Source organism: Microcaecilia unicolor, chromosome 2, assembly GCF_901765095.1.
Source record: "Microcaecilia unicolor chromosome 2, aMicUni1.1, whole genome shotgun sequence".
NCBI lineage: Eukaryota > Metazoa > Chordata > Amphibia > Gymnophiona > Siphonopidae > Microcaecilia > Microcaecilia unicolor.
The window spans coordinates 535,358,080-535,494,328 of record NC_044032.1 but is presented as its reverse complement, the minus strand read 5'-3'; the positions used below and the strand labels follow the sequence as shown (position 1 = coordinate 535,494,328).

Sequence of the window (136,249 nt, the reverse complement as noted above, 5' to 3'; positions counted from 1 at the left end):
TATGATTTTATATTTAAATCTTTATTAAAGTATAAAAAGGAACAATATGCTGTGCAACTGTTTATAAATCACAAATAGAAAACAATAATAACGAGCAACTATAACAACCCTTCCCCATCCCACCCTCTACCATTCCAACCCCAACAATAGCTGACTTCTACTAACCCAAGGAATCCTAATCCACCCTGTTAAAATGTCCAGGGGTACAAAACAGTGGCGTAGCCACAGGTGGGCCAAGGCCCACCCACTTTGGACTCAGGCCCACCCAAAATTGTGACACTCTTGCTATGGCTGGTGGGTATTCCCAAACCTTGCCAGCTGAAGATTTTCTGTCCTTGGGCAGCCAGTACTCTTCCAAATGTCAGCCAGCAGCACTTGCCTTGAGCTGACGCTAAGACCGGCCCTTCTGCACATGCTTAGTTTTCACACATGCAAAAGCACTGAGCATGCATAGCCTGCTGGCAGCAGCATCAGTTTGAGGCAAGTGCTGCCGGCTGCCATTTGGAAGAGTGCTGGCTGCTCAAGTAGTAGGAGGAAATCTTCAGCTGGCAGAGTTTAGGGACCCCACCAGCTCAAGTATTTAATATTTGGGGTTTGTGGGCAGGGAGGGGTGGAGAGAAGAGTAAACTGGAGGGGCCGGGAGGGGGGGGAAATTCCATGCCCACCCAGCTTGGGCTCAGGCCCACCCAAAATTGGCTATCTGGCTACGCCCCTGGTACAAAATACAACACATTCTGTATGCCCTAGCAGAGGAGAAATATGCCCTATGAAGCACTGTTATGATATTTTAATCTGTGGATTAATGATAAGTCATTAACAATCTCAGGATTCAATCTAGCTCTCCTGACTTCCACAGTCCTTCCTGCAATAGATGTCTTCTTAGAAGATGTACTGGTAGCAGGAATGTACAGCATTGCTCATGCACATTTTGCTAGTTGTGGCCAGCATGTTTGCTTGTTTTTCCAAAAAATTAAAATAGTGTTGTCTGAATCACTCAAACATAAATAACAGTCCAGTTCATTAATAGGCTTCAAAGTAGGAAATATCATGGGGACAAAGTTTGGCACTGTCCCCGCGGGATCTGTCCCCGTCCCCACCCCATCCCCGTGGGATCTGTCCCTGCCCTGTCCCCACGGGCTCTGTCCCTGTCCCCAGTCCTGTGGTTACACGTCCCCGTGTTATTCTCTAATGAAGACCTTTGGAAATGGGAAGACTGGGCATCCAAATGGCTGATGAAATTTAATGTGGACAAATACAAGTTGATGCACATTGGAAAGAATAATCTGAATTATAGCTACCTTGATTCTAGGGTCCACCTTGGGAGTCAGCACTCAAGAAAAAGATCTAGGTGTCGTCGTAGATAATACGCTGAAATCTTCTGATCAGTCTGTGGCGGCGGCCAAAAAAGCAAACATGATGCTAGGAATTATTAGGGATGGTGAATAAGACCAAAAATACTATAATGCCTCTGTATCACTCCATGCTGCGACCACTCCTTTAGTATTGTGTTTAGTTCTGGTCACCGTATCTCAAAAAAGATATGGTGGAATTAGAAAAGGTTCAAAGAAGAGGGACCAAAATGATAAAGGGGATGAAAGTCCTCTCATATGAGGAAAGGCTAAAGAGGTTTGGCTCTTCAGCTTGGACAAGAGACGGATGAGGAGAGGTGTGATTGAAGTCTACAAAATCCTGAGTATTGTAGAATGAGTAGAAGAAAATCGATTTATTACCCTTTCCATAAGTACAAAGATTAGAGGACACTCAAGGAAGTTACATGAAAATACTTTAAAAACAATAGGAGGAAATATTTTTTCACTCAATGAATAGTTAAGCTCTGGAACTCTTTGCTGGAGGATGTGGTAACAGCGATTAGCATATCTGGGTTTAAAAAAGGTTTGGACAAGTTCCCTGAGGAAAAGTCCATAGTCTGCTATTGAGACAGATATGGGGAAGCAACTGCTTGCCCTGGGATTTGTAGCATGGAATGTTGCCATGAGTTGGGTTTCTGACAGGTACTTGCAACCTGGCTTAGCCACTGTTGGAAACAGGGTAGTGGGCTAGATGGACCATTAGTCTGATCTCGTATGACCACTCTTATGTTCTTACTCTTTCTCCACTTTTGTTGCAGCTGCCAACTTCTTCCTGCAGCCTGCACCATATAGTTTTGTTTTGGTTTTTTTTTTTGCTGTGAGCTGATAAGCAGCAGGAATGATTGGTCACAGAAATCAGCTGTAGACTGGCAGCCTACTACAGCAGGAATGAAAAATGGCAGCAGTAGACTAAGCTCAACACAGTGGAAAATTCAGCATGTCATATATATGTATATTCCTTAAACAATAACGGCTTATTTGTAACAAACTTTCACTCTCATGAAAAAGTCAAGTTTTTATCATTTTATGGAAATTTATTTACATAAGAGGTGCAGCAAAACAACTGAGGAAGCAAATTCCATAATCTAGGACCTGTAATCAAGAATGTCTGATCGCAAGTACAGACCCCCTTTACTTACCACAGGGATGGTACCTCCAATGACCCCCCCACCAACCATGTGAACACAAAGGATACAGAGGCTGGCAATTGCATAACGGGGCCACCAAAGGCAAGGCTGCCACACATTTATGGTGGAGGAGTGGCCTAGTGGTTAGAGTGGTGGACTTTGGTCCTGAGGAACTGAGTTCAATTCCCACTTCAGGCACAGGCAGCTCCTTGTGACTCTGGGCATGTCACTTAACCCTCCATTGCCCCATGTAAGCTGCATTGAGCTGCCATGAGTGGGAAAGCACAGGGTACAAATGTAACAAAAATAAAACAGGGATCTTAAATTTTACACATGCCCCAATAGGGAGCCATGAATGATCTCGGCACCATAAATAAAAGTATGATGCATCATTATTATGGTACTTTAGTACTAATTTCATGACTACACAGTGATTTTGCACTTTATTTTGTGCTACCAGAAACTGTAAATATTGGATTTATTCAAGTTTAAAATAACCCTGCTTACTCAAACAATTTGAGCTCTCTTGGGTAATATAATATTTGTTGTCTTTTGGTTTCATTTTCGTGAACATTTGGCAATCGGACTGACAAAAAGTATTGACATAATTTGTATTTTATTTCTTATTTTAATGAAAATTTTATCAAACTGGAAAGAAAAGTTCAGTTTATTTCCAAAAATATGCCTGTTCATGTCAGAAAATACATTTCAGATGATTTGAAGTGTGCGATTGGACAAACCGTATGTCAGAACTCGGGGTTGGTGAGCCATTGGGCCAAAGTCAGGTTTACGCTGCCCATCCAACCCCGAGGGTTCCTCGGGAGTCTGTGCTGAGACCGTAGCTTTTTTACATATTTATAAATGATCTAGAGATGGGAGTAATTAGTGAGGTAATTAAATTTGCTGATGACAGAAAGTTATTCAAAGTTGTTAAATCGCAAGAGGATTGTGAAAAATTACAAAAAGACCTTACAAGACTGGGAGACTGTGCATCCAAATGGCAGACAGTTTAATGTGAGCAAGTGCAAAGTGATACATGTGGGACATAGGAACCCGAACTATAGCTGCGTAATGCAAGGTTCCACATTAGGAGTCACCGAGCAGGAAAGGGATCTAGGTGTCATTGTTGATGATACGTTGAAACCCTCTGCTCAGTGTGCAGCGGCAGCTGAGAAAGCAAATAGAATGTTAGGTATTATTAGGAAAGAAATGGAAAACATAAATGAGGACGTTATAATGTCTTTGTATCACTCCATGGTGCTACCGCACCTTGAATATTGTGTGCAGTTCTGGTAACCACATATCAAAAATGATATGGTGGAATTAGGAAAACGTACAGAGAAGGGTGATGAAGATAATAAAGGGGATGGGACGACTTCCCTAAGAGGAAAGTCTAAAGTAGCTAGGGCTCTTCAGCTTGGAGAAGAGACAGCTAAGGGGAGATATGACAGAGGTGTATAAAATAATGAGTGAAATGGAACAGGTAGACGTGAATCGATTGTTTACTCTTTCCAAAAATACTAGGACTAGAGGGCATGCAATGAAGCTACAAGGTAGTAAATTTAAAACGAATCAGAGAAAATATTTCTTCACTCAACGTGTAATTAAACTCTGGAATTCGTTGCCAGAGAATGTAGTAAAAGCAGTTAGCTTAGCGGGGTTTAAAAAAGGTTTGGCTAGCTTCCTAAAAGAAAAGTCCATAAGCCAATATTAAAATGGACTTGAGGAAAATCCATTGCGTATTTCTAGCATACTGTTTTGGGATTGAAAGGTATGCTGGAACTGGAGACTAGAAAACGTTCTGGAATTGGAGACTGAAGGATGTTCTGGAACTGAAGACTGGACAATGTACTGTAGATGGAGACTGAAGGAATCTGGAAATGAAGACTGGAAGACATGCTGGAAATGGAGACTGGAGGATGCACTGGAACTGAAGACTGGAGAATGTGCTGGAGACTGGAGAAAGCTGAAACTGAAGACTTGAAGACGTGCTGGAATTGGAGACTGCAGGATGCACTAGAACTGAAGACTGGAAGATGGACTGAAGCTGGAAACAGGAGGCAAGGCAAGGCTGCAACTCACTCCTAGATGATTCTAGATGACCCACTGCAAAGACATGGAGGAAATGGACTTAGTCCCTAATAAGGGCCCTGGCTGTTGATGTTATCCAGGAGTGCCTCCAGATCCTCCCGCCGTTGGTCCAATTAAAAAAAACCTCTTTGCACATGCATGTTCCTAGGAGTGCTGGTATTGGCTGGAGAGAGAACAGTGTGCGGCAAGCCCCAGGACAGCGGGAAAGGTGTAAGAAGTCCCGGAGGGGCACCATGGAGGTCAGCCCCTGACATCCCCCGGCAAAAGGTGAGCCGGGGTTTGGATGACATGGCCACGGCTGTGACAGTACCCCCTCCCAAAGACCCCCCCCCCCCTCTCAATCCAGGTTTGGGTCTATGAAGGAACCTACAGTGAAATCTTCTGATGAGCAGTGGAGGACAGACTTGGGCTGCCGGTTCCCAAGAGTTTTCCTCAGGACCATATCTCTTCCACAAAATTACATGCTGAAGTTTGCCACGCTGTCTCCTGTAGTCAAAGATGTCTTCAATTTTATAATCCTGATCTGGGTCCATGGCCACAGTATAGGGTATAGGCTGCTTCTTCCTTTTCAGAAACCAAAGGCTTGAGGAGGGATACGTGGAACGTATTATGGATCTGCAGAGTAGAAGGTAGCTTCAGCTGGTAAGCCACGGGCCCACTTGATGAACAATGGGATATGGCCCAATGAACCAGGGAGCAATCAAAAATGATGGAGCCTAAAAAAGCAACTTACTCTAAGTACATAAGTAATGCCACACTGGGAAAAGACCAAGGGTCCATCAAGCCCAGCATCCTGTCCACGACAGCGGCCATTCCAGGCCAAGGGCACCTGACGAGCTTCCCAAAGATACAAACATTCTATACATGTTATTCCTGGAATTGTGGATTTTTCCCAAGTCCATTTAGTGGTGGTTTATGGACTTGTCCTTTAGTAAATCGTCTAACCCCTTTTTAAACTCTGCCAAGCTAACCGCCTTCACCACGTTCTCTGGCAACAAATTCCAGAGTTTAATTACACGTTGGGTGAAGAAACATTTTCTCCAATTTGTTTTAAATTTACTACACTATAGTTTCATCGCATGCCCCCTAGTCCTAGTATTTTTGGAAAGTGTGAACAGACGCGTCACATCCACCTGTTCCATTCCACTCATTATTTTATATACCTCTATCATGTCTCCCCTCAGCTGTCTCTTCTCCAAGCTGAAAAGCCCTAGCCTCCTTAGTCTTTCTTCATAGGGAAGTCGTCCCATCCCCGCTATCATTTTAGTCGCCCTTCGCTGCACCTTTTCCAATTCCACTATATATTACTTGAGATGCGGCGACCAGAATTGAACACAATACTCAAGGTGTGGTCGCACCATGGAGCGATATAACAGCATTATAACATCCTCACACCTGTTTTCCATACCTTTCCTAATAATACCCAACACATGCGCTTCTCCAGTTTAGCGTACAGGTGATTCTCATGGAGATGTTAGAGGACTTGTTTTACTTTGTTTCCAATGTTGAGCAAGTGCCTTGGATAAACCAGTATGCAGCTCTGTAACAGGTTCTGGAAGACATCATTCACAGAGTTTTGAAAAATGGCTAGGGCATTCAATTTTCATTTGTCTCCTTCACGGATGTGTGTGAAAACCAGTTTTAACAAGCTGCCTTACATAATTCAACAATGATAGTCTGTCATCAATAATAATGCTGATATTTCACCTTATTAGTGACATTGATTTTATAATTATCGACATTAGAACATAAGAATAGCCATACTGGGTCAGACCAATGGTCCATCTAACCCAATATCCTACTTCCAGCAGTGGCCAATCTAGGTCACTAGTACCTGGCAGAAACCCAATTAGTAGCACCATTCCACACTACCAATCCCAGGGCAAGCAGTGGCTTCCTCCACGTCCATCTCAATAACAGACTATGCACTTTCCCCCCAGAAACTTGTCCAAACCTTTTTTAAACCCAGATATGCTAACCTCTGTTATCACATCCTCCGGCAACAAGTTCCAGAGTTTAATCTATTCTTTTAATGAAAAAATATTTCCTCCTATTTGTTTTAAGCATATTTGCTCATGTTTGATCTATTCCTACTGTACACCACCTTGAGTGAATGCCTTCAAAAAGGCGGTAAATAAATCCTAATAAATAAATTTGCATGCAATTTTTTGAGTGTTCCCTGGACTTTGTACTTTTTGAATGAGTGATCTCAATATCTACTCTGCCCAAAGACAGTAAATATTGTCAAGGCCGGTCTTAGGGTGAGGCGACCGCATAGGGCCTCGCGCTCAAGGGGTCCCCTCAGCGGGACCAGAGCTGAGAGAGGGGAAAGGAAGGCTCCCGAAGCGCCAAGCAGCTGAGCTTGCACGCTTTTCACTCCTGCCGCTGCCTGTAACCCGACGAGGTAACTTTTAAAATTCAGAGGGTGGGGAGCTTTGGAGCTGGGAGGGGGGCCTTAGAGCTGGCAGGGAGGGAGGGAGGCAGGCCTTGGAACTGGGAGAGAGGCAGGCCTTGGAGCTGGGAGGGAGGCCTTGGAGCTGGCATGGAGGGAGGGAGGGAGGCCTTGGAACTGGGAGGGAGGACTTGGAGCTGAGAAGGAGGGGGGACTTGGAGCTGGGAAGGAGGGAAGAGCTCTGGAGCTCGGAGGGGGCCGGGCCCTGGAGCTCGGAGGGAGGGGATGGTCCTGGAGCTTGGAGGGGATGGCCGGCCATGGAGCTAGGGTGGGGTGGAGCTTGGGTGGAGATAGGGTGGGGGCGGAGCTGGGATGGGGCCCCATCAAATTGGTCTGCACAGGGCCCCACACTTGCTAAGACCGGCCCTGAATATTGTGTCCACAACACTCCTAGTCTGTACATTCTAGAGGAACAAAATGTTAGCCCAAGAATCAAATTCTAGTCTTCTACATCACAGAGCATATAATTGTCACTGATCTGGCCTGACTTTTAAAAAGCAAACAGTATGATCCCCAGTTGGAAAGGGGTATTTGTACTTAAGAATCTGTAACTATCATTCAAAAATAAAGAGAAATGTGTTAAAAATATTTTTGGTGCTACCTGAACAATTCACACATGCAGTCTTGGATCTTATGAGCAGCTGCCAAGTGGATCAGAAGCTTATCTGTAGAAAAAGTGTGCACATCATTTTCTGTAAGGCACAGGATCAGCAGGGCTGCAGGTGTGAGATAAATTGCAATAGTATGTCTCATATAGCAGCAGCATTTGCAGAAACTTCTCACAGCAAACAGATAGCTGATGAAATATATGAATATCAACATATATATTAAACAAGAAAAATCCCCTTGTGGTAGATATGACAGAGTTATCTTCCTAAGGCTGTTTCAGGTAATGATCCCTTAAAGTATTCCTACCTCTCCCAAAAAAAGCAAACTGTATGTGTCAAATGTACAAAGTTAAAAACAAAACAAAATCTGGAAAAGTCCCGGCCAGTACATTGACTCCTGTGAATGCTGCAATACTCCTTACTGGTTTAAAATTCCAGAAGGAGGCATTTGCTTTTAATAATCTATTTGGTTTTGCAGAAGGATACTGATGGGTGTGATGTCAAACTTTTTGTGCTAATATATTATTAATCCCCTTGTTCACAAAGCCACATGGAAACTGCCGACACAGTCCATTCAAAGTGAATGGGCTGTGTCAGCAGTACCGCACTATCAGCCACTAGCATGGCTTTGTAAACAGTGGCTTAAGTATTTGCTGTTGTGGAATTTATCACTCTTTGGAAGCATGAGCATAGCCAGATCTCGGCGGTAGGGGGGTCCAGAGTCCAAGGTGGGGGGCACATTTTAGCCCGCCTCCCCCAGTCGCCAACCCCCCCGCCACTTTCAACCCACCCCCGCCGCCGCCGCCGCCATCCCTCCCCCGCTGATCTGTGCTCTGAGTCCTGACGTCCAGTACATACTGCTGGACATCAGGACTCACAGCACAGATCAGCGAACTGTTGAACAAAAGTATGAAAGATTTGTTGAATAAAAGTATGAAAAATGCGGAGTGGAAGGCTCCATGATTACAACAAGCTGTTTTAACACTAACCCTCCTGAGGCATGAAAAGAATGTGGCAACACATTAGCCAAAGGCAGGCTCCAGAAAGTCTGTGGGCTAAAAGGTAGGGGGGTAATAGAAAGCAGATGTTCTGCACATGATTAACAGTTTGTGGTATTCAGAGACTTGCACAGGAATGTTGTATGAGAGAATTAGTCAGAGGCCCGGTATAAAACTAGAGGGAAACAAAGAGGTAGCAAGCATTTTGAATTTTTCTTTGTCTGTCTAGAGCATTTTTGATTTGCCTTAAGCTTGCTGTATATTGCTTGTGTGTGTAGATGTGTTTTGAGTAGAAATGCTTCCTGACTACCCCTATTGATGGTAATCAGCTTGTACACTAAACAAATGAGTAAACTGTTTATATTAAATATGAAATTCGTCTGGCCTTCTCTACAAAAGTGGCGGCATCCTTTTATACAAAAGTGGCGAGCCAGCCAGGAGTAGGCCGCATACGGAAAAGAGAAGGCGAGACGAAGGACAAATTAAGTGTTTGTTGTTAATGAAGTTTTTTACAGGATTCTGAGAGAAAGCAAGCGTTGTTTAAACCTGATGATTTCTGTGCTCCACTGATGTGGGATTGATCAAACTACTGACGTGGACATACAGGTGATAACTCCTGGGCTTGCTAAAAAGAGAAATAAGAAGACGCGTGAGTAAGCTTACACTGTGGCCTTATTACCGATATATTTGTTTAACTTTGTAGTTTTCTTTTTTGTATATTTTCTTTGTTTAAGTGCATTAGTATATTTTTGTAGATTGTGGCTCTATAGGAGAAATTGTAATAGTCAGAATACAATGAAAGGGAAAGGGGCAGATAAGAAAGAAAAGCCTCCTGTGTATGCTATGTATTTAGATTTAGATAGTTCAAAAAAATGCACCCCTTTGCAGCATGTCATAGAATTATTCCCGTTAGAAAAAAAACAGATTGAAGAGAAACATGAGAAATGGATCAAATGTGATGCAAAGGATTCTTTTTTGAGCTGGTCTCAGTATGGATCGTTTGAAAAAATACAGCAAGAACAGGAAAAGCAGCCTTTGGTTCAGCCTGAAGGTTGAGGAATGTCATCTGGTTTTGATTTAGAAAGGTCAGGAAGAACTGAAATTTGTTTTGTTCCTTTTAAAAGATTGTTTTAGATTAGATTTAAATAAGTTCTTTGTCTTATAGGGAATTCTGATCTCTGTTTATTTTAAAATATGTGTTATTCTGTTTCTAGTTCTCTATGTGGAATGTCTTTGCAATTTAACTTTGTTTGACTCTTTTTTAAGTGAGATTCCTGCAGTGTTAAGAGATCATCTGGCTTGAATTAGTCACAGTCCTAGCTAGCTCTGTGTGTAGGGCTAATAGGGGAAAGAGGTGATTTAAAATCTTTAATAACATCTGAACAATATGATTTGTCAGCAATATGGTTACTATGCTTCAGAATGTTATCAGAATGCAGGAATGCCCCAAGTACAAATGCAGACGCAGCAAGGATTAATGCCACAAGTAGTAGGAATGCCTGTGAGTGCCCCGCAGACTGCCTTACAGCAGCCGGCGATGCAATCACAGGGACCAGGGGCTGCAGTACAGAGACAAGGCACTGTAAATGCTTTTCCAACTTGGCAGAATATTCCAGACCAATGCTATTGACTGGAAGCAAACCCGTGTCAGGAAGAGGGAATGATTTTCAGGTTAGACACAAGGGAACCCTTTATTACATTGACAATTGGCAAATATGGAACTCCTGTGAGATTTTTGATAGATACAGGGGCGAGTACCTCTGTGTTGTGTGCAAAACCACAGGGAGTTAAACTTTCAAATCAGTATAGAACAACAGTGGGATTTACGGGGATAGAACAAAGAAAAAGGCTAACAGAACCCACTCTGGTGCGCTTGGAATGCCAACCGCACGGTTCAAGGGAGGCTGTAGTACCCTTTTTAGTGGCACCTGATTGCCCAGTAAATTTGTGTGGTAGAGACTTATTGTCTCAATTAGGATTGTGTTTAGATTTTGGAAATAAAGAAATACCAAGTTTGCTCACCATGGTTCAACAGTTGAATAATGAAAATAAAGTAAGGGTTATGGAAGAATTACCGCAACATATTTGGAGTACAAGTGAGTCACCATATGGACTAGCCGTAAATGCAAAACCCCATAAGATAGAATTAATAGAAGGGGCAAAGGGGCCGAAGCAAGACCCTTACCCCATACGACCTAAATTAGTATCCAAAACCCTGGAACACATTGGTAAATTATTGAAATGTGGTATTATTGAACCTTCAGTATCCCCGTACAATACCCCATTGTTTCCGGTCCCGAAAGGAGAAAACAATGTAAGGATAGTACATGATTTAAGAGAGCTAAATGAGGTTACAAAAAATCAATTTCCGATTTGTGCAAATCCTGCTACACTTCTGCACACTCAGAATATATATGCATATAACACTGTTATTGACTTGTCTAATGCATTCTTTTCAATACCTCTTCATCCAGAGTCTAGGGATTTGACGTCATTTATAGTACAGAATGAGGCATACAGGTGGACTAGGATGCCTCAAGGCTTTACTGATAGTCCATCGGTATTCTCAAAACAACTAATGATGGATTTAAAGGATTTCAGGAGTCAATTGCCTGACACGGTGTCATTGTTTGTCTATGTAGATGATATTCTACTGTCTGCTGAGACTGAAGCAGAATGCCTAGATTGGACTACAAAATTATTTTTGTTATTAGGAGAGTTAGGATATAAATGTAATAAGGAAAAATGTGTTATAGCTCAGTCTACTGTCACCTTTTTAGGACAAAATGTTTCAGCAGAACATAAGGTCATTATACCGGAAGTTATATCTATTTTAAATGAAACTCCGGTATCGCAAACAGTTACCCAGTTACGTGCTGTTTTGGGAATGTTAAATTACTGCAGACAATGGATACCAAATTATACACAAAAAGTAATGAGACTTTATAAACATTTGAAACTGCCCGCAGCCACACCAAAGAATACACTAATTGTATTGGAAGAACAGGATAAAATAGTGCTGGCTAAGATTGTGAGGGATTTGTTATCTCCAGGACCGTTAGCAGTAATAGATATCCAATCACCTGTGCATTTGTGGGTAAAAGACATGGGAAATAGTTGGGCAGCTATGATTAATCAAAACAATGAAGTAAATGCACCAGTAGCTTTTTTGTCAGGCTCTTTTAATCATGTGGAAAAGGGAATGAAAGAAATACCAAAGTTACTGACAGCTATAGTGGCTGCAGTAGGCAAGTGGAGAGCACAAATGCCTTTGTTCCTATTGTAATACATACTAACCACACGATTAAAACGCTGTTGAGCCCTAGCCAGACGGCATTGACAGCCACTAGATTTGGAAAATATCAAGCAGTACTTTTAGGACAAGATATAAGAATAATACCATTAACTAAAGAACAGAGAAATAAGATAGATCTGCTTTTTCCTGTCGATCAAGAGGGTGAGATCGATACTATAGAAATCCCTACATTTCACTGTCTTACTTTTGAACCCTTATCTGATGGGTTAATATGGTTTACAGATGGAGCTTGTGAAAGGACTGTTGCAGGCTTTGCCTGCGTGCAGGTAGATGAGAATCTAAGAAAGATAATGCAAGTACAATATAAAACCCCTCCTGACCAGATTGCACAGCATGCTGAACTTTTAGCCGTTATTACAGCCTTACAACACAATGATATGACTCAAAATGTCACTATATATACTGATAGTGGTTACGTTGCAAGTTCACTACAGTATCATATATTAAAATGGCAGCGTAGGGGGATGATAACCAGTGCAGGTAAAAATCTACAACATTACACATATTGGAAATTGCTGTTTGAAATTTTGGCAAGAAGGGAACGTGAAGGTAGAAAAACTGCAGTTGTGTGGACCCCGGCCCACACTGAAAGGCCAACCTTTGAGGCACTAGGTAATGCAATGGCTGATGCAGCAGCAACGGAGGTGGTTAAGCAAAGTGAAAAGATTTTGTATAATACTAGACAGACACAGGAAGGGCCACTTACGAATGTAGATAAGATTGAAATGTGGCAGCCAGAGGGACAGGAAAGTGAAAAATGGTTGAAGAGAGGATGTATGAAATTGGGAAGTGAATGGTTTAATGCAGAAGAAGGATTACCTTGCATGCCAATGAGTCAGGTGATTAAGGTATTGGCTGAGTGGCATGCAACCATGCATTGGAATAAGGAAACAATGAGGCAACAATTTGAGCAAAGATTTTGGACTTTAAAAATTGATAACCTGATTCAACAGGTTGTGCAAAATTGCATGGTATGCAATATTAACATACCTAAACGAGGTCCTAAAATATCGCCTGGGACACTTCCAATACCAGAAGGCCCAGCAAAAGAATGGTATATCGATTTCACCGATATGATTGTTCCAGTGCAGGGAAAAAGATATTTGTTAGTTTGGTTGGATGCTTTTTCAAGGTGGATAGAAGCATTTCCATGTAAAAGGGAGACAGCACATGAAGTGGTACAATGCCTGGTAACTCATATTATGCCAAGACATGGGTGTCCGTCTAGAATAATTTCTGATAACGGGACACATTTTAATAACAGTGTTTTGAAAGAAATGGAAACGATTATGGGTTTAACACACAGAAAAGTATCAGTGTATCGCCCCACCTCCAATGGTTTGGTGGAGCGCTACAATGGTATTTTAAAAACTAAATTGAGAGTATTACTGAAGGCTTTAAACAAGGAAACAGCAGGTAAACCATATACCTGGCTTGATTTGTTACCATTAGCTTTGATGGTTATAAGGGCCCAACCTAATGGGCGTACTAAATTGACCCCATTCCAAATTCAGACAGGACGTCATTTCTTCCCGATGCAGACAGCAAGTACTGATAGCACAACTCAGTACTGGCAAAAGCTACAACCTATGTTGAACCTGACAAGTGATATGATCCGAACAAATGTAGCATCACAAGCAGGGACTACTAATGATGTTTGTGCTTTTAAAGTAGGTGATCTAGTACTGCGAAAGAACTTTACACATAAAACATGGAAAGATCCTGTGTATGTAGGGCCTTTTGCTATCACGGCCCTTACTCAGACCGCTGCCCGTCTGGAAGGTCATACTTCTTGGATACATTTAGCAGATATTCGACGAATTAATAACATTGAAATGGACAAAGAATAAACAAACATCATGTCCCTAAACATGATGGTATTGGGATGTTGTTGTTTGTTAATGGACAATGAACACATATGATAATAGACTTGTTGCAGCGGCCCAAAATGTTGAATTTGACTGATTGTATCATATGTGCCCACATCCTTGTCCTTGCCAGCTATGATGTATGGGACTACAATGATAAAATTGAGTGGGCACCATGACTGTGATCCCAATAATACCTGTGTAAGAGATGATGAAAACCTTCATTGGACAAATGAGACTATTTATATTGCTTATGGACAAGTACCCACAGACATCATGTTGGTGTCTGATTAATAGTATGACAACTGAACACATTCCCCCGATAAAGTGCACTTACATGCAGAATGTTGTAACAACTGATTCAATGAATGTTATGCTTTTAATTTGTGTAATTTTTAATGCCACATCAACTAATGAGAAGTAAGAATGAATGACAGTGTATTCCCCTTTGATGAAGCTCACTGTCTGTATTCAAAGGAAATATAAATTTTGTACCCTAGTACAATTGAATCTGTTTAATGCAACATGTATTAGCATGTTTGCAAAGATGTGCCAGGATGCTTTTAAAATAACAATGATAACTGAAATCAAAAATAAATAGAACTTTAATATGTCAGCCAAAAATATTGAAAAAGCGTGCAGAAACTGAATGCCACAAACAAGGGGGGAGGAAATTTAGAAGGGAGGTAAGGATACAGACTGGAGCTAAAACAGATGTTTGAGTCCTGGAATACCAGGCCTCAAAAGGGAGGATTTGTTGAACAAAAGTATGAAAGATTTGTTGAATAAAAGTATGAAAAATGCGGAGTGGAAGGCTCCATGATTACAACAAGCTGTTTTAACACTAACCCTCCTGAGGCATGAAAGAATGTGGCAACACATTAGCCAAAGGCAGGCTCCAGAAAGTCTGTGGGCTAAAAGGTAGGGGGGTAATAGAAAGCAGATGTTCTGCACATGATTAACAGTTTGTGGTATTCAGAGACTTGCACAGGAATGTTGTATGAGAGAATTAGTCAGAGGCCCGGTATAAAACTAGAGGGAAACAAAGAGGTAGCAAGCATTTTGAATTTTTCTTTGTCTGTCTAGAGCATTTTTGATTTGCCTTAAGCTTGCTGTATATTGCTTGTGTGTGTAGATGTGTTTTGAGTAGAAATGCTTCCTGACTACCCCTATTGATGGTAATCAGCTTGTACACTAAACAAATGAGTAAACTGTTTATATTAAATATGAAATTCGTCTGGCCTTCTCTACAAAAGTGGCGGCATCCTTTTATACAGAACGCGCCAGATACCGGCGCTGAAGAAGACTAAGGCTGACGGGGGTTGGGGACCCCCGCCAGCAAAGGTACCTTGCGGTGGGTCGAAAGTGGCGGGAGAGGGTCGGCTGGGGGGGGGTTGAAAGTAGAGGGGGCCAGACTAAATCTTTGGGGGCCCATGCCCCCATGGCCCCACCTAGCTATGCCCCTCTTTGGAAGTATGGTTTTCTGGTTATCCACAATGAGTATGCTTATAGATATTTTGAGTTCTGATTTTTGTATACAAATATTTTTTGTGAGCGTTCTCAGCTTTTAAAGAATACTCTGTCCTGTACAAGACATATACCCCTGTTTCCTAAGCTGCGCAGCAATGCCAACACAGTCCATTCAAAGTGAATGGGCTGTGTTGGCATTAGCGCACGGCAGCCACTAGCACGGCTTAGTAAACAGGAGGAATAGGTCCTTAAGATCATTACACATTCTAATCAGGGCTGCCAGATGGTAAAAACATTTTCAAGCCAAATTCATGACAAAAGTAGACTAAAAATAGCCCAACAATTTTGACACAAAAAAACCCCATCATAAATAACTTACCATCACACGAGGGCGGGACACAGGCAAATAAGGAAGGCCGACGGCCGCTCAGCTGATCTGCCTGCTGCGGTTTTGGCGCTGTAAGTTGAATCGCAAAGAGAGGGCCCGGGCCGGCAACTCCAGGGGGGGGGGGGGAGGAAACAGTAGCGGCGACCTCAGGGGGAGGAGCGGCGGCGACCTGGCGAGGAGGGTAGCTGGAAATCTCACCCGTTTTGAAACAGCAAGCAGGTTCCTGGAATAAGCCTAGTGCACTGTAGAGAAGGTGACCCAGGCCCATAATCCATTCTAGGATCAAATCATAAAGAAACTTCAGACCGCCCAAAACACAGCAGCCAGGCTTTTTTTTGGAAAAACACGTTTTGACAGCACCAGACCACTCAGAGAAAACTTGCACTGGCTACCAATCAAAGAACGTATGACTTTCAAATCTGCACGACTGTTCATAAAATTATTTACGGCAAGGCACCGGGATACATGACAGACCTCATCGACCTGCCAACCAGAAACACCAGAAAATCTGCACGCGATCATACCTAAACCTCCACTACCCAAGCAGCAAAAGACTCAAATACAAATCCACCTATGCAACCAGCTTTTCCTACCTAAGCGCACAACTATGTCGAAAATGGTCTCTCTATAGTCGACGACCTAACGGATGTTACAATCCAATCTATCACTCAGGAACCTATATGCAATACCATAATGTATTCTTCTTTACCATGTATGTATGCACCTTAATGCAATACCATTTGTAATTCTGTTACCCGGAAATGGCAATCACCATTACGGCAAATGTAAGCCACATTGAGCCTGCAAATTGGTGGGAAAATATGGGATACAAATGCTACAAATAAAAACTATGGAACGCATTACCAAAAACAGTAAAAACTACGATTGACCATCTAAATTTTCGGAAAGCACTAAAGACAGTCCTGATCAGAAGAGCATACCCCACCGACCCAGCATAAAAATACCTGGTCACATGCGTCAAAATAACCAAAGACTGTGATGGACATTATCTGACTCTTCTTCTTCTCCCTTTCCCTCTCTAACTTCCCCCCAACCCACCGCCATACATGTAACTACCTTACATGTACCTCATTCTACTACAATATCACTTTGTATTCATTCATACCATGTATTTGTTCAGACCGTAACCGGCTAATGCCATTAACGGTTATATGTAAGCCACATTGAGCCTGCAAAAGGTGGGAAAATGTGGGATACAAATGTAACAAATAATAATAATATTACACTTCTGGTGGAAAGTGTCAGCCCCCCCAGAACCTTACTAAATGCTCATGGTAAGCATGTCTTCACAAGTCATGAGAAGACAAGTAGCATGAGGACAGCAGCATACAGTGGACTGATGAGTAAAAATAGCGATGGGACTGTCAGAGTGCCATGTGCTCACCGGTCAATCATAGGATGATGCTACAAGGGCTGCTCTCTGAAGAAAGGCTGCCACCAAGGATTGACTGGTATGAGCAACAGTGGGCGGGTCCAGTGTGCTGGGCTGAATAGTGCCCAAAACACACACACACACACACGCTGCAAAAAAGTAGCTCACAAACCACAACCCACCAAAGCCAAAAATTGATGGAAAACATGCCCAACTGACAACACTGGTTCTAGTCACATTACTTACTCTTAGAGAGATTAAAAGGCCAATGCAGTAACTTTGAGTTAGAGCTGTATGCTGCAGCTCAGCACTTGGTTCCTTAATGAAAGTATAAAGAAAAAAAAATGTTGCTCTCCAATGCAGTAACCAGATAGTATGAAAATAAGTTGTGTGCAAAATATGTGCATGAACATGGGAAAGCACGCCAGATGTATATGTATACAGGTCTGAGAAGTAACTATATTTTGTGAACAAAAAAATTGTATTAGCACTCAGAGCTATGTATGTATCCTGGAATGATATTCTGTGCATACAATTTTTGAAATATCAATATTAATGCACAGAACAGAAATTTCCATGACAAACATCCAAAGCATTCCAAATTCAAGAGGTAAAACCAGATTAATATGTAGCTCAAATACTATGGCAGTGGCATAGCCAAGGCTGGGCCCAGGCCCACCCAGTAGCAGCACACCTATGATATGGCTGACAGAGATCTCCAAGTTCCATCAGCAGAAAACTCCCAACAACTGTCCTTCCTGCATACCTTGTAAATAACATATCTTTGCCTGCAGTGAACAGTAACTGATACATACTGCTTGCACTGGCCCCACAACCTTCCCTCTGATGTATTCCTGCCTATGCGGAAACAGGAAGTTGCATCAGAGGGAAGGCTGTGGGGTCAACATGAGCAGGGTGTATTAGTTGCTGCTTGCTGCTGGTGAAAATCTGCTATTTAAAAGGTATGCGGGGGGGGGGGTAATTTGAAACACCATATGGCATGCAAGTGAAAGAGGGAGAGATCAAATTACTTGTGGGACAAGGCGGAGTTCTGCCCACCCATCTTGGGACCAGGCCCACCCAAAAGTGGGTGTCTGGCTACGCCCCTGCACTATGGTGCTCATTTTCAAAACAGAAAAACATCCAAAAAGTGGCACGAAGTGGCAGATGGATGTTTTTTGTCCAAAATGTCCACATTTTTAAAAGATGTTTTTCTATGCAATTTGTATGCAGTGCATCTAAATCACAAGGGGCATGGATTTGGATGCACTGCAGACAAATTGCATAGAAAAACAAGGGAGGGGGGCGGATTTGTTCATTCCCAAAACTTGGGACATATTTCTGCCATAATAGAACAAAGTAAAAACGTCCAGGGTGTTTCAATCACAACTAAGTCACAGAAAGATGCCCTAAATGACCAGATGACTATTGGAGGGATTAAAGTATGACCCCTCCTTAGTCCTCCAGTGGTCAATGAACCCCTCCCAGCCCCCAAAGATGTGAAAGGAACAGTACATACCAGCAAGTATGACAGCTTCAGATATTATGGCCAGCCCTATTACAGCAGGAATAAAGGAATGATCCCCCTTACTCCCCCAGTGGTAACTGGCTCCCTCCCACCCCCGACTCCCAAAGATGTAAAAGAAACAGTACATACAAGCCCCAGTGAAAGAACCCCCCCGGGTGCACGCCGCTGGGGGGGGGGGGTGCCGCGCGCCTGTCGGCTCTTCCTTTCCATGCTCCCTCTGCCCTGGAACAGGAAGTAACCTGTTCCGGGGCAGAGGGAGCATGAAAGCGAAGAGCCGACAGCGCGCAGCACCCCCCCAGCGGCGTGCACCCGGGGTGGACCGCCCCCACCTTGGTACGCCACTGCTCCCCATACAATATAAGTGAGTAATGGTGTGATGTATGCCTGGGACCTTTCAAGTGAAGTCCACTGCAGTGCCTCCTAAGGTGCCCCAATGTTCTGTGCTGGGATGCCTGTGTAGACAGTCTACTAAGATGCTGGCCCCCTATGGGGCTCATTTTCAAAGCCTTTACAAAGTTCCATAGGTTGCTATGTAACTTTGTAAGTCTAAGTGCTTTGAAAATACGTCTCCAAATGTTCCAATGGCTTGTTTTTGTGTGTTTTTCCCTTGGACGGTTTTTTTTAAATGGCCACAACAGAAAAATGCATTGAGCACAAAACAAATGGCCATTTTGGGGAAAAAAAAGACGTTTTTCTGGTTCAAAAATCGCTATGTTTGCCACTTAATTTTTGGGTGTTTTCAGCAAAATGTCCAAAATCAGATCTAGATGTCATATCAAAAATGCCCCTCTATACCTCTTCCTATAATTAATAAATGAATAAGCAATTTAAAAATTTTGTGGACCTTCAGAGGTGAACTCCTAGATGCAAAACTTCTTATGCATAACTTCCTCAGAGAGATATATCACTCTTAATTGTCATCAGGCCATATATTGATTTTTCTTAATAGAAGTCAATGCGAAAAACACAGCAAAGAAAATATTCTACTCAATGTGGAAACTTAAAAGGATCAAACTTTTCTTCCCAAGGGAAATATTCCGCAGCCTAGTACAATCAATGGTGCTAAGCCATCTAGACTACTGCAACGCCATTTATGCCGGATGCAAAGAACAAATCATTAAGAAGCTTCAAACAGCCCAAAACACAGCAGCCAGACTCATATTTGGGAAAGCGAAATACGAAAGCGCCAAACCCCTAAGAGTAAAACTACACTGGCTCCCACTAAAAGAACGAATTACGTTCAAAGTTTGCACCCTAGTCCACAAAATCGTTCACGGGGAAGCCCTGACCTATATGTCAGACCTTATAGATTTGCCTACTAGAAACGCAAAAAGATCAGCACGTGCATTCCTCAATCTCCACTACCCTAACTGCAAAGGGCTAAAATATAAATCCACATACGCGACCAGTTTCTCCTACATTTGCACGCAGCTATGGAACGCACTACCGAAGGTCATAAAAACAATGCAAGACCTAACTATCTTCCAAAGGCTACTGAAAACAGATCTATTCAAGAAAGCATACCATAAACAGCCATCTTAAATACTACTACAACTACTACTACTAAGCATTTCTATAGCGCTGCCAGGGTTACACAGCGCTGTACAAGTTTAGACAAGGGGAAGGACAGTCCCTGCTCAAGAGAGCTTACAATCTAAAGGTAATAAGCTATGTAGTCAGTGTAGGTATCAGGAATGGGGAAGGTGGTTAGGCGCCAAAAGCAAGGGAGAAGAGATGGGCCTTGAGTAAGGACTTGAAAATGGGCAGGGAGGGTGCACGGCGTATGGGCTCAGGAAGTCTGTTCCAGGCATAAGGTGAAGCGAGGCAGAAGGGGCGGAGTCTGGAGTTAGCGGTGGTGGAGAAGGGTACAGATAGGAGTGATTTGTCCTGAGAGCGGAGGTTACGGGTGGGAACATATGGGGAGAGGAGGGTAGAGAGGTAATGGGGGGCTGCAGATTGAGTGCACTTGAAGGTCAATAGGAGAAGCTTGAATTGTATACGGTAGCGGATCGGGAGCCAGTGAAGCGACTTGAGGAGAGGGGTGATATGAGAGTATCGGTTCACGCGGTAGATAAGACGTGCGGCAGAGTTTTGGACAGATTGAAGGGGGGATAGGTGGCTAAGCGGGAGGCCAGCGAGGAGAAGGTTGCAATAGTCAAGAAGAGAGGTAACGAGCGAGTGGACGAGGGTTCGGGTGGTCTGTTCAGAAAGGAATGGGCGAATTTTGCTAATATTATAGAGGAAGAAGCGACAGGTCTTAGCTGTCTGCTGGATATGGGCAGAGAAGGAGAGGGAGGAGTCGAAAATGACTCCGAGATTGCGGGCTGAAGAGACGGGGAGGATGAGGGCGTTGTCAACAGAGACGGAAAGTGGGGGAAGAGGAGCAGAGGGTTTGGGTGGAAAGACAAGGAGCTCAGTCTTAGCTATGTTCAGTTTCAGATGCCGGTTGGACATCCAGGCAGCGATGTCGGAAAGGCAGGCCAAAACTTTGGCCTGGGTTTCGACTGTGATGTCGGGAGTGGAGAGGTAAAGCTGGGTGTCATCAGCATAGAGATGGTACTGGAATCCATGTGATGAGATCAACGAGCCCAGGGAAGAGGTGTATATCGAGAAAAGAAGCGGTCCAAGGACAGATCCTTGAGGGACCCCGACAGAGAGCGGGACGGGGGTGGAAGAAGAGCCATTAGAAAATACTCTGAAGGTGCGTTGGGAAAGATACGAGGAGAACCAGGAAAGGACGGAGCCCTGGAATCCAAATGAGGACAGTGTGTCAAGAAGTAACTTATGATTGACGGTGTCAAAGGCGGCAGATAGGTCGAGGAGGATGAGGATGGAATAGTGACCTTTGGATTTGGCAAGGAACAGGTCATTGCAGACTTTAGAGAGTGCTGTTTCTGTTGAGTGTAGTGGGCGAAAGCCGGATTGAAGCGGGTCGAGGACGGCCTGAGAGGAGAGGAAGTCAAGGCAGCGGCTGTGGACAGCACGTTCAAGTAATTTGGAGAGGAAGGGTAGAAGAGAGATGGGGCGGTAGTTGGAGGGACAGGTGGGGTCAAGTGATGGTTTTTTGAGAAGTGGTGTGACTACAGCGTGCTTGAAGGTGTCAGGGACAGTAGCAGTGGAGAGAGAGAGGTTGAGGATGTGACAGATTGAGGGGTTAACTGTAGGAGAGATGTTGGTAAGCAGGTTGGTGGGAATGGGATCAGAGGAACAGGTGGTGCACTTAGAGGAAGAAAGAAGGCAAGCAGTTTCCTCTTTGGTGATCTGAGGGAAGGAGGAGAAGGAGGCCAGGTTAGGTTGGTTGAGGGAGTGGGTTAAGAAGCCACAGGGAGGAGAAGGCTTGGAAGTGAATTCAAGGTTTATTTTCTGTACTTTATCGCGGAAGTAGTCAGCTAGTGTTTGAGGAGAGAGTGAGGGGGGGTGGGAGCGGAGGGTACTTTAAGTAGGGAGTTGAGGGTGGCGAAGAGGCGACGAGGTTGGAGCCAAGAGAATTGGTTAATTGAGAATAATATTCCTGTTTGGCAAGGAATAGGGAGGACTGGAAGGAGGATAGCATGAATTTGTAATGGGTGAAGTCTGACAGGGTGCGAGATTTTCTCCAGAGTCGTTCAGCAGATCGGGTGCAGGAGCGGAGGTAACGGATGCAAGGGGTTAACCAGGGCTGAGGATTAATGCGCTTAGTGGGGCGAGAGACAGATGGTGCTAGGGTATCCAGAGCAGTGGAGAGAATTTCATTGTAGGTAGAGACAGCCGTGTCGACAGATTCAGAAGACGAGATGGAAGGGAAGAGAGTGGAGGTATGAGAGGATAGGGTAGGGGGGTCGACAGCTTGGAGATTCCTGAAGGCAGTGGTTATAGTTGGGCGAGGTTGAGGGGGAGGGTGATGAAGTGTGAGGGTGATTAGGTGATGATCTGAGATAGGAAGGACTGAGGTGCAGAAATTGGAAGGTGAGCAGGAAGAGAAGAGAATGAGGTCGAGACAATGGCCATCACAGTGAGTAGGGGTGGTAGAGCATAGTCGGAGGTTAAAGGAGGATATCAGAGTAAGGAATTTAGAAGCGTAAGAGTTGGATGGGTTGTCAACGTGAATGTTAAAATCGCCAAGAATGAGGGATGGAGATGCGGGATCAAGAAAGACGGTGAGCCAAGCGTCAAAGTCAGTAAGGAATGAAGAGAGGGGCTTATCAGGGGGGCGGTAGATGACTGCAACTCTGAGTGGTAATGGGTAGAATAGCCGGATGGAGTGAGCTTCAAAGGACGAGAAGCAGTGAGATTGCGGTAGGAGGAGGGGTTGGAAACTACAGGAGGGCGAGAGAAGTAACCCGACGCCTCCACCGCGGCCATCTGGGCGGGGAGTGTGGGAGAAGAGATAACCTCCATGACAAAGGGCCGCGACTGAGGCAGAGTCGTCAGGGGAGAGCCAGGTTTCGGTTATGGCGAGCAGTTGGAGGGAACGAGAGATGAAGAGATCGTGGGTGAAGGGCAGTTTGTTGCAGATCGAGTGGGCATTCCACAAGGCGCATGAGAAGGGGAGGGAAGAGGGGGGAGGAGGGGAATAGAGACGAGGTTGGAGACATCACGGAATCGTTTGCATGGATAGGAGGAGAACAGGTGAGGGGGGCCAGGATTAGGATTAATGTCTCCCGCGGAGAGCAGGAGGAGGAGTAAGAGAGTGCGGAGGAGGGTGGGGGAGGTCGGGCGATGAAGGCGACGAAGACGGGGTGCACTTAGGAGGAATGGTGAAGGGTTATCCAAAAATACTAGGACTAGAGGGCATGAGTTGAAGCTACAGTGTGGTAAATTTAAAACGAATCGGAGAAAATTTTTCTTCACCCAACGTGTAATTAGACTCTGGAATTCGTTGCCGGAGAACGTGGTACGGGCGGTTAGCTTGACGGAGTTTAAAAAGGGGTTAGATAGATTCCTAAAGGACAAGTCCATAGACCGCTATTAAATGGACTTGGAAAAATTCCGCATTTTTAGGTATAACTTGTCTGGAATGTTTTTACGTTTGGGGAGTGTGCCAGGTGCCCTTGACCTGGATTGGCCACTGTCGGTGACAGGATGCTGGGCTAGATGGACCTTTGGTCTTTCCCAGTATGGCACTACTTATGTACTTATGTACTTATGTTAATGGCAGGAAGGAGGTGTTGGAGATTAAGGGCTAGGAAGGAGGAGGGGGACAAGAGAGATGGAGAGGTGGTGAGGGATGGGGGTGAATAGTAAATACTAAATAATAAGACTATACACGACCTAGACATAGCCGAAATCTTATCATTTGACTGATTAACCTCTTTGCTATTAATGAACAAGCATTACCACTTTAATCCTTATGTCGAATATGTTCTCTCCATATTCGATGACCTAATGTATGTTACAATCCAATTCATTACTCAGGAACCTTCATGCACTACCATAACGTATTCTTCTTTATCATGTATGTATGCACATGGTATATATATATACATGATCTATTCCATGTATGTTATGTTCCATGTATGTTACCATGTATGTATGCACCTTAATGCAATACCATCTGTAATTTTGTTACCCAGAAAGGGCAACCGCCACCACAGCAAATGTAAGCCACATTGAGCCTGCAAATTGGTGGGAAAATGTGGGATACAAATGCTACAAATAAATAAATGCAATTTTGGCATACTGATTCTATAATGTGTCCATTCAAAAAAATGTCTTGTAAAGTGCTAAACAAATACATTGTGAACCATTATTTCTTAAAGAAAATTTTAGAAAAACTCCAATCACTTGGGTTCAACAAAAATCTCCTTCAGAAACATTTATGAATACACGACATTGGGGCTATAAAATGTTTGTCTACTGTAATGTGTATTGGAGGAGAATTATCTTTCAGGGTCTGCATTGGAGCCTAGGAGGCAATGAGGGAGAAAGAGTTACCAGACCAAAGTGACCCCTCACCTGAGGACCAGAGAATGATGTCAGAAATGTGTGATATCGGGGCTAGAAAACCTTTGCTTGTTGTGGTGTGTGTTTGAGGAGAGCTATCGGGTAAGGTCCACACTGGAGCCTAGGAGACAGTGAGGGAGAAAGAGTTCCATGTACCAACATAACCCATCACATGAGTGCTGGAGTGTGACATCAGAAAGGCACCACCACCATATCAGAACTATAAAATCTTTGCCTACTGCATAATATGGCTTGTGGACACATGCCCAAAGGGGAATGCTTCTTTAAAGTCCCTTCAAAGCCAACTTTGTAGTCAACTGGGGAGCAAGGTGAACAAGTATTGAAAAGATCCTTCCTTTTTTCAGTTAAAGGTATGTCTGTCTTTTTACTTTGATGTAGGGGAGAGAGGAAAGACAAGAGGAAGGGGAATAAAAATGACAGCCCAGCCTAGATACTAGTCATCTTAGTGTTTGTTTAAGTTCAGGGTGGTAGGGTTGGAAGGGAGAGAGGGGTGATTTTGTACACAAATTGTTCCTTTGTATAGGGACCAGGGTAAAGATGGGGGGAGGGGGGGGAGCATTTTTACAAAATAAAAATGGGATCATGTATTATCCAGCTCTTTGCTGTTTGTTGTTTTTGATTACTGTTCTGCTCTGTTTGATTGAAGTTCTTGTTTAGACTTGTTAGATGTTGGATATGTTTGAGAAAGATGTATGTATTGAGAAAGATTCATTTTGAAGAACCCCAAAAAGGGTACTTTCTCAGTAGCCAGACCAATGATTTGGAATCAATTTCCAGTGCAAATTAGGCAGCTAACATACAAAGAATCTTAAGAACTGAAATTTTTGTAACCATCTCTGCAGAAAATTTACATAGCTATGTTAAGCAGCCTGACAATGCAGATTCCATTCTTGTCAGAAGCGTCCTTAGCTGGACCTTTTGTGTGATACATTCTCTAGTGTTCCTGTTCTGCCCACTGCATCGAGGCTAAGCAGAGGAGATAATGGACGGGGCAAATTGTGAGACATAAGAGCTGCCATAATGGGTCAGACCAAGAGTTCATCTATCCAACTATCTTGTTTCCAACAGCAGCTAATCCTGGTTACCAGTACCTTGCAGAATCTGAAAAATTAGAAAGATTCCATGCTATATAACCTCAGGGATAAGCAGTGGCTTTCCCCAGGTCTATCTTAATAACAGTTTATCGACTTTTCCTTCAGGAATTTGTCCAAACCTTTTTTTTTTTTAAACCAGCTACATTAACTGCTTTTACTCCTTGCTTCAGCAATGAGTTCCACAGCTTAACTATATTTATTTATTAGGATTTACTGCCTTTTTGCAAGAATTCATTCAGGCAGTGTACAGTAAGAATATGTTGAGTGAAAATATTTTATTCTATGTTTTAAATGTGCTACTATGTAACTTCATGGAGTGTCCTCCATCTTTGTATTTTTTGATAAATCAATTCATGTTTACCAATTCCACTCCATTCAAGATATGATAGAACTCTATCATATCATATCTCCCCTCCCCTCAGCTGTCCCTTTTCCAAACTGAAGAGCCCTAATCTCTTTAGCCTTTCCTCATATGAGAGTCATTCCATCACTTCAATCATTTTGGTCGACAATCTTTGTAATTTTTCCAATTCCACTACATCTTTTTTTTGAGATGTGGTAATTAGAATTGCACACATACTCAAGATGCGGTCTCACCATAGTGATAAATGTATATGAGGCTTAACAGATAAATAACAATTCCTAAGCTACGAACCTCTTGAACAATAAGAACTAGAGTTAGCGATATTAATCCAACATTCTGAATCTGCTAAGTAGTTACTGCTGGTGAGTTACATGGTTAGATTACCATAGTTGGTGGGTGAAGAGGGTATATTTTTACTTTTTTTTATTACATTTGTACCCCGCGCTTTCCCACTCATGGCAGGCTCAATGTGGCTTACATGGCGCAATGGAGGGTTAAGTGACTTGCCCAGAGTCACAAGGAGCTGCCTGTGCCTGAAGTGGGAATTGAACACAGTTCCTCAGGACCAAAGTCCACCACCCTAACCACTAGGCCACTCCTATAGTTTTTGGACCTTACTGTAGGTTATTTCTACTTTTTTTTCTTTAACATTTCTTCCATTGTCCCAGGTACAAAGTAAGTACCTATATATATTTATTTGGATTTTGCTCACACCTTTTAGTAGCTCAAGGTGAGTTACCTTCAGGTACACTTATATTTTCAGTCCCTGAAGGGCTCACAACCAAGTTTGTACCTGAGGCAATAGAAGTGGGATTTAAACCGACAGGGCACCTCTGGATGTCAAGACTGGTGCTTTAACCACTCCTCTTTGTCTGCAACTCAGCTTTGAATGTAACCACAGAAAGGTGGTATATCAAGTTCCATCAGAAGCGACTGAGTCCCATCCCCTTTTCTTGATGTCAGCTCTCCTTCCCTTATTTTTTAATTACTATGTGGCTATTATGTATTTTATTTCCTTAGTTTTATTTAGGTTTGGGCTTAATCTGAATGCAAAAAAAGGAAGTGGAATTATGGAGTCAGGAGACGGATGGGGACAAGTAGGGTAGGCACTCTTTCCCTTGTGCCGACCTTGGCATTGCTGCCTCTCATGTTGGATTATGGGGACTGTTCTTTATTCTACTCCAGGCTCACTCCCTCCACTCCGCTTCCCCTCAGGCTTCCTAGAAGGAAGGGCTGGAATAGAACAACCCTATTGCTCTGGAATCTGAAGACAAGTGGTGGATAACCTGGGCCTTGAACAAACTTTTAAAGACCTTAAACTACACACTTGCTGTTAGATACAATCAGCTTTGCTGCCATTTTCTCTATCCCATGCAAGTACTTTAAATTTTATAGGGCAGATAGTATTTCAGTCAAGGTTATCCTGTATCTTTCTGCTCCCTGAAGTGCACACTTCTGCATTACACAGATCGCTATTGTCTGTTGCAAGGTATAACTTTGTTCCTGTCTCAATTCCTGCTTCTCTAAGGAAATCATTTTTTTTTCTTCTCAGAAGCCTGCTAGTTTCCGCTGACCTCCCCATCAACCCAGTGCTGTTGGAACACGGCCAATAAAAACCATCCATGTCCCTTTTTGGGAAAACTAAAAATCAGAAGCATCACCCGGTCACAACCATTTCCTTCTGGTTAAAATGTATACCTTTTTCTTTTAATATTCAAGTAACTCCGCCCCTTGATGTTATAGTAATGAGGAAGGGTGCGGTCGGTTAAGTTAGAAAAACGTTTACAGCATTAATTGTCACCTCCAAGAGAATCGAATTAAATACAAAAGCAGCAGAAACAGAGGAGTATCCGGGACACTCCTCTGTTTCTGCCGCTTTTGTTCAAAACGAATTAGATAGCACAGTTTTAAGAGAAAAAAAAAAGGGGGGAGGGATACAAATGTTTTGAAGTTGCTTAGAAGTGCAGCACGCAAACCCAACGCTTGTTCCCAGGGTTTTTTTTTTTGGGGGGGGGGGAATGACAGCAACTAGCCCGATCCGGCACTGGGACGGGGCGGGAAGAAAGTGGACGCGTAGGTTGTATGACGTCATAGAGGGACGGCACCGAGCGAGCGGCGCTTGCCAGATTTCGGCAGCGCGCTGACAGCAGGACGGGGAGTAAGGGAGGTCATCCCAGAGAAAGGACGGACATGGTGCTTCTGGTGGGAACAGTACTAGCTGTTGGTGCTTCTTCAGCTCCTTTGCATCGTAGCGGTGGGTAGCCCGTTCAGCTCCATGTTTCCTGGTTCTGGAGCCCGCGCGCTTCGAATCGCCCTTTGCACAGTTGCAACGGCCGCGCGCTTTCTTCTCGCGCTCATTCTGGTGTTGTTGAGGGGTGCAGACTGCGCGTGCTCTCCGCTGTTTGCTCTGGTAGCGGATGTTGTTGTGGACTTGTTTGAAGTTCTCACTTTCTTTTTCAATTTCTTCCGTCCTGTTGTACCCGACTTGGTATGGGGCTAAAGATGGTTTTAAGGTTTTCTGGAAAAAAAATAACCAAAACAAAAACCGAATTACCTTGTGCGTTTGCCGTGCTAGTTTATTTTAAACAGGTAAAAATAAGTTTATTTTTTATCTGTTTATAATAGACAATTTAAAAAGCGCAGTGGGTAGTGCAATGGGCTTTGATCCTGGTGAACTGGGTTTGATTCCCATTGCAGCTTCTTGTGATTCTGGGCAAGTTACTTAACCCTCCCTTGCTCCAGGTACAAAAAAGATTCATGTATATAATTAAACCAATTATATCAAGTGGTATACCAAGTCCCAACTCACTTTTTTTTTGAGCTAACAGTACAGGAGTTAGTGAGTGACACTTAACTCTGCTTGCAGGTTCTGTCAAGAAAATACAGTATGAAAGCGTAGTAGATGTACGTATACGTGTTTTCATGGCAGAAGGTTTAAACTTTGTTGTGGGTAGAGTTGTCTCTAGACTGGTTGCTATTGAGAGACTGGAGGGTTTGTTTCCGGGGTGGTCTTCAATTTTTTGATTCTGCCGGTCAGGTTTCTGTCACGGTTTTATTTACAGCTGCGGATCATGTGTAGTGCTTACTTTCAGTTCAGGTATTTTGCATATTTCCTGCACAATTCCAGGTAATCTTATTGGAATGTTTGGTAGCAAGGTATCATCTCTCAAGCTTTTCCTCAAATACATCCTTTGGTCTGCCATTCGTTATTGTCTTATGATGTGCACGGTGTGACTTATGCTCATATGATGCTGTCAGACAACACTCAATTCCTGGTTTGTCAACCATTTTGTATACAACAGTAAATATTTAATTTTAGTACTGTACCACAGAAATAGCACCTAGGATTCTGACGCCCTTAAATCAGGGGAACATTTTATACAATCTTAATAACTGTGTGACTTGATTAGCCTACCTCTGAAAATCCTTATTTGTCACAATATGTGTGATGATTTTTTAAAAACAATTATTTAAAGTTGTATCAATTGCAACATCAATACATATAAATAGTACAATTGTATGTGTGTTTTAATAGTCATGCCCTGTGTATGTTAAATAGTTCTTATAGTGATGACTCCATTAAAAGTTTTGAGAATTGCATGCATTTGTTTGGGACTGTTTAAGTACAGTGGACCTTGCTTTTGAGACAGAGGTGGGCTGGATGGTTTAGTTATTTCATGTGCAGCCCCTATTTTTATTTATCCACTGCTAAAGCAGTTTGTGGTGGTCTGATGCAGGGGCAGTGGAACACTTTTTTGTTTGGGGGTGCCGGTGCCCAATCTCCACCCCAGTCCTTTCATACTATCCTCCTAGTCCCCTCATATAGCATCCGATATAGCTCTTTTCCCCTGTCCTTCTCAAACCCCCTCCCACATGGTGTCAAGCATGTCTCTCCTTCCCTATTCCCTTCCTCCCCATCATATCCAGCATCTTTCTCCTTCCCTCTCTCTCAACCCTTCATGGTCTATAGCTCTCTCCTTCCCTTCCCCTTCAACATCACTCCTTCCCTTCTCCTGGCCCCTGACTGTAATGTCCTGCATTCTACCCCTCCAGGGTCTCTAGGTTCTCTCTCCTTCCCTTCCTCTCATCTCACATGTTCTATAGCATTTCTACCCCCCCCCCCCCACGCTCTCTAGCATCTCTCGCCTTCCCTTCTACTCACCCTTCACCCTATCTGTGGTGGCCAGCATCTGTCTCTTTCCCTTCCTCTCAACCCCCCCTCCATGGTATCCAGCATCTCTCTCCTTCCCTCCTCTCTTCAACATCTCTCTTCTTCCCTCCCCCTTCAGCATCTATCTCCTTCACTTCGCCCCCCTCCTGTGATATCTAAATTATACTCCTCCCCATGGTCTCCAGCATCTCTCTCTTTCCCTTCTTCCCTCCCCCCCACCTGTGGTGTCCAGCATTCTATGACCTTCCACGGTCTCCAGCATCTTTCTCCTTCCCTCCCTTTCAATCCCCCCCATGGTCTCCAGCATCTCTCCCTTCACCTGTCTTCCCCTCCTCTCTTCAGCATCTGTCTCCTTCCCTTTCCCTCTGCCTATAGTGTTCAACATTCTACTACCCCCATGGTCTCCAGCATCTCTCTCCTTTCCTCCTCTCAACCCCCCATGGTGTTTAGCATCTCTGTCTCCCCTCTCCACCCCCCACTCTTCAGCATCTCTGTTCTTCTCTTCCCCTTCTGCCTGTGGTCCATCATTCAAACCTCCCCCCCCTTCAGAATTTGTTTTCTTCCCTGCTGCGTTCGCAAGGTATTTATTCTCTTACCATTCTCCCCTGGGGTGGCAACTCTATAAGCTATGTTGGAGACATTACACAGCCGGCCCAATGAAGGTCCTTTGGATGCTTATGGTCTGACGTCTCCTGCCGCATCTGAACTTCCTGTTTTGGAGGGGACAGAAGCTGGCAAGCTGTCTGGTCTTGAGTATGCACAGATGCAAGGTAAGAGAAGAAAGGCCTCAAGGGGAGAGAGGATAGGTAGCAAAATTTTGGGGGTGCCATGGCACCTGTGGCTCCCCCCTGTTCTGGGGTCTATGGTCTGATGTTTCTGATTTTTTTCTAATAGGGCACTGCTGCTGTTATTCTTAGCCAATTCCAGCAATGTGGATACAAGAAGATAAGTAGGAAGTGCTTTCAAAGGCACTTGATAACCTTGACTCTCATATGAAATAAAATAAAATGCAATCAATAAATGGAGCTTTAAATGATTTTGTTCAGTTAAACTCCTAAGCAAATTTTGTTAATTTATTTTTGTTAGCATTGCTTTAAGGGGAGTCTAACAGCTTCTTTCTGTGATGCTTTGGTTGGAGATGCTTATGCCAAAGAGCTGAACCTTGTTACAGTTGGAAGAAATTTTCTGTAGGATTTATTACCCCCCCCCCCCCCAACCTCTTCTTGTTTATATAGTCTTGGGATGGCTGCAGGAGCGTAAGTATCATCAAATCTAGGAGCCACAGAGGATAATAATACTTCAAAAGCAAATCAATCAACAATATCCTCCACGAGAATATTGTTGATTCATTTGCAGGAGCGTAAGGCCATTAGGTATTCTGAAGAATAGACCTGAAAATCTAATGGTGTAGAGCCCATAGGACAGTGGTTCCCTAACCTGGTCCTGGAGGCACCCCAGCCAGTCAGGTTTTTGGGATATCCACATTGAATATTCATGACAGATTTGCATGCACTGCCTTCACTGCATGCAAATCTCTCTCATGAATATTCATTGTGGATATCTCAGAAGCTTGACTGGCTGGGGTGCCTCCAGGATTAAGTTGGGAACCACTGACATAGAGGATAATCTAATATAATAAAACGCACCGTGAACGTTCTGAAGACAACGTTCTGTGAAGCCGGAAGCTTGAAGCCGGAAGCCTAAGTTCTCAGGACAACGTTCTGTGAAGCCGGAAGCTTGAAGCCGGAAGTCTGAAGCCTTGAAGCCTGAAGCCTTGAAGCCATCTGACGTCACTCCCAGGCTGAGGCTGAAGGGTTCGGGGATTTGTGGTGTGAAGCCTTCAAGCCAGCCAGCCGTCTCTGCCCCGCCCTCGCGACAAAACAAACAAATCCGGAAGCGAAACGTCAGGGAAGGAGGCGGCGCTCCCGACGTCTAGCCTTCCCTTCGCTGTGTTCCGCCTTCAAAACAAGGCGGAACACAGCGAAGGGAAAGCTAGACGTCGGGAGCGCCGCCTCCTTCCCTGACGCTTCGCTGCACGAACCGCCACGGAGGTAAAGTTAAAAAGAATTAAAAAAAAAAAAAAGGGATGCATGGATGCGAAGGGGTGGGGGGGCATGGATGCGAGGCATGGATGCGAAGGGGTGGGGGGGCATGGATGCGAAGGGGTGGGGGGGCATGGATGCGAGGGGGGGCATGGATGCGAGGCATGGATGCGAAGGGGTGGGGGGGCATGGATGCGAGGGGGGGGGCATGGATGCGAGGCATGGATGCGAAGGGGGGGGGGGAAGAAGAGGGCGGGCCAGGCTGGGACATGGGAGAGAGCGTAGCATGGATGCGAGGGGGGGGGGTCATGGAAGGGCGAGAGGGGACTTGCTGGAAAAGGATGAATGGAGGCGGCAGGGGACAGAGGAGCATGGATTACAGAGCAGGCCTCAGGCAGAGAGGGGAAATGCTGGATAGGGAAAAATGGAGGGGCCAGGTGACAGATGAGCATGGATGGGCATGGATTGGAAGGGCAGGACTCAGGGAGAGGGGAATTGCTGGATAGGGATGAATGGAGGGGACAGATGGGCATGGATGGATATGGATTACAGAGCAGGCCTCAGGCAGAGAGGGGAAATGCTGGATAGGGAAAAATGGAGGGGCCAGGTGACAGAGGAGCATGGATGGGCATGGATTGGAAGGGCAGGACTCAGGGAGAGGGGAATTGCTGGATAGGGATGAATGGAGGGGACAGATGGGCATGGATGGATATGGATTGCAGGGCAGGCCTCAGGCAGAGAGGGGAAATGCTGGATAGGGAAAAATGGAGGGGCCAGGTGACAGAGGAGCATGGATGGGCATGGATTGGAAGAGCAGGACTCAGGGAGAGGGGAATTGCTGCATAGGGATGAATGGAGGGGACAGATGGGCATGGATGGATATGGATTGCAGGGCAGGCCTCAAGCAGAGAGGGGAAATGCTGGATAGGGATGAATGGAGGGGGCAGGTGACAGACAAACATGGATGGCCATGGATTGGGAGAGCAGGGCTCACGGACAGAGGGGAATTGCTGGAAAAGGATGAATGGAGGGGGCAGGGGACAGATGGCCATGGATTGGGAGGGCACGGCTCACACTCTCTCTCTCATATACAATGTCTTTCTCACTCTCACACACTCTGTCTCACACTGTATCACATTCACTCTCTATGTGCCACACAGTCACTCACACACTCGCTTGGTCTCATACACTCACTCAAACAGAGAATCTGTGTCTCACACACACACTCTCTCTCTCTCCCACACACACACACTCTCACTCACACTGTGTCTCACATACACACTTGCACACACTCTCATTCTCACACACACACTCTCTCACAAACACACTCACACCCAGACTCACGCTCTCTCTCACACAATCACACTTTCACTCCGACTCTCAAACAGTCACTCTCACATACACTCTCCCAAACATACACACTCCGAGGAAAACCTTGCTAGCGCCCGTTTCATTTGTGTCAGAAACGGGCCTTTTTTACTAGTTTGAAATAAATAAATCTATAAACTAGTTGCTAAGTTGGCACACCAATTATGTACATAAATATAGAAAATCCACCTATTCTATAAATATGTGCACATCTTACATTGCCTGTGTGTACACACCTACCTGTCAAATAACACACCACAGTCTGGGTGGGACTCCCACTTACACATGTAACTTACAGAATATTTATTATTAGGCTCAAGCTCTCATAGCAGCTCTATGGCTGGCTTAAGAACCCATACCTAACTACATACATGTGTATGTACCTGGGTGTAAGGAAAGTATGTACCTACTCTGTTGTATAGAATATGTGCTTCTCAGATGCCTGTATATCGACTGTCAACTGAAGAGCACTTTTCCAAAACTCACTCCCGATAGCAGCAGTTTTAAGAAACATAGGTAGCAGACTTTGGACTGTGTTTTGCATAGAGTATTCAGTCATTAAAATAGCTTGCCTTGATGAATAAGATGACTTGCGTAAGAGATCTATGTTTTTATTTAAACCATTGTTTGATAGTAAGCCAATGGTTCTAGCAACAATTATTTCTGATGAGTATGAGTATTCCTACTAGTTATTGATAGATGTGCTATAATAGGTTTCACAGAAATGTTAATCTGTGGTACCATCTATCACAGTTTGAGAAGACTATTTGGAATGTTGGTTCCTTTGACCTGGCAAGAGTTTTGTTTTGGGGTCTCTGTTTTGCATAGTATAGTGTACTGTGGCAGAAGCATAGGTGTTCCACTAACTTTTGCTACCAGACAGCCAAAGCTGTTGGTAGGGAGAAGAATTGCATCTAGAAGAGATGTTGCTGCTGATAGCTGCAGTGTCTTCCCCCCTCCCCCCTTTTACACTTCCTAGTCTACAGTTCTCCTCCAGCCAGCAGGGAGAGTCAGTGAGCAGCATATAACCTACTTTCACCTCTGCTGGGACCCCTCATAGAGAAGGAAGGTGAGAAAGGTGGAAGCAATGGCTGCTCCCCCACTTTCCTTTGCCAGTTGAAGGATACAAGGAGGTTTTGTGATAGGAGACACCAGTGGTGTGCTGGTAAATGTTTAACAGGCTCTCTCCCCGGTCCCCCTCTGCGCCCCCCCCCCCCCCCCCAGATTGCAGAGCTGGCTATAGCCAGGGAGAGAGCCTTGGGGGGAGGGGGATAATGCATTACTCCAGGAAAAAAAAATTAAATGATCCCAGGTTCCAATCTATTTCATGTTTAATGTGCGAAAAAATGCCATAAATAAGTAAATAAATATAAACTTTTAATGTTGAGCATCTGATTCTCAAAGTGAACATATTCCAAACACTATAATGAAAGTAAAATGATTTTTTTTCTACCTTTGTTGTCTGGTGACTGTTGTTCTGATCATACTGGCCCAGTATCCGATTCTGCTGCTATCTGTCCTCTTAACTCCGTTTCCAGGGCTTCCTTTCCATTTATTTCTTTCCTTTCCTCCTTTCTTCTTCATTTCTGGTCCTCAGCTTCTGCCTATTTTCTTCATCCATGTGCAGTTTTTCTCCTCTCTTTCTTTTCCCTCATCTCATCTCCTTCCTCACTCTTCCCTCCCCTCCATCCATGTTCAGCATTTCTTCTCTCTCCCCCCCTCTCCATCCACCCGTGTCCAGTGACCCTTCTCTCCCCCTGCCCTGCATCCACCCAGCGACCCTCCTCTCCCCTGCTCTCCATGCACCCATACCCAGTGACCCTCCTCTCCCCTGCCCTCCATCCACCCATGTCCAGTGACCCTGCATGCACCCATGCCCAGCAACCCTCCTCTCCCCTGCCCTGCATGCACCCATACCCAGTGACCCTCCTTTCCCCTGCCCTCCATCCACCCATGTCCAGCAGTGACCCTCCTGCCTCCTCTCCCCTGCCCTGCATGCACCCAGCCATACTCAGTGACCCTCCTTTCCCCTCCATCCACAAATGCCCAGCGACTCCCTTCTCTCCCCTGCCACCCCCTCCTGAGTTGTTGACGAATTCTCCTCCCCTGCTCCCTCCCTCCCTCCCGATCCGCTCCCTCCCTCCCGATCCCTCAAGTCACCAACCCGACCTGTCTCTTCGCATTCTTCGGGGCAGGCAGTCTTGCCTGCCCGCTGCCAGAACTGACTCTCCCCCACTGGCGCTGCCGGCCGGTTCGCGCTTCAAAATGGCCGCCGAGACTTCAGCAGAAGTCTCGGCGGCCATTTTTAAAGTGCGAACCGGCAGCGCCAGCGGGGGAGAGTCAGTTCTGGCAGCGGGTGCCCCGAAGAATGCGGAGAGTGAGGTCGGGTTGGTGACGTGAGGGATCGGGAGGGAGGGATCGGGAGGGAGGGAGCCAGGGATCGGATTGGGAGGGACGGACAGGACCGGCTCAGGAGGGAGGAGAAGAGCCGGCTCGCGCGTTTCAACAACCGGCTCGCAAGAGCCAAGCAAAGTTAACAACCGGCTCTTGCGAGCCGGTGCGAGCTGGCTCCAGCACACCACTGGGAGACACCATAAGCATATCTTGCCCATTATATGGACTGAAGCCAGTGGGCAGAGCTTGCTGCCATATTGGTTTGTCCAAAACAATAGCATACTTATGAGGTTTTATTAAACCTCCTTGGTTTTGCATTCTCCCTGTTAGAAGCGTTTTGGGAGGGGGGTTGGTGAGTTTTCAAGGGGGTCTGTGAAGGGGGGAGGGTTAATGTATTTGTCACTGCTCAAGAGCTTGATTTGTTATTTGTAATGTTTTCTTGTAGATTTCAGTGCTGTGCTATATGCTTTAAAAAAAAAATTTACAGAATGCGAGGCAGGAAGGAGAGCATGGGCACCGGGGCTCTCCTCCCAGTGATAACAGAAGGCGAGGCAGGAAGTCAAGCAGGAGTGCTCCTCCATAAATTCTGAACTTGTGTTATAAAAGAGTATGTGGTGCCAGCAAGGAGGTTTTATAATGTAAAACCTCCTGAGGGCTGGTTTGCTTCTTCGTCTTGGAAAAGGAAGGGAAGGGAACTGCAGCTACCCCAGCTGATGTGAAACAGCCTTGAATGGGTGAAGACCCACCAGCTCTTCGGACCCAATTTGTCTCTGCTATGGACAGTTTTTCCAATAGTCTTCTATGCCTGCTGGCGGTTTCTCTGTGTACATCTGTATGCTGCACAAGCTGGCGTGTTTTGGACAAACCAAGATGTCGGGTGCTGGGGGAACCGGCTTTAACTTTTTGACGACATACCCGTCTCCTGTCATAAAACCTCCTTGGAAGGATATTATGGGGACAGGGAAGATGAAAGGGAAATGGCTTTTGCCAGGTGGTGGATGGAGAAGGAAAATGAAGATTGTGTCAAGGAGGGAGCGGTAGTGATGGTGTTCTATAGTGCAGTGAGCCCACTGCTAGATGTGCCAGGATGTGCAATGACACAAAAAAGATTGGGAAACATTGATATTGAACAATTGGTGAAGATGGTTGTCAGACTGGCCTGCTACAGTCTTTGTCTCCAAATAGGTTAGTTTTGTGTATACTATGACAGTGATGAACCTCACTCCAAAGCCCTAGGGTATGTAGCATATGATGTTGGTCTCGCAGATTTACTGCTAATGCTTGCCATAGTACTTGTATTCAGGGGCATAGCCAGACCTCGCGGTGGGAGGGGGCCAGAGCCTGAGGTAGGGGGCACATTTTAGTCTGCCACCTTGCCCCCCCCACTGCCTTGCCACACCCCACATCAGCAAATACCTCTGCTGGTGGGGGTCCCCAACCCCCACCAGCCGAAGCCTTCTTCAGTGCCGGTCTCTTCCCCCCCCCCTCCGCACCCCACAGCACCAAATACCTTTGCTGGCAGGGGGAGGTGAGGTGACTGGTGCCGAAGAAAGCTTCGGCTGGCAGGAGTTGGGGACCCCTGCCAGCAAAGGTATTTGGTGTTGTGGGGTGCGGCGGGGGGAGCGGCGAGGCGCCTTCTTCGCTGCCCTGTGCTTTCTTCCTCCTGACAACCTGTGCACTCTCCTTTAAGTGAAACTGAGCAAGCCGAGTTTCACTTAAAAGGAACCCGGGGCTTGGGCGAAATCTGGAGGGGGGGGGGCCCAGGGGCTTGTATGAAATCTGGGGGGGGGGGGGCAGGCCCCCGTGGCCCCACCTAGTTACGCCACTACTTGTGCCAAAGAGAACTTCCTGCTTGAATTTGTAAGGTGTATATCAGGTGTGCTTGAAAATTCATTTTAATCAAATCTGTGACACCCAAAACAATGGGTAATATTTCAGTATCTTTCTGCCACATTTTCTTTGTCTAATTTCTTGGTACTTAAGCCTCTTCTCTTTCGTACTGTATTTTTTGGGTTATAAGTCACTGCTGAGTATTAGTAGCAGGAAGGAAAAATTAGGACAAAACTGGAAAAGTTAATACATAAGTCACTGCTGAGTATGTCTCGTGTGTCTAAAACCGAAATTGAATGCATCACCCCCTCTTTCTTTCCCTCCCCCCACCATCCAGTATCAGCCCATCTCTATCTACTCCTCACTACCAATGCATCAATCATTCAGCATTGGTGCATTGCTCTGTCTGTCTCCTTGTCTGCTCTCCCTCCAGCTCATTCACTGACTGACTGACTTCTCCTCCTTTGGGTCTGCAAGGTGGTTGTAACAGAAATAGCAAGCAGAAAACTGGCATGGGTACATTCCCTTGTGCATTCTGCTGTTGACTCGTTCAGTCCCAGAAACAGAAAGTTAGAAGCTCTGATATAACTTCTGTTTCTGGAACTAGCCGATCAAGTGGCAGTGCGCACAAGGGAATGTCTCCGTACCTGCTGTCTTCTTGCTGTTGCCGATGCAGCCACCATGTAGGGGAATGTCCCTGCACCTGCCATATGCTTCCTGGTGCTGCTGCAGCTGCCTGGAGACCCAGAGAAGTAGTGGGCTCAATGCAGGAGCAGAAGTAGTAAGTTGGTGAACAAGTGCTATGGGAAGTGGACCCAACCCAGAGGTCTGCATGTCAGATAAAGGTCATTAGACAAGTATAAATTTTTAGATTTGATAATATGTCGCACCTGTGTATAAGCCACACCTGTTCCAACACATGTTTAAAAAACAAAACAAAAAAACCCCCTGTGAGTTATATAACACAAAAAATACAGTAATGGTTTAGGGTTGACATCTCTCTGGTTTTGCCATTCTGATGTTTTCCTCTTTTACCACTGCTGCTCCTGAGGAGAGAGTTTAAAACCCAGTAAGTGAAGCGTTCTGTAAACACTACTAGGTTCTGTTTCAAGCCCCTGATGCTGCCCTTTGAGAGGATGAAATGTGGCCGTGTCAGGCTTTTAATTATGTATTATTATTATTATTAATTATTTTAATATAACATTACAAGTCAAACACTTGTTTATAGAAACACAGTATAGAATATTATGAATTAGAAATTTTTACAATAATAGGAAATAAAGCACAAACTTTCTTAGACCACTTTTAAGGGGCGTGAAAGTGAAATAAAGCAGTTACTTAGGAAATATTAACATACTAGTAAAAAAGGCTCATTTCCAAAATAAATGAAACGGGCGCTAGCAAGGTCATGAGTTTCTGACATTAATGTTTCAAATTGTATTTCTGTTTTTTATTTTTCATATTTAAAGATATTTTTTGTTGTACTATCCAGCTTATTTTCGAAAGAGAAAAACGCCTATAGTGCGACCTAAATCGGGAGATAGACATTTGTCTCGCAAAGGCGCCCAAATCGGTATAATCGAAAGCCGATTTTGGGCGTTTTCAACTGCACTCCATCGCGGGAACGAATAAAGTTGACGGGGGCGTGTCGGAGGCTTGATGGAGGCGGAACTGGGGCGTGGATATCAGCCGAGGAGAGATGAGCGTCTTTAGCTGATAATCGAAAAAATAAAGGCGTTTTTACCATGATTTTGGGTCACTTTTTTTGGACCCTTTTTTTTCACGAACAAGTCCCAAAAAAGTGCCCCAACTGCCCAGATGACCACTGGAGGGAATCGGGGATGACCTCCCCGGACTCCCCCAGTGGTCACTAACCCCCTCCCACCAAAAAAATCCCACTTTAAAAACTTTTTTCCCAGCCTGTATGCCAACCTCAAATGCCGTACCCACCTCCATGACAGCAGAATGTGTTCGATCCTGTCACAGCCTTTCCCTGGGTCAGATGTGGCTCTCGGGTGCAGTACAGGGTCACATCAGCATTGCATTGTGGTGGGTGTAGGGTATTGGGCTCCATGATTTCATTAGCTTGTGTTACAGTCTCAAGATGTTGGTAGTTGGTAGGCTCTTCTCCCATGGTGCTTTTCCCCCTGCCTACTAGGTCAGAGTGTGCCCTGTTGTGTTTCCTGTTGTAGTCCATGCGGTAGTGGCCATTTTTGTAAGCCAGTTTTAGTTCCCTTTCCTGTTAGCCACGTTAGACAACTTAGTTCTTCTGCCAGCTTTGACCTACTGCTCATCTCAGTACCAGGGAGACTCGTTGCCAGTGGGGCACAACCTCTGATCTGCAGTTAACTGTGAGTAAACACGGTTATTCCAATAAAGGACGTTTTCGGAGAGATTAGCCTTCAGGTGTCAACTGGTGTGCCAATGTTATACAGCAGCAACCAGTCCTAGAGGCCTGCGTGTATGCAGGTCCCTGGAGCACTTTTAGTGGGTACCGCAGTGCACTTCAGCCAGGTGGACCCAGGCCCATCCCCCCACCTGTAACACTTCTGCTGGTAAATGGGAGGCCTCCAAAACCCACTGTACCCACATGTAGGTGCCCCCTTCATCCCTAAGAGCTATGGTAGTGTTGTACATTTGTGGGTAGTGGGTTTTGGGGGAGGGGGGTTGGGAGCTCAGCACCCGTGGTAAGGGAGCTATGCATGTGGGAGCTATTTCTGAAGTCCACCGCACTGACCTAGGGTGCCCAATTGGTGTTCTGGCATATCAGGGGGTGAGTGTACTACGAATCGTGGCCCCTCCCACGACCAAATGGCTCGGATTAGGACGTTTTTGAGCTGGGCATTTTTAGTTTCCATTATCGCTAAAAAAAACAATGCCCAGCTCAAAAACGTCCATTTTTTCGAAAATACGGTTCGGCCCGCCCCTTCACGGACCCGTTCTCAGAGATAAACGCCCATGGAGATAGACGTTTTCGTTCGATTATGCCCCTCCACGTGTAATATAATTTTGTAAAAAGAGCTGATAGACATTTGCATGTGTGTTGGTTTTTTTGTTTTGTTTTTCTGTTTCATATTAAGGGATATAAATGATTTTTAAAAAAGCAAAGAGGTTTTTTTTTTTCAAAGTTGTATTTGTAGTGTAATTGTTACATACATTTGTAACTTTTCCTTGTAAACAATATGTTTTGTACAAATTTTATTACAATCGGGTAAAAGGTATCCTTGTTGAGGTCCATTAATCAGTTTAACAATTGTATCAGAGTTCTTTACTCTTGAAAAGGCAACATACAGTTGTCCATCTGTAGATACCGGTTCTTTAGAGTGTTGAGTGGTGATTGTAGTGGTGTTTAGACATTTTGCTCCTCATTCTTACATTTTGAAAGGTGTGGGCAGGGCTGGTAAAGTTGTAGGCGCATTGGTGGTGAACTGTGTGCGAGCATGAGTGTGTGTGTGTGTGTGTGTGTGTGTATGTGTGGGGCAGTGACACCGTATGTCTGAGAGTGAGTATAATTGTGTATTTTTTGTTGACTTAGAGTCTGGCAGGTACCAACATATGTGTGAGAGTGAGTGTAAGAGTTTTTGAAAGAGTGAGATAGCGTGGCAGGCATCATTATAGAACCCCTCCCCAATATGTGTGTGTGTCACATAGAGAGATCGTGTGTCTGTCTGTGAAAATGAGAGAGGTGGGTGTAACAGAGGGTGGGGGCGAGTATCTGTGTATGTGTGTGAGAGATTGTTTGTGTGTGTCAGAATGTCAGAGGGTGGAGGGGCGGAGTGTTGAATTGCTAGAGTGTTGAGTGGTGATTGTAGTGTGGTTCAGACATGTTGTTCCTCATTTTGACATTTTGAAAGGTGTGGGCAGGGCTGGTGAAGTAGTAGGCTGCATTAGTATGTGTGTGTGAGAGACAGTTTTTGTGCATCGGTGTGAGAGTCACTGGAGGGGGTGGCTGTGGTGGTGAAGTGTGTGCGAGCATGAGTGTGTGTGTGTGTGTGGGGGGGGGGGGCAGTGACACCGTATGTGTGATATAGATTGTAATTGTGAGGGAGTTGTGGGGGGTTTTGGAAGTTGGGGTCTGTGTTCCTGTGGTGATGTGTTGAAAGTGATGGATCCTTCAGGTCGTGTTTTTGGAGGCTGTTAGTTTTGTTGTTTTTGTGTGTGCTAGAGTGTGTGTGTGTGTGTGTGTGAATGTTTGGGGGGTGGGCGGATGGCGAACTGTGAGGGAATGGCTGTTGGCTTGGAGGGGGGTCAGGGGCTTGGAGTGGTCCAAATGAAACAGCTTTAGACTTGTTACAGATGGACCAATAATAAAGAATGACAACCTGGATGCAGCAGCTCTTAAGTTTTCTTGTTGTATTTTGAGTTTATAGCAATTACAGCTGCATGGGAGAGTGGAAACAGAGATCAACCAATTTAGCTTCATTGCTTATGGGGGGGTCTAAATAGGTTCATCTCTTTTTTTCTGGTTGGAGGAGCTCTGTTTTCTTTGTGTAGTGATCTGGAGGACTCGGAGGGGGAGGGGTGTGTTGCAGGGCGGTGGGGTTTTGTAGTGGGTTTTTTTTTTTTGTTGCTACATTTGTACCCCACGCTTTCCCACTCATGGCAGGCTGAATGCGGCAGGCAATGGAGGGTTAAGTGACTTGCCCAGAGTCACAAGGAGCTGCCTGTGCCGGGAATCGAACTCAGTTCCCCAGGACCAAAGTCCACCACCCTAACCACTAGGCCACTCCTCCACTCCTTTGAGGGGGGGGGTCAACGTTGCTTGGGGGGTGTGGTGGCTGCGCCTCTCAACTCCTTTAAACAGTGCTCCGACAGGCAGCTGGCATTTGCTGGGCACCCACATATGTGTTTGGTTGTGAGTATTTGTGAAACTTTGAGAGAGCTTGGTAGGCTGCAACTGTGGTTTTTTGTATGGGTTTTTTTTTGTCAGCTTTCCTCTGTTTTCATGCATGAGTGTTGTGTGCCTATTCAGCGAATTCAGCGTTTCCGTTTGCAGGTGGGGGGGGGGGGGGGGCTGGGGCTTGATAGTGGCTCTGAGGGGTATGCTTTTGGCTTTCCGTTTGGTTTGGAGGCAGCACATACCTGCGATTCTGGGTTTCCGTTTGCAGGGAGGCGGGGTGTCTTTTTTCCGTTTGAAGGGGGGGGCCTGTTTGTGGCTGGGAGGGGTATGTTTTTAGCGTTCCGTTTGTGGTGGAGGAAGCACATACCGGCGATATTTTTTTGTGAGAATTCTGTGTTTCTGTTTGCAGGGTGGGGGCGGGTTTCTTGCTCGGAGGGGTATGCTTTTTGCGTTCCGTTTGGTGTGTAGGCAGCACATACCTTTAGCCGGAGCATGGGCGTCAGAATCTTAATCTGCCTCCAGTGTTGTGTCCGTGCTGCACTGTCTGCACAGAAAGTGTCTGGTTGTGCAGCTGTTTCTCCTCCCTTGTTCCGATGCCTTTGTTTTTGATTGGATCGTTTATTGATGCGTCGTGTGGCAACAGTTTTGCGATCCCTTACTCCTCCCCTCATTTGTGTATGTCTTTTTCATTGTTCCTTTTTGCGTCTGTCGTCACGTTGCGTTTTGTAGCAACGGATGAGCTTTGCTCCGCCCTCGACGTCATGATGTTGTGACGCGAGGGCGGGCAGGCAGTTTTGGAGAGAAATCGATCTACACCATGACCCATTTTTAGAACGTTGGAGAAGTTGTGGCTTCATTAGAACGTTGGAGGTGCGTTTTATATAGAGAGATTTAAAGTAAGGCAGTGAATAGAGACTCAATTTTTTCTTTTCTTATCTAATATTGTTTAAGTCTTTTCATATCTAGAAAAACTTTTAATTGTTCTGGAGCGTAAAATATGTACTTTGACTTTCCAAATCTTATCATGCATTTGCACGGATAAGCCAAGAAAAGAAAAACGTGGCTCCAAGATCAAGCTTTCTGTTTCATGCCTAGGAAAATCTTTCTCCTCTCTTGAGTCACTTTTGTAACATCAGGGTAAATCCAAATTTTTTCGCCACCAAACAGATCTTTAGAATGTTTAAAGTCTCAAAATGTTATTAAGATCTTGTTCAAAGACAAATGAAACCAGTAATGTAGCTCTTTCCGTTGTATTATCAATCGATTGTTCCAAGATTGCAGATATATTATTTAAATCAATATTGTCAACTCCAGATCTATGTTCCCCTTCATTTTTCCCGGGTCTTTTAGAAAGATAATACATTTTATTTATAGGAGGAATAGTATTCAGAGGAATCTTTAAGTTTTCAAGAATCTTTTAAATAGTTCCAAAGGTAGTATTCCTGGTACTTTTGGGAAATTCAATATTCGAAGATTTGGTCACCTATTATGGTTTTCAATCTGTTCAATATGTCTATGAATAACTAGTTTATCCTTTGCCACAATAGAATTATATTTTTGTATTTGTTTAATATCATTTTACATCAGATTAACACGGGATGTAAGATCTTCTTTCACAACTGCTCCTGTTTTAACCATTTTTTCAAACTTGTTTAGATAACAGTGAAATCTCACCTGAAGATTTTTGAAGAGTATTGTCCATTGCATTTAGTTTTATCCAGATTTTTTCAAGACTTATCTCCGTTGTTAGTCCCGAGGCCATGATTGAATCTCGTGGCTCCTCTTCCAGTCGTTTCTGTTGTGGTGCAAGGCCCACGCCAGGCAACTGTCTTTCCACACAAGGTAGATTGAAAGCTGTCTCTGAGCACTGCTAATGACGCTGGACATGGAGGAATATTAGAATCTGAGGGCGAAGACAAAGATGTTTCCTGACCCAGCGTAAGTTCCGCTCCTTCAGACAACTGCGCAGTGGGTCCTGCCGCCCCCAATTCACTCAATGAGGCTCCGGCGAAGTAGCAATCCAGACTTTGCTGAACTGGTGAGGAAGCCGAAGTAGGCAGGGGGAACAAACCTCAGCGTTCCTTTTCCTTTTGTATGGGGCATCGTAGTTAGAAGCTAATGTTAAGATTTCCAGCTAAAGTACAGCGATCGCTCAACAAACGCCTTCACGCCGCCATCTTGACACGCCCCTTATGTATTATTTTAGTAGTGAATAAATTGAACATTTTGTACATTTTGCACATCTTGGAGTTCTGGGTTTTTTGTTTAGATCTACTGCTTCTTTTTTCTATGGTGGGTCTTGTAGATCGATTGACTTGGCCTGTCTGACAGCAGTGGAGGTCCAAGAAAACAGGCAATCTTCCTTTTGTGCGGACAGGAAGTCTTCCTCTCAGCTAGAGCACCCAGTGCCTCCAGAGTTTCGCAATGATGCAAGTCTGATCCACTCTTTTCTTCCTCTGGTGGCAGGATGCTTTCAGGAGTCTTGGGAGCTGTGGGCTAAAATCACATCAGGCTACTGGATTATGGATATTCTTACAGAAGGTCATAAGTTGGAATTCTTCTGCCCGGTCGCTCCTCTCTTCTTGAAGTCTCCTTGTTGAATGGGACCCAAAGTTGTCCATCTTCTGCAGTCGGGTTGGGTGATCATTTTTGAGAAGAGAGACTAACTCCTTTGCAGGCACTGGAGTATCTGGGCGTTCTATTTGACAGAGCACGGAAGAGGATCTTCCTCACAGAACGCAGGAGGTCAAAGCTGGTTCAACAGATGTCTTCTCAGTCAAGGCAGGCCCAGGGTCTGGGACTATGGTCTATGTATATGTTCTGGGGTCAGTGACAGCAGCAGTGGAAGTGGTGCCATAGACAAGGGCTCATATGCAGCCATTATAGGAGTCTCTTCTCAGATGCTAGTCTCAGTGACACAGAAGTTCGACTTTCATCTTCCTTGAATGCTGGTTGCCAGATGGAGTATGCAGTGGTGGTTGTTGCCCAGGAATTTGACCATAGGAGCTCCCTTTCCAATAACGCAGTGGGAAGTGGTTGTTGTCTAGGAATTTGACCATTGGAGCTCCCTTTCCGATAATACAGTGGGAATTGGTGACAAAGGACGCCAGCAAGTCGGGTTGGGGAGCTCATTACTGGTTCCATCTGACACAGGGCACCTGGTTGGAACAGGAGTCTCAGTGGTTGATAAATTGCTTGGTGCTCGGGGCAATGCAGAACACCTTACACGACTTCGCTTCCTTTCTGGCAGGAGCGCTGATCCAAGTTGTCTCCAACAGTGTGAAGGCAGTGGCTTATAGCAACAAGCAAGGCGGGACCTGCAGCCATCCAATGGTGGTGGAAGCGGCCTCCCTCGTGAGTTGGGTGGAGGAAAAATCTTCTCTGCTTGTCGGCAGCTCACATTGCTGGGTCCTTGAATGTGGAGGTGAACTTTCTCAGCAGGCACAGAATGGGAACTATCTAGCCAGGGTTTTCAGCTGATAGTGAACCAATAGGGTTCGCCGCTTCTGGACTTGATGGCGATGAAAAGGAATGTCAATGTTCCCAAGTTCTTCAGTTGTCAGAACCAGGCTGAATGAGGATCGATGTCCTACTGCAGTCCTGGCTAGAAACACATCTACTGTATGTCTTCCCTCCTTGGCCCATGTTAGGCCACATATTGAAAAGGATCACATTGCACCGGGGTTGAATAACTCTCATAGCCCTGGATTGGCTGCAGAGGCTGTGGTATGTGGACTTGATTCAGCTGCTGGATGGGGATCTTCTCTGTCGTTCACAAGTAATAGCTTACTGAACCAAGTGCAGTGCTCATGGAGGATCTGTGCCCCTTTGGTCTTACGGCTTGGCCATTGAAAGGGCTTGGTTGAGATGAAAAGGTTATTTTGATTCTACTGTTACCTTGCTTCAGGCTCGGAAATGCTCTACATCCATGGTATATGCAAAGGTGTGGAGGACGTTTGAGGGCTGCTGTTCTGAGTGAGGACTTTCTCTTTGCTCAGGTCACGCACATCCTAGCATTTTGCCAGGCAGGCCTTCAGAAAGGATTGGCGTTAAGTTCTCTAAAAGTTCAGGTTGTGGCTTTGGCCTGTTTCAGGGGCTGATTACAGAAGGTGCCGCTTGTGGCCTCCCTTATGTACACCGTGTCCTGAAACCTTAATTTAATCCTTTGGGCTCTTCAGAAGCCTCCTTTTTGAGCCACTCCAGAAGGCCTCCTTGAAAGATCTTACTCTAAAGACAGCATTCTTGGTGGCTGTTGCTCGGCATGTAGGATTTCAGAGCTTCAGGCTCTTATGAGTACCCCTTTCTCTTCTTTTTGGAGGCGGGGACTCCTTGTGTACGTTCTTTCCTTTTTTCAAAAAGTGATATCGGCATTTTATCTCAGCCAATCTGTGGAGCTTCCATCCTTTGACAGAGAGGGCGAAGAGGCTCAGTATTCTTCCTTGAAGCTTCTCAATGTGTGTGTAGAGCCGTCATTAGATATCTGGAATTCACAAATGAGTTTTGCAAATCGGACAGGTTGTTTGTGCTTTTTGGTAAACAGGCTTGACCTCATGGCTTCCAAGCCCATAATTACTAGATGGCTGAAGGAGACTGTCACATCAGCTTATTTGCTTGCGGAGAAGCAAGCTCCTCAAGCCTTACAGGCTCATTCTATGAGGAGTACAGCAATATCTTGGGCAGAGACTGCTTTACCATCTCAATTTGCAAGTTGGTGACGCTGTGGCGTTGTCTTCCCTGAGTGCCCCTTTTACCTCTCGGTCATCTAGCATTTTTTACCATGTTAACGCAAACGTTTGTTCAAAGTCCCTCTTTGCCTTCCTTATCAGCGCTTCACATTTGACTTGCCATTCTTTATGCAGTTTCTTATTATTTTTAGTCAAATCCTTCTTCCATTTTCTGAAAGATTTTCTTTTAGCTCTCATAGCTTCTTTCACCTCACTTTTTAACCATTCCGGCTGTCGTTTGATCTTCCCAGTGCTTTTTTTGTGCCGGTACGCACCAGTACAGCGTACCGGCACATTTTTTTCTGAGGGCCGGCTCACCTACCCGCCTTCAGCTCCCCGACTTTCTGTTTGTGCCCCCTATGTTGAAATCTGTTTACCCGAAGTCGCAGCAGTGAACCGGCAGTGAAAGCAGCAGGACATGGAGGGGAGGGCAGGGGAGAAAGGAGAATCGCTGGACATGGATGGGAGGGGTGGGCAGGGGAGAGAGGAGAATCGCTGGACATGGATGGGAGGGAAGGGGAAAGAGGAGAATCACTGGACATGGATGGGAGGGAAGGGGAAAGAGGAGAATCACTGGACATGGATGGGAGGGAAGGGGAGAATCACTGGACATGGATGAGAGGGGAGGCCAGAGGAGAATCTCTGACATGGATGGAGGAGAGGGAAGACAGGAAGGAGATGCACATAGATGGAGGGGAGAGAGGAGAAATGCTGGACATGGATGGAGGGGAGGGAAAGAGGAGGAGATGCACATGGATTTAGGGGAGAGGAGAAATTCTGGACATGGATGGAGGGGAGGGGAGAGAGTTGAAATGCTGGACATGGAGGGGAGGGGAGTGAAGAGAGAGGAAGCGAGATGGACATGGATGGAGGAGAGGGAAGAGAGAGGAAGTGAGATGAACATGGATGGAGAGAGGAGAAATGCTGGACATGGATGGATGAGAGGGAAGAGAGAGGAAGGAGATGCATATGGATGGGAGGGGAGGGAAGAATGGGAAGGAGAATTATACTGATGGAGATGAGGGAAAGGGAAACGAGGAGAAAAACTGCACATGGATGGAGAAAATAGGCAAAAACTGGATCCACTCTATATCTCCTCCAGTCAAGTCTGCGGAGGACCCAGCTTTTACTTATGGATGTTGAGCAAGAAATGAAGAAGAAAGGAGGAAAGTAAAGAAATAAATGGAAAGGAAGCCCTGGAAACGGAGTTAAGGGAACAGATAGAGAGCAGCAGAATCAGAGACTGGGACCAACATGATCAGAAAAACAGTCACCAGACAACAAAGGTAGACAAATCATTTTATTTTCATTTCAGTGTTTGGAATATGTCCAATTTGAGAATTTACATCTGTCTTTTTTTTTTTTGCACTGGGTGTACTGGAGCTGTAACAGCTTACAGAAATTATTTATATTGAAAAAAAATCACAAGTTATTTTTCTCTCCTGTACTGGTATAGTATTTTCAATGATACCTGTTTATACGCACCGTGGCAGGTATAAGGGGTGTGGCTACTGTGGGTACCATGTGTAGCTACCATATGGGCAGAGCCATCAATGGTGACCCCCACCCATAATGAGTACCGGGTACCTTTTTTCCTACAAAAAAAAGCTCTGGATTTTCCTTCCTCATTTAATATACAGAATATATTTGGCCTGGGCTTCCAGGATGGCATGTTTTGAGCAGCATCCATGCCTGATGTAAATTTTTGACCTGTACAGCAGCGCCTCTTAAGTTTTTCTTTTTTTTTCTTTTTCTCCATTCTCATTTTATCATAGTCTTCTTTTTGAAATTAAATGCTAACCAATATTTCCTGTGTGTATTTACTCCAAAGTCGATGTCAAATCTGATCATATTATGATCACTGTTATCAAACGGCCCCAGCACCATTACCTCCTGCACCAGATCATGTGTTCCACTAAGGACTAGGTCTAGAATTTTCCCTCTTGTTTGCTTCTGTACCAGCTGCTCCATAAAGCAGTCCTTGATTTCATCAGGGGATTTTACCTCTCTAGCCTATCACTATCCTTTTCCCCTTTTATACATGGAATTTCATTCCATAGGGATTCCAAGATGTGTTTTGTTTCATCCTGGCCAGGTGGACGGTATTACATTCCTATCACTATCCTTTCCCCCTTTTATACATGGAATTTCATTCCATAGGGATTCCAAGATGTGTTTTGTTTCCTGCAGAATTTTCAATCTATTTGATTCAAGACCCGCCTTAACATACAATACTACCTCTCCACCAATTCAATCCACCTTACATAGTAACATAGTAGATGACGGCAGAAAAAGACCTGCACGGTCCATCCAGTCTGCCCAACAAGATAACTCATATTTGCTGCTTTTTTTGTATATCCTACTTTGATTTGTACCTGTGCTCTTCAGGGCACAGACCGTATAAGTCTGCCCAGCACTATCCCCGCCTCCCAACCACCAGCCCCGCCTCCCAACCACTAGCTCTGGCACAGACTGTATAAGTCTGCCCAGCACTATCCTCACCTCCCAACCACCAGCCCTGCCTCCCAACCACCAGCTCTGGCACAGACCGTACAAGTCTGTCCAGCACTATCCCCGCCTCCCAACCACCAGTCCCGCTTCCCACCACCGGCTCTGGCACAGACCGAATAAGTCTGCCCAGCACTATCCCCGCCTCCCAACCACCAGCCCCGCCTCCCGATCTTGACTAAGCTCCTGAGGATTCATTCCTTCGGCACAGGATTCCTTTATGCTTATCCCACGCATGTTTGAATTCCGTTACCGTTTTCATTTCCACCACCTCCCGCGGGAGGGCATTCCAAGCATCCACTACTCTCTCCGTGAAAAAATACTTCCTGACATTTTTCTTGAGTCTGCCCCCTTCAATCTCATTTCATGTCCTCTCGTTCTACCATCTTCCCATCTCCGGAAAAGGTTCGTTTGCAGATTAATACCTTTCAAATATTTGAACGTCTGTATCATATCACCCCTGTTTCTCCTTTCCTCCAGAGTATACATGTTTAGTTCAGCAAGTCTTTCCTCATGCGTCTTGTAACGCAAATCCCATACCATTCTCGTAGCTTTTCTTTGCACCGCTTCAATTCTTTTTACATCCTTAACAAGATACGGCCTCCCAAACTGAACACAATACTCCTGGTGGGGCCTCACCAACGACTTATACAGGGGCATCAACACCCCCTTTCTTCTGCTGGTCACACCTCTCTCTATACAGCCTAACAACCTTCTAGCTACGGCCACCGCCTTGTCACACTGTTTCGTCACCTTCAAATCCTCAGATACTATCACCCCAAGATCCCTCTCTCCGCCCATACCTATCAGACTCTCCCCGCCTAACACATACGTCTCTCGTGGATTTCTATTCCCTAAGTGCATCACTTTGCATTTCTTCGCATTGAATTTTAATTGCCAAACCTTAGACCATTCTTCTAGCTTCCTCAGATCCTTTTTCATGTTTTCCACTCCCTCCCGGGTGTCCACTCTGTTACAGATCTTAGTATCATCCGCAAATAGGCAAACTTTACCTTCTAACCCTTCGGCAATGTCACTCACAAATATATTGAACAGAGTCGGCCCCAGCACCGATCCCTGAGACACTCCACTACTCACCTTTCCTTCCTCCGAGCGAATTCCATTCACCACCACCCTCTGGCGTCTGTCCGTCAACCAGTTCCTAATCCAGTTCACCACTTCAGGTCCTATCTTCAGCCCCTCCAGTTTATTTAAGAGCCTCCTGTGGGGAACCGTGTCAAAAGCTTTGCTGAAATCTAAGTAGATTACGTCCATAGCTCGTCCCTGATTCAATTCTCCTGTCACCCAATCAAAGAACTCAATGAGATTCGTTTGGCACGATTTCCCTTTCGTAAAACCTTATCACTATGATATAGTTTGTACCCTAGTATGACAGTATCCCACTGGTTATCCTCCTTCCATCAGGTCCCAGAGATGCCTATTATATCTAATTTTTCCACCACTACCACCATCATCAACATAACAATTTGAGCAGTGGGGGGGGGGGGGGGGGGGAGAGGTGATAATGCTAATGTATAATAGGTCACTAGTAAATCCTCACTTAGAATACTGTGTTTATTTCTGGAGATAAGTATAGGCAGTCCAGAGAGATGCAACCAAAATGTTGCTGCATATATTGCAAAGGACACATCTGATATGATTTCAGGGATCTGAATGTGTATACCTGAGAAGGGAGATTTGAAAAGTTATGAATGGAGAGACTAAAGTCTTTTAAAGCAGGGGCAGAACTAGGGTTCTGATATGAAGCTCCAAGGAGGCAGATTAAGGAATTATTTTACATCGGGTTTTTTTTTTTCACAAAGGTCAGTGGATGCATGGAATGGACTCCTGTAGGAAGCTATTAAGACAATCAGCAAAAAAAAAAAAAAACAACAACTAAACTTGGAATGAATTGTTGGTATACCGAGGTTTTAAAATTATTTTGTCTAATGCTCACTGTGCTTATTACTGGTTGTACGGGAATTATTTTGATGTAACTGTTATTGTTTGCTCTTCACTTCCTGCCTCTCAACTACTTACTGTGATATAAATACAAAGGATCCCTTCATGGCAAGATGATGGAAACAGCTATGTTTTCAAAACAGCTGAAAGGTGCTGGACTTCAAAAGTCTGCAGCCTAATAGTACATAAGTACATAAGTAGTGCCATACTGGGAAAGACCAAAGGTCCATCTAGCCCAGCATCCTGTCACCGACAGTGGCCAATCCAGGTCAAGGGCACCTGGCACGCTCCCCAAACGTAAAAACATTCCAGACAAGTTATACCTAAAAATGAGGAATTTTTCCAGTCCATTTAATAGCGGTCTATGGACTTGTCCTTTAGGAATCTATCTAACCCCTTTTTAAACTCCGTCAAGCTAACGTCTCTCTGTTCTCCAAGGCATGTAGATCAAACTGTTAGCTAGAAAGAAAAAGGTTTTTAATGCTAATTACAGCAACACACACAACTCTGCAAAAAGGTAAATTGAAAAAGTGACAGCCATCTCCGTTGGGTACCTATAACACTCATAGTATAACACTCATAAGATGTCAAGCAAAAATGCTGACACCATTTTATGTTTGGGGGGGGGGGGGAAGTAGATGTTTCCATGGTTGATTAAATTATCATATATTCATTAAGGGAGATCACATGTTCATCCAAGGAAGACCTGCCACTTTATTCAATCCTAATGGTTTTGCAGTATGCCATGGATAAATCCATCATTGCACTTTTTGCCACAGTTGACCTTTTTTTTTTGCTTTTTGAAGCTTTTGATTTAAATGTTTGTTTTATTCTTTTTTTAAAATAACTTTGTGTGGTTATTACAAATATGGATGTGTTTTTGATGACACCTGTTGGTGCCATTTTTATTTTCAACTTAGCAAGTATAACTTGGCCCCTCGAAATTCTCCTTGTAGAATGAATTTTTATTTATGTTCATAAGTTTGCCTCTCTTCACTGTGTTTTTGATACAGTTGCATAGACTTTTGCTTATAAGTTCTTTGTAAATGAAATCCTTCTGCTATCTGTTGTATACCACCCTAGATGACTGTTTTCATGAAGTTGGTCATTAAATATTAATAATATACCTGCAGAAACCAGCAACGTGTTTTGTGGAGGGAAGGTGTTCTTCTGTGCCTGTTCCTAACTGCTGCTTTTTGTAGTTCAAGGGGGGTGATCCAGATGTTATGGTTGTTCTCTGGATCTGATAACCTAAGTAAGTGTGAGTTGCTGATGAACATTTGTCTTCTGCAGACCATTGCAGAAGTTGGATGGGTACGCACCTCAGGGGCATTCTAGCATGAGCATGTATACCCTGTCATTCGTGAGCAGCCACACTTCATCCTGAGAATTATGGATTTTTTTTTAAAGAAAAATAGAAGAAAAAGGTTAACTAGGAAGTGAAAGGTGGAAAATGCAGTGAGATGAAGTCAAGGCCAGTGCATGTGAAAGGAGGGATTATGGGAGGAAATGTGTTCTCCCTCTACTCACAGATTGAAAGGAGGGAGTTAAGGTGGGAATTTTCTATATTTAGCCGAACTCATAGAAATCTTGGTATCAGAGTTAGTTTTTATAAGATTTGTTTTATTGTCTAACCAGAGAGAGAGAGAGAGAGAGAGAGAGAGAGAGAGAGAGAGAGAGAGCTCTAGCTGCATATACTGTGTTGTATTTTCTTGCTTGCTAGCATTCTAATAAAATAAACTTTTATTGGCAAAAGTTTAACATCTGTTTCAGAATGGTGGTCCTATTATATTTATAGATATTTAAACAGACACTTGTACTGGTACCCAATAACATATAATAAGCTCTTCATATGTGCTGTTGAGTTTATTCCAGCTGGGGTTCTCCATGCTGGCTTTTGGTAACCACAAAGTGGCCTGGTTTTCAAAGTAATCAAAAATATGCAGGTTTGTGTTCTTAGACTAGAATGCCTTCAAATTTGTATTTGCTACATAGTCATTGTTAACGTCTGAAAACAGCACCTGCTTTTGGTCTTAAGAGACTAGAGGGGACAAACGCCATTCAAGGTCAACTTCCGTAATAAAATAGAGCTGTAAGGACATTTTTGAAATGTCTAAATACGATTTTGGACGTTTTGTGAAAAACGTGCAAAAATGCAGTAGGGAGTCTGACCATTTAAAAAAAAAAAAATGGTCCAGAAAAAGTCCAATTTTTTGTTTTGAAAATGGCCATTTGCTACTCGGTGCATCTATCTTTTAGGACCATTTTTGGGGAAAAAAAAGTCCAAGGGAAAAACGCACAAAAACAAGCCATTGGGATGTATTGGGGGGGGGGGGGGGGGGGGGGAGCCAGCATTCTTAGTAGACTCGCCATACACACATGCCAGCAGAACATTGCAGCACCTTAGGGGACACTGCAGTGGGCGTCACATAAAAGGTCCCCGGTACACATTTTACCATTCCATGGTGTCCCACAGATCAATTCATAGACTTGTGGGTTGTGTCCCTGTACCAGCAGGTAGAGAGAGAGAGAACCTCTGAGGTTTGCTATATGTGGATTTGTGCAGCCAACTGAACCACAGTGTTCTCTCTATCTAGCAGGTGGAGGGATATCTCTGTGCAGCTCTGGTTTCATCTGGCTGCTGGTGTCCTTTGGGCCTAGTTTAGCACAGACAGGGGTTGAGTGGCTGTTTGCAGCTTGTGGTGTACACCTGGTGGTGCCAGGTCCCTCCCGGTCTCCCCCTCCCTGTCCTCCGTCGCCCGGGGCTGTTGGCCTGATTGGGTGTTTTCTTTCTCTCCTGACTAAAAAAAAATAAATAAAAAGATAAGAGACTGTTTTTGTTTAATCATACGGAGGAACTAGACGTTCTGCCGAGTCAGTTTTGGGGCAGGCGTTTGTGGAGCATGTCAGTGCCTTCTGAGGCGGCTAAGCACTTCTCCCGGTGTGGGGGTCAGAGAGCAGCATCGGGGGAGTGTGAGTCCTGCCACCGTCAGCCCGCAGCGGGTGTTCAGCGCGACGGGGGTTCCCCTCAGGCGTCCGGTGAGTCGGAAGCAGAGTGGATAGTTTTGGTGGTGTCCTCTGGGCAGTTAGTGCAGCGTGCGTTGGCGGGCACCATTTTTTCCTCTTAGGCGTGACCCGCTTCACAAGTGGCGGTTGATAGACAAGAGGCGCAGCGCGCTTCTGTGGCACAGGCTCCGATGGAGGGACACGATGTACAGGGAGCAAGGGAGTCCCTTGCAGTTCCTTTTTCCCGGATTTTGTTTTATTAATGCACAGTGCCTTTCTTTTGAAGAAGTCAGGAGCTTCTCTTCAGGCAGCCCTGTCTCTTCCTCAGCAAACTTCGGTTGCTGCAGCCTCTCAGTCTTTTTCCTGCCAAAACGTCCCTGGGTGGAGATTTTGGATCCCGAGGAGCTATCTGACATAGATGGCCCGGTTTTGTCTCCGGGCTCTCCCTCAAAATGTTTGGATTTGGCAGATGAGGTCACCCTGCCCTCTGAGGAGGGGGATGATCCGACGGCTGCCCGCCTTTTTCACAGGGAAGAGCTTCCCTCCCTGATTGTTAGGGCTTTTGAGGTTTTGGCCATTTACCTCCTGAATCATTAGGGGGAACAGGTCTGGTGCCCTCTTTTCATGTGCATGAGGCCATGAAGATCCTTATTTCGGCGCAGTGGGATACGCTGGACAGTGGGCTTAAGCTTGCGTAGAGCTATGTCGTGTCTTTACGCACTACCTGCTCCTAACTTAGACATGCTGAAGGTTGCTACAGTGGATTCCTTAATCACAGTGGTCACTAAGAAAACCACTCTCCCTGTGGAGGGTGGCACGGTGCTCAAGGACCCTCAGGATCGTAAGTTGGAGACTTGCTTGAAGCTGTCCTTGAAGTAGCGCCCTTTCCCTGCAGGCCTCAGTTTGTGGCTCCTATGCGGCGTGATCATGCTTATCGTGGGTACTGAAAGCCTCCGGAAGATCTCGTGGCTGTTTTGCCGGCTTTGGAGTCCGGTTTAGCCTTCCTTGCGGATCTTCTTTATGATCTTTTGAGTGTTCGGCGAAGGAGGTTTCCCTAGCGGTCACTGCGCGTCGCTGGCTGTGGTTGCGGCATTTGGGCTGCAGACGTGGCCTCTAAGTCACGTTTAGCAAGGCTTCCTTTTAGGTGAAAGCTTTTGTTTGGGACAGACTTAGAACAGATTGTGAAGGACCTCGGTGACTCGAAGGGCCAGCGCCTCCCAGAGGACAGGTCCAAGTTTGTACGACCGGCGGGACCTAGACCTAAGTTTAGGGATACAAAGCATTACCGTCCAGGTCGTGGGGCCTCTTTTCAGAGAGCAAGGTCTTCTCAGAGGCCTCAGCCCTTTCGAGGTGACAGGCGGGCCTTCTTTTCCAGTAACAGAAACCAGCCCACAGCCAGGTCCACCCAGTGATGGGGCCCTGGTCCATATCCAGCTGGTTATTGGGGACAGACTGTCCCTATTCCTGGTGGAGTGGACTAGGGTAACATCCAACGAATGGGTTTTGGAGGTTATCAGAGACGGCTACAAGTTAGAATTGGCTCGTCCGATAGTAGACTTTTTTCTGGAATCTCCTTGCAAATGTCCTGCCAAGGTGTGGGCCGTTTGACACACCCTCCTCAACGTACAACGGCTGGGTGCCGTCCAACCTGTACCCCCAGCAGAAAGAGGGTGCAGTCGATACTCCATTTATTTTGTGGTGCCAAAGGGTGGTTCTTGGCGACCCATCTTAGATCTCCAGTGCGTCAACAGGTCCTTACGGGTTCGGCTTTTCTGCATGGAAACCCTCCGATCGGTGATCGCAGTGGTACAGCCATGGGAGTTTTTGACCTATCTCAATCTCAGAGGCCTATTTACACATTCCAATCTGGCCTCCCCACAGGCGCTTTCTTCGCTTTGCACTGCTCAGTCGTCATTTTCAATTCAAAGCAATGCCCTTTGGCCTAGCCACAGCGCCTTGGACCTTTACCAAGGTCCTGCTAGTAGTGGCAGCCTATCTCAGGAGGGAAGGGATTCAGGTCCATCCCTATCTATACGATTGGCTTCTGTGGGCGTCTTCTTTCGAGGAGAGTCAGCGCGCAACCGACAAAGTGGTTGGGTTGCTTCAGTTTCTTGGTTGGGTGATCAACTTCCCGAAGTGCAGCCTTAACTCCTTCCCAAACGCTGGAATACTTGGGGGTGTGCTTCGTTACTCGAACAGGGATAGTTTTTCTTCCTTCAGCTCGAGCACAGCAGTTACAGGCTCAGTTACAAGCGCTGTTTCAAACTCCGAACCCGCGGGCTTGGGACTATGTACAAGTTCTAGGTTCCATGGCCTCCACCTTGGATGTGGTAAAGTGGGCCAGAACTCGCATGTGCCCCCTCCAGTGGCACCTTCTGAGCTGTTGGTCTCTCCTCTCGGAGGATTACGAAGTTTGGGTGCCATGTTCGGCCCGTCTTCACACAATCATGCACTGGTGGTTCATTCAAAAGAATCTGGTGTCGGGCATTCCTCTGGCAACCCCGGACTGGAAGATAGTGACCATGGATGCGTCACTGCCTGGCAGGGGGGCTCATTGCCTGTAAAAGACGGCCCAGGGCGTTTGGACTTCGACGGAGACGTCGTGGTCCATCAACCGCTTGGAGTTTCGGGCGATTCATCTGGACCTTTGGGAGTTTCTGTCTCTTCTCCGCGGTTGCCCAGTTCGAGTTCTTTCGGACAATGCAACGGCAGTCACCTACGTAAACTGTCAGGGGGGCACCAGGAGTGCACCCCTAGCGCACGAGGTGGCTTTGATCTCCGTTGGGTAGAGACTCATCTCTCTTTCTTGAAAGTGGCTAATATAGTGGTGTCACAGAATGTTCAAGCGGACTTTCTCAGTCACCACTAGTTGGAACCGGGGAAGTGGATGCTCTCCCCTCTGGTCTTTGATTAGATAACTGCTCGTTGGGCGATGCCAGAGATAGACTTAATGGCCACCGCATTCAATGCGAAGGTTCCCCGTTTCTTCAGCAGGGGACAAGAGCTGGGCTCAGAAGGCATCGATGCCCTTCCTCAACCTTGGCCCAGGGCCCTGCTCTATGCCTTTCCCCCGTGGCCAGTGGTGGGCAGGTTACTGACTCGCATTGCCAGTCATCCTGGTCGAGTGAGCCTAGTGGCCTTGGATTGGCCCAGATGACCCTGGTACGCAGGTGTGATCAGGCTTCTGTTTGATCGTCCTTTTCTGCTACCGGCGTAGCAAGGTCTCCTTCTGCAGGGGCCAGTCACGATGGAGGATCCCTCCCCCTTTGGTTTTACAGTCTGGCCCTTGAAAGGCCGAGGTAGAGAAGAAAAGGGTATCCGGAAGCGGTTATCGCTACGATGCTGTAGTATCGGAAAAGATCCACCTCGATAACTTATGCTAGGGTGTGGCGTACCTTTGATTTGTGGTTTGCAAGTTCGGGATTGTCAGCGGCTTCGGCTTCAGTATCGGTTATCCTCGTGTTTCTTCAGGAGGCTGTACAAAAATCACTCTCGTTGAGTTCTCTTAAGTGGCAGCTCTGGCATGTTTTAGAGGCTGTCTTCAGGGGGCATCCATCGCCTCCCACCTGGATGTGGTTCGTTTCTTGAGGGGCGTAAATCATTTGTGTCCTCCTCATGTGCCAGTTCTGCCATCCTGGAACCTTAATCTAGTTCTCAAAGTGCTTCAGCGTCCTCCTTTTGAGCCCTTATCGGGGATTATGATTAGGATCTCACCTTGTAGGCGATTTTTCCTAGTAGCTATTACTTCTGCTCTGAGAATTTCAGAGTTGCAGGCCCTTTCTTGCAGAGACCCCTCCTGCGTTTTACGGAAGTGGGGGTATCGATTAGGACAGTTCCTTTGTTTTTGCCCAAGGTGGTTTCTCGTTTCCACTTGGGGCAGTCCCTGCATTTACCAGGCCTTCCGCCGGGAAGATTACCCTAAGCAATTCCAGGCTCTTCGCTGCCTCAACGTGAGACGGGCTCTTAGGTATTTGGAGGTGACGAATGAATTTCGTCTTTCTGACCATCTCTTCGTCCTTTTTGGAGGCAGTAAGAAGGGTCTTATGGCATCCAAGGACACCATAGCCCGTTGGTTGCGGGAGGCCTTCTCTTCGGCATACATGGCATTGGGCAAGCAAGCCCCTTTGCAAGCAAGTTTGTGCTCATTCTACGCGAGCTCAAGCTTCCTTCTATGCAGAGTCCCGTTTGGTTTTCGGTCCATACATTCACTCGTCATTATCGGGTGGATGTGGCAGCTTCTCAAGATGCAGTGTTTGGCTCGTCGGTGATTTCTGCCTGGTTGGGGGTGTCCCGCCCTACTTGAGGACTGCTTGGGTACATCCCACAAGTCTCTGGATTGATCTGTGGGACGCCATGGAAGGAAAAAATTCTTACCTGATGATAATTTTCTTTCCATTACTTCCAACAGATCAATCCAGAGGGCCCCCCCCCTGGGTTTACTGTCTGCGGTTTTGTTACGGTTGGTTAGTTTTTTTTCGGGTTCCGTTCTGAATGTTCCTTCGTTTGATTAAAAAATAAAATAAATAAATATAGAAGTGGTGGAAGTATGTTGGGCAATTGGTCTGACAATGTCAGGAGAGTTTTCTGTGTACACTGAACTAAAATTCTGCTGTCACATTTTAAGGGTACTGTTTACAGGGACCCAGTTGGAGATTCTGTGCCGTAGGTGTATCGCGCATATTGTACTTCTATTCCATATACTGATTTATTTATTATTTATTTATTGCATTTGTATCCCACATTTTCCCACCTATTTGCGGGCTCAGTGTGGCTTACAATACATTGTGATTGATGGAAGTACAATTTGTTATAATACGATTATGGGTTACATTGTGAAGAGTTAAGGAAAGACAAAGTCGTACTCAGAGTGATTGCACTAGGTTGCGGAAGACAGATCTCGGAAAGAATGGTTTAATTCTTTTCAGTTTCCACATGGAGTAGAACATCTTTTTGGTTGTGTTGTTCGCGTGAGTCTCAAGTGTTAGGTGGCGGTTAGGATGCTTTAAAAATTGCTGTAGTGTCTTAAATGCTGATATGAACCCCAGCAAAATACTCCTAACTATCTACTGTCTCACCCTACTCATACACGCACATTCAGTCCACGATATAGATAACAACAATCACGCAACTCACAAATCACACTCCACTCACTTACAGGTGAGAGGAGGGTAATAAACAGAGAAATTCAACTTCATGGTTTATAATGGGCTAGAAAACCCAGATCCTTATTAAGTCCAGTCTGTTGGGTGTCAAAATATTCAATCATTCTTATTTCAAAGGTCTTGCGTTCCTGTATTGTTTTAAAATTACCTTTCAGTATTCTTACTGTGAAATCACTGGTGCAGTGTTCTGGTTTTGAAAAGTGTTGGCCCACAGGAGTGGGGGCTTGACTGGCACCGGCTATTTTCATGTGATGTCTGTGCAGGTTGAATCTTGACTTAAGCATCTGGCCTGTTTCTCCAATATAGCATCCTTCGTTACTTTTTTTACACTGAATGATATATACCACATTGGAAGATGAGCATGTAAAATAGTCCTTTATGTTGAATATTTTTCCCTTGTGAATGACTGTATTCAGAAATGTCTCTTCCACACATACCAGACCAAACCTCTAAAATACTACCGGTACATCGATGACATTTTTATGATTTGGACGGAGGGGGAAGAAACTCTGAAACAATTTTACTATTCCTTCAATACATACCATCCTACAATCAGATTCAAAATTGACTACTCCCTAAAAAAAAGCCAATTTTTTGGACACCACAGTCTCAATCAGTGATGGCTGTATACAAACATCTATATACAAGAAACCCACAGACAGATGCAGCTACCTCCAGAACTCCAGCTTCCACCCTTCACATACAAAAAGATCCATTATTTACAGCCAAGCCACAAGATACCACCGTATCTGCTCAGACCCAGAGGATAGAGACAGACACCTTGAAACCCTGACTGCATCCTTCAAACAGAAAGGCTACAACCCGAAAATAATCTCCAAGAATATTGCCTCCTCCCTCAAAACACCCAGGGAAAATCTGCTAAAGTACAAAAAAAAAAAATCCACAGACAGAATTCCCCTTGTAGTGACATACAACCCAGAGCTGGAGAAACTGAGGAAAATCATAAGAGAGCTACAGCCGCTACTCCAGGAAGATGAATTACTGAAAGAGAGATTCCCATCCCCACCAGTGCTGGCCTTCCGACAGCCACCAAACTTAAAACACAAGCTGATCAGAAGTAAACTTCCTACACAGACTGAAAAAGAAAAGGGCACGTTCCCCTGTAGCGCATCCAGCTGCAAACTAGAAACATTTCACAAGACCCCACAGTCATTCACAAGGGAAAAATATATTCAACATAAAGGACTATTTTACATGCTCATCTTCCAATGTGGTATATACAGTGGTGGAAATAAGTATTTGATCCCTTGCTGATTTTGTAAGTTTGCCCACTGACAAAGACATGAGCAGCCCATAATTGAAGGGTAGGTTATTGGTAACAGTGAGAGATAGCACATCACAAATTAAATCCGGAAAATCACATTGTGGAAAGTATATGAATTTATTTGCATTCTGCAGAGGGAAATAAGTATTTGATCCCCCACCAACCAGTAAGAGATCTGGCCCCTACAGACCAGGTAGATGCTCCAAATCAACTCGTTACCTGCATGACAGACAGCTGTCGGCAATGGTCACCTGTATGAAAGACACCTGTCCACAGACTCAGTGAATCAGTCAGACTCTAACCTCTACAAAATGGCCAAGAGCAAGGAGCTGTCTAAGGATGTCAGGGACAAGATCATACACCTGCACAAGGCTGGAATGGGCTACAAAACCATCAGTAAGACGCTGGGCGAGAAGGAGACAACTGTTGGTGCCATAGTAAGAAAATGGAAGAAGTACAAAATGACTGTCAATCGACAAAGATCTGGGGCTCCACGCAAAATCTCACCTCGTGGGGTATCCTTGATCATGAGGAAGGTTAGAAATCAGCCTACAACTACAAGGGGGGAACTTGTCAATGATCTCAAGGCAGCTGGGACCACTGTCACCACGAAAACCATTGGTAACACATTACGACATAACGGATTGCAATCCTGCAGTGCCCGCAAGGTCCCCCTGCTCCGGAAGGCACATGTGACGGCCCGTCTGAAGTTTGCCAGTGAACACCTGGATGATGCCGAGAGTGATTGGGAGAAGGTGCTGTGGTCAGATGAGACAAAAATTGAGCTCTTTGGCATGAACTCAACTCGCCGTGTTTGGAGGAAGAGAAATGCTGCCTATGACCCAAAGAACACCGTCCCCACTGTCAAGCATGGAGGTGGAAATGTTATGTTTTGGGGGTGTTTCTCTGCTAAGGGCACAGGACTACTTCACCGCATCAATGGGAGAATGGATGGGGCCATGTACCGTACAATTCTGAGTGACAACCTCCTTCCCTCCGCCAGGGCCTTAAAAATGGGTCGTGGCTGGGTCTTCCAGCACGACAATGACCCAAAACATACAGCCAAGGCAACAAAGGAGTGGCTCAGGAAGAAGCACATTAGGGTCATGGAGTGGCCTAGCCAGTCACCAGACCTTAATCCCATTGAAAACTTATGGAGGGAGCTGAAGCTGCGAGTTGCCAAGCGACAGCCCAGAACTCTTAATGATTTAGAGATGATCTGCAAAGAGGAGTGGACCAAAATTCCTCCTGACGTGTGCAAACCTCATCATCAACTACAGAAGACGTCTGACCGCTGTGCTTGCCAACAAGGGTTTTGCCACCAAGTATTAGGTCTTGTTTGCCAGAGGGATTAAATACTTATTTCCCTCTGCAGAATGCAAATAAATTCATATACTTTCCACAATGTGATTTTCCGGATTTAATTTGTGATGTGCTATCTCTCACTGTTACCAATAACCTACCCTTCAATTATGGGCTGCTCATGTCTTTGTCAGTGGGCAAACTTACAAAATCAGCAAGGGATCAAATACTTATTTCCACCACTGTATCATTCAGTGTAAAAAATGTAATGAAGGATGCTATATTGGAGAAACAGGCCAGATGCTTAAGACAAGATTCAACCTGCACAGACATCACATGAAAATAGCTGGTGCCAGTCAAGCCCCCACTCCTGTGGGCCAACACTTTTCAAGACCAGAACACTGCACCAGTGATTTCACAGTAAGAATACTGAAAGGTAATTTTAAAACAATACAGGAACGTAAGACCTTTGAAATAAGAATGATTGAATATTTTGACACCCAACAGACTGGACTTAATAAGGATCTGGGTTTTCTAGCCCATTATAAACCATAAAGTTGAATTTCTCTGTTTATTTCCCTGTTTCTTATCCTCCTCTCACCTACCAACACCCATCCTGTTAGAATATCAATGAAATGCTTTGATGTCCCCATGCTTACCCCCACCCTCCCACTCTGTCAGACTGTCAAGGTAATGCTTTGATGTTTCTCTTATATATACTATCTGCTACCACATTTGCTTATTTCTGATCTGACGAAGAAGGGCAACCTTCGAAAGCTAATCAAGAAATGTATTAAGTTATGTCCAATAAAAAAGGTATCATCTTATTTTCTTTTCCATGTTTTATTTTGTTTGATTTCTATTGATAACCTCCAACTATGGGAGATCCACTGGCCTAACATGCAACCCACCCACTAGAAAGGACATACACTAAACATCATAACCCACAAATTTTCATCAGAAGCGAACCTCATAATCAGAGACACAAAATGGACAGCCACACAATGGTCAGATCACCACAAGGCAAACACTTCCCTCCTCTGGAAAACAAAAAAGACACAACAAAAACAAGAAAAAAGAACCTATATTACTAGAGGCAAAATAGACCCTCTAACATTCTGGCAACAAATATATACTGACAAATAAATAACAACTACAGACTCACCCCAATTTCTACAAGAATGGGACAACAGATGCAGAACAGTTCTAGACAAGATAGCACCGCTCCAAATTAGAACCTCACATAGGAAAAGCTCAATCCCATGGTTCAACGAAGAACTGAAAGAATTAAAAACATAGGTTAGAAGACTAGAAAGAGCATGGAGCAAAAAAAAAAAAAGACGAACACGCACTCAAAGAGTGGAAACAGCTACAAAGAAAATACAAATACAACATCAGACCAACCAAAAGAACGTACTACAAAACTATAATAGGACCAAATTACAAGGATATGCACAAACTCTTTTCACACTTAAACAACCTCCTAAACACCACACAGGTCACCTTGGATAGCATAGACACCCCATCAGCAACCAACCTAGCGAGCTATTTCAAGGAAAAAAATCATAAAGCTCCGACGCATGATACCAAGCAATACCTTTGAGTACACAAGCATCCTTGAATGCTTAGACCCAAAGCCTGGGGAATATCCAGCTGATCGATTATGGACCAAGTTTGACCTGATTTCAGTAGATGAACTCTCACACTGGCTCAGAAAATATGCCAAATCTCAATACAAACTCGACATTTGCCCCACTAGCCTAATAAAAGCCGCCCCCAAACAATTCAAAAAAGACCTCACGAACCAAGTAAATTACAGACTCCTAAATGGTCCCTTCCCCACCGATAAAGGAAATATCCTTCTCACTCCGCTGCCAAAAGATGCCAAGAAAAGCACAATGGACCTAACAAACTATCGACCAGTTGCTTCTATCCCGCTCATAACAAAATTGATGGAAGGCATAGTGACGAAACAACTCACGGAATACCTAATCAAACATTCAATTCTACATGAGTCTCAATCAGGATTTTGATCAAATCATAGCACTAAAACCGTACTAGTGTCTGCAATGAACTCATTCAAAAAAACAATTGCAACCAGCAAGAACATACTCGTATTACAATTCGACATGTTTTGTGTTGTCGACATGGTGGATCATGGAATATTACTACACCTATTAGAATACTTCGGTATCGGAGGCCCAGTTCTCAAATGGTTCGAAGGATTCCTCACCACCAGATCCTACCAAGTAACAACGAAAACTGACAGATCACCACCTTGGATACCGGAATGTGGAGTTCCTCAAGGATCCCCCCTTTCACCAACCATTTTCAACCTAATGATGATACCACTAGCCAGACTTCTAGATAATCAAAACCTTAACCCCTACATATATGCTGATGATGTTACGATCCACATCCCGTTCAAAAGTAACTTAAACGAAATAACCAACGAGATCAACCAGAGCCTCCAAATCATGCACTCCTGGGCGGACTCTTTCCAGTTTAAAACTTAACGCAGAAAAAACTCAATGTTTAGTTCTCACTTCCCAATATAATACGAACAACTACCCCACTATAACCACACCATACTGCACACTTCCTATTTCAGAAAATCTGAAAATTCTTGGAGTCACTATTGATCGAAACCTCACACTCGATACATGAAGAATACAATGAAAAAAATGTTCTACTTGATGTGGAAACTCAAAAGAATAAAACCTTTTTTCCCCAAGAAACATCTTCCGCACTCTAGTACAGTCATTAGTGATAAGCCACTTGGACTACTGTAACACTCTGTACGCAGGCTGTAAAGAACAGACCATCAAAAAACTCCAAACAGCCCAGAACACCGCAGCCAGACTCATTTTTGGTAAAGCTAAATACGAAAGTGCGAAGCCCCTAAGAGAGAAACTGCACTGGCTCACGCTCAAGGAACGAATTGAGTTCAAGATCTGCACAACCGTTCACAAAATCATCCACACAGACGCCCCACTCTATATGTTAAATGTAGTGGACTTACCGCCCAGAAACGCCAAAAGATCGGCCCGCAAATTCCTCAACCTGAACTTCCCCAGTTGCAAAGGAATTAAATACAAACAGTCATATGCCACTACTTTTGCATACACAGATATGGAACGCATTACCCATGGCCCTGAAAACCATGGATAATCTAACCAACTTTCGCAAATCTTTGAAGACTCATCTCTTCAACAAAGCCTACAAAAGTAATCCTCAATGAAACTAATCATTCCTTAAACCACTCATGTGCATCAAAAAACACCTCTCACACTACCTTACTTAACACCTTTCCATCCTTATCCCCATTCACCTTTAGCCTATTATCGATTATATTTAAGATCTTGTAATGACTACTTCATAATAACACTCTGTAAACCACATTGAGCCTGCAAAAAGGTGGGATAATGTGGGGTACAAATGCAATAAATAATAATAATAATTCCACTGCTTTGGTATCATTCATACTGAGGTTCAGCTGGCTGCAAAGGTCCACATATAGCAAACCTCGGAGGTTCTCTCTATCTCCACCTGCTGGTAGAGGGACACAACCCACATGTCTCTGGATTGATCTGTTGGGACTAATGGAAAGAAAATGATCAGGTAAGAATTAATTTTTCCTTAGCCCCCCCCCCCTTATAATGTATGGGGAGCCCTCCCAAACCCGCTAGAAACCTACTGTACACCACTACAATAGCCCTTATGCCAGCAGGTGTTACCTAATCTTATAGGTATAGTAGGTTTTTGGAGGGCTCGCACGTTCCACCACAAGTGTACCAGTTAGAATGGGTCCCTTTCTCTACTGCACTGGCCACTACTGCACTACTCCAGGAATCTGCTTGCTGCTCTAATAGGACTGGCCATAACATCTGAAGCTGTCATAGAGGCTGGTATGCACTATTTCTTTCACATCTTTGTGGGTAGGGGTGGTGGGAGGGGGGTCAGTGACCACTGGGGGAGTATAGGGGGGGGGGAGTCATGCCTTAATCCTTCTCGTGGTCATCTAGTCATTTAGGCAGTGGCATAGCTATTTATTATTTATTTATTTATTAGGATTTATTTACTGCCTTTTTGAAGGAATTCACTCAAGGTGGTGTACAGTAAGAATAGATCAAACATGAGCAATAGGCACAGCAGTAAAAATATTCAAATAACAATACAAAGCTATGTGAGGCCATGGGGCCCTGGTTTTGCTGGCGGGGGTCCCCAACCCCCACCAGCTGAAGCGTTGTCCAGCGCTGGTCTCTGGCGCTGCTACATCGCCTGCCCTGCTCTGCCTTCCCATCATATCCTGCACAGTCCTTTTAGTGAAATTTCAGTGAAAGTAGCGTGCAGGACGTGAGGGGAAGACAGGGCAGGCAACGCGGCGGCACCAGAGACTGACGCTGGACAACGCTTCAGCTGGAGGAGGTTGGGGACCCCTGCCAGCTAAGGTATTTGCTGCAGCAGTGGGTGGGAAGTGGCAGGGTGGCAGACCAAAATGTGCCCCCCCCCCACCTTGAGCTCTGGCCCCCTTCCCTCTGTGAAGTCTGTCTACGCCCCTGCATTTAGGGTACCATTTTGTGACTTAATTGTGATTGAAACGGGTCTAGACCGAAAGTCTCAAGTTTTAGGAGTGCCCAAATCCCCTTCCCTGCCCCCTACACGCCCCCTTGTGATTGCATGCACTGCAGAGAAACACCTCAGATCTGCATTTTGAAAATCATGATTTGGATGTGTCTTGTGACTCTGGGCAAGTCACTTAATCCTCCATTGCCCCAGGTACAAATAAGTACCTGTATGTACTATGAAAGCCTCTTTGAATGTAGTTACAAAAACCACAGAAAGGCGGTATATTAAGTGTCATTTCCCTTTCCCTTTTTGCAGAAACATGTCCAAATGCCTCTTTATGCTGCTTTTCAGATGGTTTTCACATTTGAAAATGAGCCCCTTAATGTCCCCACAGGTAATATTGCTGGCCTGGCAGGACTTTTTTTTTTTTAGTCAGTTGTTGTTAGTTTCATTGCTATGCCATGACATTCCTCCCACAAAAGGGTAATATTCGTTTTTACTGATTCACAGTGACACGTTTTGTAGGCATACTGTGACACATTTCATAAGCTGTACAAAATTGACTGTGACACAGAAGAAGATGTGATAGAGGTAGTGCAATGTTTTTCTTCCTGTTTTTTGGCCGAAGAAAATACCCAGCAGGAAACAGACGGTATGGCACAGTGCATTTTTCCATGGTCTATAATCTGTTAATGTTTGCTGTGTCCTTTGTGAGTCAGTGTTGTGTTTGTGAAGCATTGTTGACCTCCAGCTGAGAACCTAGCATGATATTAATTTAAACTAACTGCACAGGTATGAAGATACTGGAGGGGGATGTAGGGGAGGTTCTTTGTTTTGATCAGTATCCATTTTACGCCAGCTGCTGTTCAGATAATGGCTTATTTTATCTCCTAGCAGGAAGTGGAGAATGAGTTGACCTCGCTCACTGTTCCATTGTTGCAGAATATTTCCAGTAGCAATAACTGCCTCATTTTAATGCAAGATTTCTGGAGAGCTACATAAGTCTTAAACTTGTTTATCCAGCATGGAAGACATGTTTACTTGATTGGACAAACTGCCCTTTATGATAAGGAAAGTTTGATTCTGTTTAAGGAAAGATTAGATTATTAACTTGGTGGTTCTGCTGTGGCGTGTACTGTACAGTAAAATGAGACATCAAGGTTGTGTGAAGGCTTCTTTAGGCTAACTGGAAGCAAAACAGTGTAACAGAGGCTAAATTAGACATGTATGCCTTTTGTTTCATATCCGTGTGTGTTCTTGAACAATGGAAATCAGCTTTTAGTTTTCTTCTCTGATCGCATAAATCTAACTTAGATTCTCTTGTATTAGATTTCCTAGTAGAAAAATGGTGAGATATGATTTCTTAGCCTGTTCTCCTTTTTTGTTGTTGTTTAACATTTCTGGACCAATGTTGGCTATCTTCTTGTTTCACCCAAAGTCATTGTGGTGCCACACTTTTTCTGTCCTGCAGAAATATGTTCGCCTATGCAGGTGTGCCAAAAAGAATTTAAATAAGCCTTGTAGTAAGATGCCAATTTGACATTCCAGTTGGTTCATTGCCAGAGAATGGGGATAACTGACATATTCAGTTAAGTGGCAAAGCCTATCACACAAGCACACTGGATAAAAAGGCATTTCTTGTTTTTGCTTTTGCACTGTTGTTTGTATGTTCTCCAAAAGTCATTTATTCTTTCTATTGCTCCCTTTATCACTCATGAATGGCATCTTCCTTTTTTTGTGGTTTGAAGATCTCCCTAGATCATAAGATACTTTAACTTGTCCAAGTCATATGTACTGGTAAAATTAACATCTTTGTGTTTAAATTTTGATTGCACATATCATAAATATACCACCTTTTGATTGCACATATCATTATAACTATACTGCTTTTCTGTGGTTACAATCAAAGTGGTTTACATACTATATATAGGTACTTATTTTGTACATGGGGCAGTGGAGGGTTAAGTGACTTACCCAGAGTCACAAGGAGCTGCAGTGGGAATCAAACCCAGTTCCCCAGGATCAAAGTCCACTGCTCTAACCACTAGGCTAATCCTCCACTCAACAAAATATTACCAATAAAGCAGAATACTGCAGAAACTACATATCATCCCCTACTCCATCCCTTCAATCATTACCAGAAGATCGCTTTTAATGTTGGTTGTCTTAGGACTTTAGCCAAGGTAGATAGAATGTAGGGAAATAACAAGGCAGCATTATTAGTTCATACAGTGCAATGAAAATGAGTGATTCATTGAGTAGACCTTATAGCTGGTTCACTAGCCAATAATCTTGAATCTTCAAAACTAAAGAGAATAGTCTTAAAGATGTTCTTGCATGTTATAATACCCTGTGTGTGCCTAAAATAAACTGACCTAGGTGAGACATTCTGAGGGGTGTCTTTTGCACACATTCATGTGTATATAACTTGCACCTGTGTACCCTGCAGAAAAAAAGATAATTTTGTAAGTAAAATCATACATACCCCACATTCATTGTTTACAAAATCAGTGTTTTTCAACATGAGTAATATACAATTTCACATTTTATTGCAAACTTGTGTATACCCCGCACCTCTTGCAAAAAAAAAAAAAAAAAAAAAAGTAAAAGCGTGTAGCCTGTATATTATATATGCAAAAATGTGGTAAGGTAAGAAATTTGTGCATGCCCAAGGGCAGTGCAACTGTGTGTGTGCACTTTTCTGTGGGTATCTTGTAAAAAGGAAAATATGCACATACTCTTTTTTTTTTTTTTTTTAAATAAATTGGTGTAACATGCATATTTTTGCCGCACAGGTTAGGTGGCCTGATATAAAATTACCTTAAGCATTTCAAAGAATATAACTTTTCCAAATTGCTTGGGTATCCTTGTGTAGGGAATAGACCCTTGCATGGCTTTAGGATTCTTAAGCCTGTGGTCAGTCAGGTATTGTAGTGGATCTAGGGGTGAATATTTACTGCTGGGAAGGTTGACCAGATCTCTCTGATGATGTAATCTTATGACTAATAGCTGGTAAGCAGTTAACTATTCAACAAGACCAAGCCACTGTTAATTATAGTTCTATAAAAAGTTCAGTGCTTTTTTTTTATGAGGGAAATTTCATGTACAAGTCTAATCCACAGGAAAAATTGCATTAAATGCAATATATCTTCCAAGCTCAAGCAGTGTAGGCAGTAAAATAAATCACAGCTTTTGAGGCATGATTTCTGTGTTAGACTAGACCATTTTTCACCAGCATTTACAGGTGTGGGCTGAGTCCTTGCTTTCTTGTCTTGACTGGTAGTACTTAAACAAAGAACTTCATAAAGGCTAGACAATTCAATTACTGGGTCCAGACTACCTATCTGCCAGTTTGGAAAGGATAATTTATTTAACAAATGCAGAAATGTAAATATGACTCCTTGTAGAATGTGATCTTGAAAAAATTATACTGTGTTTTTCCTCCTGGGGCACAACAAGAAACAAGGCTAAGGTTAGGCTAGCAAACAGGAACCTTCCATGGCTGAGGCATGAATTTAACTTAATGAGGTTGTTAACCTTCATAATCCTACAAACCTCAAACTGTTAAATCTTTCTGGGTCTCTAAACACACAGATTGGATATAGGCTGTTATCAGAGAGGTAGTTAACAAAGAAATTAGATTCTTATAGCATGGTAATGAGGGCTGTCCAAACATTATGGAGTACTATGTACTAATGCACAAGGGCTATACCTATGTGTCTGGTCTTTCCTGAATGTTTTGCTTGCAAAACTTTGCGGACGTCGACCCACATGTGAGAACAATCAGCCTGCTGTCCTCGGAGAATACCTGTACAGGTATCTTCGCTTTATGCTGAAACAAAGCTTTCCCAACAAAGCTTTTCCCAAATCTTTCCCAACAAGATTTTTTTTCTCACCTTTTTCTGGTGCTTTTTTCATCAGAACAAACATCTTACCTGTGTGTCATTCCTCCCTGCTTAATCGAATGGACTGGCTATGTTACTACTACTACTACTATTTAGCATTTCTATAGCGCTACAAGGCATACGCAGCGCTGCACAAACATAGATCAATGTTTCCCAAGTCCGGTCCTCGAGTACCCTTTGCCAGTCAGGTTTTTAGGATATCCACAATGATATGCATGGAAGATTTGCATATAATAGAGGCAGTGTATGCAAATCTTTCATGCATATTCATTGTGGATATCCTGAAAATCTGACTGGCAAGGGGTGCTCCAGGACTGGACTTGGGAAACACTGCCTTAGATCTTAAGGATGTCAAACATGCTTACATTTATATACCAGTTCATCTGAACTGCAGGCAGTACCTTCCCTTCTCCCTTCATAATAGTAAATACATCTTTATCAGAAGAAGTTCTTCCAGAAAGCTCGAAACTTGCAGTAGTTTGTCCACTACGTAAGTGCGATAAATAGCCATTGCCTATTTCATCATTGCAATTTATTGCAAAGGTGGTAGAGAAAATAGTTAAATTACAAGTGTTTATTGATAGGTCTGAAGTATTAGATAAATGCCAATTTGGATTTTCCTCAATCTAATAAGAAATTGTTAATTTCAGTTACTGATGCAATTATATAAGGTTTTGATGGGGGAGTTTAATTTTTTCTAGTCAGCCTGGACATCTTGGCAGCATTTGTCATCTGATGTTATTGAATAGACCTATAGTGTTAGGTGGGAAAGTTTTAAGATGGTTAATGTATTATTTGGACAAGAAGAAATTTTGTGTACTTCAACATAAGTCAGATTGTTGTAATATTTTGACTGGTGTGCTACAGGGTTCTGCTCTGCATTATATTTTTTACATCTATATTGCTGTTGCACCCATACAGTATGCAAGTTCACATGGCTGGATGTTTCATGCCAAATTTATGCAGTCTTCATTTCTTTTTTTCTTCTGGTTAAGCCTTCCATGTCAGATACACTCAAATGTTTGACTGTTTAATTTCTGTTTAATGATTATGTGCAGATAACCAAGTCTTCTCTGAACATTGAAAAGATGCAGATTTTGATTGTATCCTCTGCTTACTTGCCTACTTGTCCAGACACCTGTTTGGTGGATTCATATCTCCCAGATGCTGCATTATCTGAATGTAGGGTTAGATATTGCTTTGACCTTTAATATGCAATTGAGGATTCCTATACCTAAGATACTTTCTAAGCTCAAATTTGTGTGACCTTTATATTGTAACACCTATTTGAGGCTGCCTTCTCCTGTACTTCAAGCTCTGCAGCTACATGAATATCTGGATTGTCCAGGTTTGACCATATTTTCCGTATCCTAGCTGAATTATACTGGTTACTGGTCATATGGCACGAATAAACAGGTGATGATGATATGTAAACAGTTGCAGTAGAAAATGGAACAGGAAAAGTGCAAACTTAATTAAAATCAGAGCACCTGACATGGCCATGTTTCGCCTTGACAGACTGTGTCAGGGTTAAGGCTCTTAATGATAACATACAATGTTAAAAACAAACTTATGAGTAAAAAAAATGCAAATTTTAAAAATAAAATGTATTGTTCAAAAACACATATATTACATAAATGTACACAGATATGTAACTTGTACAATGATTTATGATTAAAAACAATAAGTGAGAGCACAAAAACATATAAAACATCTAAATGAAAATGATATTTATTTATTTACTAGTATAAAAGGCCCATTTCGGTAGGCAATGAAACGGGTGCTAGCAAGGTAATCCCCCCCCTGCAGCGTCCTTCCTGCCCCCCCTGCAGCCACCCATCTGGTCTCAGGACCCCCTCCCCACCAACCCTCCTCTGCCCCTGCAGCCACGCATGTGCAGCGGCCCTCCTCTCTCCCCTGCTCCCCCTGCAGCCACCCATGTCCAGCGACTCTCCTCTCCCCCCTGCCCCTCCTGCAGCCACCCATGTCCAGCAACCCTCCTCTCCCCCTGCAGCCACCCATGTCCAACGACCCTCCTCTCCTTTCCCCTTGCCCCCCCTGCAGCCACCCATGTCCAGTGACCCTCCTCTCCCCCTGCCCCCCCTGCAGCCACCCATCTGGTCTCAGGACCCCATCCCCACCTCCCTCTTCCCTGCCCCCCCCCCCCGCAGCCATCCATGTCCCGTGACCCTCCTCTCCCCCTGCAGCCACCCATGTCCAGCGACCCTCCCCTCCCCCCTCGGCGCATCACACAAACCCCTACCCCCCAGCGCATCACCCAAGCCCCTACCCCTCCCCCTCGGGCACATCAACCCCCTCGCCACCCGCAGCCGCCAATACTAACGCTGTCCGGCCGCTGCTGCATCTCCTGTTGAGCAGCAGCGGCCGGTACAAAAAGAAAAAAGCCAAAAAAGATTTTAAACCTGAAACACGGCTCCGTAGACAGCCATCTGGCATTGGCTGTCATCTCTGCAGCCGCTCCTCCTCTCCCCTCTGACGTCGCTGCGCTCCTCCGGGGTCTTCCTGCAGGGGCAGTGACGTGGAGGGGAGAGGAGGAGCGGCTGCAGTGACGACAGCCAATGCCAGATGGCTGTCTGCGGAGCTGCGTTTCAGGTTAAAAATATTTTTTTGGCTTTTTTCTTTTTGTACCGGCCGCTGCTGCTCTACAGGAGAAGCAGCAGCAGCCAGACAGCGTTAGTATTGGCGGCTGCGGGTGGCGAGGGAGTTGATGTGCCCGAGGGGGGGGTAGGGGCTTGGGTGATGCATCGAGGGGGGGGTAGGGGCTTGGGTGCTACTCCGGGGCGGAGGGGCTTGGGTGTTGCGCCGAGGGGAGGGCACTGAGAGCTGATTGGTAGGCAGGGGAGGAGTAGGGAAGGCTCATGGTTTTGCAGGGCAGCGGCTTGGGTGTTGCGCCGAGGGAGAGGGCACTGACAGCTGTTTCCAAGGCAGGGGGAGGTGTATTCCTCCCCTTGCCTTGGAATCAGCTGTCAGTGACATCACTGACGTCAGTGCATTCTAAACTGCCTAGCAGACCACCTCCGAGGGAGCCACGGTACCAGGCACATTAGAACGTTGGAGGTGAGAATTATTATATAGGATTTGTAGCATTTGTATCCCACATTTTCCCACCTATTTGCAGGCTCAATGTGGCTTACATTGCTTCGTAATGGTGATCACCAATTCTAGAAAAGAGAAATGCATAGTTAAGGTGGAGGAGACAGAGTGGATTAGGTATTCAGGTAAAGAAAGTTCATTTTCATAATAAGAAGTAAAAGGTGTTGGATTAAACTTCATTCGTGATAAATTAGTTTGAACAATCAGGAATATTAAACTTCAAATCATGATAAATTAGTATGGACAATCAGGAAATAAAGAGTTAAGTTTTGTGTAGATCTGGTGTAAATTTTAACTGGCATTTAGGATGGATTATTTTGGTATGCTTTTTTGAATAGGTTGGTTTTCAGTAATTTACAGAAATTAATTATGTTGTGGTTTGGATTTTGGTAATTCATTCCATATTTGCATGCTTATATAGGAGAAACTGGATGCATATGTTAATTTATATTTTAGTCCTTTGCAGCTGGGATAGTGAAGATTCAGGAACGTAACCAACATATTAGTGAAAGGGGTCCCAAAAAGTGTCACAGCAGACAAACGGCATACTATCATACTTGAAATGTAATCAAGCAAACATGCAAATGTGTATACAACAAGCAGGCAGTGGTAACACATACCTAAAGGGGGACTCTTGCACAACTTTCACCAAAAGCCAAAATCAAATCTCAGCCTGAAGGAATCAATTTAAAAATCACAAAATTATTGCATCGGTATGTAAAAATGCACTGCACTAAGAAAAACAATGCCAAGAGTCCAGTATTAAGAGTTACTTACAAAGCTTAGCACTTTCCAGACAGGGAAGCAGCACTTCTCCTTATCAGCAGTAAAGTAGAATCTGCCATGCTTTTTTCAGAGCTAGCTTTATTGCTCACAGCTGAGGTCCCAGATGAATTCAGAAAATCTGTGAAACCTCTTAAAGTACAGAAAAAGACTTGGGAATGCAATTGCATATCGCCAAAAGAGCAAAAATATCCTTCAGGGGTGGAAGTAGGGAGATGTGATGGCTCTAAAAGAAAAATGTAATGCTGTATAGCATTTTGGTCATCTTTTTGAACAGAAAAGAGTCTTTCAAAAGACTGTTCTATGTCCTATTGGCACAAGATTTTCTATGATCATGTATTTAATTCATTTTGCTGCAATAGTAGAGACTCCTGAAGCAGACATTGTGTTGAAGCATGGTTCCATGCTATTTAAAACTTTTGAGTGTATCGACCACCAATAAACATCCCATTGAATGAACTTTTGTTCCCTAGTGTGCTCTTGAAGAGCCAACCCATCTCACTACTTCCCTTGGACGTTTGAGTTTTGCTGTTGTAGGGACTCCTGTGTTCCTCCACCTTCTGGGTTTTCCTCGCTGAAAGTAACATCTTAAACCCTTTAAAAATCAGAACTACAGCAATTTTTTTAAACAAACAATTTTTGCAGAACTGAGCATAAAATATACTCTGCCCTCCTAGAATTACGTAATCGCTGAAAAAGGTAATTTTTTAATGCATTTCAGTGGTCATATTTCTTGTGTTCCAATAATGCTGATGATGGGTCACAAAGGTCACAGCAAGTGGCATGAAACTACTGATACACAGTGTGGGATGTAGTAAAAAAAAACATAAAAGGATAAAATTGGCTTAAAAAGAGGAGATGAGATAACCTTATGGGCTAATAATAAAACAATAAGTGGAGGGGCATAATCAAAAGGGACGCCCAAGTTTTGCTGAGGATGTCCTTGCAAAACATCCCGATGGATGGGTATGGAAAACCTGAATTATCAAAACAAGAGGGACATCCATCTTTTGTTTCGATAATACGGTCAGGGACGCCCAAATCAAGAAATTTAGATTGTCCTTAGAGATGGTCGTCCTAAGACTTGGTTGTTTCTGATTTTCGGCGATAATGGAAACCAAGGACGCTCCTCTGAGAAACGACCAAATGCAAGCCCTTTGGTCATGGGAGGAGCCAGCATTCGTAGTGCAGTGGTCCCCCTAACATGCCAGGACACCAACCATGCACCCTAGGGGGCACTGCAGTGGACTTCATAAATTGCTCCCAGGTACATAGCTCCCTTACCATGTGTGCTGAGCCCCCCCAAAACCCACTCCCCACAACTGTACACCATTACCATAGCCCTTACGGGTGAAGGGGGCACCTAGATGTCACGTCTGTGGCTGTGACCACCCTCAGCCTTACCTTCTTTCTGGGGGTCAGCAGCTCTGCTGGCTTCTGTCTGTGTTTGTGTTAGTCTTGTCTCTGTCCTGGTGTGCTGGCTGCTTCCAGCATGAACCTGATTGCTTCACTAGACCTCACCTGTGTGGGCTATGCCTCTCTGGGGAGCCAGCATCTAAGATGGCTGCCACTGGCTCTGTGCCAGCTTCCAAGATGGCTCCTGTGCTTGTCTTTCCTGTGGGCTCACTTCCTATGTGTGTCAAGCCTGTCTTTGGGGTCAGTGTACTTCCTGCTTCTGTCCTACTGCTGGTGTCTCATCAGTGAGAGCCTTCATAAGGAAGTGCTGTGCTTGCAGTCAGTGCCTTTGCATTGATGGTGTTATGCTCTTAGGCCAGGTCAGGTTAGTAAGTGTCTGCTGCACTACTGCTTAGCCTCTCTCTGGGTTCCAGCCCAGCTTCTTTTTGTGTCTGTTGTCTTTCCGTGGGGGGTCTTCCCTGCCACTGTCTGTCTGTGGACTGCGGGTCCTTCCTGGCTTACCCTGTGTTTGGGGTAAAGCCTCTGCTCCAGGCTTACCCTGTGTTGGGGTGAAGCCTCTGTTCCTGGTTTACCCTGGGTTTGGGGTGAAGCCTCTGTCCGTGTTTGTTCTCTGTCTGCACTTTTGAAGCCTCAGCCTTTGTGAGTTCCCAGTCAGTGTGTGGAACGGCTGTGGCTTCAGACCCTTGGCTTGATATTCCTGGTTTACTCTGTTTGCTCTGCTGCCTGCCCAAGACCCTTGGCCTGTTCTTCCTGGTTTACTCTGTGTGCTCTGTTGCCTGCCAAGACTCTTGGCCGCTATTCCTGGTTTCCTCTCCCTACTAGCTGTCTGCCTTGACCCCTGCTATTCCTGAACCCTGCTTGTATATCCTGAGTGTATATCCTGACCCCTGGTTCTGGCTAGCTAGTGTTATCCGGTTTTCCGCTCTGCCTAGCTAACATATATCCTGAGTGTCTATCCTGTACCCTGCTTGTATTTCCTGTGTGCATATCCTGAACCCTGTTTGTATATCCTGAATCCTGTCTCTGTCTAGCTAGCGTTTATTGCCAGGGCGTGGCCCCTGTTTCCTGCTGCTTCCTAGCTAGTGGGTTTACCCACTGGGTATTCCCTGATCCCCAGTCTGCCTTGCTGGCATGTCGCCCTAGTCTTTGCTCCTGCTTGCCTTCTTATGTCTTGTCTCCTTGGTCTGCCTTCTGGTTCTTGCTAGTGGCGGTGCAGCAGCTCCCTGTCTGAGTTAGTTCCTAGTCTAGTCTTCCTCGTGTTTCCTAGACCCAGGGTGGGTCCTCTGGTTCTCCAGTTCCGGCCCTGTCCTACAAGTCCTGCCGGCCACCTGCACGCTAGAGCTCAACTCTAGCGGAACGGTGGCCAAGCGCAGATGAAGCGGATCCTGTCCTGCCGGTTCCAGTTGCCTACTTCCGATCCCAAGTTCCAGTCCTGTTCTTCCGTATGTCCGGTTCCAAGATGGTCTTGCCTGCCTCTGCCGCTCCTCGGCAGGGGCCCAAGGGCTCACGATTCCCAGTGCTGCCCCGAGGACCTGACAGCATACCAAGGGCCTCGAGAACGCGACACTAGACGTGGGTACAGTCGGTTTGTGGTGGGTTTTGGAGGGCTCACATTTACCACCATATGTGTAACAGGTAGGGGGGGGGGGTGGGCCTGGGTCCGCCTGCCTGAAGTGCACTGCACCCACTAAAACTGCTCCAGGGACCTGCATACTGCTGCAATGGACCTAAGTATGACATTTGAGGCTGGCACAAAATATTTTGAAAGATGTTTTTTGAGGGTGGGAGGGGGTTAGTGACCACTTGGGGAGTAAGGGGAGGTGATCCCCGATTCTCTTCGGTGGTCATCTGGTTAGTTCGGGCACCTTTTTGTGCCTTGGTCGTAAGAAAAACAGGACCAAGTAAAGTCATCCAAGTGCTCATCAGGGACGCCCTTTTTTTTCCCATTATGGGTCGAAGACATCCATGTGTTAGGCACGCCCAAGTCCCGCCTTTGCTACGCCTCCAACACGCCTCTGTGAACTTTGGCCATCCCTGTGATGGAAAGCAGTTGGGGACGTCCAAAATCGGCTTTCGATTATACCGATTTGGGTGACCCTATGAGAAGGACGCCCATCTTCCGATTTGTGTCGAAAGATGGGCGTCCTTCTCTTTCGAAAATAAGCCTGATAGTAACATAGTAGATGACGGCAGATAAAGACCTGTATGGTCCATCCAGTCTGCCCAACAAGATAGACTCATATGTGCTACTTTATATGTATACCTGACCTTGATTTATCCGTACCATTTTCAGGGCATAGACCTTAGAAGTCTGCCCAGTACTTGCCCCACCTCCCAACCACCGGTGCTGCCACCCAGTCTCCGCTAAGCTTCTGAGGATCCATTCCTTCTGAACAGGATTCCTTTGTTTATCCCACACATTTTTGAATTCCGTTACCTTTTTCATCTCCACCACTCCCCGCGGGAGGGCATTCCAAGTATCCACCACTCTCTCTGTGAAAAAATACTTGTGCTGACATTTTTCTTGAGTCTGCCCCCCTTCAACCTCATTTTGTGTCCACAAATGCCTTTAAAAAGAGCTTCTTAATATATAAATATGAATAACTATCATCTTCTGCCACCCCAGTCCCTCGAATATCTAGGGGTTCGCTTCAACATGGCTCAAGGACGAGTATTCTTGTCAGATCAGAGGTTTCTTAAGCTTCAGTCTCAGATTCATCTCGTTTCAAGAACTGAATCCTTGTTTGTGAGACTCTGTGCAGGTGCTCTGGTCCATGGCAGTGATCCTGATGGTGGTGCCTTGGGTCAGGGCACATATGCAGCCCTTACAGTAGTCTCGAGTCGTTGGTCCCCGGCTTCTTAGTATTGTACGTTTGCTCTGTACACCTCAGGCGAGGCGCAGTATGGAGTGGTGGCTTGTACTGAGTCATATGGCTCAGGGAATACTTGGGAAATGGTGACCACCACCTTGGATAGTGGTGGTCACCGATGCCAGCCTGTCAGGTTGAGGAGCTTGTTGTTTTCATCAGGGTGCTTGGGAACAATGGAACAAGGTGGAGTCCTTGTGGCAGATTAATCAATTGGAGCTCAGAGCAATTGGCTTGCCCTGTAGGTGTTTCAGTTGGCACTGGAGGGCCAATCAGTTTGTGTTCTCTCGGACAACATAATGGCAGTAGCCTGTGCCAATCGACAGGGGGGACTCAGTCTGCCCTTGGCAATAAAGGCTCGATGTCTCTTTCATTGGCTGGAAGCTCACTTGCAACAGATTTCAGATGCTCACATAGTGGGATTGCTCAGTGTGCAAATGGACTTTCTAAGCAGGTCCTCTTTGGATCTTCGGAATGGGAATCCTCAGAAGAGGCCATTCAACAGGTAACTCAATGGGACTGACCGACCATGGATCTCATGACGACTCTTTGCAATGCCAAAGTTCCCAGATTTTGCAGCCACAGGAAAGAGTTTGGTTCAGAGGGCATCGATGCTCATCTGCAGCCTTGGCCAGAGTCTGACCTTCTTTGGGTTTCCTCCGTGGCCTATGATTGGTAGGGTCCGGCTTTGAGTTGTAATTCGGGCCTCGTAATCTTGATTGGCCCAGATGACCGTGGTATGTGAATTTGATTAGACTTCTGTTGGACTCACTGGTCCATCTTCCACTGGTTCATGGAATGCTCCATAAGGGGCCAATTCCCATGGGTGTACACAATTGATTTGATTTGCTTACTTTATTTTTTTGTCTATTAGATTGTAAGCTCTTTGAGCAGGGACTGTCTTTCTTCTATGTTTGTGCAGCGCTGCGTACGCCTAGTAGCGCTATAGAAATGCTAAATAGTAGTAGTAGTGATTTCCTCTTGCTTTGGCCTCAGGGCATGCCTTTTGAGAGGCCACAGTTGAGAAAGAGGGGCTCTGCTGACTCTGTGATACGTGCTTTGCTACATCCCATATGTCTCTCTGGAATCATCTGCTGCAGACACTAAGGAAGGAAAAGTTATGTCTTACTTGCTGTCTTTCTTTCCATTAGACGCAGCAGATGAATCCAGTATCCCACCCTCCTGCTCTCAGATACATAGTAACATAGTAGATGACGGCAGAAAAAGACCTGCACGGTCCATCCAGTCTGCCCAACAAGATAAACTCATATGTGCTACTTTTTGTGTATACCCTAACTTGATTTGTACCTGTCCTCTTCAGGGCTCCAGTCTGCGTTTCTCTGTTTCAGTAGTGGTGGTTCCTGTTCATGTTTTTTGTCATCAGGTTTGCAATTCTGTTTTATACAAGTACCCTATGATGAAGGGGGCAATGGTGTCTCCTTTTTCCTTCTGCTTTGTGATGAGCTACACTGACTGACCAGGAGGAGTACTGTCCTATAAGACAGTTCAGTACTCTCGATCTCCACCTGCTGGCAGTCACAACCCATATGTCTCTGGATTCATCTGCTGTGACTAAAGGAAAGAAAGTTAGAAGGTAAGACATTACTTTTTCCTTTTTCTTAGAAGACAGGAACTATTGTCTATTCATAGTTATCAATTAATAGGAACAATTTTACTTGTCTGATATTTCACCTGTTTCAATTAATTTGCACAGTGGATCTAGTTTGGGTTAAATACCTAAATAGAAAATATTATTGGAAAAAAATGTCTTGTGTGCGTTTGTACTATTTTATTGCATTTATATATATATCAAACATATCTCAAATTTTATGCACGTTTGATCTCCCTGAAAGCGACTCATGTGAGGTAAAGGCAAATATGACTACAGACAGCAAGCAGTAGGAGGTAGGGTGGATTCAGTTGCTGGGAGTTCATAGGTCACAGCACTAGAAAGTTGATGCCTATATTCATCTTAAACAGTTGCGTTCTGTATTCAACTATGTTACCAGACTGGTAACTAATACAATCAAGCGTCAACAAATTGGAGTTCTTGCAGTTTCTGTTAGCATCTACAAAGTCCTTGTTCCATACCTTCACACTAGTGCCTGGACAAGACTTAAGTCAAAGACAATGCATTCAGTCAAACTCTACTGTTTAATACAGTATGTCTGTTTTGTATTTATGTCAAGCCCCATCATAAAATACCTATTCATACCCATTCCAACAAATCAGGATGACTTTTATTCTTTGTAATAATTGTGGAGCTTTAGTTTCAAGGCCAATCATCTGGAAACTTAAGGCTTGTCCTATCTGTAATCAGCTCCCTAGTTTAAAACAAGAGCTCAGTAAATTAAATGAGGAATTAGATGCACTTAAAGCAACTTCTAAGACTGCACAAAATCACACTGCACAAAATCAAACCAAATTCACATCACTGCCTCAAAGGATAAAACCACCTAAGAATAGATGGTTCACAGTAGGCTCAGGCAGACTTCGTCATGTGACACAGAGGCATACACCCTCACAAGTGTTACCCCTACAGAATTATTTTGCTCCATTAAAGCACTGTGAGGTTCCTAAAAATAGAACTGAGCCAGAAAAAACAGCAAAAGAAATTAAGGTGGAACAAAAAGATATGGAGGGACCCAAAGACAAAAAACACACCAAAATATCAAATGTTGAAACACATACCAGGAAATGTAAATGTAAATGGAAAGTGATGACCACAAATGCTCGCAGTCTGGCAACAAAGTTCATGACCTTCAAGCCCTGATGTTGGAGGCAGACTTAGACGTTGTTGCAATCACAGAGACATGGCTCAATGGTTTCCATGAATGGGATGCAAACATACCAGGCTATAATCTATTTAGGAAGGATAGAGAGGGTCGTAAAGGTGGAGGAGTAGCTCTATATGTGAGAAATGATATCACAAGAACCGAAATGACAGGGACCTGGGGTAAGGAAGAAGCGATATGGATCACCTTAAAAAGAGAGGATAGAACCTTTGTCCACGTGGGTGTTGTCTACAGACCTCCAACACAATTGGAAGAATTAGATAAAGACCTGATCACAGATATTCAAAAGTTGGGAAAGAAGAGAGAGGTGCTGTTGCTGGGAGATTTCAATCTGCCGGATGTAGATTGGAAGGTTCCGTCTGCGGAATCGGAAAGAAGTAGAGAGATTGTGGATGCTTTCCAAAGTGCTCTGCTCAGACAAATGGTCATGGAACCCACGAGGGAGGGAGTGACGCTGGATCTGGTGCTCACAAATGCAGATAGCGTGTCAAATGTCCGAGTGGGTGCCCACCTGGGCGGCAGTGACCATCAAACGGTTTGGTTTGATATGACGGCTGAAGAGGAGGGTGGCCACTCAAAACTCAAAGTCCTGGATTTCAAGCATGCTGACTTTAGTAAAATGGGGGAATACCTAAGGAAGGAGCTGATGGGCTGGGAGGACGTACGAGAAGTGGAAGGACAGTGGTCCAGACTGAAAGAAGCTATAAATAGGGCCACAAACCTTTATGTAAGGAAAGTAAATAAAAGCAAGAGAAAAAGGAAACCGCTATGGTTCTCCAAGCAAGTGGCTGAGAAAATAAAGGCTAAAGAGTTGGCATTCCAGAAATACAGAAAAACTCAAGACGAGGAACACGGGGAGGAATACAGGAGGAAACTGAAAGAAGCCAAGAGAGAGGTACATCTGGCGAAAGTGGAAGAACAAATGGCTAGATAGGTAAGGAGGGGTGACAAAAATTTCTTCAGGTATATTAGTGAAAGGAGAATGACTAAAAAGGGAATTGTGAGACTAAAAGATACTGCAAACCGCTATGTAGATAACGATGAAGAAAAGGCAAATTTGCTAAATAGATACTTTTGTTCTGTTTTTACTGAAGAAAATCCGGGAGAAGGACCACGATGGACTGGCAAAAGTTCATTTGAGAATGGAGTGGATATAGCACCGTTCATGGAAGAGATTGTGTATCAACAACTAGAAAAACTAAAGGTGGACAAAGCCATGGGACCAGATGGGATCCACCCCAGGATATTCAGGGAGCTCAGAGAGGTTCTGGTGAGTCCTCTTAAAGATTTGTTTAATAAATCCTTAGAAATGGGAGAGGTTCCGAGGGATTGGAGAATGGCGGAGGTGGTCCCTCTTCACAAAAGTGGTGATAGGGAAGAGGCTGGAAACTACAGGCCGGTAAGCCTCACTTTGATTATTGGAAAAGTAATGGAAGCGATGCTGAAAGAAAGGATAGTGAATTTCCTGGAAGAAAATGAGTTGCAAGATCCGAGACAACATGGTTTTACCAAAGGGAAATCGTGCCAAACGAATCTCATTGAATTCTTTGATTGGGTGACTGGAGAATTGAACCGTGGACGTGCTATAGACGTAATCTACTTAGATTTCAGCAAGGCTTTTGACACAGTTCCCCACAGGAGGCTCTTAAATAAACTGGATGGGCTGAAGATAGGACCTAAAGTGGTGAACTGGATTAGGAACTGGTTGACGGACAGGCGCCAGAGGGTGGTGGTGAATGGAGTTCGCTCAGAGGAGGGAAAGGTGAGTAGTGGAGTGCCTCAGGGATCGGTGCTGGGGCTGATTCTGTTCACTATATTTGTGAGTGACATTGCCGAAGGGTTAGAAGGTAAAGTTTGCCTATTTGCGGATGATACTAAGATTTGTAACACAGTGGACACCCCGGAGGGAGTGGAAAACATGAAAAAGGATCTGAAAAAGCTAGAAGAATGGTCTAAGGTTTGGCAATTAAAATTCAATGCGAAGAAATGCAAAGTGATGCACTTAGGGAGTAGAAATCCAAGAGAGGCGTATGTGTTAGGCGGTGAGAGTCTGCTAGGTACGGATGGGGAGAGGGATCTTGGGGTGATAGTATCTGAGGATCTGAAGGCGATGAAACAGTGTGACAAGGCGGTGGCCGTAGCTAGGAGGTTACTAGGCTGTATAGAGAGAGGTGTGACCAGCAGAAGAAAAAAGTTGTTGATGCCCCTGTACAAGTCGTTGGTGAGGCCCCACCTGGAGTATTGTGTTCAGTTTTGGAGGCCGTATCTTGCTAAGGATGTAAAAAGAATTGAAGCGGTGCAAAGAAAAGCTACGAGGATGGTATGGGATTTGCGTTACAAGACGTATGAGGAGAGACTTGCAGACCTGAACATGTATACCCTGGAGGAAAGGAGGAACAGGGGTGATATGATACAGACGTTCAAATATTTGAAAGGTATTAATCCGCAAACAAACCTTTTCCAGAGATGGGAAGGCGGTAGAATGAGAGGGCATGAAATGAGATTGAAGGGGGGGCAGACTCAAGAAGAATGTCAGGAAGTATTTTTTCACGGAGAGGGTGGTGGATGCTTGGAATGCCCTCCCGCGGGAGGTGGTGGAGATGAAAACGGTAACGGAATTCAAACATGCGTGGGATAAACATAAAGGAATCCTGTGCAGAAGGAAGGGATCCTCGGGAGCTTAGCCTAGAATGGGTGGCAGAGCTGGTGGTTGGGAGGTGGGGCTAGTGCTGGGCAGACTTATACGGTCTGTGCCGGGGCTGGTGGTTGGGAGGCGGGACTAGTGCTGGGCAGAATTATACGGTCTGTGCCGGGGCTGGTGGTTGGGCGGCGGGGATAGTGCTGGGCAGACTTATACGGTCTGTGCCAGAGCCGGTGGTGGGAGGCAGGGATAGTGCTGGGCAGACTTATACGGTCTGTGCTAGAGCTGGTGGTGGGAGGCGGGATAGGGCTGGCCAGACTTATACGGTCTGTGCCCTGAAGAAGACAGTACAAATAAAAAAGTAGCACATATGAATTTATCTTCTTGGGCAGACTGGATGGACCGTGCAGGTCTTTTTCTGCCGTCATCTACTATGTTACTCTTCTGGTGCTTGAATTCCTAAAGGATTATATACAGTGGTGGAAATAAGTATTTGATCCCTTGCTGATTTTGTAAGTTTGCCCACTGACAAAGACATGAGCAGCCCATAATTGAAGGGTAGGTTATTGGTAACAGTGAGAGATAGCACATCACAAATTAAATCCGGAAAATCACATTGTGGAAAGTATATGAATTTATTTGCATTCTGCAGAGGGAAATAAGTATTTAATCCCTCTGGCAAACAAGACCTAATACTTGGTGGCAAAACCCTTGTTGGCAAGCACAGCGGTCAGACGTCTTCTGTAGTTGATGATGAGGTTTGCACACATGTCAGGAGGAATTTTGGTCCACTCCTCTTTGCAGATCATCTCTAAATCATTAAGCGTTCTGGGCTGTCGCTTGGCAACTCGCAGCTTCAGCTCCCTCCATAAGTTTTCAATGGGATTAAGGTCTGGTGACTGGCTAGGCCACTCCATGACCCTAATGTGCTTCTTCCTGAGCCACTCCTTTGTTGCCTTGGCTGTATGTTTTGGGTCATTGTCGTGCTGGAAGACCCAGCCACGACCCATTTTTAAGGCCCTGGCGGAGGGAAGGAGGTTGTCACTCAGAATTGTACGGTACATGGCCCCATTCATTCTCCCATTGATGCGGTGAAGTAGTCCTGTGCCCTTAGCAGAGAAACACCCCCAAAACATAACATTTCCACCTCCATGCTTGACAGTGGGGACGGTGTTCTTTGGGTCATAGGCAGCATTTCTCTTCCTCCAAACACGGCGAGTTGAGTTCATGCCAAAGAGCTCAATTTTTGTCTCATCTGACCACAGCACCTTCTCCCAATCACTCTCGGCATCATCCAGGTGTTCACTGGCAAACTTCAGACGGGCCGTCACATGTGCCTTCCGGAGCAGGGGGACCTTGCGGGCACTGCAGGATTGCAATCCGTTATGTCGTAATGTGTTACCAATGGTTTTCGTGGTGACAGTGGTCCCAGCTGCCTTGAGATCATTGACAAGTTCCCCCCTTGTAGTTGTAGGCTGATTTCTAACCTTCCTCATGATCAAGGATACCCCACGAGGTGAGATTTTGCGTGGAGCCCCAGATCTTTGTCGATTGACAGTCATTTTGTACTTCTTCCATTTTCTTACTATGGCACCAACAGTTGTCTCCTTCTCGCCCAGCGTCTTACTGATGGTTTTGTAGCCCATTCCAGCCTTGTGCAGGTGTATGATCTTGTCCCTGACATCCTTAGACAGCTCCTTGCTCTTGGCCATTTTGTAGAGGTTAGAGTCTGACTGATTCACTGAGTCTGTGGACAGGTGTCTTTCATACAGGTGACCATTGCCGACAGCTGTCTGTCATGCAGGTAACGAGTTGATTTGGAGCATCTACCTGGTCTGTAGGGGCCAGATCTCTTACTGGTTGGTGGGGGATCAAATACTTATTTCCCTCTGCAGAATGCAAATAAATTCATATACTTTCCACAATGTGATTTTCCGGATTTAATTTGTGATGTGCTATCTCTCACTGTTACCAATAACCTACCCTTCAATTATGGGCTGCTCATGTCTTTGTCAGTGGGCAAACTTACAAAATCAGCAAGGGATCAAATACTTATTTCCACCACTGTACAAGTAGTAAAAAAATAAATAAAAATCTACATTTAAAGTACAGATTGATTAATTTGAAAATCACCTTGACAATACATTAGAAATAAAACATAACACAAACATTAAAAAGCCAGCTTAGTTATTAACTGCCCCCCACAATAGAATAAAATGGGGGGGTTTCCCCCTGAGATAACAAGATATCTAAACATTTCCTAAACCTGTAATCTGCCTCAAGTCTCATAGGTCGTTTTCCCAGTTCTCAACATCTTAGTATGATCATGTTCACCTGGAACTCGGAGAGTTGTATTGATTGCCAGTTCAGAGAAAATTGATTTTAAAGATTTTATCCCTCACTTTGTTTCAAGCCCATCACTGATTAGGTTGCCATGTTTTGCACCAGTTGCAGTGTACCAAATTTAGTTCTCTGTGATCTGTTTAACTCTCCCATCATGTGAATAGGTTGCTCCTCAACACTGGGAAATTTATGGGAGTCACCCTCTTGAGTGACTGATTCAATTTTGTTTGTGAGCTGAAAAAGCAAAGTTGCTTACATGTCGCAGGTGTATGCCATAAACTTTAGGCTTACTCAGGCTCACAGTCTCACCCATCTCTCTAAGAGCTGATGCGCTGTAAACTGAGGAGACTGAAGGGATTACTGCTCATGGAAAGGGATCTGTATGCTCAGAAGTTCACATTAGTTCCTTTTTTTCTGAAACTTTATTGGTGAACAGTAGGAAAACATAATACAGCCTTCTAAATCAGTCATTGACAGAGTCTGATGATTGGACCGATTAATCAGGTGTGCTACAGTGAAAATATATATAACTTTCAATGTCATGACAGTAAAACATAAACATAACAGATTTATCTACAAAGTTAACATCCGTGGCATTAAGGTTAACACTACAAGAGGGTATTTAATCCGTAAGGAGTTCACCAACATCCCAGCCTTAGTCCCCTCTCTTTAAAGTTAGGCACTAATCAAACTATTATGCTGTAATGTCTCATTCTTTGCTGCATGTACCCCCTCTTAATTTACTAGAAGTTCACACTAGTTCTGAGCTCTGGATGGAGCCGTTTCATCCAGGTGCTTTTGGATGGTGTCACCCATTTGTGTGCCCAAAATCCACCTGTTAAGTATGCAACTTTGTTTTTCTGGGTGAGAAACTTAAATGATTTTAAGAAGTGGGTGGAAGAACTTAAGAAACCCACTTTTTTGCTTTTTTAATGTCCATTATGGGTTGAGATTTTATAAATAAAACATTGTGGTAGAAATCTGAGTAGCCATTTTAGGACTTGAAATTTTAAAATAGTTTCAACATTTCAACAGCCAACAGCCAATCTAGTGTTCATTTGTGTTAAATGAATAACTTGATTTGACATTTCATGTGATATCTGTGAGCTCTGTTTTGAAAGGTAACTTGCATACAGATTTGAATGTTATATTTAGGCTTTGCATAGCTGATACCTTTGCATGTTTGCATGTCTCCTTCTCGGACACGTTGCAAATAAGATTTGCATGGGAACAGGATTTTAAGCCTTTTGAATTTCCTGTATTTACCCGAAGTCTTGTGTTTGCTGACAGTGTAGTTTTTTTTTTTTTTTAAAGCATGTGGTTTAATTTCTAATCTTTGGCAATGGTCATGGTATCATCCTGACTTGAATGGAGTCCTGCAAGTTCCCATTTTAAATGGATTTTCAAAAAAGCGTTCTCTGTTTCATTCAAAAGGTCAAATAGGGATGGTTTTCAGCTCCATAGTTTAGACTCTGCACTTGGATATGAAACCAAGAGAGAGAGAGGGTAGTAGTTGGCACTCAAAGCTGTGAAATTTGGAACACTTGTGGCACGGACTTGTAACCATAAAACATTTGTACACAGCACTGTGTTAAGCAGATGCTCCCTTGAGGTCCTGGGGATGCAGAAATGAGTAGAGAGGGAGGGATGAGAAATATACTTAATTTGTGCCATCTGAAGTATGTACTTTCCCAGCGTGCTTGTATTTTCTGAATGCAAGTCTCTTTGCTTAGAAAAATGTGTTTTGTTTTTCAGTGTGTGAGAAATTTTATAGAAACGCTAAAAAAAATTTTAAAAAACAAGAAGTCTTGCTTATGGAAATGTTCACACCCTTTGTCATAACAAACACAGCTCCAGTTATTTAAAAAAAAAAATGCTTTAAGGCCAATTTAATGTCAGTCCATCAGAAAGACTTCACTTAATGCAAGATTATTTCTACTTCAGGAAGCAGGCAGAAGTTTGGCACTTGTTGCAAGCCTTTAATGGAAGAAGCAACTAACTAGTTAAGCGCAGCTGGTTTTAGTCCTTGAGTGTGTGACTAAAAGCAGCAGGACTTGCTTATTTTTTACCGTAGCTGAAATTATTTTCCTGCACCTTTTGTTAGTCGCCTTTTATTTTTGTTCAAATTGTTACTCTATCTTATATGTCTAAATGCTCTGCCTCCTCTTAACACCCTATGCTGTGCACTAAAATGTCTTAAAGTGTGTTGGACTAAATTCTATAAATTAGTGCCGGAAAAAAAAGCACTACGCTATTCTATACGTGGGGCTCAAATGTGCCATTTATACAATAACATAAGAACAGAAGAATTGCCGTACTGGGACAGACCGAAGGTCCTTGAAGCCCAGTATCCTGTTTCCAACAGTGGCCAATCCAAGTTACAAGTACCTGGGAAGTTCCCAAAACAGTACAATACATTTTGTGTTGCTTATCTTAGAAATAAGCAGTGGATTTTCTCCAAGTTCGTCTTGGAAATGACTTATGAACTTTCTTTTAGGAAGCTATCCAAACCTTTTTTAAACCCTGCTAAGATAGCTGCTTTTACCACATTCTCTGGCAACAAATTCCAGAGTTTAATTACACGTTGAGTGAAGAAATATTTTCTCTAATTTGTGTTAAATTTACTACTTTGTAGCTTCATTGCGTGCCACCTCATCCTAGTATTTTTTGGAAGCATAAACAAGTGATTCACTTCTATCCATTTCACTCCACTCATTATTTTATAGACCTCTATCATATCTCCCCTCAGCTGTCTTTTCTCCAGGCTGAAGAACCCTAGCCTCTTTAGCCTTTCCTCATAGGGAAGTCGTCCCGTCCCCTTTATTATTTTCGTCGCTTTTCTCTGTACCTTTTCTAATTCCATTATATCTTTTTTGAGATGTGATGACCAGAATTGCACACAGTATTCAATGTGCAGTCGCACCACCATGGAGCGATATAAAGACATTATAACGTCCCCAGCTATCTTGAGTGGCGAGGATTTACACCAACTGAACGCTAGTGTAAATCCTCATGCCCAAACTAGGTGTCCAGTCATGATAGTTGAATCAAGTGAGGGTCTAAATGTGCCAGACAAGGATCTACTGAAAGAACTCTGGGGTAAAGTTATTCAAAGTACAAATCAGGGAACGCTAAAAGAAAATTCCAATTTGTGTTAATATCTCTTGGAGTGCTGTCAGTCCATCATTGTAAAATGGAAACAATTGGGTACCACCAAGATGCTGCCGTGATCAGATTGTTCTTCTGACGTCAATAGCTGTGGATTAAGGAAACTGTTGAGGAAAGTTGCTGTGAGCCCTAAGATTACTTTAAAAGAACTAGAGAGGTATGTTCCCCAGACTGGGGAAAATATTGCCTGTTTCACTGGGGAACTAGGTTAGATTCCCACTGCAGCTCCTTGTGACTCTGGGCAAATCACTTAACCCTCCATTGCCCCAAGTACAAATAAGTACCTGTATATACTAAGTAAACCACTTTGAATGTAGTTGCAAAAACCACAGAAAGGCAGTATATCAAGTCCCACTTCCCTTTCCCATCATGGTTGCTCCACAAACATGACTTGTATGGAAGTGACCAGGAAGAAACCACTGCTGCAGAATATCTAAATAGAAATAGTGGATAGCTGCAATTGTAAAAAGTTTTATACAGCATAATTCAAATTAATTGTTTGCATAAAAAGTAAATAGAAACACATCATGCACCCAAAATCACACCAGACAATATACAAAACAAACAAAAACTTAAATCCAGTCCAGCACAAAACGTGTAAAAGGAAGCATATGTCTTGCAGCCATGGTCCCATTTCTCCTTGAATCTGCAGTAAGGTAGACTGACTGCTTTTTAGAAGCCCATTCGCCAGTGGTATTGGTTTAAGAGGTCTGAGTTAAGCAGTTGCTTCCTTTTCACTCATCATGAAAGCTAAAACGTTCATCCCTTCTGACGTTGCACTGCACTTTCCTTAACTTTCATAGAAGAAATTGAAGAATAATCTTAAGCCCCTGTTCTCATTTCCAATATTCTTATCTTGCTAAATGTGCAGGCAGATGGACTTTCCCTTTGCAAATCGGAGCAAAAGAAAATGCATGACTTCTTAGAACAATAGGCTTATGTCCTAAAACTTATGCTCTCAGCCTATGTGTTTTGACTCCACAGCTAGTGGGTAGATGTGATTTGGTGTAGATGACATGAATAAATTGTGTTCAGATCAGGTATTCTAAACAAAATAGAGATGCTAACTGTAAGTTAGAAGGTAGTACAAGGGATTTGGTTTAGGACTCTTATCCAAATATTTTATTTAAAAAAGAAATTGTTTGCCATGTGAACTTTTGTCTTGACATGTAAATCACAGGATAGGATCCCACTTGTGAATCACAAGTTGTGCTTTGTGATTCAGGAATCATTATTGAGAGTAACTGTGTGACTTTTTTGTTCTGCTGTGGATATGTTTATAATGGGTATTATAGAGAGTACAAGCTAGGAACTTCAAAATGCCATTCATTATGACTTTCTCTTGTTAAATAGTGGGAGTTTGAAATGCCAATGAACTATTAACCCCAGTCAGAAAATAAATGATTACATCCAGTTTCTAAACACAAAAAAATGTCGCTGTTAACAACAGTAACCACAGTTCATAGAAATTTAATAGCACAAAAAATGGAGATGTAAAAAGAACGTTGAACTGTAAACTTTGCTGTACTTAGAAAACAAACAAAACCCAACAAATTAATAATTTATCCTGAGGAAATAACAAAAGAGAGGAGCTAATCTCTTTAATAGGCTCTCTTTATCATAACCTGACCAGGTCAGGTTTCTGTTACATATTTTAAGCTTTTCATGATCAATAAAATATTTTCTTGTTGTCAGGTCAGATGAATCCATTAACTGATGGGTGATGTCCATCTACCAGCAGGTGGAGACAAAGAACACTGAATTGAGATGTATATAGGACAGCCTGAATTCTGGTCAGTCAGTATTCTCTTATCTCCAGCAGGTTGAAGACAACTTCCCATCTATGTCTGTTCTTTGCTGTGGGGGCTCCTGTTCCTTTGGTTTGGTCGAGCCTGTGGTGTTCGGCTTGGCTGGTGCTGTCTGGGGTATACCTGGTGGTATCAGGTTCCTCCCCTTGGGTTGCAAACTTCTCCTTCCTCCCCTTCTTAAAAAAAAAAATATATATATATTGGACAGGTAATTCCTCTCCTTGGTGCTCTGAAATTGGACTCCGGCAACAGCTGTCCGGTTTGGGGTGCAGCTTTGACAACTTGTACAGGACTTGTAGTCTGTGGGTGGCATCTGAGAAGAGGGGGTAGAGAGGCACTGCAAATCCAGCCTGCCTGCACTGTTTTTGCCCATTGGATCAGAATTGCACACAGTATTTGAGGTGCGGTTGCACCATGGAGCAATATAAAGACATTCTGCGGTGACCAGAATTGCACACAGTATTCAAGGTGCCATTGCACCATGGAGCAATACAAAGGCATTTTAATGTTCTCAGTTTTGCATGTTTGTTCATCCATTTTCTGGTGGTTGATGCAGCTCGATCAGACATAGTCTTTGGAGTGTCATTTTGACAGTGATGTCTGTGTCCCACCTGAATTGAGGACTGCTTTGTTACGTTCCATCCATTTCTGGGTTCATCTGCTCTGATGACATGGAAGGAGAAATTGTTTTACCTAATAGTTTTCTTTCCAGAGCCCTGCCTAATGGATTCTTTGCTGTTTCTTGTTCCTTAATCTGTTCAAATGAGCTGTTTTTCTGCTGCGTTCTAGTTCTGTTATCCTATTGAATTGTAATTCTGGGGAGGAAGGATTGGAGTTTGCTGCATGTGGAGTCTTCTTTTTCTGCTTTGATATGGATTATACTGATTGACCAGACTACATCCAATATATCTCAATTCAGTGTACTCTTTCTCCACCTGCTGGACATAACTCATCCATTTCTGGATTCATCTATGACTAAAGGAAAGAAAATTATCAGGTAAGAGATAATTTCTCCTAATCATACAGTCTACTAGTTTTCTGCTACCCAAAGGAGACGAATAAAATACTGAATCCAAATTCTTAAATAACGCACCCAATTTGTAAAAATAAACTCTTTGCTGTTTCACATATCAAACTACAGGCTTTATTAGACCAATTCAAAACAGACCTCAAGACTTTCGTTTTTAAAGGCGCTTTTGACTAGTCACTTTCAGAAAGCTATAGAAGCAAACTGATCGATAAGCATACACCCTTAGGTACTGCCCTCCTCTCTGTCCTGTCTACTATTGTAGTTCGACCCTTCCATCCCACCTTTTCCTGTCTTGTTAACACCGCATCCTTTTGTTACTTGATGCTTTTAGATTATAAGATGCCTAGCTAGCACATCTAATGGGCAGGATAGTAAATCTGAAATTCAACTGGCTTGTGGCATTTGAGGAACAGAGTTATAAACAATTTCATACCCAATAAAGTATTGACCCAACATTTTGGGAGTTCCAAGTAATGAACAAGCACTACCACTTTAATCCTTATGTCAAAAATGACACTCAGGAACCTATATGCAATACCATAATGTATTCTTCTTTACCATGTAAGTATGCACCTTAATGCAAAACAATTTTTTAATTCTGTTACCCGGAAATGGCAATCGCCATTACGGCAAATGTAAGCCACATTGAGCCTGCAAATTGGTGGGAAAATGTGGGATACAAATGCTACAAATAAATAAGATAAATAAACCTTTGTGTTCTGAAATCATCGCATATATCTGGCATCTAGTCTTGTCAATGTAGTTAAGAAAGGCAAAAAGTACATATGCACACATATGTACACACATCCACACCCTTTTCTTTTTTCTTCTAAAGCATGTTTAGTGATGCATTGAAGTCGTTCTTATTCTTAATTATCTTCAGTAATTCCAGTTAGGCCCATTTTAAAATTATTTAAGATTTTATTAACAATTTTTTCATTAGACACTTTTTCTCTTGAGGTTCTACACGTCTTACTCTTCATGACGCTTACCCTTCCCCAACTTATTCCCAATACAGATGTCTTTAGACTTGAATCAAGGCCCCCTTCCTTGACGTACCTTTCTATCCAGTTTTTTTCCCCTCATATCAGCCCTTCAAATTTCTCTCTATTATCACAAATTTCTTAAGGTTACCTTGCCATCCTAGCTATTTTTACCTCCACTCATCCTTTCAATATTTTCTTCCTCCTGTCATTGATAAAATCAGTCTAACTCCTGTCCCTTCAAAGCAACATTATGTACATACATCTACTCATCCCTTTAATCTTATCCATATTTTTCTACTCTTCACTCGGTTTGGTTTCGTGGTATTTAATAAACTGAGCAGGCATTCCATATAAACCTGCCTACATTCTTGCCCTCTGATTGTTCTCTATTACTTTTCTGCTGTGAGACCTGGGAGGAAAACATTTGATCAGATACCTCACACTATTTTTTATTTATTTAAAATATTTGTCTGAGGACACAGTTGTTATCTGGAGGAGCTGCTGGTACGAGAGAGAATGAGAATGTCTTCTTGGAAGCTGGTGGACTTGTGCGCATAAGAGTGACATCACACAGTTTCACCAGAACACCTTACTACTACTACTACTACTACTTAACATTTCTAAAGCGCTACTAGGGTTACGCAGCGCTGTACAATTTAACATAGAGGGACGGTCCCTGCTCAAAGAGCTTACAATCAAAGAGACAACCAAGTGGCCCCTGTGTCGTGGCCACAGGAGTGTGCCCAAAGTGGTAAGCCCTGCCCATCGGAGCACCGAGGAGCAAGTTTTTAGATTAACATCATAGGGTAAACGGAAGGCTCAGTACAAGACAGTGGTAACTCTGAATACTCCTTTTCATGGGCCTGTGGATAAATTTTACTTCTGTTAGTAGCTGTGACAAAAATGGGGGTTTTTAAGCCTGTAAAAATATATTATTTCTTGAAGTATATTTCTCTAGTTTGGCCATAAGATGGTGCATGTTTGTTTAAAGCTATTACAGAGAACTGTTCCCTCTTTAGTTAACACAGATAAGAAATAGCCTGCAGTGATGTGGCCAGCTACTTTCAAAACTTCTTGTTCTGGACTGTGATTGGCCTAGGAGCTCAATTCAGCTAGGATGTACTGGCTTTTTCTACAGTCCTAGCCAGGGAGGAGAAGAGAGAAAAATCTCTGTGCTGAGGCCCTTTGAATAGTTACATTTGATAACCTGTGAGCAGCTATATGTACTGTACCTGATCTCCCTAGGTACTAATAGGTAGTGACTAGATGTTTAGATAGTTTTAAAATTGATCCATATTTAGTTATCTATTTGCTGAATTGCACCTTTTCTGTTCATTGTTCAAATTTTTCATGACAACAGACAATTTTTAGTTTATTGGTTCTGCTTGTCTGGACTGACAAAGAATCCTGATGGATTGTGTGTTGGGGCTGTGGGACCACTGGGGTTGTGGCCCCAGTAACCTATCAATCACTGGAGATAATTTGAGAGCGGGAGACTTGCTGAGAGGCGGTTGGGACCCAATTAGTGAGAGGAAGGTGCTAGTGTAGAGAGCACAAGTGGCAGGTGTAGGTGAACTTGAGCTGTACTGGAGATGACCATCTAAGTGGCTGCAGTGTAGCCACAGGTGGGTGGCTAGGAGGGGCATAATCGAAAGGGGTGTCCAAGTTTTCCTGGGAACGTCCTCGCAGGACGTCCCGGTGAAGGGGTGGGGAAACCCGTATTATCGAAACAAGATAGGCGTCCATCTTTCGTTTCGGGGATGCCCAAATTGAGAAATTTAGGTCGACCTTAGAGATGGTCGTCCCCGATTTTCGGCGATAATGGAAACCGAGGACGCCCATCTCAGAAACGACCAAATCCAAGCCATTTGGTCATGAGAGAAGCCAGCATTCGTAGTGCACTGGTCCCCATGACATGCCAAAACATCAACTGGGCACCCTAGGGGCACTGCAGTGGACTTCAGAAATTGCTCCCAGGTGCATAGCTCCCTTACTTTGTGTGCTGAGCCCCCCCCAAAACCCACTCCCCACAACTGTACACCACTACCATAGCCCTAAGGGGTGAAGGGGGGGCACCTAGATGTGGGTACAGTGGGTTTGTGGTGGGTTTTGAAGGGCTCACATTTATCACCACAAGTGTAACAGGTAGGGGGGAATGGGCCTGGGTCCGCCTGCCTGATGTGCACTACACCCACTAAAACTGCTCCAGGGACCTGCATACTGCTGTCATGGAGCTGGGTATGACATTTGAGGCTGGCACAAAATATTTTTAAAGTTTTTTTTTTTTTTTTTTTTTTTGAGGGTGGGAGAGGGTTTTAAATTTACTACTTTATAGCTTCATTGCGTGCCCCCTAGTCCTAGTATTTTTGGAAAGAGTAAACAAGCGATTCATGTGTACCCGTTCCACTCCACTGATCATTTTATAGACCTCTATCATGTCTCCCCTCAACTGTCTTTTCTCCAAGCTGAAGAGCCCTAGCCACTTTAGCTTTTCCTCATAGGGAAGTCGTCCCATCCCCTTTATCATTTTCGTTGCACTTCTCTGTACCTTTTCTAATTCCCCTATATCTTTTTTGAGATGCGGTGACCAGAATTGAACACAGTGTTCGAGATGCGGTCGCACGATGGAGCGATACAAAGGCATTATAACGTCCCTATTTTTGTTTGCCATTCCTTAATGTTTGCTGTAAATCCTTCTCCGTACTTCTGCTCTATCACAACTTCTGCCTTCTCAGCTCCATCTCCCTTTATCCATTGCCTTCATCTATGGTTGATTATCCACAGCCTATCACTTGTAAAAGACAGAAGTAACTTCAGTAGAAATATGCTGAAAAATCACACCACCTCTTAAAACCTTCACTGGAACCTACTTTCTTGCTAATCATCCTCTCTCTCCTCTGCTCTTTAAACACAAACTACTTTAATATGCATTCTACCTCAGCCAGTTGCCTTGACTGTCATGAATCCCAACTATTATCAATGCTGTCCTCTCTAATCTGGCTTTCTCCCTCTTCATTCTACAGAAATGACCCTTGCTAAAGTTTCTAGTAATATCTTCCTTGCTACGGCTAAAAAGCTTTTACTCATTCTTTATACTTCTTGACCTGTCCACTGCTTTTGATACAATTAGCCTACTCATTGACACTGTCCTCATTTGGATCTAGGATCTTGCCCTATCTTGGACTGCCCTCTTCTCTCTTGTACCATTAGTGCTTCTCTTGGTAGATCCTCTGTAGCCCATATACGTTTATCAGTCTGAATACCCTAAGGCTCTCTTCCGGACTTTCTTGCCTCATTATACTTATTCTTTGCTGCCTTGATCTCCTCCTATGCTTTCAGTACTATGTCTATGCTGATAACTCTCAGATCTTTCTCTGTCCTGAAGCTTTCTCCTGGAGTTTGGCTTCTGCTCTTAGTTTTTCAACTTATCTACCTGGAAGTCCCATTGTCATATTAAACTTTGGCCAAGACTGAATTTCTTATTTTCTGTCCATCTCACTTCTCACCTACCTTCACACTACCCCCCCCCCCCCCCCCCCAAAAAAAAAAAAAAAACAGCTCAGTGGTTGCAAGTTCTGGTCTGAGTAACCAGGGGCAAGGCTGCAGCCACAATATGATTGGGTCTCCTGACTCATTTCCCACAGCCTGAGTTTGAGGCGAGAGGAAGGTGCTGTTTTCAGTCGGTGATGGGTCAACTTGGAGCAGAGCTCCACCTGTGGCAGGCCAAGAAGCAAGGCTATAGCCAGGATAGAATGAGGTCTCCTGACCTGACTTACACAGCTCTGGGGTTCAGAGGAGGCAAGAGAAAGGTAAGCTTTGTGGCAGTGGAAGGTCAGAATCTGAATGCTGGATAGATACTACAGAGGCATGCTGCATGTTGCACTACTAGAGCTCTTCTGTGCCTGCTCCAAATTCAAGTGCTGCCACTGAAAGACCAGTTTACTTTCTTGTTGGTTGCTGTTTACCCCCCTGGGTGTCTCGCCCATGTGTTAGGAAACACTTGAGTTGTTATATACTGAGTAGTATTAAGAAAGTATAGTCTATTTTTTTTTCCTCTGTTAACCAAATCCTTTTATATAAGAATTTTGCTCCAAAATTGTTTCTCTTCTAAGGTTTTATTTTCAGGGGTCCTGTCAAAAAGGGTTAGGTGTGATCACCATCTTTATCACAACACACCAGCTCATTAGAGCTGACGCTCTTTCCAAGCCTCTGATTGGTTCAGTATCTCTAGCAGCCTCTTTGTTTAATGTGTTGATTTGTCTAAGTGTCAAGGGATGCAGACACCAAATGTTTTATCTTTTTTCTCTGCCCATCTAACAGGAATGGGACCCTCCCAGTGAGCTGGCAATGCTAGATACAAGTGCATGGTCTTGGATTTATCAAACTTATTTTCAATCCTGTGAAGTATTTGCATCCTGAACAAACCTCCATGACATCAATAATGGCTTGTTAAGCTTCGCTCAGGAAAAGCATGATGTCCTCTGTAAACAGGTATAGAAGAAAGTGGGATGTTTGACCACGGCAAAACAAAACCTGGAGAGATGGATCTTAAAAATACTTGTTTATTGATGAAATAAAGGACTCGACACAACCGTTGTGTTTCGGCCATTAGGCCTGCATCAGGAGTCTACAAAACACGCATATATACAAATAAACATTGAATAAAAACAAGCCTTTATATAAATAAAAATACAAAATCAAATACTCAGAACTGCATGAGTGGTCTCTCAACATCCGCAAGATCTTCCGAGAGTGGGGCAACCCCTCGGTCCATCTTTTTGCCACTCATCTGAACAACAGAGTTCCTCGGTTCTGCTCCAGGCTCGGGTCACATGGTTGACTAGCGTCGGATGCCTTTCTTCTGCATTGGGGAAAAGGATTCCTGTATGCGTATCCTCCCATACCTCTTGTAGAGGCTTTACGCTGCCGTCATCTACTATGTTACTATGTATGTATGTTACTGAAAGTCTGGCAAGACCAAGCAACCATGATTTTGATCACTCCTTACTGGCTGTGGCAGATCTGGTTCCCTCTTTTGGAGTTGTCCTCCGAAGATCCATGCAGATTGGACAGTTTTCCAACCCTCATCATGCAGAATGAGGGTTTCCTTCTGCATCCCAACCTCCAATCTCTGGCCCTCATGGCTTGGATGCTGAACTTATTGCCTGAGGGTGTCTCCTGTATCTTGCTGGCTTCCAGAAAAGATTCCACTAAGAGGTGTTCCCCTTAAGTGGAGGAGGTTTGCCATCTGGTGTGAGGGCAAGGCCTTGTATCCCTTTTCTTGCCCCACACAAAAACTGCTTGAGTACCTCCTACTCCTCTCTGAGGCTGGTTTGAAAACCAACTCAGTAAAGGTTCACTTCAGTGCAATTGGCACTTATCACCGTGTTGGAGGTGAGTCCTCTGTCTGTATAGCCTTTAGTTTTTTGCTTCTTGAGAGGTTTGTTGTTGACAAAGCCCCCTATCAAACCTCCCACTGTCATGGGATCTCAACATAATCCTCACCAGCTGATGAAAACTCCTTTTTAGCCTCTGAGTTCCTGTCATCCGAAGTATTTGACCTGGAAAGTTGTGTTTCTGGTGGCAGTCAATTCAGCTCAGAGTTAGTGATCCTCCAGGCCCTGGTAGCTCACCCACAATATACTACATTTCATCACAACAGAGTAGTTCTCCACACACACCCTAAGTTCCTTCCTAAGGTAGTGTTGGAGTTCCACCTTAACCAGTCTGTTGTTCTACGAACATTTTTCCCAAAACCATATGCCCATCCTGGCGAAAGCATACTGCATACTTTAGAGACTACAAGTGAGACTTAGCCTTAAATGTGGAGCGGACTCAAACCCATAAACAGTCCACAAGCTTTTGTTTCTTTTGACCCCCCAACAGGATGTGGGGGTAGCCATCAGCAATCATACACTTTCAAATTGGATAGCAGATTGCATCTCCTTTGCTTACTGCCAGGCTAGGCTGACTCCTGAGGGACATATGGCTCACAATGTCAGAGCCATGGCTGTGTCGGTAGCCCACTTGAGATCAGCCTCCATGGAGTAGATTTGCAAGGCTTCAACATGGTCTTCAATCCACACATTCACATCCCACTACTGTCTTGATCAGAATACCTGATGTGACAGTCATTTCGGACAGGCAGTTCCACAGAACTTGTTCGGTGTCTAGAATACAACTCCACTAGTGTCTAGAATACAGCTGCACCTTCCTAGACTCCATTTTATTCTGCTCCAGGCTGCACCTACACAGCTAGTATGTATATAGATTCGGATTGATTGAAGTTTTAGTCTCGATGTTTCGAGACTCAGTTATCCTAGCTTTCTTGTTTTTGGTGAGCCTGGTAGCTAGGGATTCCCAGATGTGAGAATAAGAAGGCCTGCTTGTCCTTGGAGAAAACAAAGATACTTGTAGCAGATGTTCAAGTACAGGAGGCCGATTAGTCTCACATACGCTGCCATCTCCCCTATTAGTTGAATTTAGTAGTGTGCTATCTGCTTTTTGCTTCTTTCACCTGAGTGGAGGACCCACACTGTTGCATCGGGCAGGAAGGCACATAGAAGTTTCTACGTTATTCGTTAGCGTCCACACCAGGTTCCTTGGATGACGTCACCCAGATATGAGAATAATCGGCCTTCTGTCCTCAGAGAACACCTGCTACATCTGCTATATTGCCCTTCCAGTACAAACTGTGTGCAATATAAAACAAACCCTTAATCCACTACCAAAGCTTTTTTTCTCTCTCATATTGCTGTGGGTCAGCCATTGCATTGTACAATGCTTATTCAAGCTATCCTCATTCATAGCCTTTGGTGGCATTCAGCCACATCAAAAATTCCTGCAACACTTCCTTGGGCTCACAGAATATGGAGAGAGACTGGAGTTTAGCAATACATAATTGCAGAAACTGGAGACCTTTCTGGTGCAGTTCAGGGCAGAGGGGTACTAGCGCCCTCCTCTATGCAGCAATATGCATCAAGTTTCCCTGGTAAATGATCTCCTTTTCTCTCCTGTACACACGGAGCAACTTTTCTTTGCCCATCCGTTTCAAAATGTCAGTAGCCATGGGTCATGGCTTGCATTCTTCTAGCAGACCTACCCACATGGCACCTGCTTACTGCATGTATCCAGACAGAGCTACTCCAATAGCCACTTTTTTCCTTGATCCTTCATGGGCTTGAAGTCCAGTTATTTGCAAATTATTCATCTTCCTACAGTTTCCCTGATCCTCTGCTCTCTTATAGTCCTTTATTTTCTTGGCTGAAGCTCTGTCTGCTGTTTCATTCTCACCATGGCATCATTTTGGACTAACAGCCTTTATTCTGTCTCTGCAGTCTGGTTGGTTAGTGGGTACATCAAACCACTTGTATCCTCCTTTCTGGTTGATAGCATTGGAAGATTGCATTTTACTAAGCCTGTGGAGATATTTTTAGAAGTTGCATATACCATTTCATCAGAGATGAGTGCTAAAATATTCTCACCTTCCACCCCCATCTTTGTGTTTCTCCCAATCTTAATCCTGTCCTTCATGGTCCTCTGAGGTTTTGCTGACATACCCTCTGGGGAGGCCTATGGGGCCAACTTGACTCATTTTAGTACTGGGAAGGCTACTGTTGCTTAGCTGCAGCTGATAATTTAGCAGTTAAGACAGCTAAAGTTCCCTGCATATGCACCCACTCAACTTCTTTGCATTATTGGAACACATACTTTCTTATTTTAATCCTGTGTGGCACGGAATTTGTTTGTTCCCATGCTAGAAAAACGATAGAGCAAGAATTAGTAAAGAAGAGGGAGGGAGGAGAGCATTAGACTGAGCCTCAGCATGTTAAATACTAAAGTGTCATCACTGAGTAGTTATGATGGATGCCAGGTTTCTTTAAGAGCTGTGATTTGCACTTTTATTCATTGTATGCTAAATTTCAGGTTAAGCATGTATACATTTGTGTGTCAGTTAAAAACCTTTTATTTTCAAAAACATTTGAGTAGGTGGGAGGTTTCATGGAATTTGTGAGATGGAGGGGCAAGTACATAGCTATGTAAAAAAAAATGTATTTGTTTTGTTTTTGATCTGAGGTTTGTGATGCACTTTATTACTGTGTATGTAACTTTGTAATCCGCCAAGGACACAGGATTGTGCAGAATAGAAATTTGAAATAAATAATTGTGTAATAAAGTCTTTTATTTTGTTGTTCTTTTTTTATTTTTACAGATAATGAATCCTTTCCTGATAGTTTAGCAAGTCATAGCTCAGAAGACACGGGCTCTGCAGCCAGTGGTGGTGGACATCCAGAATATGTTGCCTTTGTGTTGGTTCCTGTATTCTTCATCATGGGTCTTTTGGGGATCCTTATCTGTCACTTGCTTAAGAAGAAAGGGTACCGCTGTACAACAGAAGCAGAATCACCTGTTGAAGAGGAAAAGATTGCAGAAGAAAAAATTGGTAAGAAAACAAGCGTATTTAGTGAAGGCAAAATCAATGTGACTGGTTCCATACCCTCCCCCTCTTTCTTAATTCCTGTTTATTAAAACTTTTAAATTCTGAATTATAATTCATTTATTTTCACAGAACTGCGTGAAAGTATAGGAGACTCTAATACTGATACTGTGGGGCAAATTGTAAATTACATTATGAAAAATGAAGGTATGTTTCCGTTGCACCTTTCTATTTTGTTTAGTCTGTTTGGACTCAAATTATAAATCATGGGGAAGATTTTGAAAGGTACCTGTCTTATTAGTAGTGCTGCTAATTGGATAAGTGACATTGTATTGACCAAATAGTGTTGCTAAATACTTTTCTGACCTCCTTGGCCCTATTTTTCTGACCTCCTTTGCCCTATCTGGATGGTTGAAAGTGCCATGAGATATTCTGCTCTTCTGTTTTTTCCTATCTGGATGGTGTCAGGGTGGTCTGTGGGTTAAATCGGAGGTTATCTAGTTAGCAGCCATGTTTAGACCACTAACTGGATAAAGTTTTGCTGTTGTAACTTCATCTGGTTTAGTAGTCAGAATATGGCCAGGTTAGAGCTGAAATTGCATGTTCCGTGCTGGTTGGTATCTGAGTACCGGTGCTGAATATCTGATTTCATTTTTTAAATTGCGGCAGCAAATGTTTTGCTTAATAGCTGGGAAGAGAGAGAGAGAGAGAACTGTAGTTTCACAAGAACTTTTTGGCCCAATAATACTTTTCTTGTATTCTTCAGTTTCAGTTAATTTCGGATTCTGACACTATGAGCCTTCTTTTGTAACTACTCAGTTATTTTCTCCTATTTTAATATATTCTACATACCACTCCATCCCTAGTCATTGTAGCAATTGTCCTAAAACCATGAGCTTTGAAATCTGGCAACCAGATGTTTCCCTTAACAATTACCACAACTCACTTCTAAACCCTCAGGGTATAACAGGCTCGAACTAAGAATTAAACTAAGGACCCTCTACATGGCAATGCACAGTACTACACAATACACTTTTTCCCACTGAAGTGAAAATGATACGATGAATGGTATTGCCTATATCTTAAACAATCCACCATCTGAAGGAGGAGGAAAAAGAGCCTCACAGAGCTCCTAGACTAAGGTAAGGTCTATCGGAGCTTAAGCGGATGCAAAAGCTATCCTCTGTTCATCATAGGCTCAGAAAAAAACCTCCAAAAAACTTGTTAGTTTTGCACCTCAAACCAGCAAAATTTATTGAAAGAACACTTATCTTTCACACTGGAGATTAGATCTCGTCCCCTTCTGTCACACCAAGCCAACAGCGGCCAGCGTTTTGAAAAAACGGCTTCAGGGTCTTGGTGGCGAAAGTTTGGGACAATCTATCTCAGAGTTGCAGTGCTCACAAATAAGGCACTGCAACTGTGAGATAGATTGTTTAAGATATAGGCAATACCATTCATCGTATCATTTTCATTTCAGTGGGAAAAAGTGTATTGTGTAAACAGATTGTTTGAAAAGATTTTTCCATATCCTATGAGTTAATGTTTAATGCACAGTACTACCACATAGCTAGTAACTTGGTCTACTTTTTTTGCCATATGTTAATTTACTGTTCTCAAAGGAAAGTAGGAGTTAAAAAGATCCTCTTCCCCTCCTCCATATGTTTGTATCTGCTGTGGGCATTTTTATAGTTTTTTTTTGGGGGGGGGGGTGGGTAGGGGTTTCCATGATGAAAAATTATTTTTCCTTGTCATCAAAACAGATGAATCCAGAGACTTGTGGGTTATGACCCTCTACCAGCAGGTGGAGATCGAGTTCAGTTTAGTGTTCTCTGTCATACTACTGGCCAAGGAACATACCATCCTATATCTCTATCTCCAGCAGGCGATGGATGGTTTCACAAGCTCCTGGTCTCATCTGTATTATAGCTTCTGTTCTGGGTCTTCGGTTCAGTAGAGCTTTGGGGTTTCACCATCCATAATGATGCTAATTTCATACCATAGCGGTTCCTACTTTAGGGGGCACACTAGATGGTGCCAAGTTCCACCTGCACCCCATTACCCCTCTTCTGCCACTCAATTCTCCTTCCTCACAGACACATACACTCACAGAAAAAATATGAGAAGTTGTTCTTGCCGCTGTAAGATTTTGTCAGGCGCACGGGGGGGAGGGGGGGGGGTGTATCAGCAGAGAAACTGCCTATTCCAGAGGTTTCCACCATTTGAGTACAAATTTTGGCGATAATTGTGCTTTCACTTTTGTTTTTATGGCAGCTGAAGCGGGATCAAACCAGGATAATGCTGCTACAAGGAAACTATTGCTCGCTGAATTATGGAGCCTATAGTTTTGGCCTATAGTCTTTCTGGTAAACAACCACCTTCATCACTCAGGGCTCATTCAAAGAAAACTATCATTTTCTTCTTGGGCAGAATCTAGTGCTTATTCTCTTGGTGAAATAGTAGATCAGCAACGTGGCCCTCTTTTCATTTATTTTTATTTATTTATTGCATTTGTATTCCACATTTCCCCACCTATCGATAGGTTCAATGTGGCTTACATATTATAAGTGAGAACGGTTATAGAGTTTTGATTTCATTGGAGTAAAGATCTTAATAAAAAGGATCAAAACTGGCATGGACTATGTTTATGGTAGTCTATGAGCATGAGTTGATTGGGTGAGGGTTAGTATCATTGTTTTCATTTCTGAGGTTATTTTGGCAATATTTAAGTTGTTTTGAGGCAGGTAGCTGCAGGAGGATGGAGCTTCCTGAAAAGGTGTGTTTTTAGTGTTTTGGGAATTTAAGGTATTTATCTGTGAGTTTGAGGTTTTTTGGCAGTGAGTTCCAGAGTTGGGTGCCAATATAGGAGAAGCTGGATACATGTGACAATTTGTATTTCACTCCCTTGCAACTGGGGTAGTGAAGAGTCAGGTATGATCTTGCTGATTCATTCGTGTTTCTTAAAGGTAGATTGATGAGTTCGGTCATATAGTCCGGTGCAATGCCGTAGATAATTCTGAATGTAATTGAGCATATCTTGAAGGCTATGTGCGCATTTATTGGTAGCCAGTGGAGACTTTGGAGGAGGAGTTTTGCGCTTTCGAAGCAGGATTTTCCATATATAAGGCTGGCTGCTGTATTCTGTGCTATCTGTAATTTTCTTATGATTTGATCTTTGCATCCTGCTTATATTCCGTTGCAGTAGTCTGCGTGGGCTAACACCATTGATTGGATCATATAACGGAATATATCCCTGGGGAAGTACAGTTTTGTAGCCTAGTGGTTAGTGCAGTGGACTTTGATCCTGAGGAACTGAGTTCAATTCCCACTGCACCTCCTTGTGACTCTGGGCAAGTCACTTAACCTTCCATTGCCCCTGGTACAAAATAAGTACCTGAGGATTTGGCTATGTTTGATAGATGAACTTGTCAATTGATATAACATACAGTTGGATGTGGAAATTGCCTTGGGAAGGAACAATCATGCTTCAGTGTAGGGATAAGCACATCTTTGATCAGGATTGGGTTTGGACGTCATATGCATATGCTATCAATAGATCAGGTGTTTGTATCATGATTTTGGGTCAGGCAAACATGAAGATTTTATAGTAAGTGGGTAGTTCTAATAAGCCCAAGTGGGAATATCCTAGTTACTTTTTAATTCAAGTAGTTTGAATATTTAATAAAGTTTTTCAATATGAGCATAGTTGTTTAAATAAAAATATATGGTGTTACTCCAGGATATTTTATGGATTCTTTGATCATATATGAACCACAATGAGATCTTTGTTCTATGTTGAAGAAGTAGCTATCTGTGCCTGGAATTTGTAGCCAGAGAATGTGGTAAAGGCGGTTAGCTTAGCGGGGTTTAAAAAAGGTCTAGATGGCTTCCTAAAGGAAAAGTCCATAGACCATTATTAAATTGACTTGGGGAAAATCCACTGCTTATTTCTGGGATGAGCAGCATAAAATGTATTGAACTTTTTTGGGATCTTGCCAGGTATTTGTGACCTGGATTGGCCACTGTTGGAAACAGGATGCTGGGCTTGATGGACCTTTGGTCTGTCCCAGTGTGGCAATACTTATGTACTTATTTTGTAACCCGCTTTGATGTTAAAGTGGAATATAAATCTCTGAAATAAGTAAATAAATACTTCTAATACATCTTAATAGTCACATTTTATAGAAAACCATCTTTGTTAATGCATTAATCTGGTTCTCCATTTTCATTTCATTATCTAAAATAACACCTAATACTTTCAAGGAGATTTTCAGGGGGAATATTCTACCATGGATAGTGGGTTTATCATGATGTGTTACCAAGAATGAAGGTCCTAGTATCTTAGTTTTATCCTTGTTTAGCGTCAAATAATGAGAATTGACCAGTTCCCTTATCTCTTATTTGTCCTGTTTGTCCTAATTAGATTGTAAGCTCTGTCGAGCAGGGACTGTCTCTTCATGTTCAAGTGTACAGCGCTGCGTACGTCTAGTAGCGCTATAGAAATGATAAGTAGTAGTAGTAGTAAACCGATTTGAATGTAGTTGCAAAAACCTCAGAAAGGCGGTATATCAAGTCCCATTTCCCCTTTTATGTGTTTGAGTTTCCACATTGTGTGGAACATTTTCTTTGTTGTGATCTTAGCTTGATTTTCGAATGTCAGGTTGCGATCTATTGTTATGCGTAGAATTTTCAAATTGTCTGAGATTGGGAGAGATGTGCCAAATGTATTGATGGTGGTGGAGTGTTCAGTATTGTAGTGGGAGGAGAGAATGAGACGTTGAGTTTCTCGGTTGAGTTTTAACTTAAATGCTGAGGCCCAGAATTCCATGATGTTCATGCTGTTTGTTATTTTTTTGGTGATTTTGGAGGGATTCGTTTTGAAGGGTATGTAGATAGTAATGTCATCCGCATAGATAAATGGGTTAAGGCCTTGCTTGGCTAGTGCTCTGGCCAGTGGGGTCATCATAAGGTTAAATAGTATGGGCGAGAGAGGTGAACCCTGTGGTACCCCGCATTCTGCTTTCCAGTGTGGGGAGATCTCTGTGTTTCATTTGACTTGGTATGTCCTTGAGGTCACAAATCCCGTGATCCAGTTAAAGACTCGTCCTGTGATTCCTATCTTATTGAGAATTTTCAATAATGTATGGCGGTCAACAATGTCGAATTTGCTAGATAAGTCAAATTGAAGCAATAGGATGTTTTTGGCCAATGCTATTTCCTGCTTGAATCTGGACAGGAGTGTAACTAGTACTGTTTCTGTACTTTGTTGGGGTCTGAAGCCCGATTGAGATTCGTAAAGTATAATAAATTTGTTCAGGTATTCTGTTAGTTGACTGGCTACTAAGCCTTCCATCAACTTGGTTGTTAGGGGAATAGAAGCGATCGGTCTGTAATTTGAGATTTTGTCTATTTTTTTTCTTGGTGTCTTTTGGGATGGGAGTTAGTGGAATGTTTCCTTTAACCTGCGGGAATAGGCCTTGTTGGAGCATTTAGTTGATGTGGTCTGTGAGTTCTGTGATGAATCGCTTCAGAGGGTCTTTCATAGTTTTCAAGATACTATCGTCTGGATATTTTGAACAGATCAGAATCTTCCTTTGAAGCATCTGTTTTCTCTGCAGGAGTTTCTGGTTCCCACCCTGTTTGAGAACTGCTTTGTTATATGCCACAAGTATCTGGATTCATGTACTTTGATGACAAGGAAGGAAATATTATCTTACCTGATGATGATTTTCTTTCCTTTAATCATAGCAGATGAATCCAGATTCCCACCCTGTGTTGGTGCTCTTGTTTTTGGTTTTTTTTTAGTACGTTTCTCTGTTTAGGTTTCTGACATGTTGCTGTTTCTAGTTACAGTTGTAATTTCTGTTCATGTTTTATTGCTGTGAGGAAGGAGAGCTATTTTCTCTGCTTCCTTCTGCTTTGTTATGACTGACCAAGGAGCATCTTGTATGACAGAGAGCACTAAATTGAACTATTTCGACCTGCTGGTAGGTAGTCATAACCGACAAGTCTCTGGATTCATCTACTGTGATTAAAGGAAAGAAAATTATCAGGTACAACATAATGTTTCCATAAGTGAATATAAGACTGAAGCCTTTTTAAAGACTGTGTTTAGAACCCCTTTGTGCACTTTGTACAATTACTGTACTGGCTTGAACATTGTGTTTTAGAGTAAGTACATATTTGGAAATTACAGCATCCTGACCTCCTTTGATCTTTACATCCATTTGTGGGTTTTAATTCTGCACCCATTTGATCAGCTGTTCAAACATTGACTCTGACCACAATAACCTCAGAAGTAACTGGCCAGTGAAATAGTAGAGTAATCTTAACTGCTGAATTATTAAAGCAATTGCACTAAAAAATCTTCAGCTTTAATTTTAGCTTGTTTGTATTTCAGTGGGAGGAGTAGCCTAGTGGTTGGAGCAGCAGCCTGAGAACCAGGGTAGCCAGGGTTCAAATCCCACTTCTCCTGTTGAATCATCTTCTAAACTTTGGCAAGTCACTTGACTGTCTACTTCTTGAGGTACAATTTAGGCTATAAATCCACTTGGACAGGAAAATAGGTTGTGTAGCTAAACCTAAAAAAGGCAAGTAGCTTCACTGTTCACTTCTTGAGGTACAAATTCCATATATAAAAGGGAAAAGGACAGTGATAGGAGTGTACTACCGTCCACCTCGCCAGGATGAGCAGGTAGACGCAGAAATGATAAAAGAAATCAGAGACGCAAACAAAATGGGCAATGTGATAATAATAGGTGACTTCAATTATCCAAATATAGACTGGGTAAATGTAACATCGGGACACGCTAGAGAGGTACAATTCCTTGATGAAATCAAGGACAGCTTTATGGAGCAGCTGGTGCAGGAGCCGACGAGAGAAGGAAAAATTCTAGACTTGGTCCTTAGTGGAGCGCATGATCTGGTGAGGGACGTTATGGTACTGGGGCCGCTTGATAACAGTGATCATAATATGATCAGTTTTGATATCAACCTTGAAGTAACTATACACAGGAAGTCAAATACATTAGCGTTTAACTTTAAAAAAGGAGACTATGATAAAATGAGAAGAACGGTTAAAAAAAACTTAGGGGGGCAACTGAGAGGGTAAAAACTGTACAACAGGCGTGGACGCTGTTCAAAAATACCATCCTGGAGGCCCAGGCCAAACATATTCTGCGAATTAGAAAAGAAAGCCGGAAGTCCAAAATACAACCGGCATGGTTGAAAAGTGAGGTGAAGGAAGCTATTAGGGCTAAAAGAAACGCCTGCAGAAAATGGAAGAAGGAACCGTCTGAAAATAACAAGAAGCAGCATAAGGAGTGTCAAAGCAAATGCAAGGCGCAGATAAAGAAGGCCAAGAGGGATTACGAAAAAAAGATAGCATTAGAGGCAAAAAAACATAGCAAAAATTTTTTCGGTATATTAAAAGCAGGAAGCCGGCAAAAGAATCGGTTGGGCCGCTGGATTACCGAGGGGTAAAAGGGGCGATCAAGGATGATAACGACGTAGCGGAGAGATTGAATGAATTCTTTCCTTCGGTCTTCACCGAGGAAGATTTGGGTGGGATACTGGTGTCGGAAATGGTATTTCAAGCGGACGAGTCGGAGAAACTTACTAACTTCACGGTAAACCTGGAGGATGTAATGGGGTAGTTCAGCAAAACTGAAGAGTAGCAAATCTCCTGGACCAGATGGTATTCATCCTAGAGTACTGATAGAACTGAAAAATGAGCTTGCAGAGCTACTGTTAGTAATACCAATTTATCCTTAAAATAGAGCGTGATACCGGAAGATTGGAGGGTGGCCAATGTAACGCCGATTTTTAAAAAAGGTTCCAGGGGAGATCCGGGAAATTATAGACCGGTGAGTCTGATGTCGGTGCCGGGGAAAATGGTAGAGGCTATTATCAAACATATAAAGAGGAATCCAATAAAATTTATATGGAAATATGATGTTTGATTTTAACAAAATATTTCTAAAAAGCAAGGAAAAGACCTCAAACGCCCCGACCGCTTACTTTCAGTTTTCGGCGGCTTTAACTGGGGGCGTGGTGTTCATCACTGGTCATAAAAACCTTGCTTGGAAAGAATTATTTTAACTTTTAATTTATTTCCAAAAAGAACAATTTTGCTCTTTTTTACAAAAAGTTTTTTTTAATATATTGACAATATCAATGCTAACTTCAAAATGTATTTAGTTCATAAAAACCTTCACTGATTCTCATGCTATAAAGCCCTATGAGGGCGAGACCAGAGCTTGAGAGACAGAAAGGAAGGCTGAAGGCGCGCTGAGCAAAGGCACGCTTTTCGCTGCCGACGCCGCCTTAACCTCGAGGTACGCCTTTTAAATTTTGAGGGAGGGGGGGCCCTGGTGCTGGGAGGGAGGGAGGGTGGGCGGGCGGCCTGGTGCTTGGTTGGTTGGAAGAGGGAGGGAGGCCGGCCTGGTGCTTGGAGGGAGGGAGAGTGGGTGGACCAGCGACGGCGCGCGTGCCAAAGGAGAGGGTTCTTCATGCCCTCTCTGGCACGCGTGTCATAGGTTCACCATCACTGTCCTAAGGGGTTTGTGAAGGAGTGTGTGTTTTTTGAATGGGGGGTGAAGGGTTATCTCTTTGCTGAATGAATATGGTGACTATGATTGTATAAATACATAGGGATAAGTTGTATTGTTATGGGGTAATTGTGTCAAGTTGAATGAACAAATAACTTTATTCAGTACAAGTAACCTTGATGAGTTTTGATTTGTCCACAGCATATGAATCAATAAGATACAATAGGAGTAATTATAGTGCATTTAAATCAGAGCCCCTGTGTATTTTGGAGTATGATTTAGGCACAGGTACTTATAAGGGTTTTTCACGGATAAGGTTATTTACTTAAAATTTAATGCCAAGAAATGCAGAATGATGCATTGGGGTGCAGAAACCCAAAAGAGAGATACTGAATAGGAGGGGCGAGATTAGTAAGCTTGTCTCATGAGAGAGACCTTGGGGTGTTGGTGTCCGAGGATCTAAAGGTGAAGAAACAATGTGACAAGGCGACAGCCGTGGCCAGAAGGATGCTAGGCTGCTTTGAGAGGGATATAACAAGCGGAAGAAAGGAGGTGTTGATGCCCCTCTACAAGTCATTGGTGAGGCCCCACTTGAAGTATTGTGTTCAGTTTTGGAGGCCGTTGGAAGCGGTGCAAAGAAAAGCTACAAAAATGGTATGGGATTTGTGTTGCAAACCGTACAAGGAGAGACTTGATGACCTGAACACGTATACCTTAGAGGAAAGAAACAGGGGTGGCATGATACGGACATTCAAATATTTGAAAGGTATTAATCCACAAACAAACTTTTTCCGGAGACGGGGAAGGTGTAGAGCTAGAGGACATGAATTGAGGTTGAAGGGGGGCAGACTCAGGAGTAATGTCAGGAAATATTTCTTCACGGAAAGGGTGGTGGATACATGGAATACCCTCCCACGGGAGGTGGTGGAGATGAAAACTGTAATGGAATTCAAACGTGTGGGATAAACACAAAGGATTCCTGTTTAGAAGGAATGGAGCCACAGAATCTTAACAGAGATTGAGTGGCAATACCGGTAATTGGGAAGCAAACCCAGTGCTGGGCAGACTTCTACTGTCTATTCCCTGATCGTGACTGAATAGATAGGGATGGGCTAGAGTGTAAATTTTAAGGGGCTTCGACGTTAGCTTCAGAAATTTTAGTACAAGAAGGGTGCTGGGCAGACTTCTATGGTCTGTGCCCTGAGAATGGCAAGGACAAATCAAACTTGGGTATGCATATAAAGTATTGCATACCATGTCAAATTAGTTTATCGTGGGCAGACTGGATGGACCATAGAGGTCTTTATCTGCCGTCATTTACTATCTTATTATATGTTACTATGTTGATGCCTGTAAACTGCCTAAATTAATTCTGAAGTGTATTTCTCCTATTTGGCTAGCAGGTGGTGTTTCTTTGCTGTAAAGCTGTTAAAGAGAACTGAATGTTCTTTTCTTTAGTTTAACACAAGCAGGAAGCATGTAGCAGTATATTTTTGATATCTTGTTGACTGTGCTCTGATTGGCCTAGGAGCTCATTTCCTTTAGTGTGTATGGTTTTGCCTCCAGTCTTAGCCAGGAACAAAAGAGAGCAGGATCTCTTTGCTGAGGGTCAGTAAACAGCAGTTATGTCCTGATCTTCCCAGGCACTTTTTAGGAAATAAATGTTTAGTTAGTGTTATAATTGATCCATGTTTCAGTTACCTGTTTGCTCATTTGCACATTTTTGGTTCATTGTTCAATATATTTTTAAGACAATAAACAATTGTTTGTCTCTGCCTGTCTGGACTAAAGAATCCTGGTGGTTTGTGTGTTGGGTGTATTAGTTCTTTCTGGGAATTGTGGACCACTGGGAGTGTGGCTGCAGTAACCTAGAAATCGCTGAGGATAATTTGAGAGCGGGAGACTCACCCAGAGGCGGTTGTGACCCAGTCGGTGGGAGGAGGGTGCTAGTGTAGAGCACAAGCAGCAGGTACAGGCGGACCTGAGCTGTGCTGGGGATAGACGCTGTAAGTGGCCACGGGGTAACCCCAGGCGTGTGGCTAAGCGTTTCATGACAGCTTCCTTTAGCAAGGCAATGCACAATTGTTAACTTTCTGATATAGTAAGTAAACAGCATGCAAATTATTGCTACATTAAAGAGTGTGCTGTCCAGAGAAGAAAAAAAAAAAAAGCACACTGCAGCAGTGATACGCAGCTATTTCCTGTAAATGCCTCCCATCCTGTCAGTGTAAGAACAGGGATTGACTCCCGTAATAGGAAGGGAGAGATTAGAAAAACATCAGCTGGACTTCGGGGTCCTTTCCCCTCCCCCCCCCCAACCCCAATCCTTCAAGATAACCACACCATCCCCCCCCCCCCCACGAGACCCAAAATACAAACTCTGTGGTCTAGTGAACCTTTATGTGCTACCCCTTTGCACCTGGAAGACACCAGGCAGGAAGAATGCTCACTCACTACCCCTTTACCATATTTTGCCAAATGGTGGTGCCTGATCTGCACTGTGCATCCTGCCAAATAAGGGTATCTCTTTGCCTTGTTTGGCAGAAGCTAGGTAGAGTATCACGTAAGGCAAAAATATCCTTATTTGACTGTCTGACTCTATGCTATGCATTCCAGGATGTGCCAAGTGGGGTCAGGCAGTATGTTAAAAGATAGCAAGGAAGCAGAAGCGAGTATGCATTATGGGGAGGGTATGGGGTCCACTAGACCACTGATTGTTTTGGGTCTTAGGGTGGATGGGGGTGGCTTCTTGGGGGAAGAATTTGGAGGATTATCCTGTTGGTAGGGTGTCCTGGAGATATTTGGAGCAAAAAGAAGAAACAGGCATTAAATTCTCAAGATTGTACTACAGAAGATCGAACTAACCCTTATTTGCCTCCTGCCATATGCTCAGCCATAGTTTTCCACACACTTTTCTGCATCCGTGTCAAATAACTGCTAGCTTCATTCACAGTCATTTTAATATGCTGTGCACTGATGTCCTACGTCCAGAATTATCTGTACATTCCTACATATCTAGGTCACTAGTACAATACAATGTAATGCTTCACAGAAAACTTTTAAACGGGACCCTCTTGGGAGATAAGTATTTCAAAGACCGTATTGATGCATCCATAATATTATTTTACACATTCTATACTGTTTCTGTTTAGCGGAACTCTTCCCTCCCTTCTCCCCCTGCAACATTTTAGCTAATGCCTTTCCTGTTCATGAGTTACAGAAACATGTTTCCTCATATCACACTTTATAGAATTTACTTGCTCAGTATGTATAAAATGCACGTGAAGGTTTTTATTTTCACTGATTTGTGAGGGTAGATTTTCTGTGACTCCCCTCCCCTCCACCCACCCTCACCCCACCCCCAACAGGGCTCCAGTTGGGAGGGTTTGAGAACCTGTTCTTGTGGATAGCTGACAATACCTAATGAATCCCATTCAGAGAGGAAAGTGAAGCTTGGAATGCAGCACAGAGCACAAACCCCTGCAAGTTTTTGCTTTTAGGAAAAGTATAATAATGCTGTTTTACTGTTGTGCTTTAACTTGGCCAACTGTCACTTCCACCCCCTTGAAATGCTTTAATAGGAGATTTCAGTGTACTAAATTCATTTGATAATTTGTTTTGTTTTGTCTATCTGTCTGCAGCAAATGCTGATGTTTTGAAGGCCCTGGTAGCAGATAATTCTATGATTGGGGATAACAATGTATTTGATCCTGAAAGGTATGCAATGTTAGTTCTAATGTCTTTTTTTTCTGTTTTTTGTTTTTTTATTTGTATTGATATAGAATAAGACTCTTGTACTGTGATAAAGGGAAATTCTTATGAACAAAGTCCATTCTAGCAACAAATCCAGTCTTTGAGAAGAGCTCTGTGTTGTAAGGTTATCTTTTATTTTGTGCTGAAATATTAAGATTCTTTAAACATTAATATTAGTTGGCATTTTATGTTTCATACATTGGTAATTGTTTCCATAGGTTTATAAAATGTGATGCAATTATATTTTATTTAGGGACCCTTTTACTAAAGTGTGGTAATGTTGGTTTTTGTACTTGTGCATTAACAGTGGTAAGTGCAAAAGTTGTGTGATCTATTGGGGGACATTCCCAGCAAGTCCTCTGCAGTTACTGCACAGAAATGTTCTTTACTACACACTAAGGGCTAGAGTCAGTAAATGGCACTCAAAAACTAGTGCGCAATGGTGTTTTATAATGGGCATTCAAAGATCAGCACCCATTACAGAATAGCTTTGGGTGCTGATTTCAGAGCCCAGTTTGGGTGCCAGGACTTACTCATGCTGAAACCAGGTGTAATTCCCGGCAACCAAATTGGGTGCACATCCCCAGTACTCTGTAAGACTCTGCACAAATTTTAGAAATGCCACTGACCTTCCCATGCACCTCCTATGGCCATGACCTTTTTGGATTGTGTGCTATAGGATTTGGGCACACATTGTTATGGCCCGTAGCAAAATGTGCACCCAATTCCAAATTGGTGCCAGCACCTAATTATTTCATAAAGTGTCCCAAACATTCATTATTCATCTAACATACATCCTGAATACAACGGAGAAAGAAAGTTTTTTTTTTTTTAACTTTTTATGGGGACCATCAGATACGGTAGCAGCTCACTCCTGTCTACAGAGAAGAAAAATGGCTGCCATGCCATGCGATGCAACGAGAGCCTTTTCCCTGAGGAAGTTTTGCAAAACCTGGCCATGTCGCAGTATGAGATATATAGTTTCTAAAAAAAAAGACTTTGAAGGGTGATCTAATGAAGATTCTGCACCACAACCATTTTCTTTGGTCAAACTGAGAAAGGAACTGATTGTTCCCTATGGTGTGAGCTGCTACCATGTCTGATGGTCCCCATAAATAGTTTTTTAAAAAACTTTCTTTCTCTGTTGTATTCAGGATGAAAGTTAGATGAATAATGAATGTTTGGGACACTTTATGAAACATTTGCTGAATTCAGTCCCCACATATATATATATACAAGTTGGTCTATTCATTAGCACCTAATTATTGGCACTAATTGGCTTAGCCAATTTAATTGGATGCACATCTTGGATCAGCGCCCAGTTTTGGGCACCTTATATAGAATCTGGTAGTAAGATTCTTTTGAATTAGCACAGGTGCATTTAATGCCTCCTGTTGAGGAAGCAATAAGTGAACCCGCATTAAACACACAGCATGCAGCAAGTGCCACATTTCAACTGTAGTGTGCAGTCCACACATACATAACCTACCTAGTTCCTTCTCCCTAACACAGCATGCATTTATCACATAAATAGGCGCACACTGACATGCTATCACGGTAACAGTTACTGTGCTTGTGTGGTAACAAGTTGTACCAATTCGTATATTAATGCACTTTAGTAAAAGGGCCTCTTAATTTATAGGGATGGGCTGTCGTAAATGTCAACAACATATCCCATGTTATTGCTTCTCATTAACAAACAAGCAGAAAAACTGATAATAGGGCTTCCTCTTTTGGAAAGAGGGCACATGTGTCTACTATCAGGAAAGAGGGTGCCTTCTTAATATTATCCTCAGAACAACAAAATGGCCAAGAAAGCCCAAAGAAATTGAAAAATCCTGCAAAGGACATGAAATTAAAATTTTCCCGTTCAGCTGTGTCTTACTCCAGATTGGAGTAGGTGTATGTAGTGCTGTCTCCTGGACTGAGCCTAACATTTTAGAGGTGCTCTGCTTCCTCGCTTCTAACTCTCTGCCATCAAGTAGTCCTTAGTTTTGATGCTGGTTGGTTGGGTAATAGCATTCACTGGCACAGAGCTGTGGTTGACGACTTGTTTTTCCTTTCTGAAGCATGGCAAAACTGAGGATTCTGGATCAGTTATGCTTGACTTTGCTTGTTATGCTGGTTCAGGCTGCACTGTTGTTTCAGCCAACCGAGGTGGGAGGAGAACTATGTGGGTTTTATAAAGGAGTTTCTACCCAGCACTACCAGCAGCTCCCCTAGATTCAGAGGGTAGGAGCTGGCATGGATAATTGGTGCTCAGTGTAGTACACTGTTAGAATAGTGAATTACTCAGTTCTCTTTGTGTATGACATTTTACATTTTCTTCTAATAAATCCTCTTCTTGATTGCCATCTAAGTTATGTACTCACTGACTTTAGCAAGTATGCTAAAACAGAGTATGATTATACATGAGCAAAAAGCCTCAGAACCCCACCTTCACCTAATTTTCAGTGATGGGCTTTAACTCATGATCATTGGCATAAAAAACTTCCACTTAAATCATTAAAACTGCAGTGCTAATTTCCTGGTGAAACCATAAAACTGTAACTAATAAAAAAAAGAAATTACACTGGGCTTTTAAAACATGCTTTACTATAGACCCCACCAACTGTGGCCAAAGTTTCACCCTATGGCTGTTTCAAGATGTTTTGGATCAAAATCAGCTCTTCCGCATTGCAGCCTTTTCAGCGTCACCATGACACAAATGTACTACAACAGAGTATGAATATGTAGAAGGAAAAAGCCTCAGAACCTCACCTTCAACTAATTTTCATTGACTGGCTTTAGTGGGTGATCACTTCTGTAAAAAAAGAAAGAAAGAAAACCTCCGCCTAAACCATGATGCTGAAAAGGCAGGCTTTTGTACAACTACAGCACAGAAACCCTTCTTACTGCTCTCTGAGATACACACATCCTTAGATCACAAGTCATCTGTAGTCATTGTTTCCTTAGATCTTTCTTCAACATTCGATATGACTGACCATGATTTGCTTCTACATCGCTTATCGCTCATGGGTCTCTCTGTTGTAAATATGAAGTAAACTAGGATAAGACTACATCAATGCTCTTATCAACTGATCTCAGACCACGTATCTTCTGCAAGCTATCCTTATACCCTTGGTGTTCCCCAAGGATCCATTTTTGGCACCAGTTCTGTTTAATCTCTTTATTTCCCCTTTGATACTTATACAGTCTCATGGATGCAGCCCATATTGTTATGCCATTGACATTCACATCTTGTGCTTATATACCTTGGGGACTCGTCTGTTAAACTCTTGAACAAACAGCCATTTGGCTTGGTAAACAGACTCTTTTTAAACATTTCTAAAACAGAAACAATGTACTTTCCTAATCCTTACTGTATCATTCCCCCACCCCACTTTCTCCACTGTCATGTCGTGACCTACACTGACAAACTTTGCTTTATAGGAGTCACTTTTGACTCCCAAGCTCACATTCAAGCACCACATTAATAAAATTGTTCAATCTTCCTCTTTTTTTTTTCCCTACAGCGAATTCATTCAGTTGAGCCTTATCTCCCAATCTCTCGTCTCTTGTTTATCATCTGGATTACTGTAATGCACTCATTTCTTGTTTATCTCTCTTCATTAAATTACCTCCAGCTTGTACAATTTAAACACAATGCCCAAAAATTCAGTGATGTCACTCCTTTCCTCAAACAAGAACACTGGCTACCCATATCCTACCGCATTACCTAAAAACTATTTCTGGTTTATAAAGGCCTACTTCCATCTGCTCCAGAATATATCCCCAATCTTCTCAATTTACATTCCTCTCCCTGATCTCTACACTCCTCTCAGCAGGCCATCTTCCTTCTCCCACTTCTATAAGACTGGATATACTACTTGGGTCACTGCTTTTGCCTATGCTGCCCCGAAACTCTGGAATACTCTGTCACTTCATATTAAATCTGAACCATCATATCCTGTGTCTCGGACCACCTAGCACCAGCCTGGGGTTAACCCTCCGGCCATCTGGAGGATCTGTCCCCAGCACTGCTCAGGCCTACCTGCACCTGGGCATGTGCTGTATATTAGCACCCTGCTTTCACCAACTGGGTCCCACTTGCCTCTGTGTGAATCTTCCACTCTCAAGTTATTCCCCGGTGATGTCTAGTTTACTGGGACCACACTCTCAGGGGTCCAACAGTTCCTGGAAAGCACCCACAGACCAACACACAAGCCACCAGGATTCTTGGTCCAGAACAACAGAGCCAATAAACTAACAATTTTGTCACAGTAGAACAGTGAATGGTTGAAAAACCAGGCGAAAACGTACAGGAACTAATAACAGATTATCAAAACAAGGATCAACACTCTTGTTACTACCTGGGGAGGGTCAGGAAATTAACTGCTCACAAGTGTTGAACAGGGTTTCTGGACAGAGATGTTTCTCCTCTGTACCAAGACTGGGGACAATCCAGTACCTCCTGGCTAGATTTGAACTCCAGGGCCAATCAGAGCCCAGGGCACCAACTTTGAAAGTATCTGGCCAGTGGTACTGTAGATTGCCTTTCCAGTTTCCACAAGCTTAAACTGTAAAAGAGCTTTCTCTGCAACAGCTTTAAAACAAAACAAGCACCATCGTTGGCCGGTCAAGAGAAATACACTTCATGAAAACATTAATACAGTTCAAAGGCTTAGAAAACCCACTGTTTCTTCACATTCTGCCTTTAAAAATCTTGGCTTTTTACTCAAGTTTTTCCTTCCTAATTCAGACTATTTTCCATCCCTGCTCCCTTATTTGTACTGCTCTTGAGCTTTTATTGTTAACCGATTAGCTGTCACATGGCGATTAGCGGTATATCAAATAAAATAAATCACTGATAAAAAGTTCGATTATACAATCACAAGAATAGCATCTTGTTTAAGTAACACAGTACAGAAAATATTTCATGCAGTATAATATAAAAGGAAACAAATCAAATCTTCCTTAGACCAATACAATGGAGAAGAGAACACCCAAAACAGGAGGAAGCAAAAAGAATAAAGGATAGAAAATAATCCATTATATAAAGAAAAGACAAAAAAAACAAGGCTTGTTAGATTCCACCCCCCCCCCCCAAAGAAAAAAAATACAATGAAGTCCAAAAGCTAACACTCAGATGATCTTCTTCATATCTAGAAAACCCCTTAATTGTTGTGGAGCAAAGATGACATTTAGTTCCTCCTAATTTAGTCATGCATTTACACGGATAAGCCAATAAAAAAAGTGGCACCAAGATCTCTAGTTTCTTTCCTCATAACCAAACATTGTTTCCTCATTTCTTGAGTAGACTATCACGACAGGGTAAATCCAAATATGTTTGCCTGAAATAGTTCCGGTACATATCTAAAATATAATTTCAAAATTGCATTTAAATCTTGCTCAAAAACCAGAGAAACCAACAGCATAACTCTTTCTGGTGATTCTGACAGATTCTTCCAAAACAGCAGAAATATTGTTCACATCTAGCTGAATACCTTGTTCCTGCTCACCCTCCAATTCACCCTGGGATTTCCGTGCCGGTATGGGCACATAATAAATTTTATTAACTGGAGGAATAGAATCTGGGGAATATTTCAGAACAGTAGTAAGATATCTCTTGAACAAATCAAGAGGTGGTATTCCAGGAGACTTTTGGAAGTTTAGGAAACTTAGGTTCAGCCCATGATTGCAATTCTCAGTGTTTTCCAAGTTTCTATGTATCCTAAGGTTCTTTCACTACAGAGCTTTTAAATTGAAGCAATGTTCTTATTTTGCCTTGTTTGATCAACCTGAGATGAGAAATCAGTTTTAACTTGTTCCACTGCCTTTGTCAAGTCCTCAATCTTCCGCCCCAGAACTTTGACCTCAGTCAAAGTATTTCCAGTCACAGAATCTAATTTTTGCAAACGTTCTCCAGATATTTTTGAGTGTTACCTCCGATCCTATCGGCAACACCCTCCACAGCAGAATTTCCTGCAGCACATCTGGTATCAGGTTGCTCTTCCCGTTCACCTGACGCTGACACAAAATGCTGACACGGAGGCGCCAAGGATTTTGGGGGTGACAAAGATGTTTCCAGCCCCAAAGAAACCAATTCTTCTGCCTCGCTCCTCTCAGCAGGGTGCGCTTCCCCAAAAGGTAAGGGGTTTTTCAACTGTGAAGCGGTCAATGAGTTGCTAACTTGGGGGTGGCCCCCGAGACATGGAAGGTGCACTCCTGACCACCCCCCTCCTCGTCGTATGCTGCATGGGTATGAGGAAAACATACCACCAGCAGCTCAAATGATGACTCGCTCACACAGCCGATAACTGCTGCCATTTTTTCCCTTCCAGATTTCCTTCTTTTTAAGAGGTATTGCACGATCCCTCCTAATTCTTTTGGGGAAACAACCTTCTTGTAATGATAAGTTTTATCTTACTACTTACATATGATAACAAGTACATATCAGTTTCATAACCTTAAAGGAGTTTGCAAGTTCTCTTGTCTTCCTTTATCCATATGTGTTCAGATGGTTCCTTTTTTATTACCTAAAAAATAGGATCAAATCCTGTTAAATGATCTTGAAATTCCAATCAGAATTTAGCAAATTTTACTGAACTCATGTCACTGTCTCTTTTTAGACACAAACCTGGGGATCATTTATGTAATGTCTAGTGTCCACTAATGCTGTTAGTGTGTGTTATCTGCCTCAAGGGCTATAGGAATAATACATTTTTTATAAGGGCCCTCTAGAATCTTCTGAAAAACGAATGCATCAGTGAGTCGAGGTGTGGCAGTTGTCTTCAGAACTTCTCATCAAAGAGTCCAAACAAATTCTTTCTAAGTTATATGATGGTTCCATTTTCATTTAACTTCTAATTTAGTTAAAGCAGAAAACTCTAGACTCAGAAAATTGTTTTCACAATGTGCTTTCTGTTTCTCACTAGCCGTTGAGCCCGTGAAAACAGGCTACTTTTGGAATGGGGGGGGGGGGGGTTCTGAGCCCCCCCCCCCCCCGGAGTCGCCGCTGCCCCTCCATCTGGCCCGAGCACTGTGAACTTACATCACCACGCAGCAGCAGGCACATCAGCAAAGCTGCCGTCAGGGCAGGCTTCCTTCTCTGCCTGTGTCCCGCCCTCGTGTGACGTAACGTCGGCGAGGGCGGGACAAAGGCAGAGAAGGAAGCCTGACGGCAGCTTTGCTGATGTGCCTGCTGCTGCGTGGTGATGTAAGTTCACAGTGCTCGGGCCAGATGGAGGGGCGGCGGCGACTCCGGGGGAGGGGGGAGGGGGAGCGGTTCCGACATCTGCAGCATGCCAGTAGAGACTTCCTTCTCTGTCCCGCCCCCATCATCACGGTTTGAAGCGGGGGCGGGGCAGAGAGGGACGTCTTTACTGCGCATTTGCGAGTGACTATGGTCACTCGCTGTTTATATGTTTGATTAGAAGTGTTGTCAGTTTGCTAAGTACTGTTTGACAAACAATGAGAGAAAACCACATTTACTTTTATTAAGAAACTAGATATTTCTGCCCTTGATGTGCTGTGGACTTGACCAGTTGTTATCTATATATCACCAGGAATATACATAACTACCACCAGTGATCATCACATAGGTTACAAATACAATGAGATATGTGCTTTGAATAATATAGCAGAAGTCACCTTTTTCTAAAAGTTAGAGAAAAAAAGTCAGTAAGTGCCAAGATTCTTGTAAGGAAGTCAACAAGGGTCTTGCGCCAGTAAATTTTAATCGGATGGTGGAAAGTTATTGTGTAATACTTGTCATGTTAAATGAAGTACCTTTCTACTTAGCATTTCAAGCATATAGGACATGAATTTCCTACTTTTTACATAACTTTCTCTTTACAAAATTCACACAAAAAACAATTTTAATTTTATTTAATTTATATCCCATCATGGCAGGGTGCAGGTCACGTATCCAGTGTCTGTATGGGGTCACAACATAAATATACATTCAAACATACAACATTACTCCAAAAATGCTATTACAAATAAATGGTCTTTTAAATTGAGGAATTTTCAAAACATAATTTAATTTTCAAACTGAAGCTTACCTGGCAGCATGTTCTATGATTGTGATCCAACAATGAACAAAGCTTTATCATGAGTTAGTTTAAATGTATCATTTTAAGAGAGGCACCCACCACCTGCGATTTATAATTTGATGATGAAAGGAAATAGTAATTGAAGAATTTTGTTCCAAAATCTGTTAAGTGTGAAAAGCTGTTTTCTGAATGATCAATTTTTTATTTTCAAGAATTCTAGTCAACCTAACATGAATATCATATGCCTTACAAATAAAGACCTTTTATTTCTGATTTCACACATCCAACAGCTGTCTATGAAGGTAATCTTTCTGGTATAATCTCGTTTAAAAAAAAAAAAAACCTTTACTTAACAGGTTTTGGAACTAAGCTCTTTAATTTGCTTTCTGCCAAATAAGAGGGATCTTTGCCATGTAAGGTTTTAAATGTTATGACCTTAATCCTGATTTGCCAATATGCTGGTAACCATTGAAATGTCTTCAATTGTGGGGGGTAATATTGTTAAACTTGATTTACAGCCAGTCAGAAATCTAGCGGCATATTCTGGACAATTTGCAATACCCACAGCAAGTAAAGAGGTAACCCTAGAGTACCGCAAAGAAAATGTTCTACTCAATGTGGAAACTTAAAAGAATCAAACCTTTCTTCCCAAGGGAAATATTCCGCATCCTAGTACAATCAATGGTGCTCAGTCATCTAGACTACTGCAATGCCATATATGCCGGATGCCAAGAACAAATCATTAAGAAGCTTCAAACCGCTCAAAACACAGCAGCCAGTCTCATATTTGGGAGAGTGAAATATGAAAGCGCCAAACCCCTAAGAGAAAAACTACACTGGCTCCCACTAAAAGAACATATTGCGTTCAAAGTTTTGCACCCTGGTCCACAAAATCGTTCACTGAGAAGCTGCGACCTACATGTCAGACCTGATAGACTTGCCTATTAGGAATGCAAAAAGATCATCACGCACATTCCTCAGTCTCCATTATCCTAACTGCAAAGGACTAAAATATAAATCCACATATGCGACCAGTTTCTCATACATCTGCACGCAGCTATGGAACACACTACCGAAGGCCATAAAAACAACACAAGACCTAACCATCTTCCGAAGGCTACTGAAAACAGATCTTTTCAAGAAGGCATACAATAAGCATCCATCTTAATACTAAATAACAGCACTATACACGATCTATACAAAACCAAACTCCTATCACATGACTGATTAACCTCTTTGATATCATGATCAAGCAATACCATTTTAAACCTTATGCTGAATAGGGATTCTCTATAGTCGACGATCTAATGTTTGTTACTATCAAATTTACTACTCAGGAACCTCCATGCAATACCATAATTAATTCTTCTTACCATGTATGTATGCACATGGTGTATATTTATACCATGATCTGTTCCATATATGTTATGTTCTGCGTTCCATGTTTGCTGCCGTGTATGTATGCACCTTAACGCAATTCCATTTGTAATTCTGTTACCCGGAAATGGCAACCGCCATTACGGCACATGTAATCCACATTGAGCCTGCAAATTGGTGGGAAAATGTGGGATACAAATGCTACAAATAAATAAATAAATAAATAGTAATTGAGCACTGCCATGTATTGTATTGAAGCACTGTCCTGTTCTGAGAATTTTAGGTTTTCCATGCACATGATACTCTCTTCTTAAGAATTATTACTCTTAAATGTGTTCATAGCTTTCAAGAATCCCTTCCTACTCCTGTAAAATAAAGTAGTATGGTTGCCGAATAATCTATAAGATGTAATCATTTCAGAATCTTTCTTGTCAATTTCTGGGATCATAGACATGGAACACTTAAGTGGAAAACGTGCATTTCAGAAGTACACCTATTTGTTTGCAGAAGCAGCATTAGTCCTCTTGTGTGCATAATGAGTTCTATGACTGTTCTTATTTTCCAATAGCCCTGCGACTCCTTACACTCCAGGAACCCCTGTGAGTCCTAGTACTCCTTTGTCACCAAATGCAACTCCATCAAAACACACCTGCCGAGGACATCACTTGCATACTGTTGGTGGTGTGGTAGAAAGGAATGCATGCACGCGCTGCAGCCAGAAAAGGTGGCACCTTTTGAGGTCTGTGCAGAAAACCAAAGACGTCAAAAAGAGTCGTGTTGGTGCAGTTACAGTGCTTGCTGTGGGAAGGTAAGAGGTTTTCCATGGTACCTCTGTGTTGTGTAAGAGACCTTTATTTATTGCAGTACAACCTAATTCATGCAGCTTTTATCTGTTAGGTGAGTGGTCTACAAATCCACAGGGTAGATATTCAGCTGGCAGTGGTCCGTTTTCATTTTTTTAAAAATGCGGTCATTACCAGTTAAATTATCCCCAGATATTCAGTACCAGACCCTGATATTCAGTACCACACCCCAGATATTTAGCGCCAGTCTGGGCACTGGCACTAAATATCCGGGGTTAATTATGGAAGCAGTGGCCACCAGAGCTTATGCAAGTCCCAGATGATATTCAGCTGAAGCCTGCAAAAGACAGTTATGTGGGCCCTGGCTGAATATCAGCTGGGGCCTGTGTAACCTTTTGAAAAGCTCTCAGCCCCTCCGATTAGCCCCTAGCAGCTGCCTCAGGAAAAGGGATTGCAGGTAGGCTTGGGGGGGGGGATTGGGATGGAGGGAGACTGTTTGTTTTAGGTGAGTGGGAGAGGAATCAGAAGACAGGGAAATTCCGAGGGGGGGAGGGCAATCAGAATAGTTCAATATTGCCAGTAGCTGTATAACTGCCGGCTGCTCCCCAACTTCGCTCCCTGTATCAGCCCTGGCCTGTCCACTTTAAATATGGCTGGTCAGAGTTGATCAGCAGCACTGCCCAAGTTAAGTGCCTTTGAACATCAGTGGTTGGGCGGCCCCAAACGATTTAAGCAGGCAGAAACCTTTCCTGCCCACATAAATCGTTTTGACAGCTTCTCACCTTTTTAGACTGCTTTTAAATATTACCCTGGCTCTGCTGGTTAATGAACTACCTACCAGGCTTAGGTTCCTCCATCGCCTCACTGTTACAATTTAATACCTCCTGTGCGTGTATTATACCTGAATATTAATTTTTCCTGCTTCTACAACAGATCCATCTCTCTGGGTTTTAGACTGGGAATTCATCTGTCTGTTCCTTATTTACGATTGGGGTAGATAATCTATGCTTATTTACACTAAATCCAAGAAAATGTATTAGTAATTATATATATTCAAAGTTGTTCTTTAAATATCTACAGAACCTAGCATCATATTTCATGGTGTTTAATAAATGTTCCTCTTTTTGGCTCAAAGCCTCTTGTGTTTTGTTTTGACTAGATTGTAAGCTACAGTGCTAGAATCTGTTGTACATTATTGTATAACACTGTGCACATGTAGCATTTTTAGTACTAATCAGTAATATTTGGGTGGCAATTTGGTTTTTTTTTTTAGTTTTCCTGCCTAGCTCTAGCTTGCATTGTAATAAAGATGTTTGAAAAAGATTACAAATGCATTGAACAAAGATGTTATTGAGTGGAGGTGTGGCCTAGTGGTTAGGGTGGTGAACTTTGGTCCTAAGGAACTGAGTTCAATTCCCACTTCAGGCACAGGCAGCTCCTTGTGACTCTGGACAAGTCACTTAACCCTCCATTGCCCAATATAAGCTGCATTGAGCCTGCCATGAGTGGGAAAAGTGCAGGGTACAAATGTAAAAAAATATATATATATTAGTTTTTCTCTCCTGCTAATAGTGGCCCTTGAAGAAAATGAGTTCTTGAAGCAGAACAAGGCAAAGTATCTTGGTCAAGGTCCATGGCATAAGCAGGATTTGAGCTCAGGTCTCCTGGCTGTTGCACTTTTTTACACAGTCCCCCCCCTCCCCCCCAGAAGGGGAAAGTGGGGGACAAAGAGGATAGCTATGGAGAGGAGAGAAGATCTGCTTTGGGGTTTAAATGGCTTTACATTCTTAGCTAGGGTAAATCTGTAACACGTTGCAGGCTGGATCTGTTGAATTGCTATTCTCAGAGGACAAGTAGGCATAATATTCTCACATATGGATGATGTGATCCACAGAGCCTGGTGTGGACACTGCCAAATGCACTGTCATTTTAAATCTTTGAGGCAGTGCCCCTATTGCGCGGGTGCCTTTCTGCCCGACGTGCGAGCACTGCCTTTTTGTTGCCTTCCCTTTCTGCGAGATATATTTTCTTCATTTTCTTTTTTTGTCATAATTTATTTAGTTTATTCCATTTTTAGATTTTGTTTTTTGTTGTTTTGGTCCAGGGGTCCTCTGAGCCCTTCTCCTACCTGGGAAGCATCGACCTTTTTCAGGTATGGAATCACTCAAGCTACCCGGGCTATAAAGCCTTATGACCTCATGTCAGCTGTTTTTCCCTCCATATCATTGAGGGTGCGAACTGGCTTTAATAAGTGTACTGGATGCAATGTGACTATTTCAGGCAAAGACCCCCATAATTGGTGTGTTCAGTGCCTAGGTCCAGACCACCGAGATATTCACTGTAACATCTGCCAGCGTATGCAGGTAAGATCCCTTACCTGCAAACCCCAGTATGAAAAACGTTTGTTTCTACATCGACATCTGCATCAAGCAAGGCAGACTCTGTACTCGACGCGGAACTGGCATCGATATTGAGTGCACCTATGCAACATTGAGAGGGTGCTACATCACTCGATGCCATGATCACATTTTGACTCTACGCCCTCGTCATTGGTGCTGCGTGCATCGAGGGACCTAAGAAGCATCACCATCGTTCTCCCTCAAGACACTTGGCCCATATCTCCCCTACATCGATGTCCTCGATGCAAGGGAAGCGCCATGCCACAATGATTACTCTCCTCTCCAGTTCATATCGCATCAAGAGCATTTGAGTTCTTCCAGATCCAGACTATCTCTCAGGCTGCATCCACCATGGGTTCTCAGTTGATACAGACACCTACTGTTCATGAGAAAGTCCAGGCTATGCTCAAAAAGCTTTCTGGGCTACTACAATCGCAGTCTATACTGGCATACAGGGTCCTTGCGCCAGCCTAAGTCCAGCCCATAGATACATGAGCAAGACAATCATGGAAGAGGTCCCACACACTGGCTCAATGTCGACTATCAGGAGCTTCTCATCAGAACAACAAGCTTCCCTGCTTCTGTTCCAGGCTTTATGCTCCCAACCACATAGCCCCAGATGCCTACATACTCCACTGGGGGATGGATCTACTGGTGTTCTCCTAGGTCGCTCGAACCTACTATTTGCTCCCTACCTACCCTTATGGAGTACCTCCTCCATCTTTCAAATTCTGGACTCAAAACTAACTCTTGAGTAGTCTTGAGCACCATCGGTGCTTTTCATACTAAAATTAATAATAAACCAATTTCAGTACATCCCTTGATAAGATTCACGAAGGGTTTATTTTACACCAAACCTCCTATCAAACCACCTCTGGTAGCATGAGGTCTCCAAGTTGTCCTCACTGCTCTTATGAAACCTCCATTCGAGCCACTTCATTCCTGTGTTCTCTAAAGTTCCTCGCATACAAAGTACTGGTCTTAATAGCTCATACGTCTGCTAGATGAGTCGGTGAGCTTCAAGCCCTTGTGGCAGATCCATCTTATACCAGGTTCTACCATGACAGAGTTTTACTCCGAACCCACCCAAATTCCTCCCAAAAGTGGTTTCAGCATTCCATCTCAACCAGCCCATTGTACTACCTGTCTTCTTTCCTAAACCACATTCTCATTCTGGAGAAGCAGCACTGCATACCTTAGACTGCAAGCAAGCTCTAGCATACTATCTAGAACGAACAAAACCTCATCTGAAATCCTCCCAGCTTTTTGCATCCTTTGATCCCAACAGGTTTGGAATTCCCATCACCAAGTGTACAATCTCTATTTGGTTGACTGACTACTGCCTATACATATACTCAGGCTGGGCTGACCCTCCATAGCTGAGTCACCGCTCATAATGTAAGAACCATGGCAGCCTCAGTAGCACATTTCCGTTCTGCTTTTATTCAAGACATTTGCAATGTGGCTATGTGGTCTTCTAGCCACACCTTTACTACTCCCTACTATCCGGAGCTGTATTCCAGGGGGGATAGCCAGTTTGGACATGCAGTCCTGCAGAATCTTTTTACTGTTTAAAATCCAACTCTACCCTCCAGCCCGTTATTTCCACCAAACTCACTATTTACTTACATAGTAACATAGTAAATGTAAATCATTTAGGGTGCGAACTGGCTTTAAGAAGTAACATAGTAAATGACGACAGATAAAGACCTGAACGGTCCTTCCAGTCTGCCCAACAAGTTAAACTCATTTTACATGGTATGTGATACTTTATATGTATACCTGAATTTGATTTGTCCTTGCATTTCTCAGGGCACAGACCGTAAAAGTCTGCCCAGCAACATTGTTCTTGTACTAAAAGTTCTGAAGCTAACATCGAAGCCCCTTAAAATTTACACTCCAGCCCACCATGTCTATTCAGTTACAATCAGGGCATAGACTGTAGTCTGCCCAGCACTGGTTTTGCTTCCCAGTTACTGGCGTTGCCACCCAATCTCTGCTAAGATTCCATAGATCCATTCCTTCTAAACATGATTCCTTTGTGTTTATCCCACGCATGTTTGAATTCCATTACTGTTTTCATCTCCACCACCTCCCGTGAGAGGGCATTCCATGTATCTGCCACTCTTACTTAGCTACAAAAAATTCATCTTTCATCTCCCTGTGCAGGAAAGCATCCATGTGTGCGCGATGTGATTTAAAATGATAGTGCTCTTGGCAATGTCCACACTGGGCTCTGTGAATCATGTTGCCCACATGTGAGAATATATACCTGCTGTCCTCAGAGAACATCTGCTACAGGTAACTTAGCTCTACTTACAATCGATCAACATGTAATTGATGTCGGGATAACAGTCCTTTCACTATATTTAGACAGTCAAACTAAAGGGCTCTATTTACTAATGTGCATTAACAGGTTAAAGTGTTGTAATGTGATTTAATGTACATTAAATAATACAAGCCCTATTATTCTTAATGGGGCATAGTTACTGTCAGGGCAGTTTTATAAAAATTTTGATATACCGCTTAAACTGAATCCTAGGTGGTCTACAATAATAATAAAATAAAAATCAGGAAAGGGAGTAGAACAGAGAATAATTCAACCAGCATTCTTAGACACACATACACAGAACAAATTCCAGAGACTCTGGAGAATTTACCCCCAGGCAAAGTGATATTTAAAAAAAAACAACCTGAGATCAAAGGCCAAAAGCTGCTGTAAAAAAAAAAACAAAAAAAAACTTTCAACTGTTCTTTAAAGGACGCAATGGTCGCCTCCTGCTGAACATTCAGGTGCAAAGTATTGCAAAGTACAGTTCCAGCGACCATAAACAACCTACCTTTGATAGACTGTAAAGTTAACTCCCGGAAAGAAGGAACCACCAGTAAGTTTGAGATGAGGACCTAAGGGTTTTGAGTAGGAATATATGTAGTAGTGTGCTGGAGCCAGTTCGCAAGAGCCATTTGTTAATTTTTTATGAAGTTTGACAGCCAGTTTGTTAAAGTAAGCTGCTTCAACAACCGGCTCCCAAAATTAGAAGCTGCTTCAACAACCGGCTCCCAAAATTAGAAGCTACTTCAACAACCGGCTCCCAGAATTTGGGCTTGGGTGACTTGGATCCCCTCCTGGCGGCTGCAGTATTCCCCCTTCCCTGTGGCTCAGGCATCTTCTGCCTCCTCCACCATCCACACAGTAACTCTCTGATCTTTCTCTCTCTGTCCTCCCTCCACCTCTTTATCTTATGTGGCGATTAATTTTGTTTAAGCGGTGCTGGCAAATGTCAGCAGGAACAGGCTGCTTCAATCAATCCCGGAGGTCTTCCTTCAGCCGTCAGGGGCAGGACATGCTGAAGGAAGGCCCATAGGATTGGCTGAAGCAGTCTGCTCTTACTGATGTGTGCCAGCACAGCTTTAAAAAAATTAATCGTGGCAGAAGAGGCAAGGAGGTTGGGGGGGGGAGGACAAAGAAGGAGAGAGCAGAGAGGTGCTGGTTTGGGTGGGTCAATGAGGCAGGCAGATATTGCATTGTGATGGTTGGGGGCAACAAGGGACCACAGATAACTAGTCAGGTACAGCAAGGGGGAGAGAGAGGGAGTGAGGGACAGATGTGCTGCATCAAGAGAGGGAGGGAAAGTGATGCTGCATTGGGGGGGGCAAGGAGGAAGAGTGGGAGAGAGGTGCTGCATGGGGTGGCAAGGAAGGAGAGAGAGGTGCTGCATGATGGGGGCAAGGAGGGAGAGAGACTGTGCATGATGGGGCAAGGAAGATGAGAGATGCTGCATTGGGGGAGGGGGCAACAACACAAGGGAGACAGATACTGCATGGGAGGGCAAGGAGGGAGAGAGGTGCTGTATCGGGAGGGGTGGGGGCAAGGAGGGACAGATGGTGCTGCATGAGGAAGGGCAGGAAGGGAGAGTGGTACTGCATTGGGGGGAGCAATGAGGAAGAGGTGCTGGACAGGAAAAAGTTAATTGAGGGGAATAAGGAAGGGAGAGGGAAAGAGCTGGGGCTCATGAGAAAAAACCTCACTCCACTGGCCTTCAATCTCCAGCACAGTGGTGGTAAATCTCCAGCTTTGAGGTGGGCTACCCTTGGCATCTCTGAACTCCTTTACCTTTGCTGGCAGGGATACCGAGCCCCACCAGCCAAATAAATGAACTGCCACTGCTCTCCGCTGCTTGTTTCTGGCTCTGAGCAGCATGCCAGAACTTTTCATGTAAGTATGTGCAAGAATTCCTGGCATGCTGCTCAGAGCCAGAAACAAGCAACGGGGAGTGGCAGTAGTTCATTTATTTGGCTGATGGGGCTTGGCATCCCTACCAGCAAAGTGTATGCCTAGCTTGCCTGCATGGGGGGAGGGGGAGGAATGCATCCCCCCCCCCCCCCCCAAATTGCAGGGTTGGCTACACCTGGAGAGAGAGCTTGTTAAAAATTTCCCAGCACACCACTGAGTAAATGAGACCAAAAGGTCCATAAGATATTGTGGACTGCCGGTGAACAAGACCTTAAAAAAATAGGATCTTCAAAGTTATCCAGGAAGTGACAGGAAGCCAGAGTTCCTCACAAAGTAAAAGCATCACATGATCATATCTCTTGGAACCAGTCAGCACTGGTCTTCTTTATAGTTCAGTTTATAAAGATATATAGGTACCCAAATGTCTTTAAAAATACTAATACAGATTCCACAGAAATTGCATGTAAAACAAACCCACATACTCTCACCAGCTAGAATGGGTATAAATGGCATACACTGTACGAGTATACATCATGCATTCTCTAAAGTATGAATTTTGCCCCTGAACATTCCTGCATTAGTCACGTACAAGTAAGTGCAGGATAATTTTATATGTATATCCAGGCATATACTTTCAAAAATGCCTTTATAAAATTACCCTCCATGTGCTGTTTAATGTGCTGCTTTCTTCCCCACTCTCTTCAGATCCAGTCATCAAAATAACCTCAATTTGATCAGTCAGCATGAAACTCCTACTGTCTCTTCAGTAGTGTTTCAGGGGTAATCTCTCCATATGGTTTAGTTTGTGCATACTGTGACAGGAAAGAACCAGGCACACACATTAAAGGGGGACCGACCACAACCGGGCTGAAGGCCAGCGAAGACAGAAGTGTGGGGAGGGTACAGGGAGGGCCTAGCTAGAGAGCAGAGGTAGTAGTGGGAGGGAAACAAGGGGTAGCAAGGGGAGGGGGCAGGAAAGAAGGGGAGGAGCAAGGGAGGAGGAGAGAGGAATTTGAACTGCACAGGAAGTCCTTTTGAATTTGGAAGCAGGAGAAGAGCAACGCCCACCCGCCCACCCACTTGAGAGGCAAGATTTGTCGCAACGAGGCGTTAGACTACAATGTTTACGCACAGCCAGCAATGGGTACACAGCAGCTTGACACATAACAGTTACAAGTTTGGGGTAACTACTGCTGCAGAAAGAGTTGTGTGGAAAATTATCAAGTTGATGCAAATGGTAGGCTTGCATGTGAGCAGCCTTGTTATAAGGAAACAACGTGTATACAGCTTGTCTCCTGGCTTGGGAGGCCTAGAACGTCATTTTGTAAATGTGGTAGGTGCCTCCTTCAACGGGAAACAACGTGTATACAGCTTGTCTCCTGGCTTGGGCGGCCGGGAGGCCTAGAACGTCATTTTGTAAATGTGGTAGGTGCCTCCTTCAACGGGAGACACCAAGTGACGTCGGGTGCTTGGAAAACAGCACAGGGGGCCACAGAGGCTTGGTACGGCTTGGCCTGTGGCCCAGAATATGCAACTACGTGTAGAAGCTGTGTATCCGGGTAGAAATGCATGCTGGCATAATGATTAGTAGAAGATGTAATTTGTTTAAGTTGTAACAATTTTGATGTTCCTGGCTGCGGCCAAAATAAATCCAATTCTATCGAAGATACGGCTTGTAGTGTGGTATTGAAGGGGGCGGGGGTTGATACGTCTGAGTGTGTGCCGAATGCCCGAGTTGTGAACCTTACTCTTAAGTCAGGGCATGTGGTGTTTGATCTATATCTCAAATTTGCTGCTAACACTTTCCATAGAACTTGTATTGTGCCAGAGAGTTTCCCTCTGGAATATAGAAGATGTAACATATATAGGCAACCTGTCAGGTGTGCGTAGAAATTCTTTTTGATGAAGTCTGCGGCACCCAAAACATTTTCTTGGTCTCGGAGAGCATTTCTTGGTATTTGAGGATCATCTTTGTCTCCAAGTAATTCACAGAGTGACACCTCTGTGATTAATGCTGTTTGAGTGTTTTTTCTCATTTGGCACTCTGTCTGGTTTGCTTGAATCCATCTTTCTATCAGTCAGGATGGGGTTGTCCCAGGTTATAACTTATTTGTTTTTCACAGTTCTCTTTAGGGTCTTGATCTCAATGCTTTTCTGGTACAGTGATGATGCAATGTTTACAGCAGAGGTGGGCAACCATGGTCCTCAGTTCATTGGCAAGATCTGTATGTGTTGTATGCAAATCTCATGCATATTCATTGTGGAAATATCGAAAACCATGGTTGCCCACCCATTGTTTACAGTGTTTCTCTGTACCATTTGTCATGTCCCTGATTATGCAGTGTTGATGTCTTATTTCCAACATCACCACCTTCCTTTCATTGCTTGTGCAGCATGCTGAAGACGTTCAAAAGTTAAGGAAAATTTGCCCAGTTGCTGAATTGGTTTCATTATATGGCAGTGCATGTCTATAATCCTTGAGAAAGAAACAAACTCTAATGTTCTTTCTTCATCATCTGCATCTGGCATTCTATTCTGTCCTAAACAATTGACTATATAAGATGGCTTCTCTATGCTCTTTCAGATTCCGAGTCACAAAAGTGGAACCAAAATCCAAAGAACGAAAAAGCTTGACGTCTGATGGTGGAGAAGGTACAAATGGTGAGGTGCTGTCCACACCTATCGGTGCAAGGATAGGCCAAAGAAGTGGTACAGAAACAGAGGTGTGTGTATTGATGTACACTCTGAGGTGGTCTCAGAATATTAAAATTTGTGCTCTCTCGTGGTCTTACTCTGAGGTCTTCTTTGTTTTTGTATGGGTTTGTTTTTAATACCCTTTGGAAGTAATACAGCTACTTGCTATAAGAACCACTGTTTGTTTGTTTTTTAACCTTTTCCCCTTCTTTGTCCTTACATTGTGTGTGATTGTGAAAACTGTATAATTATCTATCAAGTTTTTAATATATAACCAAGTTCCTACTTGAATTCATTTTGTACAAGGGTGTGAAAATGTTTGCAAGGCACTGTACAGTAACTCCTTTATTGACTAAGTTCACATTTTATCTCTTAGACTGAAACTACGTAGTAGTGCATGTGTGTTTTTATAATCCTCTCTACAAAGAATAAGCAATAAACATAACCTCTATGATAGCAGTTTGTGCTTCTTCAAAACATTTGATTGTGCTTTTTTCTTTATGTAGCTTTTACAGAAATCTTTTTTCTCATTTTGTTTAATCCAGGCATAGATGACCATAAACACTGAGGTAAATATTTTTGGGTTTGTGAAGCTGTTCATTTATCCACTCCTTCCCACTGACAGTTCAACCAAATAAGAGTCAAAAGTGCATTCCTTGTCATTCACAACCGACAATCCAGGACTTGTGGGTTTGCATCCTTCTACCAGCAGGTGGAGAGAATACAGAGTTGTGCTGTGCTTTAACAGAACTCTTGTACAGCTCAGACAATTCAGTATTCTTCTATCTCCAGCAGGAGGTACATGATTACTATGTTAGCTCCTGGTTTGAGTTTTATTTTTAACTTTTGAGCTGGTCAGTGACTAGTTTATCAAAAGCTAAGGAGTATGACTGATGAATTTCTATGGAGAAGGGCTGCTGATATTGCAGTATTAATGGTCTTTCAGGGGTATACATGGCGGTGCTGGGTCCTCCGCCCAGGCTGTCCATTTTTTCTTTAGCCTTTACTAAAGATATCACTTGCTGACAGAAGAGAGGTATGACTGTAAGAGCTGCATTGACCATAGTGGGGGTGAATTTCTGTTCGCTCAGGAGTATTTCTCTGTCTCCAGTGGATAGACTGTTTGTCTAAGGAAGCTCCTGACCCTGCTGGAGAACCCAGGTGTCAGTTGAGCAGAGGAGTAGCTCACTTGAGGTTTTAAGCTCCATTACCCCCCCCCCCCCCATAAAAAGGGAGTGTCCAAGTGGATGATACTTTGGGTGGGGGGTGGGGGGGAAGGGATCTGATCTTAGGTAATAAAATAAACTCTGTAGAATACAATTGACCACATACAGAAGACCCTGGGAAAATTAGACTCTGTAGCATAAAATTTGCTATTGAAGGCAGATTTTAGAAAGTCCATGAGAAGGGGAATTCACACATCCAGGTCAAGATGTGGAGATTTCCTGTAATATTTTACAAGAGGCTCTCCACATACAGAGAGGTAACGATTTTATTTTGTTAGAAAGCTGCTCCCATTTCTACATAGAGGATATCAACACTTGTTTTTCACATGTGCTGCTTTCTAAAAAAAAAAAAAAAATGTTGAAATTTTGAGGACTATAAATTGTTTATAAAATTAATCACGGGTTACTTAGGCTGTCTTTCTCTTGCAGGTGCAAGATTTTGTGACGGAAGAAGGCGGCTTTTGTAAGGAACTGAAAGTTTAGAAGACAGAGTGCATAAATTAGCTATTGTAAACAACAAGGGCGTTTTTGTAGCACTCGGGTATTTCGCACCGATTCACAGGAGCTGAGACATATACATCCCAAAGTGGTAGTAACACATTGGCACATGTACTCTTCATAGACCATGAGAGCTCCACAAAATGTGCACCAACAAAGTCTCCTATTCAGGGTTCTCTAAGATGAAATGGAAATCCTTTCATTTCACACTAAA

The 136,249-nt window shown here is 43.6% G+C and overlaps 1 protein-coding gene across 1 annotated transcript; it reads left to right on the top strand.

Annotated features, from left to right (window-relative positions):
* The first annotated feature begins 28,112 nt into the window (after positions 1–28,112).
* RELL1 (RELT like 1) lies at positions 28,113–135,983 on the top strand. The gene is made up of 8 exons (XM_030191284.1): positions 28,113–28,264; positions 102,242–102,472; positions 102,599–102,673; positions 114,657–114,732; positions 124,750–124,989; positions 134,202–134,340; positions 134,857–134,880; positions 135,967–135,983. The coding sequence occupies exons 1-7, from the start codon at positions 28,201–28,203 to the stop codon at positions 134,860–134,862; spliced, it is 831 nt and encodes a 276-aa protein (XP_030047144.1). The 5' UTR covers positions 28,113–28,200; the 3' UTR covers positions 134,863–134,880; positions 135,967–135,983.
* The last annotated feature ends 266 nt before the right edge of the window (positions 135,984–136,249 follow it).

Coding starts and splice junctions, on each gene's coding strand:
- RELL1 (XM_030191284.1), top strand. CDS start 28,201: ATGGTGCTTCTGGTGGGAACAGTACTAGCTGTTGGTGCTTCTTCAGCT. Junction 28,265..102,241: donor AGCTCCTTTGCATCGTAGCG/GTGGGTAGCCCG, acceptor TTATTTTTACAG/ATAATGAATCCTTTCCTGAT. Junction 102,473..102,598: donor GATTGCAGAAGAAAAAATTG/GTAAGAAAACAA, acceptor TTATTTTCACAG/AACTGCGTGAAAGTATAGGA.